This window comes from Seriola aureovittata, chromosome 9, assembly GCF_021018895.1.
Source record: "Seriola aureovittata isolate HTS-2021-v1 ecotype China chromosome 9, ASM2101889v1, whole genome shotgun sequence".
Classification (NCBI taxonomy): domain Eukaryota; kingdom Metazoa; phylum Chordata; class Actinopteri; order Carangiformes; family Carangidae; genus Seriola; species Seriola aureovittata.
Window position 1 is genome coordinate 18,410,040 of NC_079372.1, and position 115,623 is coordinate 18,525,662.

At 41.0% G+C, this 115,623-nt stretch overlaps 1 protein-coding gene across 2 annotated transcripts; it reads right to left on the reverse strand.

Annotated features, from left to right (window-relative positions):
- Window positions 1–16,655: 16,655 nt before the first annotated feature.
- On the reverse strand, window positions 16,656–91,281 carry LOC130174556 (vitamin D3 receptor A). 2 transcript variants are annotated; one of them, XM_056384481.1, is made up of 10 exons: window positions 91,194–91,281; window positions 89,673–89,863; window positions 44,309–44,456; window positions 42,642–42,772; window positions 33,727–33,911; window positions 31,399–31,498; window positions 30,633–30,810; window positions 28,105–28,256; window positions 27,295–27,411; window positions 16,656–26,152 (listed from the first exon to the last, which is right to left on the reverse strand). In XM_056384481.1, the coding sequence occupies exons 3-10, from the start codon at window positions 44,452–44,454 to the stop codon at window positions 25,899–25,901; spliced, it is 1,263 nt and encodes a 420-aa protein (XP_056240456.1). In that variant the 5' UTR covers window positions 44,455–44,456; window positions 89,673–89,863; window positions 91,194–91,281; the 3' UTR covers window positions 16,656–25,898. The 2 variants fall into 2 exon arrangements, with proteins under 2 accessions (XP_056240456.1, XP_056240457.1); XM_056384482.1 differs by lacking the exons at window positions 89,673–89,863; window positions 91,194–91,281 and adding an exon at window positions 44,600–44,712.
- Between the last annotated feature and the right edge of the window lie 24,342 nt (window positions 91,282–115,623).

Consider the following 115,623-nt stretch of genomic DNA (forward strand, 5'->3'; position numbering starts at 1 on the left):
GTTTTGGGAAATTACAGTGATATTAAAAATGGCGAACTGCTGCTGTGGTGCTTCTCCATTGTGTCTAGAAACACGACTCAAATTGTTGTTTTCACGTGCTCAAGAGAGGAACAGACAAGAAAACAAAACAAAACAAACAAACAAAGGAAAAAAAAATGAGTGATGATCTCTCCCGTCCTCTTCCAGCTTTGAGAGAGAGCGGGACCCTGGGGAGTCGCTCACCAATCCTTAATTCCATTTCCCAAAAAAGACTTTCCTATTTTTATGCTGAGCCGAGATGATCCCCAGAGGAAAAGCACCCGCTCCGGGCCGTTTGGTTTTCCCGCAGATATGTCGTCCCTCAAGAAAACCCAAAATAAACATGTGGAAAACCACAAGGATAAATTTGGCTGCTTGTGCGGAAAAGCTTGGAGTCTCCGTGATTGCGCTCTCACATACTTCTTATGAAAAAAAAAAGAAGAAGAAAGATAGCTGAGAGGCAGCGAGTCGGAAATGAGGGGAACAAACACACGAATGGAGAAAGTTGGGAACAGATGGAATTGGGTGACATAAAAAGGAAAACAGGGGCTGATGGGGGAACGAGAAGACTCCTGTCAAAAGTTTGAAGAACGCAGGATGAACACCAGTGGGGGACAGTAACGAAGTGAATTTACTTAAGTACTGTACTTAAGTACAGTTTTTGAGTATCTGTACTTTACTTGAGTATTATTTTTGGGGGACACTTCTACTTTCACTCCGCTACATTTGAAGGACAAATATTGTACTTTTTACTCCACTACATTTATATTGATGCTCTCGTTACTCGCTACTTTTGAGCTTACGTCAGCTGATGATTTTTTTTTTTTTTTGGCAATATTCTGAGAAATATTCTGTTTGAAACCATCAGTGTGAGGTTATTTTGGCCAGTCGCGACAGCTCCAAAAGGCTTTTTAAGGACACCTGCAGTGACTGAGGCCAGTGTCAGGATGAGTCTCTACGACGTGAATGAAACTGAAAGTAACGTCCTTTGTAAAGGTTGAAACGTGAAGAGTGAAGTACACGCACCAAGCAGCAGGCGCGTTCAAAATTTCTCCAGGAATTTTCGAATACTTTTAATGTTATGCTCTACCGGGGCAATCGTCTGTAATTGTGTCATCAGTTCAGCTCTTTCTTGTTCAACTTTCTGCACGACATAAAAATATGTTCAAATGAGTGCAGCGAAGTCACCTGCTTCTTACAGTGTGTTTTGTCTGTATGCAAATCAGGCTGCGCGGACTCTGTGACGGGATTGGTCGAAGCAGAGAGGAAGAGCCTCCAACTCCACGGCCGGCTTCTCTTATTGGTGCGACAATGATCCTGCGAGTCCTCTCCACAGCTGTAGTCGTTCAAGCATTCAGAGGAAAAGAGCTTAAGAACCCGGCCAGCACATCATTAGTGGTGGCTGACATGATAGGCAGCGCGCCTCTTTACCGCCTTTGTCAACATGTGTGTGTAATTTGTGATGGTGGTTGGGGTTGCAATATTGCAATAATAAAATGTTCAAAAAATGAATCAACACTATCAGTGATGTCATGATCTCCATCTGTTGTATTTTATCTACTGAAATGCGCATGCTCACCAGCCAGCCCCAACCAGAATTCCAGTCTAATCATCACCAATGATGGACCAGCACCTGCCTTTCCTTCTGCATCTGGCGTCATCAATGAACAACCACATTACAGTAACACCTTGAGGTATTATCCCTGCACATAACAGATATTGTCTATACTGTGATCTTTTGCACATCCCCTAATCAATACTTTTTGCACAGCTTGCACAGCAGGAGTTTTGTCATTTTAGAACACTTTTGTACATGGTTGCGTAGTATCATTTCCATTGGTTTTTTTTTTATCTATTTATATTTAAGTATTGCAGTATTAACTTGTATTTATTTCTTATGAATATCTTAATTTGATACTACACCAAGACAAATATCTTGTAAGTGAAAACTTACCTGACAATAAACCTTATTTTCTGAGTCTGCTTTTGTGATGATGTCATCATCCCTTCCTCATGCTGCTATAGCCTGCACGTGTCCTGCAGTATCCCCTTGCCTTCATAAATCTGCAAGTGTATGGAGGTTACAAGTAGAATTCAGATCCTATTTTTACACCTGAATTTAAATTCTACTTGTTACCTCAGTGTCACACTTTTGAATTTTGAGCACCAAAATTTAGTTTTGTGCTTTGCATGTGTTCAGACATTGACAGAAACTCTAACTCTTCCAGTGTCTTTGTGTTGCCGCAACACTGTTTGTGTGTGTGTGTGTGTATATATTAATCTCTTCTACAAATTCTTCAGATATAATGTATCATTTATTCATTAAGTCTTGTTTTTATTACAGTACATGCTAAATAAGGTTTAAATGGATGATTGATCTTTTATGTTCTGAAGTCCAATTTTCAAATGCTTAAAAAAAATGTCATTGTCAAAAGAGGAGCTGCTTTACATGTCCTTATTTTTCCTTTTGTGTTTTCATAGGGACGGCAGAATCCACCTCAGGCTGGAACCATACCTTTGCAGTCCCTCGAAAGCAAGAAATGGTAAGTCACGCACATGATATAAACTACAAAATGTTAAAATTAATCTGTTAAGATTTATTTTTCTTTGTCTTCATAATCGCTAATGCATCAGAAAACAGTGTGGATGTGATTAATATATTTATATGTGGATTGAATATTATAATTAAAATACTTGTTGGGAAAATTGCTGTCTATGGTTTGTTGTGAAGGAACTACTCATAACTGTGCTTAATGACTTTACTGCCAAAAGCTATACAACTCTAAAAACGACCACAAAATGCTGATGGATTTCACTTTAGTTTACAATGCAGGTCTATTGTAATGTGTTGAAAATTACACTCAATAATACACTGTGAAGAAGTTTTGCATCTGTAAAAAGAAAATCAAGACTTTGTGAATAAAACTGAACAAATAACCAGTGGTGATGTAACACATAAAGTGCTTTGTGTAAAACTTTGCATGTAATGAGGAACTACTAGGTAACAACTGTTTATCAATTCACTGACCAAAGCTCTACAAATGGTAAACTATCAGGTAAACCACAACCATGTAAGGTTTAACATAGCCTGTTTTATGCTGAGAGATGTGTATTAGTGAGCAGATGTTTTTAAAACCAAAACTGTTGTTGACTGTAGCTACATGTATCTCGGCTCAAATTAGGGTCAAAATGATTTTGAGCTTGTAAAGTGATGTTCAAAAATAATTCCAATGTTTGTAGTTGTAAATCATCCTTTGTAAACCTGTAAAATAAATCTGGGTGAGAAATTTAAGTTTGCATATGTGAAACAATTGCACTTGTGTCAAAGAGATTTGTATTTGTTGAAAGTCTGAATCAAAACTCAACAAATGATCAGTGTTGAGGTTAAACAGTTTTGATTCACACTGTCTTAACAAATACAAATCTCTTTGCCACAAGCACAATTTGTTTTCACATGCACAAAGTTGAATTTTTCATTCAGATTTATTTTCCAGGTTTACAAAGGTTGATTTAAAACTACAAATATAGGAATTATTTATAAACATCACTTTATAAGCTCAAAATCATTTTTAGCCTAATTTAAGTCGGGGGCTAGCTCTGCTTGCTGGGTGCAAGGCCAGCGCTGGGGGGGTTGCGAGCTAGCCGCCGTTCCCGTTAGCATTAGCATTTTTTCTTTATTGGTGACAAACAGAACTGAGGGGGTGGGGGGTAACTTGCTAGCAATAGCAGCTAGCATTAGCTTTTTTGTCTTGGTGAAAAACAAGGACAAACAGAAGGTGACATGGGCGGGCTAACTTGCTGTCATTTTTCATGTATGAATTTAATGATTTCACAAGATTGCTAAATAACAAGTGTGGGGGGGTGGGGGCTAGCTGGCATTAGCAGCTGTGACAAACAGCTAACAATGATATATATAATAGCTGCTATAAATGATAATGATGATAACAGCATTGGTCATTGATGAATGAATTTGATGATTTCATTACAAGATTGCATAATAACAAGTGGGGGGGCCAGCTTGCTAGCCTTAGCAGTTAACGTAATAAGGTAAAAAAGTGAGCACTTTCTAAATGCACTGTATGTGTAACTGATTGATCTGTCCAACAGCCATCTCTAGTATTCTTTCCCAACGGGTGCCTCCCACCAGTGAGTTTCTCTAGGATGAGGTTTAATTCAGGCAGAGTTCTTACAGCTGCTTTCACACCACTGCTGTGATATTAACATTTGAAACATTTTTGTCTCTCTCTCCGTCCAGGTGACAAAGAAGCTCACTGGTGCTGCTTCTGAAACAGCTGCCTGGGTTACCAATGTTGGTATGTTGGCTTTCCAAGATGGTGGCTGGATTGACGACGCTGCATCTTCGAGGTGGATCCCCGGAGGTGCCTGCCTTCTCATTGAGGCATAGCGGCGGTCCTACCTGGAGGGGAAGCGCATGATGCTCAGCCTGACTGTTGCCAAGATGATCCTGAGGATCTCCTGGGAGGAGTGGAGGCTGCACTGTTGGAAGGAGGACACATAGGGTGGAGGAGACGTCCCTCCTCATCCAGGATCTCCACATCACCCTGGACGTCCCTTTGCTGGATTCTCTCCACATCCAGGACATATGGAGACACAGAGGCGCCATCTCAGCTGCATTCAGGACCCAGCAGGTGTGCAGCTGTAAACAGAGACTGGTAGGCTGACAAAGGGCGGTGTCAGCCTTCCGGTTTCCATCTAATCCAGTTCATCCCAGGTACGTGTGTTTCCCGTAGCTTGTGGTTAAGAATATTGTGTATTATTTCCTGCAAACACAAAATTCATTTTTGATCCAAAACCTTTTTCCTCAAGTCAGTGCCAAGTACTTCCAAGCTCCTGGCAACACCTGCCAGACAGAGCAGGAGGAATAGCGAGTTGTCTTCCCTCCCAGATACCAGGAGAGGCAGCCCAGGTGACAGTTCAAGGCAGCGACGGGGAAGAACGCCTCCTGTCCTGGGAAGGAGAGTCTCCAGAGGTGAGATTCACTTCAGATATCACTGTTTCCTCTAATGAATATCAGATCTATATTAACACACACTGCTCTCTGATTATCTTTCAGCTGTCTTCTTGGACTGAACTCGGGCCCTGCAAACTGGGCTAGTGTTAGCCGCCTGGTGGAGGCACGTGGTCCAGAGCGACCGTGAGGACTCGGTGGTCATTCATTCTCAAGGATTATGTGGCCATTGCTGGCCGGCCCGAGGTGGATGGCTCAGACCAACGTCCAGCTCTTTGAATTAAATTGAGGACTCAGTGGTAAGAGTTTGTCATAAAGCTGTGTTGGTGTGTTGTAATCTGTTCTGTGATTTATCTTTTAATGAAAGCTGAAAATCCTAAAACAGTCTGTGTTTGTCTGTGTGTTCCAGGTGCTGGCCAGACTCTCCCTTCAGCAAAGGGTCTATCATTGGTACAGTTGGGACAAGAACAGCCATTTAACTTCAGTGTCCCGGAGGAGCAGCCTGGGCCCTCCAGCATGAAACTGAAGGTAACGTCCTTTGAGCAGATTGAAACGAGGAGTGAAGTTCACGCACCAAGCAGCATGAACATTCAAAAGTTCTCAAGGAATTTTCTAGTTGTGTTTATTATTCTCTGTCCTCAGTGTTCACAGATTCAGTTTCTTGCCTTTTACTTCATTTCTACTGTTGTTGATAGATGATAGTAACAACATTAGAAGAGCAGAATCTGTTCAGCTCTAGCACAGTCACCACCTTCACAGGTGAAAGTATTGACCAGTTTAACATGAAAACGGTGTTCAGTAGGAAACAGATGGAACTGACCCACCAGAACTGCAACCTGGAGCAAAAACCAGACTCTTCATAGATGTGATGCTGTGACCTCAGAGACGGATGTGTTCACCTTACACACTCTTTAATGTGAACTGAACATTGACAGTTCAGATTGTGAAGCAGTTGTCAGTGTAGTACAGCTCATGTACATTAGTTTTATTCAGAACTTAATTGTTGTCATTGAAAAGGTGTTTGATAAATAAACCTGAGACTAAATTGTACGGAGTATGTTCCTTGAATTTGCTAAGAACCTCCCTTTTTTCTTTCAGGAAGTAGACCTTGCAACATCTGGAATAATCATCAATAAAAGTCCAAAAGTACTTTGCTCCACCTATTGACTCAGTCTGCATGGGACCACAGACATCACTATGGATCAACTGCAACTTACGTTTGGAGCGAATCTCTCCCACTGGCTTGTGTGGTTTTCTAGACAGCTTGCCCTCCACACAGGCTTCACAGAAGGTAGCTTCTTTCTCTGCAGTAAAATCCACTCCATTTACCAGATTTTTGAGCTCCTTTAATTTGCTGGTGTGACCCAGGCGCTGATGCCACAGGCTGTCTGTTACTGATGCACTTGATGCACCGTGACACACAGGCAAACTTCCCTCGACATCCAGCTGATATAGCCCATCAGATCTTTGTGTTCCCATCCCATGGAGAGTTCCATCTTTCCCACATATGTAGCAGCGAGACTTCTTGAACTGCACTATATTTCCTTTTCTTGTAGCAGCTCCCACTGAGAAAAGAAATTCTTATTACTACGTTTTTGCTTGATGAATTTTGACAATCATAAACTATTATTCTTCTCATTTAGGCCTCTGTTACACCAAAAGACACCTCGTTGACCACGATGAGTCTCTGCAGCAGCCTGACTCATCAAGTACTTCTGATGAAGATGATTACTTCTCCAGCATGAGGCATGGACACGCAGAAGAAACAACAAAACAACTGGATGCCTACCTGACATGTACAGCTGAAGGTATGAACATGTTGACCTCTTTCCCTGCCGTATCCAGTCTGTCACTCAAGCTGAACACAGCGCTGCCAGCTTCTGCTGCCTGCGAAAGGCTGTTTAGTGCAGCTGGACTTATCTTCAGCCCAAGAAGAAGACGAATTGATTCTCACAACTTCGAAAATCAACTTCTGTTGAAGTTGAATAAGGACTTCTTTAAGTTTGAGTAGTTTAACTTTAGAGAATGTTATAATCTCTCAGTTATTTCATCAGAGGCAAAGCTGATCCAATAGACTTTTTTATAAACTCTGTCCATTTAATAACCGTAATCTAATGTTGTGAGACATATTTGAACTGGCAAGATAAATGCTAATAAGCTAAACAAAGGACACACTGAATGTTACGATAAATGTTTAGGTATTGGTAAATATACTTCATGATTTGTTCATGTGTTCAATATGAAGAAATTGAATTTGTTGATGAATGCAGCTGAGGCTGTGTTCTGAGGCTTATTGCCTTTATTTGTTTATTTTTGAGTCTGTCTGTAGCAGAATCGCATCAGTGTATTGTATAATGACAATAAAGCTACTTTTCTTTCCTGTATTTCCTGAGATATTTTTTAAAAACTTTTACTTAAGTAATTTTTTAAGCAAATACTTTAGTACTTTTACTTAAGTAATATTTTGACTAAGCTACTTTTATTTGTATTGGAGTAATATTTGACAAGGAGTATCTGTACTTTTACTCAAGTAGTGAAGTTGCGTACTCTGTCCACCTCTGATGAACACTGGAAAAGTACGCTTAAGGCCGATATATAAAAATGATTAATGCAGCATATTATGTGTGGCTTAATGAAATAAACATGACAGGAAACGTGCTGTAAATGTCTTGATCTTGATAAGATAAAAAATATATTGACATATGAAGAAAGATCATCTATTAGACTAACAAGAAAAGTTACCTCATGTCCTTGAAATGATCTGTTTGTGAAAAACAGATAAAAAGAAAGAAAAAAAAATGAAAGTCATCATATTAAACTAAAAATAGGCCCTCCGGCAGTGCATTTCTGAATTCCTGTTTATATGACCTCTGCTCTGCCGTATATCTGCCTTGGCAGGAAATAAACCGCATGCTTTACTACATGGACACGAATACCATCCAGTTAAGACAATAGAAAAGTCAAGCTGGATCGCATTTGTGATTCAAACTGTAGATACGACCACAGAAACAGAACATTTTTGAGTGTAGCTGGTGTGAGAGTTCAAGGATGGAAGAGCTCCACTGAGGGAAAGAGAAATAATGAGTTCTGCATTTGGTAAGTAAAAAAAAAGAAAAAAAAAAAGTTTTACTGTATGGTATGAATCCCTCCATCTGTCAGCTCCACCCAAAACTTGAACTTCTCTTCCCTGACAACAGAGCGTAATGTAGCTCGATGCCAGACGGCTAGAAACTGCAGTCAGAGGAATGAAGCGAAGCAGCAGAACAAAAAAAAGTAATGCTGAAACAGGTCTATGGATTACACACACTAATGTTTTCACCTCCACAGCTCCTAAATATAGTTTGTAAACAAACCAAAGCTGATGTTGACTCTTATGACGAAGATTTTTTTGTGGCTAAACATCTTTATAATTTTTAGGCAAATCTGAAATATTTTTGTAGACATTCTGGGAAACTAGTAAAGACTCCTATGACTGTATGAGTCTATAGATGAGGGAAAAACCGGGAAGATGATGATCACCTCAGTCAGAGTGACTCAGTTTAATTTCACAAGCTGGTTGGTTATAGATCTGATAGAGAGATCAACAGTGTAGAGGGAGGATCAGATAAACACTCAAACTGCTTACTCTGCGTAGACAAGTTAACACTGCTCTCACTGTTCTCAGTACTCCCAGTTTTATGACTACAACTGAACACATCATCCTCACCCCATCTGCTATTCTCAGCGTACTAACTCCCACTGTGATCCATGGGACTCGTGATACTAGATCATCATAAGATCAAATTTGGGGGTGGGGGGGTGGGGGGGCAGAAGAAAATAAATCTTTACAAAAAAAAGAAAAAGTTACACTAATGAAACTGACTCATGTAATGCACCACATAACTTTATATTTCACTGACTGAAGGTAAACTACATTTGAAGCTAGAGCCTGTAGGTGAAAAGCTAAAACTTGCAGGGGAAGAGGTGGCCCGGGTAAAAAATAAAAATAAATTCAATGTCACATATCGTTTATTTGATCCCCAAACGAACCATTGTGTAAAAACGACAGTAAGAAACCAAGAGTGGTCTGACAGTGACGAGCATCGGCACGTGTCTCAGTGCGGATTAAGACCAAGTGGCAACCTCTGAGACCGAGAAATTAAGCCAACACGCAAGCGCGTGAGTCAATCCCCATAGACTCCAATGTTAAAAAGCGAGACTGTCCAGTAAAAAACGAGTTGAGTAAAAAAAAAAAAAAAGATTATATAACTCACCCGTTTAAATTTTATTGAGGCTTAAAGTTCTGCATAATTGAGGGCGTGGCTATTTTGAGTGAGCGTATACTTGCCGCAAACTGACATGTAGAAGTCTCAGCTCCGCACACAATTGGATTAGCCAGGAGTTTGGGGCGGAGTCAGGCACTGCCAAGATGGCCAACGGCGAGACAGCTCTCTCTGAGCTTCAAAACTGCTCCTCAGAAAGCCTGTGGGTGACATCACAGAGGCTGCGTTCATATTCATATACAGTCTGTGATTAAAACATTTGGTGAAATAGAAACACAACTGGCGACCTGGTGAACGTAAATCCAATATTCGCCTCCTGTTTGCCCCTCCTACCTCATAACTCTCAGTTCAATCTCAGTTAGTGCTTTTGACCTGCCATGACATGGCTCTCTCTCTCTCTCTCCTTTAAAGCTTGAGAGTGAGTTGACCTGTTGTTCATCATGCTAACGTCTCCACCTGCTGCTGCTGCTGTGTGTCTCTGCTTTGGGTTCGCCGTCTTGTGTTACCCTGGTTGTTTTAACTTCTTACCCCTGCCATGGTTTGGTTCTGACTTAGTTTGTTTGGCCTGTTCCTTAAGTGTCAGATTTATTTAAACCAACTGGTGAGCCTTTTTGGTTTCATTGTTATTTGAGGAGGGAAGGTTGGAGAGACAGAGAGCGAGAGAAAGAGAAAGAGAGAAAGAAGGCCGAGGAGAAGCAGAGGAGGAGTGTCTGGGGCTTGGTCGTGGTCCCTTGTGGTAATATTTAATAACAAACATTAAAAATACCACAGAAATCCTTCACCACATTCCCACGCTCCGACCGGCCAGAACACACATGTTCACATAAGCATGCAACCACACACACACACACACACACACACACATACGTTCCCTGTATACATACCGATGAGACTCTCCGTCCGTCCCACTTGCACGCACACTGTACACGCAAACACACTGATGCACTCATTCACATACCTATGCAAAAATAAAAGCACTTGTATGGTCACGCAAGCAATTCAGAGACACAAAGAGGCACACAAACATACAACTGTGTGTGCATGTGCGTGCGCACGCGTGTGTGTGTGATTTATTAGGAGTAGAAAGCTGCACAATAGAAACGCTCAGCGAATCTGTCAAACACAGCTACACAAACAGCCAAAACATAAACCATTCAACACACTGGCAAATGTCAAAATGCATGTACACATAAACACACACACACACACACACACACACAGGAAAGTAACCAACACCACTCTACTTTTCTACCTTCAAAGAGGAAAGGTGTGTGTGTGTGTGCGTGTGTGCTTGGTGAAAGAGAGATTTTGAGTTCACCACTCTGTTCCCTCTCTCCTTGTGGTTTTCACGATCATACCTCATCGATGATTATCACCTATTAAACTACTATTATTACTATTATTATTACTACCCCGACTCTAGTGTGCGTGTGTGTGTGTGTGTGTGTGTGTGTGTGTTTGTGTGTGCGTGTGTGTGTGTGCGTGTGTGTGTGTGCGTCATGTCGCCAGTGGCTTTCTGACCTCGTCTCGAGGTTTGGTGATCCCTGCCAGAGATTCCTTTCCATTCCTCCCTGCCCTCCATGTTTCACATGTGCGTCAGCAGTGTTACCGCAACCTCTCTCGTCCTCTCTCTCTCTCTCTCTGTAACCCCATGATCCTCCTTGTTTTATGCACCCCACCCTCTTGTTTTCATCCAACACCTCCCTCCTTTTCCTCAACCTCTCTCTCTTTTTTCCCCTATCATCCCCCTCTTCTTTTTATTCCTCCGTCGTCTTCGGCAACACTTCCTCTCCCTCACTGCTCTTCCTCCTTCCCTCCATCTTGTTCTCTATCTCTTCCTCTACTCCTGTTACAGTAGAACCCCTTATTTCCCTCTTCATTTCCAAAGAAAAAAATCAGCTGGGTCAAAAAACCTGTCGTTCACACTCACACTTTCACTTTCATATTCGTCACCTTTAGCTGCAGCTTCTACTCAGAGTCACTAATGATGAGTTCAGAAGTGGAGAAATTCATGTAAAAGTAAAGGAACAAATGTGTTAGATAAATATAATGTCCTTATGTTCATGTAGCTACAGTAAATGCTTGGAAAAGAAAGAGCGTAAGAGACCGAGACAATTTTCCTAAAGCCACAATACAGTACAGGTAATATTCAATTGTATAAAGGGGAGTGTTCAAATCTACAGTAATTTATTTGACATTGTAGATCCAAAGGTTTAGAAATATACAGCTGTAATTTTTAATGATGAATTGCAGTCACTTCTTGTGATGAACCAAGCAGGAACTCTGTAGTTCCCCTTCAGTTCTATAGGACTTTTTGGCATCATGCAGCTCATTGTTTTGGTTTTATGTCCCTCAACTTTACTGTTTTCAGTCCCACTGCCCTCAACAATCACTTTTCCAGGCACCTATTTTCAGATCTGCTAAACCCACCCAGCATAAAAATGGCACAGAGACACAGTTAGCGACCAGCTGCTAAACTTAGTGGAGCACTGAGCGTCTAAGGGCCGGATATTTTCTTCAAGAGCTGGTGCAGATCGAAACAGGGGCCAGGACTCAGATCAGGTGGCCAGAAACATGACTCCAAAAGAATGCTAAAGGTTTTGACATGATGTTAGCTACGGCAACTTTGGACATGTCAACGTTAAAAAAATTAATGCAGCTTTAAGGTGGAAGTCTAAAGCTAAAGTGAGTACCACTCACATCTCAGGGGGACGTTGCTGGGTCTGGAAGGACCTTTGAACACTGCAATCTATGAGTGATTTAATAGAGTGTGCAGATCCTAGAAGCTTATTTTTTTTAATCATTGGATGCCCTCTTCGACAATCGACAAAATTTACCGGAAATGGAAGTTTAGGAAATTGAGAATCATAGATACCACAATTTTTACTGCTGTGGATGGAGATTAAACATTTATACAAAGTTGTATCTATGAAAATTGAAATCCAGCAACATCTGAACTGTTCAGCTAATTATGTTTATAGTTTATATTTCATTTCTATAATATATATTATATAAATTGACAGATAGAAAGAAACGCTATCTAGGATTTGCATCTTACATCTTAAAACATACTGTACATTTTTTAAAAAAAAAAGTAAGAGACAATCTGGTTGTAACAGCTTCATTGAAAATCAGTGAGATCACTTCAGCAAAGCAACATGACGGAGGAGAGAAAGTGAACAAGAGGCCTGAGTTTCACTGTTTGAAGGGGGGGGGGGGGGTGTCACTCTATGTTACCCCCCGATACATTTATTGTGTAAAGATAGCAGGCTATTTGAGTATGTACCTGATTAACTGTGAGAAACAGGAGGCATAAATATAAATGTTATATTGAAGATTCCACTCCTTATCCATTTGTCTGTGGCAACAGCTGTGGATGTCGGACACTTGGCTGGAGAAACAAGAATCTTATCCACTAAAACATTCCTCCCCCACTGGGAAAAGCTGCACAGCGCAGGGAAATGGTGATGTGAAAATGAGACAAGTAAGAAATACTGGAGGTGACTCCCTTCTGGGGAGAGGAACGATACACAGGGCCAATATTGTCTTTTTAATAATACATTTGATAAATATTTTATTCTTTTGCTTTATAATGTACTGTAACATACAAAAATTATGTGTCTATTTTTCTTTTTATTAATCTCACATATAATCCGTATTGTGCATCTGTGAAGTTGCAGGCAAGATTCAGTTAGAGTTTATCTTTACATTAACGCCATCTGTACGAATTCAACTGAAGGACTAAGTATTTTCTGTGAATCGAATCCCAAGCTTTCTATATCTTAATCCTCTGTGCCATAGAGCTCAACTGTGGTCCAAAAATGTTTAAAAACACACCAGTGAGCTCCACTGTTGCACTGAGGGACACGTTTCTTCAGTGATGAAGAAACCAGGGACTACTTTGGTTTATTTTCAATCACATCTGCATTCACTGTCCTGGGGCCAGAAGAGCTGCACTTTCACTCCATGTGTATTATTTCATTGCTGAAAATAGTCCCCAACAAATGCGCTATTTACTCATGATATTGGCTAAATAATCACAGTGGCCAGCAAATTATCTTTTTAAAAAAAGGAAAAAAAAGAAGCCGTTTGTAAGTTTTGCTAGTTACTACTACTAGCTAACGTTAGCATTAGCAGCTGTTTACTTACCAGCCTGGAAGAAACACTGCGAGTTCAGCATCAAACTTCATTCCTATACTCCCCAACAGCTGTCTCCAGAGCTGGAAAGCAACGCCAGTGTTAACTTTTGTCTTTATCACGTCTTTTCTTCAACTGAAGTTAGCATGCTAACCAGCTAGCCGCGGCCACCTCTCGTCGCTTTAGCCTCCAATCTGCCCTGACGACGCGGCGCTGCTCTCTGACGACCAACGGTCTTATTAAGTGACAATCACCACCACCTGCTCCAGGTAGGAAACCACGTGCACTGGTAGAGAAACCTTACAGATAAGCCCCTTAATAAACTAATAATTGGAGCAGCACTTTGGATTTCTGGGGGAAGTTTTACTGTCTCATTAAAGTGTAAAGTGTAAAGAAAATGGTCAAATTTAAAGACCCTGGATAATAAATCAGTGGCCAATATGTGCCCCTCCTCTGTCTACTGACAAAAAGTTTAACTTGCAATTGGTTAAAGGAAACACCACTTATGTTCATCATGGTCCATCCAAGTCTTGATTCGTTGCAGTTTAACTGTAAAGAAGTAAAGAAGAGGATATGACTATGGAAAGCTTCACGAAGTTTCAATATCATTTAAGATTATGACGTTTGTAAGATTTTAGTTAATGAGTTTACGTGTGTGTTCACGCCTCTGCATGCCTGTGTGTGTCAGAGCTGTTTCCCAACATGGCTGCATCTGTAATTATGCAGGAATGTGACTGTAGAGACACTTCAGACGCTTTGGCTCTGTGTCTCATCCGTAACTGTAACTCTCTTTATATGAGCTGTGAAAGCCAGTGATATAATAGTCAATCAACACACAGCAGCGTGAGCCATTAGCATCTGGTCGGCGGTCTGAGGAGAACTTAATATGGGAGAAACAGTTATTACGAAAACCGCAATGAGCGCAATATAGTGGAAGTGTTGATGGCTGCAGTTTATTTCAAGCCTGAGAACACAGTCATCAAACCATGAGGAGATGTGAAATTAGCGTAAACAAAGGAAAATACTCACTAAGCTGATATCAGTCAAAACCTCTTTGTAATGTGATTGGTCTAATTAAAAGCTAACCAGTCAGTAATCACTCAAACATCAGCTTTCCCCTCTCTTACTATCCTTCCTTCTTGGTCTCTCTTTCCAAGAAGGAAAGAGGACATCTGCATGTGAGGAGCCTCCTGCGCGGTCACATGGAGGAGATTGCCCTAATGATGTTTAGATGACTCCCATCACAGACAGGCCCAGCACTCTGTCATCCTCCCGCTTCCAGGGCCTGGGTCATGCAGGGGTTTGCAAACAACTCTTCGGACGTTTGTTTCATCCCGCTCGGAGGCCCGGTCGGGTGGGGGTGGGGGGTTATCATAACACAGCAAATTAGTAAAGTGTCAAATTTGTCTGTAATCAAAGAATCGTCTGAGATGATTATTACACTTTCAGACGTCTGAGCTCGGCAGCTCTTGTTGAGTTATTCTCTGTCAAACCCCATCTATCATGCACTGTGCATCACATCTTCTTCTCTTCCCTTTCATCGTGCCGCAGCGGATGTCTTATCAGAAGAGAGAGGGAGGGGAGCGAATGTCACTTTGTCTGTTGTTGAAGGTCTAACAGTGATTTGTACAGTACTTGCGTCTGTGAACAGCTGTGGGCGACACTTTTGAGTGCAAAAAAAAAATGTAAATATGAAAGTTTAATTAGAGATACAGTTCTATTTGATTAGAGGAAAATTACTCCAACAATACCTTTAACCTGAACTCATGAAATGTTAATGTGAAAATAAACAAATATCAGTTTTGGCTGTTTACTCTCAAATACTCCTTATACACATTGAGTTAAATTGTGTCATAACTAGTGTATGAATTTGCGAGTCATATCATGGTATCTAACACTACCCGGAAGTTACAGTGTGGATTTGAGTTCAACCTCAGAGAGAGGTTATTGTTATTTGATGGACTTTTAGAGGCCCGACAGGGTTAAAGTATTCACACAAAAAAAACCCCTCAAACTTGAGACAAGATGTGAAATAAATAAACGAGTGGTCCCAGGTTAGGAATCACTGCCATAACACACACCCACAGTATTAGATATTACTCAGAGAAAACAGATGGAGAGAGTCTGAATGCGGAAAAATGAGGTGAAGTGAGAAAATTTAGGATTCAGGATTCAGACTAGGGTTCAGTTTGAAATTCAGTTCAATCCAGAGAAGCTGCTTATTTGAGATTAAACAGCTTAATTTCCACGATTTATGTTTTATAGAACAAGTCTGTTCTCCAATATCACCCGTCTCTCAAAATCGGAAATTTTGTGGGTTTATACTTTTAATTAAATTTAAGAATTCAAAATTGTGACTTTGTGAAGCCATGAAATAGAAAACCATGGGTAGTGGTGCTTTTTTTGTATGTGCATGAACACTGTCGCCCACAGAGACCCCTTTCTAGAAGTCCATCAGTTGTTCATGACTACAACAACATCTTAGTGCCCTCTACTGGCCACAGGGGTGTATGTGCACGTTCAACCACTTAATAGTTCAGTTCATCGAGTAAAAATGACATCAACTATATGAAACTATGGGGGGAAAAAATAAATATAAACATATGAAAACAAAGGGAAGCCTGAGACTGATGTATACTGTAAATCAGTGGTCCCCAAACTAAGGCCCGCGGGCCGGATACGGCCCGCCCCCACATTTGGCCCGGCCCCCTGAACTATTATTATTTATTTCATTAATAGTGTTATTATTTATTTCCTGACTTTTTTTTCTGTGAAGAACCCGGAAAGGGTTATTTGGTTATGTGTGGCTTTCTAGAAAACAATAAATTTTTACGTTTAGGCACCCCTGCGATCGTCACACTTTTTCTGTTACAAACTGAACCCGGCCCCCCATCAGAGAAGGGAAAAGTTATGTGGCCCTCACAGGAAAAAGTTTGGGGACCCCTGCTGTAAATAATTAACTAAACTCATATAGATATATTCCTCATACCGTCTTCAATAGCTGATGTGCAGGGATCAGGTTTTGTGTCTTTTTCTCTGTGCATTTACAAAAATTCCCCATTTTGAACTTTTTGGAAACTTTAACAATGAGGTTAAAAGAACTTCACTTGTGGTGCTGACAGAATATAAAATTACATATAATTATTTAAACAACAATGTGTCTTTCCCGGAAGAAATGTCCTATTTTGTGACTTAATCTCCAGCATTTAGAAAACAGTCCATGGATTATTAGGAGGGATGGAGACATTATTTCTGAAGACAGACATTACTGATTTTTGATTGTAATTTTTTTTAATGCTGTGAATGTGATATATTACATTCTGTTTACACACATATCTCAAAACCAGGTTTTTCATAATTTGGGTGAATTTTAACCTTATTCTCTGCGATCCACGTGTCTTCTTTACACCCAACAAACCAGACTTTCAGACAGAAACACAAAAACAACAGGAAGCCGGGGCGGCAGGGGGGGTGGGGGTGTTTTGCATCATTATGTACAGCTGTTTTATTTGTGATTTCCCCAAAACATTATCAGTATTTTACTACATACAATGCATGTAATCAAAGTACAATGGATCAACTTCAAAGAGAAGAGCAAAAAAAAAAAAAAGAAAAGAAAAGAGCAACACAAAAAACAGGCGGTGATTTTAACCACGAAGAGAGACATTGGTTAAGGTACTATATGTATAACACTATTTATTCTCATATAGAGCTGCTGATGCTGCCATCAACAGCGATGCCATGGCAACTGTTTATGTTGAAAAGACGAGTTTCTGCTAGAAGCACTGAGGTCTGGTGAGTTTTACTGCGATGTGGTGTGCATGTGTGAAGATAAAGGTTCTTATCTTGGGACTCTACTGAGATCAACTATGATTATAAACGTTTTGTTTCTTTGTGTGTGTGTATTCTCCTAATGATGAGAGCAGGTCGTGCTATGGGAGGTCACAGTCTGCTGGACATTCTGAGGAAACGAAATTAAAGTAAGTCAAATTAAATAAAATCTAGAAGTTTCATTAGAGGGGGATTTTTACTTAATCGTTTTTAGAAAGCAGGATGGCGTTACAAGAAGCGAGTGTCACTGAAGAGCCAGTGAAGGGGAATAAATAAAAGCACTGAATGAACCAGCAGACAGCAGACTCTGACGTAGCACATCCCAGTCACACGCACCTCCCACAAGCAAACTACTGTTGATACAACAATTGAAGAAACTAACAAATGTGTGGATATGAAGAGAGGAAAAAACAGCTACTAAAACTCAATGAAACTGTCTTAACATCAGTAATACGAAGACGGACCGTCCTGTATTCTGGTTTAAAACCCCTGATATTGTCCCAAAATAAGGCTGTGGGTTCTAGGCACACCAAGGTTCAACTGAGCTGAGCAATATGTGCATTTATGTTTATTATTTTTTTTAAAAAGACATGAAACTTTCTGTATGTACTGAATGAATTAATGTTCAATTTATTTCTAACCACCTGGCTACCCCAGATCTTTTTTTATATATATATAGATTAGAGTTTTAAAAAAAAGAGAAAAAAAAGAAAAAACAAACATGATGACAATAAATCATTTTTCGACATCACACGTTTTGCAGAGCATTTAGAGACAAAAACACAAGTGCATCATTGGCAAAAACTGCTGGTGAGGGAGAAAGAAGTGCACACAAGTGTGCGTTTTGTTTGTGTGTGTGTATGTGTTTGTGTGTGTATGTGTGTGTGTGGGTGTGTATGTGTGTGTGCCGTGTTCAGTGTCTTGTATTTTTCAGTCAGTCAGTATGAGTGTAAGTTTGTGTTCGAGAGCAGCTGTTTTAAGTGCATGTGTGTATGAGCAAGCGCATATTCAAAGAGGTAGCAGAGAAACGCAATCAGAGCGACAGATGAACGACGACCATCCATCTGTCGCGACAGTAGAAAAGCTGACTTTCCATCTACTTGCTCTCCTCAGGTTCAATGATTCAGTGGGAGCCGCCCACAGTAACTGAGGCACCTCCCAAACTGAGACCCACTGAAACGTCTGTCAAAAAAAAAAAATTTGATTCTGTTCAATTTCATCTCATTTTTCAGGATAAAACTAATTTCATTTAATCAAAAAATAAGCTTGTATCTGTTTCAAATTACTTTTTTTTTTTTTTGGTCATATCCGCAAATTGGGTGTCACCTTTTATTATTTCCTCCTTTTCCCAAAAGGACATGAATCCGATACGATTTCAACACAATAAAACTGCATCATTAAAATATCAAATACTTTAAGATCTGATTAAACTCATTCAATCTGTGAATTTCCACATCTGTCCAAAGCTTTTCTATCAACAGCAGCTGATGGTAATAAATGAACCTTAGAGGAGCCTCAGCTTCCACATGCTGTGAGCAGATACGTGATTCGTTAAGTCAGTATAATACAAAGAGTGATCACTAAAGGCTTGGTGTGTCATTCACAGCATATATATTTGAAGGCCTGCTCGTCTGAAAGCTGAGTGAGAGCAGCAAATAAACCAGAGTTAGGGGGGGGGGGGGTCAGAAGAAGGCAGAGTGCTGAGGTTGGGCTAGAGCGGGTGTGTGAGACTCAGCAGAAAAAGAAAAAAAAAATGCACTATTTGTATGTAGAACATCTAAAATGGGATCCCAATGTTACAAACCCTTATCAGACCTTTGAGGAAAGCTTACAGCTAGAGAGGAACACACAGGAAACCCGCCATACAGAAGCGAAGCTGACTGAGGGACAACACTGCACTGGTTGTTACGTCCAGGCCACAGCACTACTTTTTTTACATTTTATGTGTTAGGACAGAGCTAGTTATCAAAGTCAAACTACCACTCCCTTTATTTTGAGTCAGTATGAAATCGATGCAGAGACCTCCCCATCTCTCGTCTCTGAACGCTTGTGTGAAGCTCAAAACCTTCGCACAAGCCTGCGATGTTTTGAAGTGTGCGGCAGCAAACCCGCCACTTTGAGCTCTACAGAGAAGCCCAGAGAACAATTGTTGGCAGCTCGGTGGAGCGCCAGCCATCAGACGGACGCAACAAACAAGTCTTCTGGCCTAATCAGGTGGCGCTTTACGGCAGCGGCACCTGTTGGTTTAGTAGCATCAAAAGTATTTTTGAGGGCCGTTGCTTGACTCGAGCAGGACCGCCTGCCACCGACTCACATCCACTCCGAGGTTTTTATGCTACATTCACATAGCAGGTTTTTATCTCTATCCCAGCATGCTCTGGATAAGCTGTCTCTTTTAATCCTTTTTTTAAAGTCTGCTTTGATGCAGATTTTCCTTTTTGCTTTTCTTGTTTTAATAGCTTTACTCTTCTGATTGGCTCACCGGCCTGCTTTTACTAGAGCTCCAGAGAGAAGCCTGAGAGAGATGTAAAACTACACTGAGCTGGTTTTTGGTTCTTAAAACTACAAATATATCTTCTTATGGATCAACACTTCAAATAAAACACAGGAAATGTGTAATATATGGGCCTCTACAGGAAGTTTGGAGGAATATGCTTATTTGCTTTCTTGCTGAGAGATATAGTAAATGAGAAGATGAACATTAAACATGAAACTACAGCCAGGAGACAGTTAGCTTCAAGTAAACATGGGAAGCAGCTAGCCTGTCTACCAGCACCTCTACGGCTCAAAACTGAACATTATATCTCATTTGTTTCACCCGTACAAAAGCTAAAGTGTTTTTTTTTAAGTGGCTAGCCACTTCCCCTGCTTCTACTCTTTAAGCTAAGGTAATTAGCTCCCGAATCTAACTTTATATTTCATGTTCAAATATGAGAGTGGCATGAATTTCTTTCTCTTTGAGAGAGCGAATTAACTTCACTCCTCTACGTCCTTGTCTTTCTACAAACTCAGTTTATAAACCAAGTTTATACAGATGATAGTATTGAACTCTCAGTACTTTCTAACACTTTTCTGTTCCAGATGCGTCTTCCAGTTTTAACTGTGGCTGAGATTTATTTAGAGTTATGTGTCTGGGGTATATCACAACATTAACTTGCGTATTTGTTGTTGAACAAATTAATCAAAAATGATTAGGAAACATTATATCTGTGTCACATGAAGACTGAAGAGAGTTTCTGGCTGCTATGTGAACGTAGCCTTACTTCCGTACAGAGTTTTTAATATGCATTTACACACTCCAGGTGAAGCGATGCTAAAGAGGCCTCTGATTTACTGACTTTAAGATTTGTAGGCTTATATTGAGATTTTTGAGGTAAAAAAATCATCCAGCATTTGAAAAGAGAAAAAGAGATAAAAAGGAATATACTGTACATGTACACAAAACCTTTCTAAATTAGTGTTAAAATAAAAACTGATGTTTTTTTTATAATAAAATCATGCTGTGACAAAAAAATAAAGAATAATAAATATATATATCTATATATAGATATATAGATATATATATCTATATATATATATATATGTGCGGAAGGGAGAGGTAGTATGTTTGGTTAAACGCAGCGCCAAAGCTTAGCGGCACGTCATCTGTTTGTAGAGACAGAGAGACAACGAAGACAGAAAATACAGAAATGAGGCAGAGATGAGGATCAAGTGAGTAAAGCAGAAAAAACAGCAGAGTGACAGTTAACATTTAGAAACATTGGGATCCACTCGTATACTGACTGGTCTACTGGCAACAGGATTCTACTGGACAATCTTCTTCTTCATACAACGACTGGCAACTAGTTCACTGTATGTTTGACGTAAAAACACTGCAAAGATTGAGGAAAGAGTTGTAGTGTGTCTGTCTGAGTGTATGTGTGTGGTATGAGTTTATGTTTGGTTCCCTTAAAAGCTATTGTAAAAAAGTCATTCTGTAAATTATTGAGGTATCTGTTTAAATGTTTTCCAGCTGAGTGAGGTTTCTGTAAGTAAGGCTACTGAGGTGGAGCTGCTGACCTGGGTTGAGGGGAGGAGGGGTGAGGAGAGAGAGAGAGACTTCAGCTTTGTTTGGGTCCATCTGAGTGCTAATGGCTTCTAGCATCAGCTACAGTCCTCGTGTTAACCGTTAGTGTAAAAATACTAAGTCAGATCCGTCTTGCAGGCTTAATATTCTCCTTGTATGACCTAAAACTTTTTAACCATTAATAATGGAAAATAAGAGGAAAATCAGCGTCCCATCAGCAGCATAGCAAAGTTACATAATTTCACTCTCAGAACCCACAGCTGAGCAGACTCTCGCCCCATCACCCCGTCCTGCATTCCTTTTTCAAACAGATGATGTAGGTGTTGATGTTGTATGTAAAAAGTCCACTTTTTTATATATATATATGTCATTCAACAACTATTCCTTAAAAATGTCAAGAGCTGCGATGCGAGACACAGAGTAGTGAGAAAGGTAATGTCACGCTTTGGGTTAAGGAGGCGACATCTCAGTCAGTCACTGCACACTCTGCCTGTACAGCACGTCACTACATCTGCCTGTGGCGATTCTCGTTTTTTAAAAATACTTTTTTTTATCTCTTACAGTCTACGAACTCTACACAGTCTTCTGGACGTCTGATCCGAAAAGGTTTTTTTTTTTTTCCAGGTCAGACGGGGACAAAGGAGCCGTTTCTTTCTGCGTCGTCATGCATGTCATCACACGTCCAATCTCACAGCAGCCTGTTCCACTAAATCTCAGACTCCCATCAGCCCTTGGTGCGCCACAGTTTTCCATAAAAAGCAGAGCAGGACTGGCTGCCGAGTTAAAGCTATGAAGAGTAATCCTGCTGTAATTGGCTATTGCAGAAGAAGAGGCGGTTAGATGGTTGGGTGACGAATGAAGAGGCACGCCCATGCTGTTGCTGCGACAGTTTGCCACTGGCTAAATCCTGTGTCAGTCAGTTGAGGCAGTGTTAGTTTATGAACACTTGACTGTGTTTGACATCCTGCTTCTGGGAAAGTACATGTAGCTGTTTTTTTGTTTTGTTTTGTTTTGTTTTGTTTTTTATACAGAGCTGGGGACTGCCTTTCCATTAACAAAGACGTAGCTCCACTGCGTGGCTACACATCCAGGTATAACATGGCTGCAATGACAAGTCTTTTGTTATTCCATCAGGAAAAAAAGGAAGGAGAATGAATGCCAGAGTCCCTCCCTTGTCCAAACAAGAAAGGTGAAGCCACATCATTAGTTAAAAAGGGGCTATTCTGTATACACTCAGTTGAACTCAAGGGGGATCAAGGGAAGGGGGAGCTTGTTCATTTGCGCTTGGAAAAGGCTCCAGGAGTCCACTTTGCTCATCTCTGCTTCATTAAAATGACGTCCCAGCGCAGCAAGCCAAGCACTAGCTAGACAGCAAACTCTGACACACATTACAATTGACAATCTTGAAAAGAACAAAAGAAAACAGAGGAAAAAAAAAAAGAAAAAAAAAAAAGATTTTCACCAAAATGAAAAATATTATGGATATACTGTATAATTGTCAAAAGCTTATCGATTGACTTCAGAGAGAGAGAGAGAGAGAGAGAGAGAGAGAGAGAGAGAGAGAAAAGAGAAAAAGACGTACATCCATAAGCCTGGAACGCACAGAGGGGACACTTCCTGTGGTGACACACTGAGTTGCTGGGCGCCTTCAGAAAAAGGCTGCCAGACAGTTAAGGATGTTCACACACCGATGTTTGCGCGTGTAGATCGTGCGTGAGACTCAGCCAGTTGGAATGCTCTACACAACAACCACCACTGGGAATGTTCAGTCACGTGAAAAGCCTTTTGCAAATTACGACACATTAGGTTTCTGAGTCCCATCGTTGCACTAATGTTCATTTCGGTTAAGAGCTTATCATCCAAAACAGGGTTGGACCAATGCTGGCCCTTTCATTGGGGGACTATATATTGGCCAGATTGTTTTTCATTTGGGTCGGTCTGTGAAAACCTGCTCTTCTCTTCTGTCTTTTGTCGATATGAAATTGGTCAAATTTTCGAAATTTGTGAATATCGGCTCCCAAGCGCTTCCTGTCGGAAATATCAAGCTTGCAAAAAGCCGTACTGGTCAAACCCGAGTCCGACATTTTTCTTCGGCGCTCCCTGAAACAACTCAGTCACTTCAACCAGGATTGCCACCTCTGTGCATTCTAGTTAAATACAACATAAGAGTCCATCTCCTAATTGCATATAGTGCTGTATTTCCAGAGCATCTTGCCATCAACAATTGAATTCTCTTAGTATTTTGCCTACATTAATCTCTAACTATGTACAGACTTAGCAAGTGGTATTTACAAAGTTTGTCCACAAGGGGGTGATCCAGGCCTGCGTGAGGGGAGAGCATGCACCGTGTCAACAGAAACGTGATATGATATGTAGTGATGTTGAAAAGTAACATCCTAAAACCTCGCTTATGCGGCTGGTGTTGAAATGATATAAATGTGACAAAACGGCATGAGGCTTGATTTTATACTGAATATAAAAAAGTTCTTCTTTCTCATGTTTTTACAACTCTGTCCTGCTGTTAAGAGCATCTGAAGGATTTCATTCCAAAAAACACTATACAGGCTATACAATGTTCAACTACTGTATATTGCTACCATTTGTAGAATATTCACTTTGCCCTGAAGAAAGAAAAACAAACTGAACTTAAGGCTGATATTAATCAAGCAATGTTTTAAACACAGGGGATTCTGTGTTTTTCAAAATGTTGCCATTTAATGGGTATGTCAACTTTGACTGTAATGATCTGTAATGCATTGTACGATAATGCAAACCGTTTCATAAGAGGAGTTTTTTTTTTTCTTTTTTTGTTGGTTTTTTTTTTTGTGTTTTTTTGAACAGAAGCTTAGGAATGAAAATATTGTAGTAATCCGTTTTAAAAAGTTTCACTTTTAGCTTACTTATGCTGTTATTTAGTATGATTAGAAATCACAGTGATGCCTAGAGCTTCAAAAACAATCTCCGTCTCATGATTGTAAGCTTACGCCACACACACCGTAAACACCAAGTACACAATATCATCAGACAAACTTTTCCCTGAGGCAACAGCCGGTAGTTGGTTTTCTACCCAACTATCTAGCTCTAACTGTCTTAGCAGCAATCTAACCAGCCGGACAAATATTTTTTTTTTTTTGGATAATCGCTATCCACGAAATATGACGTTGTGTTTGCGTATGTCAGTCTACAAACTTCACAGGTCCAATAACGACAAAAATCCAACAGTGAAGTGCTTCCCTGCACTAAACCCTCAGTCAGAGCCTGTACACACACCCCCTTGTGGTCCATCAATATTCTCATATACTGTACACACATCACAAAAATAGAAGGACTCCTCGCACACTTCTCAGCGCTTTCTTTATGCGTGTATACATTTGTCTTTTGAAAGAGTACACATACACACTCAACTGAGGAGGGGCCTTCGAATCCTCTACATTATACAACACTCAGAACTGTTTGCCTCCGTGGAAGCAACCATGTTTTGCTCTCTTAAATATTTCTATATATATATATTTATATATATCAGCTTATACGTATCATTTATATTTATATAGCATTATACATACATTCTTGTTTTGTGAAATTCCCTTTTGTCTTGTGAACAGGGAATTCCAACCGTAGCATCTCCCTCCATCTACCAGATCTCCTTTACTCATTCCTCCGAATCTCACCTTTCCTCTCCCACCATTCCTACGCTGAAACATTCCTACTTAAAATTCCTTTCTTCACTTCATCGGACCATCTGAGACCTCGCCTACACAGATACACAGGGCTAAGCAGGAAAACACACCCGCCAGACTCCCATCTTCACCGAGTATTTTTAAAAACCAGTGAAACCAAGTATTATTTCCATTACATTACTGTAAGCTTGCCCATGGCTGGCTATGCGGATGTTTAATATATTTGGATGTATTTGCTGTCAAACAAACTGCAAATCAACAATAGTTTATAGCTATCTAACACTAGTGTAGTAACATGGCTAGCAGTTTATCTGTACCTGCAGTGCCAGCATGGTTAATCGATGTAAATCTGTGTATCTATACCTGTCTGTCGTCACGATGATGTGAACATGAAGCAATGTTATGAGGATGACGGTAAAAAAAGGGATGTGGCGGTCACATCCGTCGAGCTGTCTCCGCTGTAAAAAAATAAAATTAAAAATTAAAAAAAAATATGGCAGGAATCTAGAAGTGATGTCTGGGGAAAGGTGATGAGAAAAGGCAAATCTGGAGTTTGTGGATCGTGGAGAGGATCAGGATGTCCAGCTGTTCCAGATGTCAGTGTGTCAGGATATCCGCGTGACCTAATGAAATGTAATGCGGTACTGTGTTTGCAAACCCTATCCGAGCGCTGCAGACATCCACAGCGCATTCAGGTGACTTGAACCCTGATCTGAGTCTTGCTCCTGGAGGCCAGGAGGAAGAGGAGGAGGGTGGGCCAATGATGAAGGAGGTGAAGGTTACTGTCTACCTATCTGAATATTAATCTTTCTCCCACATGTCCAGGGATGTATCAAGGCTGGGGTGTTCTCGGGGGGAGGGGGGTGGGGGGTGGGGGTTGTTTAATCATCCTGTGTGTGATGAGGGTGTATTTGTTTACGTGCTTGCTTCCTCCTCTGCTATGACACCTCGCTACCAAACACCTCCAGCACCAGCGGGGTGAGCTGCATGCTGTGCTCCGGCTGGAAGGAGAGCGAGCGGTACTGCTTGGAGTGCTCCTCGTTCAGGCTGCGCAGGTCGGCCAGTTTCTGGATCATCTTGGCGTAGAGGAGGCGTCCGCCCGGGTGGTTGACCCGGATGTAGGCCTGCAGCGCCTCCGACAGGCGGTCCTGCAGCTGCTCGATGCGGGCGTGGTCTTGGACACCTGGACGATCTGCCATCGGAGAGACGGAGGAGGTGGAGCGTAAAGAGGGAGGTCAAAGAGCCAAGGAGCAGGCAAGCAGACAACCAAGCAGAGAGGGGCATGGGGGGGGGGTGACGCGGGTTGAAGTTGAGGTGGATGGATGGAGAGAGAAACGACACGTTCACTGTTAAACTTCATGTAACTACATTTAAAATAATTAAAACGGATCACACAAAACTGTATATACTAATGTATAATTTCAGCACACACCATAAACACATCACATCTACTTTCTTCTTTTCTGTTTGGTTGTTGGTCGTTCTGAGCTTTAGAAAAAAATTAACTGATTGTGTGAAACAAAATGTCTGTGTCATGCTGCCCTTATTACTAGCGGTTACAGTTAGCACTAACTACTTATGCGGATGATATGAGGAAAAGAATCGATTGATGATTGAGATTTGCATTTTAGGCTTTGGCTGAAAATAAAAAAACTTGTTTGAAACGGAGAGGATTTGTAATTAAGTAGCATTTTGTGATATTAACCAGAGTGTACTTAGTTTTTTTTTATGCTGTTTAATCATTGGAGATACTGCTATCACTGACAATACGACTGCGTGTTCTCATGACTGACACAAACTGCATCATGGGGGTCAAAGGGTCAAGGAGACTCGCTTCATTTCTTTTATGTAGAAAGTTTAGGTGCTTTGACTGCAGTGGAATAATGTTCCTCCAGCCTTGAGGCAGGAGGCTATTCAGAAACTTTGGATACCCCCCGACCGAATGACTCAGATTAGTGTCAGTGAAAACAAACAGCCTTTGAAATACAGATAGAAACGAGCCTGCGTCACATATTCCTGAAGCAGCCTTGCCGCCCGATGGCCTCATTCAGTGATTATGTTCAGTCCCTGTTCTTCAACTCGTCATTGAAGCCTCGCAAACATTTCATTTCTGTCGTCAGTGAAAAGCTTCTTCATGCGTCAAGCACATATTCACATTTTGGTTCAATCAACCCAAACCCTATGCTGCACTGTTCGTACTTTGATGAAATGGTGTTGTTAGTAGACAGCCGACATTCTCACTTAAAAAAAAAAAAAAAAATTTTAAAAATGGCTCAGCTGGTAATGCACTTACGCCATCAACACACAAACACACACACACAACAGGAGCAGTACCTGGGGAGAGCAGGCAGATGGCCATGAGCAGCACGTGTTCCTCTTCGTGCAGGTTGAGCTTCTTCAGTCCGACCTGGAACTTCACCAGCGGCTCCAACAGCTCCAGAGTGTGACCCGCTACAGAGGACCGAGCGAACACAGACGGTTACATCCTCTTGCACCAAGGCGGGGAAACATATATTTGTGCTTTCCTATTGGCTTATGAATGAGAACACACTTTACACAGCCGTGAGCTCCAGTGAAGAATCACTGCTCTCTCTCTCTCTCTCTGTGTTTACAGAGAACATCACTTCCTGTCCTGCATGTGTGAGTGAATAAGCAGCGAGTGTGTGTTTGTGGCCGCTTTATTGCTTCCATGAAAACACCTGAAGTCAAACCTGAAGTGAAAACCTCATAGTAATGTGCAAGTGTGCGTAGAAAAAGCAGTGCGTGGGTGATCCTTGTAAGTCTCTGTTATATAAGGTGGGAAAAAAAAAAAAAAAAAAAAAAACCCATCACAGCCGTGTCATCAGCTGCAACAATGAACACATTTCTCTCCTTGAGAGTGTGCACACTCGTGGGCACAGTCACATTTTACCCGTGCAGTGCTCGATGTCGCAGCCTCCATTGAAACTTCCAGAGCCGTCGTTAAACGAGGAAAAGACGGAGAAGAGGAGCATACTGAGAGAGATGTGTGTGATCAATAATCACAGTCATCGCGCTGTGACTGAGCAGTCGTGTGTATCGGAGTCCAGACATGTCGCTGAGCTGTGCGTGTTTATGTAAGTGCGGTTAAGACACAGCTGTAACGGTGTGTGAGATGAAACAAACCCTTTGTAACGTCACTGATGCAGTATTTGAAGTCGGGTCCTCCGCAGCTCCAGGACATGTCCTCCAGACTGAACGACTGGTTGGAACGCAGCATGATGATCTCAATGGCACTTGACTTCAACAGAGCAATCTGGTCCTCTGCCGTCAGCTCTCTGAACACACACACACACACACACACACACGCGCACACACACACACAGTCACAGATGCAGTATGAGCTACTGCTGAAACATCTCTTAATGCTAACATTGGCTGTACAGCAATAGCAAAACGTACAAGTAGCTCCTTCAGTGACCATGAAAATGCCAGAGAATAACGTTTTATAATGTCTATTTTGTTAAAGAGGAGTTTCAGATAGCAGTCACAGTGGAAGCAGAAAAACAACTTCAAAAACTTTGCTCAAACAAACAAACAAACTCAACTATTATTGCTGGACTTCACTGTATAGAGACAAATGTGGAGCAGACAGAAACCAGAGAAAAACACAAGAAACAGCTGGAGTTTCCATATGTCAGAGCTGTCACACACATGGAGTCGGTGTGTGTGTGTAAATTACCGTTCTGTTACACCCGCAGATAAACACTGAATGAAAAAAAAAAGTAGCTGAGATTCACTGAAAACAGGTATTTATCTCTCCGAGAGCTGTCCTTAACCACCTACAATTGTGTGTGTGTGTGTGTGTGTGTGTGTCTATGTGTGTGTGTGTGAGGGAGGGAGGGAGGGAGGGAGGGAGGGAGACTAATAAGCTCAGCATGCATACTGAATGTATTATAAAGTTACTGTAGCAACAGCGTTTCCAACCCTTAGCTATGTCTGGCCACAAAAGCACACACACACACACACACACACACACACACACACACACACACACACACACACACACACACACAGTGCAACTTTTGCCCTTAAGATAATTAAATAAATAAGATTTTGTCATCTCGTTCATTGATTTCATGCTGCACAGAACGGCCTGCTCTTTTCTTCTCTTGTATTTCTTTTAAGTAAATACTTAAAAAAAGGTCCAGTTTGAATCACTGCCATGTTACAGCATTAAAAATAGTCAAATCATTTTTAGATAGCGATGCCTGTCAAACGCTTCGAAATAAAGAAGAGGGATATTAAGGTCTGAATCTTGAAATCGAATGCTGTTGAGTTATACAATCCCCCCCCACCATTTATTAAATGAGAACGTGGGGATGAAATCAGTGAGGGATCGCACATTCAGCTCAACACGTGCTTCTCAAATTAAGGCCCAGGGACAAGACGAGGGCCGAGGTCTAATCAGAGTGAATCTGCCGCTCCAGGGTGAGAAAATATGAGAACCTGCAGTCGATGCATCGAGCTGCAGAGAGCTCCGTGTTGTCATGTATCTGCAGCGTCTTCAAGGTAAACAAAGAAACCCTGCTACGCACAGCCGACACTTAGCTTCCAAATATTTGAACAATATACCCATGGTGCACTGCAGCAAGGTCAGCAGTAGAATAACTGGATGTAAATACAAGGCTGTCTGCACATCATCTGTTTTCCATTTCTGTTTGCACACACTCATGTATGCATTATGTCTATCCATACAGCAGCTGTGTCTTTTTCTAGTCTTTTATTACACAGTGTCTGTCTGTGCATTCATTTATAAACTTATCTCTCCGCTCAGCATGTATTTATAAAGCTACAGCCTGTTCCTGCGGTTTCTTGGAGGAGCTTGTTTGTTTGGGAGCCATAATAGCATCTCGCCCAATAACATGCCGCATACATGTGGGCAGCAAATCATTGTGCTCTGCGTGTGGGCGGGGAGCTTGTCCAGGCTGTTAGCCTTGGTGTCTGTGTGAGCTACTGGTCGGATGCAGCAGAATTTTAACTAGTCAACAAATTATTAACAGGACTGAGCGAGACAGAGAGCGGCGGCAGCAGCGATGGCGAGGGTAATAACGTTTAATTATCAAAATGGCTGGAATATGACACCAGAGGATTATGGCCAATCAGAGGTGTTTCATGCGACCTATGGGTCAGCTTCAGCAGTCTGCCGTGTCTCCAAGAGGTTTACTTTTTTAAAATGTTTTTATTATCAATCATTCTGCAGATCATTTTACTGATTAATCCTAAAAAATAATTAAAATCGTTCCGTCATGATTTTCCAAAAGTGACGTTTCGTTACACAGCGTCATTTAAATCAAACAAAAAGCACCAAACTTCACATTTCAGAAACTGGAAACACTAAATATTTGGTATTTTTGCTCGATCAATGACTCAAACGAAAGATTTATTCTTTTGTTGTTTAAGCTTTGAATTAAATGAGATCAACTGAGATGCATTAACAACCGTGTAAACACAAGTAAAGCTGACTTGACGTTGTGTGAATGATTTATCGCTGTGGTCAAATTAAAGACATTTTTAAAAAGCTTCTGACTGCGGTGACTCCTCCAGAAGAAAAAATCAGACATCAATATGTGCCGCTACACTGTCCCGACCTCACTATATACCACGTACTTCCTTGACTATGCTCAATTAGTGCGGTGTGTATTTGTTTGTACCTGAAGCCTGGAATCATCTTGGCAAAACCGATGACCTTCTGGATGCTGTAGGACACCAGGTCGGCCAGGTGGGGCAGCATGGACAGCTTGGTGTCCTCTTCGCTGGAGTCCGGACTGCTGGCGCCGTCCTGGTACATCATTAACAAGTTGCTTAAGTTCATCTTGGTGTCCACTGACTCTGTTTGAGGAAGGGATCAGGAGACAAGGGCCGAGGAGGAAAGCAAGGGGAGGGAATGAAGTGATTACAAGGAACACACATTTTGAACACACAGAAATAGCAAAGCGTCGAGCTAAGACAGCAGTGAAGAGATGAATTATTTAGTATTTTATGAAAACACAATTAACAAATTTCATCTTAGAATTTTAAGCTAAAAGAAACAATACAAGAAAAAGGAAACCAAATCATTGTATCATCTTGGTGCAAACAAACACACAGAGTTAGTTATCTGACAAACTGTTTTTGGTAAATTCCTCAAGATAAATACACAAAGGTCTTAGCATATCTGTTAGGGAAACTCCTGTCGTGAAATGCAGTTTCCTATTGTTTTGCTATGTGCATGTCTGCTTGTTTCTCTTGTAATGAATGGGCCTTCTCCAGCAGAGGCAGACACAGTGGGCACAGACTTACTGCTTACTTGTGTTTTTTTTTTTACTCAGTCGATTTCTTCAGGGCTGTGTCTTTGCTAAAGTTAACCCTGAATCATGAGAGCCATCAAACAGAGGAGGAGGAGGAGGAGGAGGAAGAGAAGGAGTCTGTGTGTCTCACCAGGAGAGTGGTTGAATGAGTCAGACGAAGCATCAGACAGAGAGTGAAGGGAGGCGGCTCTGCTGGCACTGCGTGTTACTGGGCCTTCACGCACTGGAGGCTGCGCACGCACACAGAGACACAATTATTAATATCCTCACTGGAATACATTCACAACGGATGGACTCCTGATCCTTAATAATAATAATAATAATAATAATAAAAATAAAGTTTCACATGGATAAAATAACAAAAACAAACACATGCAAACAAACAGCTCCAGATAAAAAATAAAACAATAAGATAAAAGAATAAGAATCTGACTTAAGAAGAAAAAAAGAGGTGTTTGTCACGTTTGTAGAAAACCTGATGATGCGAACAAATGCTCCGTTTGATCATTTATAATTTAAAGTAAATGAGGGAAGTGAGTTCTGTAATCCAAATGTGTGTTGGCTTATTTTTAATATTTACTCAAAGACTAATGTTAAGAGTTCTCCACCAAGCTACAACACAGTGGGTCTTTATGAAAACATCAGTTCACCACCACGGTCGTGTCCTTCTGAAGTAGAGTACCCACTTTATTTATCTTTATCTTTAAAGCACACTTCAGTTTCTTTTTATTCTTCTCCTCTTTTTTTTTTTCAGTCTGATCAAAAATTGTTGCATGGTTTATTTTTTCGCATTAACTGGGCACTTCATCTCGCAGGGGTTCACATTCAGTTCAAAGTGACATTCATGACTGAAAAACTCTGGTATTTACTACGGAAGGGGAGTGTGGCTGTGGCTGTCTGCTGCGCAGTGTGCGACAGGATCACACTTGACACTAATAAATCACAGAGACGGGGAGAAGTGTTTTCAGACTTTCATGTTCCATCCAATCAGTATCCTCCATCTCATTTACTCCGACGACCCAATTGTGATGTTATGGTCACACGGGGGGGAGGGGGGAGGGGGTCGTCGTCGTCGTCTCACAGCACACCTCAGAGTCGTGACGCGGAGGAAGAAAATACGACGGCACTGTCGGGTCGGATGAACGCCTTTGGTGACTCGTGTTACTGGTGCCGAGCAAACTGAAAACACACACAGGCGTGTGTTCGCTGACGTGTTGGTCTGAAATATGACTGTGGTTACAGACGTTATTTACAGCTATCTCAAGATCACAGGATGGGGTTCTGACTGCCTTCACTTTCACACACAGTGCAGTCATTTTACTCCGCAATATGTGCTATACATATGTTGATCAATCGTAAATCTGGCTGTCACTACCGCCTCCTGTGCGTGCGTGTGACTCGTGTGATCTCAGCTGATGCGAACACCAGAGAACATAAATTACGCCAAAGAGTACAGTCGAGTCCATCGTGCTGAATTTTTAGTTTCTCTGCCTTCAACATCTCTATAACCTGCTGGGGCTGCATGTCACCACACCGGCCAGTAAACCAGCCGCTTGTGTGTTTATGCGACGTTTATTTAGAAAAACCCTGGTTCACTTGTAAAAAGAAGTTTATTTTGACCAAAGAGACCAACATGTAGGTGTGGCTGTACCCTTCCAGAGCATTCAAGTTTTTTACACTTGATTCAAATGCACACGCCATCTCGGTCTCTTCACTCTGTACAAAAAGCTGGAGCTTAGTTATCACTGACAGAAGAATTAGTATGATGTAAACACACTCTCCGCCTCTCTAATGAAAATCAAACGTGGCCTTTCCTGATGCTTTAGCTGTAATTATAATCTCCTCCAGTCAGTTAGTATATTAAGTATATTTTTCTAGTATCTGTACTTTACTTGAGTGTTATTTCACTGCACTTATTAGACAAAGACGTTAGGTAAAGAAGAGGCAGAGGATGCCAACATTAAACAAATTCACCCTCCAACTTGAGAACGCAAGTCGAGGTGGAGGTAAACTGACAGCTTGTGGTAGCTGCTGCTTTTAAAGCTGTGGTTGGTCAAATGACTTCTGGCCCTTTCTATAAGCTCTGCATCATATTGTTTAAGCGTTTTATTCTACAGTTTCTACCGTTTCTACTTGTTTGTTTTCAGAGACTTTTGAACACTTGAGAGTATTTTTAAAACAAAGTACTACAATACTTTGACCCAAGTAAAAAAATTTGACTGAACAACTTACTGTCTTTGTATTGGAGTAATATTTACTTCTATACTTTGACTCAATAATGGAGAGAATGCCACGGCTTCAAGTGTCGTGTTGAACCGGAGCAGATGGTATCCATATCCTATCGTGACATTTCTTTTGTTTCGAGCTCTTTAGCGTTTAGCCTCATATTTGCCGCATCAGCGATAATGTGAGCGTGGTTTTGGGAAAGGAGAAAAAGAAAACCCTGTGATGGACTCACCCTGAAGCGGGAGAAGTCAGAATAGGAGGCATCGTAGGTCTTGTGGTGAGCTTCCACCAGGCAGGAAATCATCCGGGCCTGCTCCTCATTCAGCCGTGGCCTCATCGCCTCCCGGGCCGCCTCTTCCTCCTTCCTCTTCAGTATCATTTCTTTCTTCCTCTGAACCTCCTCGTCTGTCAGGATGACTGGAATAGAGCATGGAAGAAAGGACATATTAAGAAAAATGAAAAAAAAAAAAGAACAAAGGAAGAATGACAGAAAGTCAAATAAGTAAAGTTTAACAATGCAAACATTAAAAATCCGTATTTTTAATTATTTGAATCCGTCAGGAAACAGGAAGCCAACAGAGAGAACGCTGCAAACGAATCTTGGATTTAATTAAGCCCACAGATATCACTCGATTGTAACTGATCCGCGCTCTTCTCACTGCATCCGATTCAGCGGAAGTAAACACATGCACCAGTCTAAATGCATGGTGCCACATAGCGTAGTGACACCACGCGCTCTTCACGCTGTCTGCGTTACGATGTTGTGACACAGAGGGAAACACCAAAGCTAATAATAGCTGACAAAGCAGAGGGTGACACCAGAGGAGCTTTAAGAGTATAAGACGGGTGACACGGCGTTTGTGTTTAAGTGATAGATATAAAAAATATAAAAAGATAAAAAATAAACTACTAACATTTTTGGATCGAACTCTGTCAAATCTCGTCATGTGACGGGTGTTTGTGAAGAGTCAAACGTCGTGGAGACCTGGCATGTCCTTTTAACTATAGCTCAACTTCACACTGAACTAGAGAATTAAAACAATTCATTGCTACCATCAGCAGTAAAACAAAGTTAGATTTCAAAACTATGCGAGGGAGATCTCATGTAAGCTCCACTTACTTACCCTCCAAGGTTACATGAAACATACATCTCCTCAGTGCAGCACGCGGAGACGGCCTGTCGTATCTGCTGCCTCTTTATGTGGCTTACGTAACTGGTGTTGGACATTAAATTGCCTTATTCATGCTGCACGAGTAAAGACTGCAGGCGGAGTGGCACAGCAGTGCAGAATGGATTAGGCACACTGTTTATAGTGAGTGGTCTATATAGAGGAGGCCGCCTCGCTCAAATGCCAAAAAATCTGACCCCTTTGGCCATAATAAAAACATATTTCCAGAAATGTCAGAGCTGTAATAAAATCTTTTTTGGACTTCCAGACAAACAATAAAAATGTCTACATCTTAAAAAAATGTTAGCAATGTTAACTAACCACACTGGCCTTGTCAGCGTTGGCATCACAGTATGAGCCCTCCACTGCCCGCATATTAAAAATGATGTTATTGGAAAAAAAAAAAAAAAAAAAAATGCAGGAGGTGATCAATTAGCTTCGACTCCTCCCTCTGGCCTTACACATAAACGTTGACTTATTGCAGCAAATGATGAAAAAAAGAACAAGACAGAACTGAAAACAATGGCGATCCTGCTGTGAAAGCACTGTGAGAATGACTGAAAATACAGCTGTGGTGAGTCGACATGAGTTTCTGTCCGAGTTCGTCACCGAATCTTTTGCCTTTCTAGAACGTTCCTTTGAACTCCCAGCGCAGACGGAGTCTCTGGAAGAGGTCTAATGGCAGACAGCTGCTCTGAGTGGCTCCGTTCAAACTGTTGCTGTGGAGAGGCCGTTTTCAACACTTACCACTGTGTGTTCTGTAAATTATTTTGATTCAGTTTAGCATGAGTAATACACACTATTCCCCTAGTGCAAGATTTGTCTTCTTTTCTTTTTTTTTTTAAAACACACCTACATCTGGATGTGTGCTGCAGAGAGGGAGGCCGCCGATGACGTGAAACAGGAAACATTGAATTACAAGCTGTGACTGAAGACTTGATATAAAATGAAAAACATGAGGCTCAAACGTTCAGTGTGTGAATGTCACATCTGTAACGAGGTGATCTGTACTACTACTTCTACAGGCTTTAACAGTGTATTACCGTCACTGGTTTAATTGAGTTGTGAGATCATACATAGCAAGTGTTTGAAGTTTGAAGAAAGCAGATGCTTCTGCTTGGGTCCTGTAACACTCTACATATTCACATAACTACTATATACAGTATGAGACGTTTACACTGTATTCTGGCAGATGTTGATCTACTACATGTTTCAGAGCACAACATTTCTGTTGAGCCCAGAAAGAAAGAGGCAGGAAGAGTGTTACACCGTCAGTGTTTGATGCCACACAGGAAACTGTACAGAACAAATATAGAAGAAAAAAAAGAAAAGAAAAAGGAAACCACACTAGGAGAACTGGGAGCTTACAAATTCAGAGCAAATATTTACCATTAGATCAAAAAAAAAAAAAAGAAGATGAACAATATTTGCAGAACCACATTTCATATCACAGTTCTTCTTCTTCGTCTTGATACTGTAGCACGCTAAAAATAGCACACAGGAAAGTAAAAATACTGTTCAGTAACAACAGAAAACTAACTTCACTGGTGTTTTACACTTAGTCTCCTGAGGCCTGCAGTCACTGCCGGAGTAATGCGCTGACCTCCGAATGCCTCGGCCCATATTATCCTTTTGACTCTGTGCCACAGTGACCGATTACCCATGAAGCGCTCAACTGTGCCGACAAACGGACAGACAGACAGAACGACTGCCAGACAAACCACGACTGCCAAAGGGAGACGGGCCCAGAGTCATGAGGTCAAAACACACAGATACGACGGCAACTCTGACGGCCGGGCAGCTACAGAGAAACTGTCTCACCATTCATACTCTGCACACATCAAATTTAGCACCATCAAATTACGCTATTTGTTTAGGTTTTACAGGTTTATAGCCGCATAGCGACCTTGTTCACGACCGTTGTGTTATTCTGAATAAACTGCAGTGTCCTCGAAACGGTTCAACAGGCTGAACTGTTTTATCGTCTTAATCTGTTAATGCAGCGATTTCTGATTTGTTCATCCGCTCATCCACATTGTCATGTGGCAAGGCTGCAGCTTTCAGCCTTCACAACGTTAAGTGCATGTTGGGATCAAAGGAATAAATGCACCAAATAAATACATACTTCACAGTAACTGCTAATTTAAGAGACCAATGAGATGGCATGGATGACTAAATTAAACAGCGCTCAGATCATGCACTTCATACTAAGTACTGGTTGTTTTCCTGGAAGCTGTAAACAACTATATTTGAAGTGGATTTTCAGTGATTGCACCCTGGATTGCAACCGCAGAAGCAGCGTTACGTAACCGCATGATGTGGTGATGCAGACAAACAACAACAACAGTTTGGCAACACGGGCTTAAAAAGGCAACTGAATGAATCTGACTGCTTAGCTAACCAAAGGATTTGCTTGGCTCTCATCTCTTTTAACACACCATCATTAATTAGGCTGTGGCTCCGTACCAATGTCCATCCAGTCCCAAGCCAGGAGCAGCCTGCCTAGAACCACTCCTTGTGGTGCAGCTCAAAGCCCTGATCATGAATAGGCACAGTTTGGTCAGAATTTGGCACCGGCCGTCAAAGCAGCTATTCTAAGGCCGGGACATGATTGAACCAGTCAGTTTCCAGCCAAGTTTGAGCCCTGGATGGCATCATTAAGGCAGGAGTCCACAAAAAACAACACACCATCAAAGGAACATCTTGACCACCCCACAGTGCTTGGCAGACACGGGGCAGTTTACCAAAAAGAGAGTTTGCTGTTTGGGCAGCGACTGATTGGATGTGGCGATGTGGTGCCCTGAATGGCAGAGAGGAGCGAATAAAGGAAGACAGAAAGAAAGGCAAACAGTGAGGGAGGGCTGGAGGTGGAGGTGGAGGTGGAGGAGGGGGGTTGAAAAAAAAAACAAAACAAAAACATATTAGTTTGGTAAACACCAGTAATGCCACAATGACAACGATGAAAAGGCAGAGCGTTGTGCAGGCCTGAGGTTCACAGCGGGCTTACTCATTAACCAGTCAACAGACCAGTTAAATACAATGGAGGCTGCTAACGCTCAGATCTGGTGTGATATATGTCAAGCGGGATTTGGTGTGTGGCCAAGATTTTTTTCCACCACCGCCCGCGCCAGGCCTGTGATGTTCCCGAGAGGTAAATTCAGGTCAGTCAGGCGTCAGGGCGCCCACACACACGCCGAGTGTGACGCAAAATGGCTCATCAGTAGATCGCAGTGGAAGTGTGAATGGAAAGACGGCGCGGGCGCATGAGGCGACGCCTCATTATGTCTCAGCAACGACGGAAAATATTGATTACTCGTATTGAATCTTAAATCTGAAAACTAAGGAGGTCTACGCATTAGCTAAATAGTCTGCGGGGGGATAAAGTCTTTGTTGTTCGGATTCGTCCACACCTCCGTTGACATGTTTTTGGTCTATCCCGCAATAAATCAAGCATCTGGCGAAATATGTTAATGCAGGTGTAAAGGCTGTCAAAGAGACGGAATACAAAAGAGTCAGAGAGGGGATGAAGAATATGAATTAGGGAGGTAAATGGAGGTCAGCACCGCAGGAGATGCTCCGCTACTCAAAAGACACCAAGGGCGGGAATTCAATCATCTAAAGGCTAAAACGTTTCAGAAACTCGCCTGTGATTCTAATCCTGTTACAAATACACACCCGTGCAGACAGACAAACACAGCGAGCATGCAAATACACACACACTCTCCCTCTCTCTCTCTCACACACACACACACACACACACACACACACACACACACAAGCGGGGAGGTCCTTTCCTGGCATCTCTCTAACCTCTGTCAAACAAGGACAGCGTAGGGGTGTTTACTACGCACTCAGCTGGCACAGCTCACAGAGGGCACACACACACACACACACAACACACACACACACACACACACACACACACACACACAAACACACACACACACACACACACACACAGCTCTAATCTGAATGCTGGTGAAGCTTAGCCAGAGCTGCCAATTTAAAAGAGGATGGTGTAAAGGCAGACAAACACATACCCACAAAAACACAGGATAACTGTAAAAAACAAAGATCCGTTCATGAACATAACAAACTGCCATTGAAAAACGAAGGGTTATACATGGAAAACAATAAATACATTTGTTTTCACATTTGGAAATTTTACTTAGAATGTCTCAAGAAGCCGCCGAGAAACACGGGTGTACATGTAATTGGAAGTTATTTAGTAACCGAGAAAGTTATCCTAACGGAGATGTATCTATGTATCTAATATCAGTATCTCCAGGATACAGCAGAAAGCCTGTTGTCAGTGCTGGCATGAGATTTAAAGTGAGACTGATGAAACACACAAACAGGAGTCAGATAAGCAACAGGCAACAGGACAGAAGTCACACTCACTAATAACAACCCAAACAAACAAAAACACGGAGATCGATCGTGACAATAAATACGTTTCCTCTATTAACACCACAGGCTTGTGTGACTCAACTCGAGCCCAGAAACAAAGACTCTAACATTAATGTGAGGCTTTGAACTTTTAACCAATCGATGCTCAGTGCCACACAGTCACCCTGTCCTCAGCACGTACACACACACACACACACACACACACACACACACACACACACACACACACACACACACACACACACACACACACACACACACACACACACACACACACACACACACAGTAGACACAGTGACATGGGTACACTGGCTTTTTCCTGGCTCGAAACGAGGCAAAGGTGCTACCTCAACCATGACCTACTGAACCAGGATTTATTTCTTTTAAAACAGGAAAATAAACTTAGTGCACTTTGGCTCAAAGAATACATGGACTGTGGCCTCCAGTCACAAAAATACCCAGCTATCCTCACGCTAACCGTTCTTCTTCTTCTTCTTCTTCTGTATTCTCCAGTTCATGTGTTGCAGCGAGAAATGCAAATGCAATAAGGCATCGTGAGGGTTTTCTCTTTATGTTCTCTATTTGTTTCTGTAAGTACACATACATACTGCTGGAAGAGACGGGAGTCTGTATATTTAACATGGAGGAAGGGAAATCATTTGCACATCAGGGCAAAGCCACATTAATTGCATGAGTGTGCCGACCTCACAGTCATACCAGCACATTTCTGAAAGAGACCAAGTAATTTTCCTTCCTTTTTTTTTTTTTTTTTTTTTTACTAAAAATAATACTGATTTGAATAAACTGAAGCTGAGTGCAATATGAAGCTGCCTGCTACTTGTTGCACAAGACTGAATAAATGTAACGCCTGGATGTGAAGCGCATAATAACCTTCTGGCAATTCACAATTCAATCACAGGCTGCAGACGAACACGGACCTGCCGCTTTCGGACAACGAATGTGATGGCAGTTAATCAGAGTTAATGCGAATAATGATTTTTAATGTCAAGCGCTAATTGGCTAGCCTATCATCCTGCTGCGTTTCATCTCCGTGCCACGATGGAGTGATTCTTCCTTTACGCTTACCACCGATGCAAAAATATTTATCATTGCAGACAGGGCGGCATGTGAACAACACAGCTGCCTGTAAGATCTCTATGCAGAAAAAGACACCCTAGCTATACACACACACACACACACACACACACACACACACACACACACACACACACACACACACACACACACACACACACACACACACACACACACACACACACACACACTGTATAGGCAAGCAGAGCAGCTGTAACACTCAGCAGCGAGTACAGTGAGCTTCTTTTATCTCGGGAACCTGTGCACCAGCTGCGAGACACGGAGACCATTTCATACTGATAAGAGTCTCTCCGTCTGTCTCTCTCCTCCGCCTTCACTCGGCTCTCATCTTTTCTCAATGAAACACAGACGTGCCAGTGTCATGTGGCTGTTTGTGGTCAACATGGATGTTATCGTTGTTATGATCCCTGCCCCTGCATCATCTCTGTTTCTCCCTCACACACACACACACACTCATGCGCTGTTTGTGAATGAAATGTGGTTAAGACCATTGTGCATGTCTTTGAAGAAAGAGAGCCATTGTCAAACAGGACTTTAACCCCGCCCCCTCCCCTCCCTCTGACTTCCTTCCTTCCGTTCCTCTCTCTCTCGCTTATTCTCCTCTTGTCATCTACTGCTTGTCATGGTTATGCTGATGCTCTACTGTTGGTGTTACTTCCAAATGCACATGATTTGGGAAAAAAAAAACAACAAAACAGTGCTTCCTCAGTCTTTCACATTTAAATCAGCAGTGAGAATGGCTCAATAATTGCTGGATAATGTGATAATTTGTCGTCGTGCAGATTAAAGATAGGCCTCTCTGTTAGTCGTTATGAATCGGTTGAGACAAGGTGTCATTTTGTGTTAACGTGGGCCGAGGTGATGCCTCATTCTCCTTTCACGGCACGTTCTACTTGTATTACTGTATGCATAACCAACGCGGTTATGAGCAGAGCTGTGTCAAACCGCCTTTCAATGATAAAGCAATTCTAATCTAGTTAAGATATTTTACTATAGTGTGATTAACACTGAACCGCGGTGATGATGGAAACTCCATCTGGCAGGATAAAAGCAGGATTAAAATACATTAACTATTATTTGCAGCTACTATTTGACCCAGGCCTGAGTTTACCATATGGCACAGCCGGCCTTATGCATAGCCAGTACTCTCTGTCTTTTCTCGTGGCAAATCAGATCAGTTTACAGCCGACCACCGATTCTGTTGCTTATTGTTCTTCCTCTTTGTCTTTAAGCACCGGCCAACCTCGTGCTAACCTCTCCTGGCAGTTAAAAAATGACTCAGCTTGCATTTAATGTGATTTTTTTGAGCATTCGAAAGCAATTTGAAATAATATAATCAGTGACCATTAGGTATAATTTTTATAATCAAGCATCAGTAAAACAATAACAGTAAAATAAATGACTGAAAATGAAACATTTAGTACTTAAATCAGAGTTAGGAAGGTTTTATTTTGGGTTGATGTTTTTTATGGCTTTGATTTTGATTTAAATACTGGATTTTTAGTGGGAAAAATTTTTTTTACTTTATTATCCTGCCTGGAAGCCAACATGCCAAAAATGGGAAAGCAAGACACGACAAGCTGAAGCAGACACAGCAGCACACTCATGAAACAGGCTGTTCTAACATCAGCTACAGTTAAGTCTTCTATCTGGACTGAGGGCTGCCCTCCTCTAAGTGGCTTTATGTGTAACAAGCTGGGTTGAAATTTGGCACTGGCTCAAAAAAGACAAAAAAAAAAAAACAAGTGCAAAATAAATAAATAAAAAAATAAAAGTCAACTGTATTTCATGCAGTAATGGTTGTGGTTTTCAAGCTGAGCACTGATCCTGGAGCAGCATCAGCTCTGCAGTAACTCTGACGCCTAAATGAATATTACATCAAAAGGAGATGTCAAGCAGAGGTTAAAAAAAGTCACATTTTGCCTTAATATGTGAATCCATTAGGAATCTTACCTCTGTGGCAATTTTATGACATTTCTCATTTATTTGATCCATTTTATTTACGAAGCTTAATTCTATTGCCCGTCACCAACAGCAGAAGACACGTTGTTTAGTTTTAGCATTGATGAGCTCCGGCGTTTCATTCCTTCCATTATCAAATACTGGCAGAAAGACAGCATGTGAATTTTAAAGAATCCGTTTCCTGTTTCAAAGAAATCATGAGTGTCGCCAGAGATAACACTGGGTCCACTTCAAGTACCATGAACTCGACTGAAGAAAACTGTCCAAGTGAAACTGCCCTGGATAAAAAAATTAAAAATAATCCAATCATCCAATCAGTCGTGGTTCTCATAACTAATTCCGTGTTCCTGAACACCGTTAATACACAGCCACGAATCCATTACAACACGGACGAGACATAAACCGGTGATGCTAAAACATTTACAGCTGAAGTTGTAATTTCCATCTGGAGCCACGAGGACTCAGCAGCAACTCAAAAGGTCAACTCACACTCTTTCATCATGCCGATGTCGATGCAGCGTTTGAGACGACAGGCCTGGCAGTGACGCCGGTTGTCCTTGGTGATGGTGCAGCTTCCGTTGAACGGACAGGTGAAGGAGGCTTTACGCTTCATGCTGCGCCTACGGAAGTTCAAGGTGAATCACTCGTTAATTCAGCATCATTTATTCGCTGGTGGTGGTTAAAACATTCACGCCGGGGACAGAAGGAGGAGATTGTCATTTAAAAAATTTTTTTAGTGCAAATATTTTAACCCCTTTCAAGATGCAATTTATGTATAAACACTTCAGTACAAAGGAAGACCAATTTATAGATATTTAACATATATATTTTACATAAACTTCTTCCAGTAACTTCAAATTAAACTCTACCTGAACTCTTTCATTCCACTCACAATAAAAATCCCCGTTTGAAAGGATGATGTCTTAATCTTCTCCCTTCGGCTGGCGGGATTAAAATTAATTACAACACTTCATCACTGAATTCTATTTGGATTCCTTAATGAAATATGCATGTGCGTTGTATACGTCTTTGTGTGTCCCGTGAGAGAGCGGAGGCACGACAGAGGGGGAGAAAGGGAAAAAAGGATTACGGACATCAGTGCATTTCTCTGAAAACATTGCATCCATGTTCATGTAGCCAGACAGAAAAACATGTAGCATGACATCAAAGACAGTGTGTACTGACATTAGACAGTCGTACATGCACACACACACACACACACACACACACACACACACACACACGCTCTTTGAACATTCATTTGCTATAGGTAATGGCAGCATGTACATGTATTCATATTTCAATTCAATTAACTTTATTTGCCCTCTAGGGGGCAATTTAAAGGACAATTAGAGTGGACATAAAAAAATAAAAAATAAAAACACAAATACAAAGCACACACACAACACACAACCAGTGCAAGACAAAGAAAAAAAACAATGACAATAACATGAAGCAAAAACATCAGGGCAAAGAAAGAACAATCAACAATGGTGCAAAATAAAACTTGTAATATTATAATAAGAATGACAGCAACAATAGCGCGGGAGAATGACATTACATTTGATTAGAAATTTGGCTGTATGAAAGACGGTCCTCATGCAATAAAAAACTATGTGACATATCTACAGTATAGTGCGAATATGAGGTACAAGAACACGGATAGATAGTGGCAGCGGGGTCAATGGGGAAGTCACTGTATGAGTGTGTGTGTGTGAGCAACAGAGAGGATCAGTGCATGACCCAGGTCTGAGTGTGTGAGCGCGGAGATACTCAACAAAAATAACTCTGAAAAAGAAGTAGGTTCAGGCCAGTCCTGCCTGGAAGTGAAAATAAGTCTCATTTTAAAACCTAAATATAGAAAAGACCTGAACATAAAAATCTGATTTGTGACTAACAACAGGTGGAAAATCAGAGATGCACTGACTCGGCTACAGTTTGGCAGAAAAATCACTGTTAAAGTGCGTGATGCCAAGTATAGAGCAAATGCAGATACATGATGAAAAACACCTCCTCCACATGCAAAGGCTGCTAATAACACCTCACATACAACGAGGACAAACGCACGAGTTTTCTGTAGCGCCAATATATCTGACACACCAAAAAACAAAACACACACACACACACACACACACAGGCTCAGGGGTGACACTCACCTGAAGAACCCCTTGCAGCCCTCGCAGGTCATGGCATTGAAGTGGAAGCCGGTGGCCTTGTCGCCGCACACGCCACAGATCCGCGGGGCGTTGCGGTCGAACTCGTCCGGTCCGACCACCGACGTCGTCACCGTCATGGGCTCCATCACTGAAGAAGGAAAAAAGAGAGACGACATGAGATGCTGCCGGACTGCCTCTTCGTTTCCCGTGAAACAAAAAGTTTAAAAAAAAAAAAAAAAAGACACAAAGAGACAAAAGTAAGAAATGTTTGTGTCTATTAATTTCACCAACCTCGAACAAAAGTCAACAAAAATAATCTGTTTGCTCCCTTGCTCTTGTGTTGTGTGGGACTGTTTGAGTGTGTGCTTGACGGGGAGGTGTGTGTTTTCCTCGTCTTATATAAACAGGTGTCAGGCTATTAGCATATTTAGCAAAAGCCATTGACAGCCACACTCTGCATCTCGCAGCTATTGGCTGAATGACTCGGCAGACACAGGTACACACACACACACACACACACACACACACACACACACACACACACACACACACAAGGAATCATGAAATTACAAATGTAATGGGAACCAGAATTAATGACAGAAAGAGGGCGATTTGCCAGCGGCTGAGAAATGACTGATACATTTAATACTGCCAAGCCGAAATATTCTCGACAGTGTTCATTTTTCCACACACATTCACACCATCTGGCCGTCTCCTATGAAATAAACAGGAGTGGAGTAACACACACAGGCGGGCCATCTGTGTGCAAACTAATCCTCATCTTTTTATGAAAGCTCCTCAGTCTGAACTAAGAAGTGAAGAATATGATATCTTATGAATATGTGTCAGCTGAACTGACCAGACTGCAGACACCCCGCGTAAGAAAATAACAGTTGTTCTAGTTGCTTAAAGTGAAGTTATTTCGATATGATGACTTATTTTATCATTATCACCATCCTCATCGTTATCTTAATTTATTATTTCTGAATGAATAAAGTTAATGACATTTCTGAAGCTGAGGGAGCAGCCAACAGGGAAACATTGAACAAAGGAGACCAGGTAATACAATACAGGATGATTCACAATGCAGACACACTGCACAATACACACTACAACCTAAGTACGTCTACATTTGTCCTAGAGTATTATATTCATTGAAACGCACATTGAACTTCAACTCCCCTAATATCATGCAGGCAACAAAAAATAAAATATGAGCGTTAGAGTAAAGATGTTTCGATGTTTTCCACAGTGTGATGCTTTTTTTCCCAGGCATTTCCAGTCTTCAATCAGATTTCAGTTCAATTTAAACTGACTGAAAACCAGGTAAACAGTGAACACCTTGTAATAATAAACCAACGTGCTCTTCTGTGTTGGCTTTCATGTCACACTAATACTTAAGTTTGAAATGTGCTAAATGGAGATTTTTCTTTTTAGTTAAATGGAAACACATTTCCGAGGGTGAAAGAAAAACTGCAGAAAATATGAAGAAAAGACCCAAAAAGCCACAAAGATGTGAAATGTCCAACGCAACAAAACATGGTTAATATGTTTTTAGTATTTCTATGCTCGAGAACAGAGAAGTGGACCAGAGTTGGGCCAGTTTCGAAATATTACCATAGTAAAACATCTAAAAGCAAAAATTCAAATAGGGGTCCCTGCTGCGTGGCTTCTCCAACCCGTTAACATCGGCGCCAAAATGAGAGCGAAGAGGTACGACTATCACACACAGGTGAGGTCAGCAGTGAGGCCCACGCCTTAACCAAGATAAACAAGCGGTTTATTCCCCAGTGGATGAAGTAAAACAGGACGCCATTCTGTTGTCTTACATGGACGTCATGCCAGATAAACGACAGCAAAGACCTAAAGTGGATAATCCGGCAAAACAAGGGATCTGACGGTCAAGTATTCATCCGTGTTGATGTCTCACAGTACCGCCCAACCCTAACCTGGACCGAGGAGCGCTACAGAGAAATCCCCTGTGTGACAGAGGAAGAGGTCATGTGAGGGGAAGACGACCAAACGAGGACAAAAAGAGGCGGAGGTACACGCAATGAACTTACGCACAGCAGGGAAAAGCGTCACGTGGCTACAGAATATAGCCCATGGGCAGCTGACGTGCACAGAAGTAGGACTCGGCTAATGTCAAACAAGGACAAAGAGATTCGAAGAATTGGTGCGGCAGAGCGATGGATGGTGCGACACGAATAATAAAAGAGCAGAGAGAGAGGGAGGGGGCAGGGGGCAGGGGGGAGGGGGGGCAAGGTGAGAGCGCAAGTGAAAGATAGAGACAAACACAGTCTGAGTCCATTAGCTCTCATTAAATCCCAGCTAGCTAAAAATTTCACCACCGGTTCCTAGGAAAATAGAAAACACACACACACACACGCACACACAAAGCCAGGAGCATCTAGCTGTGGAGCATCAGTCCCATTACCCAGAACACACCACACCGGGAAAGCAGGACACGCACTAACACACACACACTTCAGTGCAGGTGGAGTATTGCTTCTACAACAAGCGGCTTGTGCGTACGTGTGGATGCTTGTGTGTGTGTGTGTGTGTGTGTGTGTTTGGGTGGGTTAGCGGTACGTTGACAGGACTGATGTCACACACACACACACACACACACACACACACACACACACACCATTAGTCATCATGTCACAAAAACAGCTTTTTTCTTTCTCTCTGATGCAGCAGCAGGTGAATAATGAAATAGTTGGAGGGGTCAGGTTGGAGAGACGTTGTGTCAAACATCTCAGCAGATCTGCAAAAACAACAGCAAAACAAGCTGCAGTTTCATTAGTGGTGTTGATTAACAACGCTGTGAGTGAGCTCCGGGTCTGTAATTAACAACTCCACTGTTATTTCTCTTTTAATCACTTCTCTGTTACTGTTTTTCCCCCCGTTACGCGTTCTCTCTTACCTGTCCCTCATTTGTAACACTGCTTAATAATTAGCATTTTTACTTATTTATTACACTCAACATGATTAATGGGTAGAGAAAAGAGGGCAGACTTTCTAGCGGGCCAGACTGACGGGTAATTATATCTCTCCGTTTTTCTCATGCATACACTTTTACTACTTTTTTTTTTTTTCTACAGCTTCTTAGATCAACTTCAAGCAATTGATGAACATCTACAACATCGCCGCCGTCATCTGTTCTGTATTATCTGTTATTATAACTGATCCATGTCACACAACTTTTAATACGTTTTTTTTTTGTTTTTATCCTAATGCCAATACACTATGAGAAATAAGTAGATCAGTTGAGATTAGATTAAAACATGCCTGTTTATTTGTATGAGCTGCAGGAGAGCCTGTGTCACTGGACAAAATAGAGCTCAGTTGTGGATAATGGATTCTTCATGGATTCACGGACACTGGAGAACTGATTTATTAAACATGTTACCCGGCTAAGGTCACATCATCTCTTGTGCATGAGGGACACAACAAAACACAGAGCTGATTATGACTGTAGCGTGATCCCCCATGACAAAATTAACAGCACAGTCATTAACAGTTAAACAGCAATACCAAATAATATTCAACATTGTTCGTTTATACACGCCAGCTTCTAACTATAGAAAATCTATTTTTCTAATTACTTAATCATGCAAAACTTTTTAACATCTAGTTCTACTTTTTAATTGACAAAATGAATTAAAAATCATTTTATTGTGAAAAAATAGCTGCATCTTTAAACAGCTCCTCATCGAAGGTAAATATTTAAATCGTATTTTTCATTTTTATAGCGCTACCTGAACTGTCATATAAGGGGATATCTGAAGAGTCAGGGCATAGAATAAATTAATATTTCTATGTGCTGCTGCAGTGATTAGTTGATAAATTGATTAGTGGATCAACAACAGATTTATAACAAACTACGTTGATCATTTATTTAAGCAAAGAATCCAAACACTCTGTTGTTGAACTTTTAAAAATACTCCTTGCCCTGTATTCAGTAGCACTAACTTTAGATGTGTTTAGGTCTGTACCGGACTCAACCTTGTGCAAGGACCATTGTGAATGAACTGTTTGAAAGCTCCAAGTCTCCTGTTTCTATCTGTGCAAAGCATTTAAGGATTCTCATATTACTGCAACAGCTGTTGACACAGAATTGGTTCAGACTTGTGGCTATGGCTCCAAAAGTGTTTTCCACCCAAAAAGCACTACTGCAGGCCTTATATTCCCTCTTTATGCCAAAATAAAAGTATCAGTCTCTCTTCTACTCATTCAGACTCTCTGGTTGTAAAATTTAAAGAGTTACCTTTCAAAAAAGGAGACCGGTGTCGAAGATCACTACTTTTTTCTTTTTTTGGGTTCATTATTTTCAGGTCTGTGTCTGGTATCAGGTTGTGCTTCTCAAATGTGAAAATGCGCTGCTTTTATTGCAGTAAGTTGGAATAACTTTGGATTTTTTGGGGGGCTGCTGTACGCACAAAAATAAATAAGACATTTACTGACATCACCTGCGGCTCTAGGAAATGGTGAATGTTTATGATGAAAATACCAAACCAACTTATAATGAAAATAACCTTGCAGTTGCAGACTTAGTCCCTACATGAGCACAAAAGTATCTCTATAGTGTGTTACTAAGTCACTACAGAAGAACTCCTCCGGGTCAGGATTAGCTGCTGACTGTCCCAGAACGGCCTGTTTACAATGTACAAGTGGAACCGTGTTGTTTTGTAGTAGAAAGCCCTCCCCCGTTCACCTTGTATCCCCTGTGACAGCCTTGTGACTCCTGCCACTCACCGTACCTATAGTCCTTGCTGCTGTTGACACAAAAAAAAAAAAAAAAAAAAAATTTCAATGCTATGTCAATAGTGTTGCAAAATACTGAACGCTGACTTTTGCAAACTTTCAGTTTTTGCCAAGTTTGACTGAATGCAATCCGCGAGATGAATTCCTACCTCAAAGTGGAGGCCCGCGGGGGAGAGCACTCGCAGACTGCTATGAATAAGTAAAACAGAAAACGCTTAAATACACAAATTCTGCATCTTAACTGTGCACCACAACATTTGGAATCAAGTAAGTGAAAACATAACAAAAGCAACAAACAGTCCTCCTCATTCCAGAAGCATCAGTGTTTTTCTTGTTAACCACTCCACTGCAATAGTGTCCATTTAAACTGTGAAACACAAGCACATTTTTCTGGTAGCATCCCATCCTAAATCTCTCCGTTTTCATCCCTCTCTTTCTCCCTTTTCTATTTACTTTTTGTCTCTCCCTCCCTTTTCACTCATCACTCTCTCCCTCTCTCTCTCCTCTCATCCTCAGCTGTAAACACATTTGCCCATGTTGCTCCTGAGAGCTATGCAAAGTTGGCTACAAGTGACATCTAATGTCAACAGATGAAACATTTAGTGCGAGGGATAATCACGCTGGATTACAGCCGAGCCGCTCTGTCTGTTTTTTCGCTGATGCTGATGTAATTTTCCTCTCGGCGGCCGCGGCGGCGAGCGGAGCAGCCGAGTGCCATCTAGTCGCGTTATAATTCATAAACCCCCCTCATAGTATGTAAACACTAGGTCCCACGAGGCCGGCCATTAGGACCCCATCACCATGCAGCACTGTGAAAGAAACATTCACTGAATGATTCGGCATTCCTTACCGAGCCGCTACAGAGCGCAGTTTGTGTTATTTCGACAAGGACTGACCCAAATATTTAATTCACAAAATGCATCAAAATACGGCCGAGCCCTTTTAAAAGCAGCGACGCCGCTCGAGCTCTCAGACATAATATCGGCCATTTTAGGAGGCGGCTGTGACGGTCAACAGAACGCTCGCTGCAGCGCACGTGTTAAGGTCACTGAAGAGGGGCTTGTTGTGCATAGTGAAAACATGTTTGTGGGTATTCTAGGGTCTTCTGTGAATTATAAAATGGATTATATACTCAGAAACTGACATATAAATGTAGAGTTGTACTTCCCCACTGCTAACATTAGTGCCTAAGAAATGTTCATAGTATTAATACCAATATCTGTCGTATCGATGACCAGTTAACACTCCCTGCTGCTCATGAAGACACTGTGGAAACTGTTGTGCCTCCATCGACCTGCGTGTAGCTCTCTCGTGACTTTCTGTCTGCTTTCCTTTCCTCTTTCCCCTCCAGCCCCCTCTGTGCCCCTCGGAGGCCAGTCAAAGTGTTGTTCTGTGTTTGTCTCCATGCTTCCTATCATAAATCTGATGTTCCACTTTGCAGAAACCCGTGCAGCCTACGAGTTGCTGAACCTACAAAGACCACCGGCGGGAGAGAAGGGGAGAGAAGGTTGCATGCTGAACGATGACGTTTAGCATGTGCAATAAACTTTAAGACAGGCTTGGACTGTCAAGCTTGTGTGTGTGTGTGTGTGTGTGTGTGTGTGTGTGTGTGAGACTGTTTCCATTACATGGAGCATGAGGTGGACTTATCAATGTATTGATTAACCTGTGCCGGTGCCATCGAATATCATCACCATGATTGAGCATTTTGTCACTACAACACTGAGACTGAGCATGGTGATTGATAACGATCCGCTGGCCTTTTGCCTGTTTGTATGTGCGGTTTGCACCGTGAGAGAAAACACTTTCGAAACCACCCCCCACCCACCCACCCACACACACACACACACCCCCACACACACACACACACACACACACACACACAAATCTGATTGTTGTGTTGTTTTTTTTGAGACAACAAATTGGATCAAATCTGCGTTTTTGGCCATTCCTGCTTCGTCTCAATAAATGCTCTAACAGAAGACATCCTGGGCCATAATGTAGAAGGGAGGTTTGTGAACAGAAACCTTATATTTTGTTAGACTATAAGCCAGAGGAGCCAGTCTTCTTAGCGCTGATCCTTTGTAACTAAAATATATACTCAGCAGAGAGCATATATCCTGTCATACTGAAGCTTCCTTGAAAATCTTGCATCACAGCAGCAGTAAAAAGAAGGTTTGGCGGTCGTGTTTTACTGCCGTCTTTTCCCACCTTTTCACATCCCATGTTTACAGAGTGGCCACATGTTGCTGAAGTGGTTTGAACTTGGCAACAGGGAAGCACAGAGGTTAAAGAGATTGTCCCTAAACTGAGGACTCGTGTTCACGCCACCGTACCAGCAAAACATCTGCGGCCGCTGAAAGTGTCCCTGAACTAATGCACTTAAACCTCAAACCCCCTACCAGCTGCAGGGGTCTGACCCTGACCTCTGACCTCCCAGTGGAGGAGGCGAGAGAAAAGACAATTTCCCCACAGGGATCAATAAAGCATCGCTTCATTGTCTGAAAGAGGTCCCGCTTTGTTTAGATCGGTGAATGGTTACAGAAAGAAAGAGGTGTTGACTTTTGTTAGACCCACGCTGACTATGGAAATTCAGAGTTTTTGACTTTCGCTGAGAAGATGCGCAACACGTAGAAGAAAAAAAAAAAAGATCTGAGGCGTCTATGTTTTTGTTTAAGCTTTGGTGCAAATGAAAGTGCTGTAGCTGCAGTATGACTCACATCCTACCAATTGAAGAATTATCATGTTGATGAATCAGAAAAGAGGTTAAAGACCACCCACGTGTATCGAGTAGGGATGTCCTGATGTCTCTGGAGTCTCTGTGTCCTGTAATAATCAAGTCTGATCCAACATCTGTTCATTCGTTCACGTTTTCGTACATAATGCGGCTGCACACTGCACAAGTCGACAGGTATGTGAATATTATTAAACCGTTTAGAAGTGAAAACTGTGGCTCTTAGATTTCATTCTTGTTGTTCTATCTGTTGCTGGAGTGGAGACGAGTCTGCTCTTCCTCTCTGCTCTCTCTCTCTCTCTCTGGTCGGCTGGTTTCAGTAAGAATGTCAGGCTGAGCAGTTGAACAAAATATTTTCCACCAACATTTCCTTCCGGTAGACAAAAAAAGTTGTGAGACTTTGAAAAAGGGGCCTCGCTCTCTCTCCCCCCGTCCACGTAGCCTCTCTTCAAAGCCTCAGCAGTTAATACTGTACTGCCCAGTCCTGTATGAGGATCAGCAGTATAGGAGGCTACCATAGGAAAGGGAATCTGTTACATATAGAGAGTGGCTCGCTCTATAGGCGGCACAACAGGGAGCATGGCCTACTTTTACCACCAGCTGCCTCACAGTGGGCCTCACTCACAGCTAACTGCCATAAACTCCGGTGCAGTACAATACAGCATAGCAGAGGCCGAGCCAGAGCTTAACAAGCACAAGCACAAACACACACACACACACACACACACACTCCAAAGCCCTCCACCGAACCAAACGGCCATTCCGTATGTTTCCTGACGGGACGGTACACACAAGACTTCAGCTCAGTAAACAAATAGTCCGACCCAAAGATGACAGAGCCGGGACGACAGAAATCATGAGTGAAATTCAGGTTCGACCGGGTCGGGCGTTCTCTTTAAAAGAGGGTCAGCCCCAGGTATTTGATTCCCGTTCGGCTCCACAAATCCTGGACATCAAAGGTAAGTTAAGAAATCACAGAGGAGCTCCAACAACGTACTCTCGGTCCAAACCTCAACGTGGGGCACAAAGATCAAAGCAAGAAGTGTTTTGGTTTTTGTTTTTTTCCCCTGAGTTGGTGCCTAACGCCTGGTTATGGGGAGATTAACATGGGTCCACAGGTACGTCCCAAGTCCCTTTAATCTCCGGTAGCCTGAAAATAATACTAATTTGGATTTCATCGTGATAAAAACAATAAGGACTAGAAAACACAGAAATAATATACACACATGTTTAAATGTGTCCACAAAAGGATGAAAAGGGAGCAAACAAATGCTTAATACAAATAACTGCATGATGTAAACTGAGAAAATTGCAATCCAGGAGACAGCAAAAACAAGACATGAATGCCAGTATCCGTAGATTAAAATGCGCTTCGGTACAGTAACACACAGCCGCAAAACATCAAACATGGACGACAGAGAAGGGAGCGCTCTAATTTTATCCAACCAGATGCCTGCACATCGAACAAATGAGCCCGAGGCCATTAAAAGGAAGGGTGGGTGGGGGGCTCTGAGCACGCATGTGCATTTGTGTGTGTGTGTGTGTGTGTGTGTGTGTGTGTGTGCCAAGTCTGTTTGAAAGATACCAGGGAGAATCCCAGTTGGCTGCAGAAGTACGCTCCACAGAGGGACTGATCTGATTGGTTGGTATGTGGCGCACCCCTTGACACAGGCCCAGATACACACATAAACATGCTCACAACTGAGTGGCCATTTCTTTTCGACCGACTTGTCTCAACAATCACGCGCTCGCTGCACAATTTGACACAAACACACTCGCTACATGTAATCGGACTTTTCAAAATGGACTCCAGCCGCAACGTCGTCTGCTGTCTGCACAAAATATTTCACCAAAAGAGATACTTTTATCTTGTGTCTGTTTAAAATGAAACCAGAAATATATCTCTTAGTTATCCACAAAGTCATCTACTGACTTGAACATGCATGTTTGAGCTTTCAGATTCAGTCTGAGCTGTGTAAAATGTCCAGATGGCTGAAAAATGGAAATGCGAATCTTGAACAATATCCTGAATTTCTCATTTGTTTGTAAACTCAGTGTGTGGGCCAGACCGGTGGATTATTGGAGCCGCAGCAACAAACTCGTGCATCTTAGCTGCTGTTGTCAACATACTTATTTACATATCACATTTCACAAACTGCAAAACACCACAATGGATCTAAATCTTAACATTGAGTAATAAGTCATTAATGAATTATTAACAGTACATGTAACACAATGCCCCTTCTGTGCATTAGCTATAAATACAGGTTCCAGTCGACGACGCTGACCTTTCTTCTTTCTTTTTTTTTTCTCGACGACATAAAACCACATTCGCCGTTCAGGGCACGTTTTTTTTTTTTTTATCTTCTTCATACACGCCCACTCACCAGCGGGAGAAGTGCTGAAGATGCTGCTAATTGTCTGGATGTTGAGCCAGTGAATGTAGTGGGAGGGTGTTTTACACAGGAGCTGTAATAACAGGGGCTGAAGGAAGCTGAGCTGCGATAAATACAGGTGGGCACCGAGGATCACTCTCTCTCTCTCTCAAATGGAGGCACATAAACATACAAGCACACACACACACACACACACACACACACACACACACACACACACACACACACACACACACACACACACACACACACACACACACACACACACACACACACAAGCCAGCTGTGCAAATGAATAATATGTTAATGAAATTAAATCACACACACACAAACACACAAGCCCTGTGGTAGGTAAGCCCTGGCACAACATGACTTCTCTGTCAAAATACATTTTCCTTCATTTTTCAGGTAAAAAGCACCAAGAGAAATAAAATAAAATGTGTGTAAATACAAGCAAATATCAAAGAGATTCCACTTTAAGTCTCACAAGTCTCCACTTTTGGGGGGGGGGGGGGGGGGGGGGGGGGGCTGATGATCATAAACTGTGTTCCTCAGGGTTATTTTAGGATCGGACCACTACACTGTTATTTAGCCAATTATGTGTGGAACTCCTCTGATGGTCCACAGGGCTGTTTGTGGTGAATTGCCACACGTACACAAACAAATTCCACATGTAATTTTTAATCCTTTTAAATGAAAAAAAAAAAAACCTGTAAAATTTATAATTGATAAAACTGTATTTTATCTATCTAATTCACAAGTAATTACACGGATTGAGATCGAAATGCGGCGTCTGATTGGATTAAAATTCCACATTTGAGACGATATTTAGATCCGTTTTGACCCAGGCCTGGCCTCCTCCTGTGTTCCCTCTCCTGCCGCCAATCCACAACAGCAGCTTTGAACTTTAGACCTTGTTTTCTAGGCAGAGGATGAAAACGTACGGCCGTCGGTCTGTTGGCAGACTGACAAGGAGACGGGGAGGGAGGAACGAGAGGAAGAGAGGGGGAGACAGAGAGGAGCTTGTAAAGAAAGGAATGAAGTAATGAAAAAAAAAAAATTGAGGCGGGAACTGAGGAATGAAAGGAGAGAGGAAAAGAGAGGGGAGAGAGAAAGGGAGTGAAAGGAGGGGAGAAAGGAAACGAGAAACGTAGAAAGGGAAGCTGGTTGAAGAAATACAGGTACGAAAAAATAAAGAGGTGAGTGAGTGAGGATGAAGGGAATAAAAATAAAATGATGAAACACTCTTTCCACTGCACACACTGCACGGATCTTTCCTCTTTCTGGTGCCACCCCCAGGGCAAAAAACGTCACACAACTTATAGTTTTCTCCAATCAGGAAATTGTCCTCGCAGTATTACAGCTGTTTGTAATGGATGTGTGCGGGCAGCAGAGAGTCTTTCTAGGCCCGAGGGTGTCACATGATCTGCCCTGTGCTGTTCCTGGCAGCTTAATTTGCGATGGCTTAGTGAGAACTGAGGCTGTAATATACTCAGACAACATATTCCTCGCACAAAAGCCCTTCATCTTCCCACTGCGTTTCTTTTTGTTTGATTTTCTCACAGGGATGAGAAGCATACACGTTTATCATTTAATTATTCCAAACCATTAATCAAAGCGACTGATGAGACAAAATCTCTCTCTCTCCCATCACGTGTGCACAGATGAGCCGAGGCGCCGCTCACGAGTGATCAATACGTTCTTATCAATAACTGACCCTAGAGTATGTAAATAAGGGCAAAGGGACACCGGCTGATTGACTGACGCTGCATGACACGGTGTGTCCAAAAGGAGGAACGCTGCAGCCACATCGTGTACGACTGAGCCCCTCAGGCGGATAATGACCTAAGATGGGAAACCGATGCAATGTTAAAATAGGCTTAAAAAAAAACAACAAAGGGCGACCGGACCTTCCTCGCCACGCATGGCTGTGACTGAAGCTGAATTTAATGACTAAAACATTTCTCAAATAAATGAAATTCCAGCAACGAAATGCAATGGTCTTCGGTTTTTACAGCCACGGTCTGACTTGTTTTCAGCTGTACTTTCATGTTCCCTGCTGAAGCTTCACTCGTCTCACAACTTCTGTCACAGTCCCACTCTCCCTTCTTCCAGCGGAGGGACTGATTGTTTCTCAAACCTAATGCTGCATATCCAGCAATGCAAAAATATCTAATTTTCCTATAATTTTTAAGGTTGGTTAAAGTATCTCATGTTAATGCCACGCTGCTAATTCACAAAGCTAATATTCTAAATGGTCATTGTTTTACTTGCAAACCACACAGAGGAGCCATTGTCTAGTGAGTCGGCCTGAACATTTAATACCAACACAGGCATTATGTTATTTAAATTTTGTGCAACGCCATTGTTTCTATGTTAGATGTTAGCCATAGAAACAATGGCTGTGTGACTCTGAAGATGCCTCTGCCTTCCCTCAGAGGTGAGCCAAGTTAAACAAATAACAAATTAAAACAGGCCAGTAATTCAGACCAGATCTCTGATGACGTAAAGTGTGATCTGGTGGACAGCAGAGAGAGGTGCTGGTGGAGCACTGGAGACAGAGAGGAGAGTGGGAATCTTTTTGTTTTTTGGTTTTTTTGGTAAGATGTCCACATAGATGAAAAATGTGTCTGAGGTAATACAAATAACAGAAATTACACAAGCATTAAAAGCTCCACATTCAATTAATTAATTTTCTGTTTCCAGTTAAAACTGTGGAACGTAAATAACATCATATATGACCTATGTCCTAAAAAAAAAAAAAAAAAAAAAGCCCACCCACTAATTCCACTGAGAAACATTTCCATCGCATAAAATATGGCACACGCTCTTAACTGATTCATAAGTCAAACTCCAAGCTAAATATTTTTGAACAACACAAAGATAAATTATCGGTTGTTTTCTCTGAGGATCAGTATCTGCCTCCAGTTTCACCATTCTCACTTCAGCTTGTTAACAACTGGAGGAAAGGCGAAGGTCGCGGCAGGAGAAGAAGCTGTCTGAGCGTTCATCCAGTGAAGCTGTCGAGACAGAGCGTTTTTCTGTGTGTGTGTGTGTGTGTGTGTGTTACAACAGCAGCCTGCAACGACCAGCGTGGCAAAAGCGACCGGATGTGCGTATTCTTTTTTCACGAGGAACAACCAAACCACCAATACCAAACCACCCAGAGTAATGGATATTACTCTAACTACACTCTATCACTCTAATTACATTCAATGAAAATCTAATGAGGAAAATAGAAAAGCTTATTTTCTACAATCTCACAGCCATAATCTCTGAGCTATTTAAGGATAAACACGCAGAAAATGCTGCCTATTACCATCAGATCTGGACCCGATGAAGCCTGTGAAAGCATTACGCAACATACTTAAATACCTTATACACACACACACACACACACACACACACAAACACACACACACACACACAACAACACATAACAGTGTTAAATAGCTTATTTCCCCCATTCACATATAGTGTTACTATGGTCCAGTTGGCAGACAGAGTGACGCAAAGTCCAAACAGGTGATGATTTGGGAGAAGTAAGAAGTAAATCTGACTAGCACAGCCAATATATAATATATAATATATAATATTGATATGTAATATATTATATATAATATATAATAAGAGTCATGGATCAAACTGGTATTTTTTTATTTGTACGTACAATATTAAAACTATTCTATCAAGTTAGAGGAAGTAGGGCTGGGCGATTAATCTATTTTTATTTTTATTACGATTTTGGCTTCCAATCATTATGAAAACAATCATAACGATTATAGTGGCGCATTCTATAATACTCCTCCTCTCATATTCCCCACGTACGTAAGAGTGCGTCATCTTGAGCAGCTTGCCGGAGAGACCATGAACCGTTTGGCTGCTATCCCACGCTCGGATATCTTTAACTTATATTGTGTATAACCAGATAAAATCACTTCTTTTTTCTTTTTTTTTAATGGGTTTTACGATCATTTTTGACATAAAGGTGAATGGCTTAGTCAATACTGCCAGCATGAAAGTAAATGAAGTGTTCTCTGTTGGTTCGGTGGTTTACTTCCTGTCTGGTTTCTGTTTGTCTCTCCATCATGCATGCTGATTTAATTGCCAGTAATACAGTTATAATAACCTGCCATTAAAAGTACAGTAATTTCACTTTCTGGCTCATCCTGACATGACTCGTACGTTGCTCATGAAAGGCAGGTTTATGACTTAAATCAGTAAAAACAAAGCAACAATACATTTTTATATATTCTTTCCATATCATAACCTCTTTATTTTGACATTTCTGTATGTTTGTATCTTGCAGGTGACATCCCAGTGTTCTTCCTAGAGTGAAAACTATGTGTGTGTGTGTGTGTGTGTGTGTGTATTTGTAACACTGACTGAGATGAAACCTACCGCTGCCTTCATGTACAAAACCCAGAGGAATAAACAGAAATAAATAATCAAAAGTCAAATGATATCTTATATAAAGCATATAACACCACATTTAACACAACCCAGCAGCGCTGGCAGCTACAACTGACCTTTCACTACTATGCGAGAGCTTCCCTCATTTTCCTCCCAGCAGCAGCAGCAGCAGCAGCAGCAGCAGCAGCTTACAACCGACACACCTCCAGAAAAAAAAAAAAAAATCCCTCTGGGTCCAAACGTATAAACCCTGCTTCACGCTCTTCCTCCGCTTTAAGCTGCTTGATTCAGATATCCATTCATACTCCCAACACTCCCATACCTCGCCTGTTCTTCTACACCTTGACTATTTCCTCCCACTCACTCCCATCACACCAGATACTTCCCTTTAGTCCTCTCTGCCCCTCTCCCCTCGCACACTTGATGCAGCACAAACTAACGCAGCCTGTAGCTATGTCTGTAATGTGAGTGAGGGCCAAAGGGCCGGCAAGGTGAAACCTGAAGGTTAATGGTTAACCTGATAATTAGGGTCAGCGGGGTGAGGGCAAACTCCACAAATATAGCACAAGCCATCAAGGAGTTAAGGGAAGGGTATGAGAGGAGTGGGGGGGGGGGGGGGGGGGGGCAGTGGAAGGGATGACAGAGGCGTAAATATATCGAAGGTTGAGAAGGTAATAAGCAGTGAAAGATGTGGATAAAATTCAAAAATAAAGAAGCACTTAAAGGGAACAAGGCAAGAAAAGAGAAAGCAGAAATGAGAAATGAGAACGTAAAAGAAAGAAGAAGGATTCCCTGAACTCAAAGGGAACCTCTGGGCAAACATTTCTACACTTGGACTTGCGCAACGATCTCAGCGAACACACCACAACAACACTTACATGATGTCATGAAACGAAGGGAGTGCGATAAAAGGTTATAAAAGTTCAATACGATTCTGCAACCCGGCAACTCTTAGTTTTACGACCCATAATTCGGTTAATTCTCCGAGAATGTAAAATGAGAAAAATGTGTTAGACATCAACACAATGGCTTGTTTCAGATGCAGATGGAGCTCTTTGATGTAGCATTTATTACAGCTATTTAGAATTTTTTTAGATAAATGAGCAAACAAATGCTGCATCTTGGCAGCACACACACACGTACGCGCACACACACGCACACACCCTTTTATAGAAGCCAGAACTACGTGCCAGTTTGTAGTGAGAGGGGTCATTAACAGCAGACTCATCTTTTTATTTTGATCTAAACTGACGATAAACATAACAAATTTAATAATACCCAAGTCAAGTTTCAATCCCGAATAGCACCAATCTTTGTTGTTCCTCACCATATTACCTTTGTCTGCCGTTTGTCACCTGACAGGCAGCGTACAGCAGCTTTATCGGAGGTGTTAACAGTAAAGTTGAGCAGGATATACTGAAAACATTGAGCTGAAAGAATTGAAACGCTCTGTAGAGCTGAAGGGAATTGTGTAAGCCGCAAGATATCACCCGTGAAGCAACACCGCTCACGTTATGCATTTGACGCACTGTTAATATGAAATATTGATTAGAGCACCAGTATAGTTCAGTCATATCTAAACCACTCCCAGCCTTGCTGAACTCTCTTATTATCATTTTATCGCTTATCATCAGTCTGATAATGAGCGATAATCTTCAAACAACAACAATACCAACGAAATGATCAGACATCCAACCACTGATAAGCCGAAGATACCCATAGTCTTCTCTGGAGCCGTATGACCTAAATAGCAAGGTGGATGACAGGTCTGCTGACTCCTTTATGTTATTAAAATTGGCCTTATAAGCCAATGGTGCGAACCGCATGACACTGGAATGCGGCAGAGCAGTGAACTTATGGTACTGAGAATTCCCTAAGCCTCAAATAGCCCGAGGAAGTTCATACCGAGATTAGCCATTTTAAATTAAGACACAGAGAAAATGAGAGGGCATGTGGAGGATTGACACGGCTGAGAGCTGTACCTCTGGACGTACGCACACCGCTGATGGCATACGGATAAATTCCACCACACCGCTCTCATGCATCTTCCCTTACTGAAGAGGAACAAGGGCTGAATAATTCAGCGACTCCCACAATTCACTCTGGTTGAACCAGACTCATCATTTTTGTAACAGAACAGTTTAATGTATCCGTAGCGTGTGGTCCAACCACTTTTAAACAGCATATTATCAGTGTTTCCCATACGGATGTTAATATTTGGACAGCTCACCCAAGACCCGCCACAGTGAATTAGAGCATTGATCCAAAGCGGCTGCACCAAACCAAGCTAACGGTCAACCTGATATTTCTTGTGAATCATGAACCATAAGAAATTATTCTACGAGAAATAAAGCAATATATGGCATTATAGTATTCTACTGTGTACATGCTGTGAACGCCTCGATTAAACAGGAACGTAAACTATGTTACCTTTTCAGATGGGCGGGATCACAGCGTCTCCAAGTGAACAGCGTCATGTCGATTCACACTGATTCATATTGATTGATGTCCGATTCAGTTACTGAAAGGGTTAAATATTCCAAAGCCTGACACGATAACTGACATGACAGGAAAGTCAGTAGGGAACTTGAACATGTTGCTTTTTTTAAATCTAATGTAATATATATTATACATCAAAGTGTCTTTGGGCAGAGAGAGAGAGAGGGAGAGAGCGTGTGAGAGTTAAAGTTTCATTAAAGAAAAGCTGATACCTTCAGTCTCATTTCTTGACTTTTTAACACCTTTACTTTGCAAATTATTGAAAATACTGTGGCATAAACTTAAAGTAACAATTTTTCCAACCCACATATACCATTATCCTATTGTGAAACTAAAACAATCTACACATAAAACTTGCAGAAAAGTCCAAAAAGCAGAGTCCTTGTGGTTTCATGACATTGTCGCAGTCACATATTTAAAAAGGAAAAAAAAAGGGAGAGGGGCTTTGCTCTGCCAAAATCTCCATGTCAAAGTTAAAAAAAAGGAAGGCAACAGTCCAAAACTAACATATTAGCTCAGTGAAATGTAAGGTGCTGGATGTGGCCGGGCAGCACTCTGTTTCTCACTTTACATTCATTTCACATTCTTTTTAATGTCCAAAACAAACTCGTCAGAAAATAGTTTCCTTTCAGTAATATCAAATAGTTATTGGACAATTGCTCCATTAACTGTGGCTGGTGTGGCATATTTGAAATATCTGAAATTGCAGTTTGTTGCTCCGCTAAGACAAAAAAAAAAAAAAGAAAACCTACGAAGCACATGACACATAGACCAGACATCTCCTCCCTGAGGCCATCTCTTGCTGTTCACTTCCATTTAGGAAGAAACCCGAAGAAGCTTTACTTGTGTTGGATAGCTCAGTGAATTACAGCCTGTTGTTTGTTAACAGAGATGAGAACAGCTCCTGTACGAAGCACGAGCATCTTCCACATGAACAGATGTTACACAGATGTCATACGAGCTCATTTTGACTTGATGACTGTAGAGTTTTCAGCATTCAGTGATAATGTGTTTGCAGATGTTTACCGTGTTCACCATCTCAGTTTAGCGTGTCAGCATTGCTAAAAATTTGCTAATTAGCACTACACAAAAAGTACAGCTGAGGATGATGGGAACGTCATTACTTCTGCAGGTGTTTGGTCATAAAACAAAGAACGGAACAAGTAAATATTGTGACCCAATGGTGCTGCTCGATAACGAGTCAAGGGGATCACCTCAGTTATTCCAAGTCACCCCCGACAGGGATATGTCTGCACCGTATACCGTTTCAGTCAGTCCATCTCATAGCTGTTGTGATATTTCTGTCTGGATCAAAGTGGTGGACTGACCAGTCGACAGACAGAGACCTAAAAATCAAGGTCACTAAAAGGCGGACCCAGACGCCGTCCTATCTGGAGCGGCACCTACAACCTATAAATTATTGAGAAGTGATTAAATCTTTTCCGGCACAGCTTTTCTAGCCCCTTACGACACTGGTCACGTGATCCCACGCGGCCAATCACTGCCACTCGAGTCAGTGAGTGAGATACACACAGGAGAGAGAGGAGACGAGAGAGACAATAGAGAAATGAGTGGGAAAAGTGGGGGAGTCGGATGTAAGAGGGAAAGGAAGTTTACTTTTCAATTGTTAAGACGTGTTGAGATTGTTTATTATAAAACATGGTCAAGACTGTTAAGATGTAAAATGGAGTTAAAAAAGAAGAAAATAAAAAGAACCTCAAGCTATATTTCATTTTTCTAAAAATGAATCACTATTTTCTTTGTAATGTTAAAAAATAAATTAAAAAAACCTAACCTGAAAGCCTTGTGTGCTGCGCTTTGTGTGTGGGGAGGCCGTTTGTGTAGGAACCAATAAGAGCCAAAAGCAGAGGATAAGCCCACCCGGTATGCAACTCCAGTCCATAGTGCCCTTTATCCTCTCTGAAGGTGGAAAGGTGAATTCCTCTGTGTACTTTTTTCCACGTGTTAATGGGCGTGGGGGCGTCGGATTGAGGCGAAAGAGACACAAACGAACGGTAAACACACCCACGCGTCGCTTTTAAAAAAGACACAGGTATAATTTGCACCACTAATGCGTCAAATCAAAGTCTAAAACTCTGTATTATGTCAGAGCCGTATATTAAAATACCATCCTCCCAAAGAGACATGCAACTCAACACACATTCATCTGCACGCACACACACACACACACACACACACACACACACACACACACACACACACACACACACACACACACACACACACACACGCGAGCATGCTAAACCAAAACCTCCCATGTTTTCCTCTTCCGATTCTAGTTTCCTGTCATTCTAGGACTTGACACACTGGGCACAGAAATGGCCCCTGTGTGCAGCTGCCAGCATCGTTGTTGAGCAGGTAATAATCGTTATAATGGCAACATAAGACCACTTTATCTTCCACTGCAGTATTGTGGAGGGGATGGGGTGGGGGAGTGGGGGGGGGGCTCCTCCCAGCTTGTCTAGACTGCCAAGTATGCAGGTGTAAATCAATACACACACACCCTCCCCTTCATCCACCACCAACACACACACACTCAAAGATCACATTTAAACTCCACTGGAATTTGAAGTGTATTTAGCAGCGTGCTCTCAGCGAGCTTTACAACAGTTAGACAAGAAAATAAACAAACAGATAACACAGGACAGACAGAAACCCGTCAGACGTGAGCGCAGCGCCTCGTAAAAAAAGGAAAAAAAAAACAAACAAAAAAAACAGGTTGCAATAGCGGACATGGTTCAGGGTCAGGGCAAGGGGTTAGCATATAATAAGCTGAAGTGATGGAACTTGAGTCTGCGCTTGAAAACAGACTCTTTCACATTCCCTGATGTGGCTTGGCAAGCTGTTAAAAGGAGAGGAGCTCTGGAGGAGAAGGGCCTGGCACTCAGTGAAGCAGAAGGGCCTCTTACTGAAGGAGAAGAGCCTGACTTCGAGATAATAGGGAGTGTTAAATGTCCAGACACCGTTCCTCATAATTTCAGTTCAAACTGCAGAACCAGACTAGAGTTTTTTTGCCAGTATCAGCTATAATTTATTTCAGGTTTTATCATCACTGACGAAATAACCACAGAGTCGGTGATTAAGACGGATAAATAACAGTCCCTGGGAAGAAAAAAAATGTAGAACTTTTTCCAGGGTGAAGGAAAAATTGAGGTTGATCTATTAATTATTTGAGGTGCTGTGACAAAATTCACTAAAAATAAAAAAAACAATATGCTTGTCTGTAAATTAATATTTTGAAGAGAAATTCCATCTTGCATGACAGGTTATAAAAAGGTCAACTCTACACTAACACATATTGAAGACTGTATTACATAATAAAGCTTGAAACAAAAAAATACTGGGCATGCACGGATAATGGGTGCTATAAATGAGACGGACAGCGGAATGAGGGATCTAGGACACAGGGTATGGATTTTATGATGCAGTTCAGATAGAGGAGCACTGCAAATCTAGGGCTCTCTACTATAGAGGGTTATCTGCTCTAATGACATGTAATCATTGGTACACTTGGCACCGTATACAATGAAGCTTCTTCACTGCCTTTCAGAAATAAGAGACAGAAGCTTTGTGTGTTTGGAAAAGGCCGAAATCACGTGTCACTTTGAGATTTCTCACAACAACCTGAAGGTGTAATCACACACATGCCTCAATTTTTAATGACTTTAATCCAAGCAAAGGTATCGCAGCTAAGCACAGGGATACCTGATCATTCACACACACACTGACACACATATATAGGTCCTTGGGGACTGAGGATCAACCAGCCACACTTTAAATCTCTGGTCCCAGGGTAAGTTAATAAGAGAAAGAGGCGGAAAGAAAAAAGAAAAACAAATTACACACTTTCCACTGTACAATTAATAATCAAATAATTTACATATATGGTAACAAAAATATTTTCATTCTTCCGTTGTATATTCTTCCACTTGGTTTGGTGTTTTCATTTATCTGAAGTAAGTAAGTGCCACAGAAATCAAAAGCTGCAGTCGAGAAATCTGACTTCTATAAAGAAAGAAAGAAAGAAAGAAAGAAAGAATATAAAAGTGAGAGTTAGGGTTAGGGTTAGAGTTAAGGTAACTGCATTCAGATAGGATATACAGCTAAGGCTGTCAGCTGAATAACGAATAAAAACATTAATGTTTCTTTAAAGAAGGTAAAAGTAAAAAAGCAAACATCAAGAGTAATGTGGTGGATTGAGGTCAAAAATGAATGTCGTCTCAGATGAAACGCCATCTTGTTTACATCAAACCTCCGTTTACTATTAGAAGAGGATACAGTTATATAATGTCAGCTATTAGAGATAAACATGTTCATGTTTCTCAATAGAGGTCATGTCAAATAAAGGCGTGTGTGTGTCTCATGTGAAGGATGATCATAAACAAAGAATCAGCTGGTGGGCGATTTGCCAAGCCATAGCATTTGATCCACAGATTTCACAGCGTGTTTAGATGAGATGTTGGGGATGTTGGCGCTATTTACAGTGTTCCCAAAACTTTCACTTAATGAGAAGAGAAGTAATGTACACATGTATGCATTTATACCAATGACAGCATGGCTTCCATAATGAATGTGAGCCTGAACATTTTCATTCAGGCTTCAAAAAGTATGTGTGTGTGGTCTCCTGAAATATAGCGCGATAAATAAAGATGACAATTACCAATGAATTCTCCACAATGGCCTCCACTGTGAGGCCTCCACTGTGAGGCCATTGTGAGGCCAGCACATAATCTTAGAGGAGTTATGGCGGGAAAGAAGCTGTTACAGTGCATCAGCAGCAGCAGCAGCAGCAGCAGCCAGGCAAGAGATTAGCCACTGTGTTAAAAGAAGAAACCCTCACAGAAAGCTTAACGGAGTGCAAATGGCCTCTTGAAAGAGTTCCTTCAGACCCAAAAACAGACATAAGCTTCCATTCAAACCCCTATTATCTAATTCAGTTCTGTTCCATCTGTATTTTGACTCAGTTCAATACATTCATACCACTAATCTAATACTACTACTTCTTTCCTATTCACTGTCATAGAGAACTATTCAGAGGAGGTTTTCTGAGGCTGGCTTCTTCGCAACCAGAGTCCGTCAATCAAGCACGAAGTCGGCGGCGCTCCTGCAAATGAAATATTCACTGCTTCCATGAGATCATCATAAAGTTTACTTTTCTGAGCTCAGTTTTAACTAATTACCGTGAGATTACAATCTTACAGCATCCTGTGAGGAGACATGTCACACCATGCCTGTGACTGAAGGGCATTACTTTTCTAAATGTCATAAGAGTATGAATGGGTTTTACAGACTCCAGGGGTTTTAACTCCAAAGATCTATGTACAGTTACGACATGATAATGACGTTCTCATCGACACTGCTAACACTGACTGCTAATCTGTACTTCCTTACTCTGTATTTTCACAAACAAAGATTGCTACGTTTCCAACACAAGAGTTTTCATGCATTTTGGCTGATTACACTTCTCCCCCTGGACTGTGTGTGTGTGTGTGTGTGCTGTTGATCCTGTTGGACCTGTAGGGGCGCAGTGCTGGTTTGAGCTCGGTTGGCGCAGTTTTTACCCTTTGTTAATTTGGCACACAAAATAGCCAATGCTTAAAACTAACAACTGCGTATTTGTGCTTGGCTTGGCATGACTGAATCCAAAGAGGAAAAAGTACTATACTGCTGCCGTTTGGTTATCAGCCTGTAGAGATCCATACCCGTCATGCCACCACCTCATGCTACGGAACAAGCAGCACACCAGCATAGCATACGGGGTGAATTAGCCTGAATAACTAACAAAACACCTGCACCCACAGATGTAGATGAACATGCAGTCACATGATTGGTTGTGCATATGGGTGCCTGGACACAAAACCTGTTTATTCAACTCAAAGCTAAAGGCCCAACTTACAAATCTCTGCATCCTCTTTCTACTCTGATTTTATTCTGAAAGTCCTGACTGGAAGTTGTGATTTATCTGCTGTTTTCACACTTCTTCCTGATGTTTGTCCCCCTCGCCGTTATTCTTCACCCACAATGCTGTCTTCTGTTTACGAATTGTGTCACAGCCAATCCGACTTTTTGTTGAGTTCATATGTAGTACTCAGTGTTTGAGGTCTTTCGTCCCGCGGACGGACTGTAACTTCGTGTTGTGTTCTGTTGGAGAACCGGTACATGTGGCTGCCGAGAAGAACAAGGACTACCGTCACCAGCTGCAGTTAGCGGGCTAGCCGTTCAACAGTTAGCAATGGTCTGGTTAGCAGCGATAGAACTTAAAAAAATCCCATTAAAAAAATTAAATATGTACATTTAGTAGCTTTTTAATGATGCAATCTGTACAATTCATCTGAAAAGTAGGTCATATGATCATCATCAACATTTAACCTACCTCTACAACCTCCATAGTCAACTAGCTACCAACTATCAATCTTAGATCCACGGACAAGGTGCTAACCATTAGCATGAGCCAAGTGCTAAGAGAATAACACTTAGACTGCTCTAATCAATATTTTTATTTTAGCAGTGGATTACACGACTGCTTGTATGTGAAAAGGGTTGCCGTTGCTGTTCACTCTCCCTGCTCAGGGAGCAAAATCTTCTTCCGCAAAAAGACAAAATGAGCAACTTCCTGTGAACATGGCGGTGCATTTAGCAGCCAGGTATTTCGCTCATGTGGCCAGAAACACAGCAACAAATGAATGTTAATGACAACTCTTCGCCATATCAACTTTATTGCGATGAAAATATGTCAGCATTGTATTTCTACTGCCCCAAGTGGCCAAAATTATTATCATTATTATTATTATGGGTATAAGGAAGGAGTCACACTTTAGGAGCTCAAAATATACTGAAGCATTATAATAATTATGATTTCTATTTCAATGTAACAAACCACATATTTGAATCTTATGCCAAGTATTCTCACAATGCATGTTTTAGTGTATATAAAGAGGGAGAGGAGGGTTACGTAGGGACAAGTCCATGCAAATGTTTCAAGTTTAACCACAGTCTGCCCCCATTATAAAATTACACCAAATGTGAAAACAAAAAAAGGGAGTCTTTTTCCACCCACTACCTGGCATCGATTTTTATGAGCGAAAATAACAGGGCTTAGTGGAAAACAACAGTGTCTGACAGAGAAAATGACTCATCTCTCGCTCCATCCCTCCATCTCTCGTTCTCTCCCTTCCTCTTTTCTAGTTACCAGCTCCGGCACATCCTGTACATAAAAACATAGCTGAACTTGAATGAGAGAACATAAACACCAATATACCGTGGACAACACACTCACCCTCTGTTCCAAGAACCGAGCCGCAGACTGACAAAAAAGTTAAAGAAATAAACAGTGTCTGAATGAGAGATAATATACGGTGCATGTACAGCCAGTTTAAAATTTTTCTTTTTGTTTGTTTTTTGTTTTTTAAATTGGAAAATGAACAAAAGGGGAAAAGATGAGCACAAAAATAAAAATAAAAGGAAACCAGTTTTAAACCTTATGCATTATGCATTAGTCACGGGGGTGGGATATCCATAATGCCCACATTACTTGCCGAGGTTGTCTATGTGGCCGTGGCAAGTTTTGCTTCCACTGTAGACTGATGTATACTGACGTCAATAATGGATGATGGAAGAACTACGGGGAGAATTTGAGTAAGATAAGCCTTGAGCCTTGTGGTTCACATTCTCGTAACTCAGTCTGCTATTTTAAAAGTTCACATGCATTTTGAAAAAAGAGAAAGTATATATGCAGAATCTGCAGAGAGTAAAGACAAATTTCATAACATGTAGTCAGTTGATTACTCAGGAATTGCAGCGGAGGGAGGCTCAGGCTGCTCCAGCCAACCTCGCCAGGGTAATAAAGCCTGAGCGCCAATTCTAATACTAAGCTACAGTGAATTTCACAGGGGAGATTTAGTAGGTTTTGTTGTTTTGTTTTGCTGAGGGAAAGTCAGTGTGAGTAACGGTCGGAGGCTCGACTCCGTCTTAAATGATAATGTGGGAGAAACAAACTGGTAACACAGGTCAAATGACCACAGAGTAGATGTTTCTCAAAATCGTCTGCTGTGGTTATGATTGGTCAAAGTGTCCATATGGAATGGAGACATTACACTTTTTCATCTGACTATTTCAACAACACCACAAGTAGCCGACTTGTAGCAAGTGATGTTTTGTAATGCCTGTATTTATTGCATTGTTTATTATCTTTCTACGTTTTATAGTGATGAGATAAGAGCTCAGGGGTAACTAGGCAAACACACTGGACTCATCAGCAGAAATACGCAGGAACCCCTCGCACAAAGCATACTGGTACATGTAGTCATATATACCAAATATCTCTGTCGGTACCAGAGTGGTTACAGATCTGAGGACAGTCACACATGAAGAGCAAACTTCCTGTTAAACTTCCTTTACATAAGCCATTGCCTAATGCCATATTCAATTTCTCCTTGTAAACTCTGTCTACCAAGTTGAGAAGATCGAATAAGGTTTTACTTTCTTAAATTTTTTGGTATTAAATTAAAATAACAACCCTGGTTCAAAAGCAGTATTTTCCGTATTTTCAATACAAGTATACAGTGTGAGAGTACGTGTGCATCCACGTGTGTGCGCAAAGAACACGTTAGAGACGCTTGTTTCTCTTGATACATCACTTAGATTAGAGGAGTTCCTGCAGGCTGCAAACAGCAGGGCGTCTTTGAGTAAGAGTGTGTGTGTTTACAAGCGCATGCACAGTGTGTGTGAGCGGCTCCTGCAGAGAAAGCTGCTCAGCAACACGACTCCAGCCTCAGCTGGCTTGATAACTCCTGGTTTGTCCTTGTCAGCACCCTCGTCCGTTGCCCAACTAACAGGCAAGTTTTTTTGGTTCGAGAAAGAGAAAAACGGATTGTCGTCATTGTGTGAAGATTTAAACAAGCTGTAAAACAGAGCAGGGAGGGAACAAGTTACGTAGATTTAAAGACACAGGTTTTTCAATCACAGGACCATCTCTCAATTCAAAAAGGACAAACAGGAAAAAGACAAGAGCTGTTTCTTCACAATAAAAGCACATGCCTAATTCTGGCATCTGTCAAACAGGGAATAGAGACCTGCAAATTTGGACTATTCTAACAGCAACGTCTTTCAGTATTTAATAATACACTTGTCCAGGTATACATTATGCACTGTACTAGCTTGCAGTCAATAAGCAGCAAATAGCGAATTGCTGAAATGTAAATGCTGAAGGTCTCTCACACATCATTACCCCTCCAGCTGCCCCTCAGGCTACCAGCTTCAGCGCAGCCAACACCATTTATGATTACACATTTTTCTGTTTATTTCTTCTTTATCCTGTTGTTGGTCGACGTGGAATTCCAGATTCACACCAATGTAATACACCTGAGTTCGAATCCAGCCCATGCCCTCTCTCTCCCCTGACCTTCCTGTCTTTCTCTCTCCTTTCATAATAAGGGCAAAAATGCCCCCCCCCTCCTAAAAAACAAATAATTACATTTGTGAGGTTTTGACTAAGAAGCTCTTTATCCCTTTGTTTGCTTCTTATTGACAGTTAACTGCAGTCACTTTAGTAGAAGCTCAGCTGTTGCCGTCTTTACCAACAGTTTCATACTTGCACGTTAATATTGAACGGCCAGTTAAACCATCTGATTACTAAAACTTAACCCGCACCTTCCAACCAATCAGAATCCAGCTTTTTCAGATGCCACGGTTTAATATACGAATCATTTACACAATGTATATGATGTGATTCAGTCAGAAATAATACTGGAAACTACATTTTTATGCAGTGTGGGCTGGCGTTACTTCAAGAAGACCTACACCAGAAACTACATTCAGCTTTCAGACAACACTGTCCCCTACAGCTGCAATTTTACCATGTCCCAGCAACAACAGTAAGTATCTGAATTAAAAAAAGAAAATGTAAAGATCTTATCAGTCAACTCTACCCACAATGCTTTGCCAACCAGCCCAAACATTCAACATCAATGAAAAGTGAACATTTGTCTCTATTTTGACTCAAAATCTGTAATTTATTATGAACTGGTTAAAATCCAGACTTCCTAGAAATAACTGGTGACTGGAATCTGTTTTGATCTTCAGGATGACATTCCTTCTAGTGAAGAACCAATTCCTTTCTTGAAAACAATTTCTCTTCAAGAGATGTCATTGAAGCGTTCCTGTCTGCCACCGCTTTTATGGATTATTTTCCTTGGCATTTCTGCCGCACTTGAAAAGCAGACAAAGGAGAGCAAAACAAAAAAAAAAAAAAAAAAAAAAAAAAGGGGGGTAGAGGGAAAGTTGTTGCTTTGGAGACAATGACACACCCTTAAGAGTCACACACAAGAGCCTCGCCGATCAAAACCGTCACATTTTCACTATCAGAACACAAACACACAATCAGAAGTACAAGCAACTGTCAAAATAGGACTGGAGAATCAAGCCTCTGGTGAAGCCATAAAGTCCAAGTCTGTCAGTCATGATGGTTGTTTTTTAAACAGGCGGTCTGAATCACCACATGTGAAAGCAGGATCTGATTCTGAGTGACAGCTTCAACTCTGCGGTGACCAGCACAACTGTAAACAAGTGGAATAAGGGAGGGATCGGGCGGCGCAGAGTGTGTGCGCGCAGACGTTCAGTCGTGCTTTCATATGTTTACTTCTGCAAATGTGCCTGAATTAATGGATTTGTGTGTGTGTGTAATCACATGCATGTCTACGTTACATGTACCACAGAAGATGAATGCTCTGCATTTCCCAGCCAGGCATGAGGACTTAAAAAAATTGCTTCAAAAACAAAAAAACAACACAGAGTTGCAGTATACAAATACCACAACCAGCCGACAGCATATGGAGCAGAGAGCAAGTGGGGAGAAGACGGGAGGAGAGGGGGGCACTGAGGGAGTACAAATCATTACCTCTGTTTAGACTTGTTGTGGCTGTTGTTTGTTGCTTGGTTTTTCCTCTCTGGGTAAACTAGCATACATCCTTGGAAAACAAAACCACTCTTTTCTGGTTTCAGCAGCTGTGTATACATACAGACATTTACGGGAACACACACACACACAGATTTATGTTCAATGGAATGAAGCTGTATGTCATCTTAGGCAGTCAGAGAAAACACCAGTCCTGACATCTGCTGTGCGGCTAGTTGAAGTGACCAGTTGAAAATATAGTATATATATATATATACACACACACACGGGTACTCGGGAAGTTGTTTACATTTCACACAAGCTGGGAACCTTCAGGTCTGAGTAGGGGATGGACTGTATAAACGGTAGGGACGTCACGAGAACCGATAATCTGGTGTCAAAATTCTAAAAATGTGACAGTGCTTGTTTTTCCACAGTACAGTACAAGTCGGTACTGGAGCTGCGATTCTTCTGGGACTGACGAGGCAGGCACAGTAAACAACAACAACAACAACACCTGGAATAGCAGCAGCAAGCGCAGGTTCGAAGTTATAGATGACCAAAAGCCGGTATGCAAACGATGTCACAGAACTTTTGAAATGAAAGGAGGAAACACCTCAAACTTATCTAAGCAGCTCAAAGAGAGACATCCAGATCTGTACGGTGAGTTCAGGGGGTGAATTAGTTTCACTTGTTTACTTTATATTCACAGCACATTAGCGTGTATTTTGCGGGACGTATTCTGACCGGTAGAACGCTCACAGATCTAAAGTGGCAATGACATAACTACACAAGTGGGAGGCAGCAATGTACTAAACCACGCCTAGTCTGCTGGACAGAGGAAGAAGAAGATGGATGGAGACGGATGTGGAGGTTGCTCTGACCGGTGGGTCACATTAGTTTTGTTTCATAGAGCCAATAGGTCAGTATTGTTTTGTCCCATTTGCTCCTTTGTTTGTGAGGGCTAATCCCATCTGGTTAGTTAGTAATCAGGTACCAGTGCCACATTTGCATCCGGTAGCGTTAAATGAATAGCCCATGGACTTTCGGATTACTTTCTAGTTTGCCGAGACATGTCGTTGGTGTGATGTTAGCAACAGTAGCTGGAGAGTGAGTCCCACTCTCTGGAGCTGGTGTGCTAGCTATGGGAAACGGTGTCATCCTCTCTGCAGGTTAGCTTTGTAGCGGCATCTGACGCCACGGTTTGCTGCCTCATTGTTTGTTCTATATCACGGTAGTTTCCCGAACAATGTATGTTTTGTTTTGTTTTTTTTGCCACAAAGACCTAAAAACACAAGTTTGCTAGCGCAGTGGATTTATTTGGTTGGATGTGTAATTCAAAATGCGAATGCCAAGTAACGCTCATTAGCTTAGCAACAAACCTACGGTCCTCTCTACTGTCGCTGTAGTTTTGTAAAAACAACCTCAACAACTACCTTTATACTCCGCTATGAGAAAGAATATCAACCTCAACGCCGTACAAGACGCTCCGGATTCCGCCACTGTGCCGTTGCCTTGAGAATTGCTTACTCCAATTTGTACACAGATGAGGACCTCAACAACGTATTATCAGCCACTACAGACAGAAAGGTGATTCATGAGATCATCTGATATTTAAGTCCTAGTGACTAAACATTTGATCCAAAGGACTAAACATTTGATCCAAGGACAAATGTTTAGAAAAAAAAAAAAAAAAATCTGTTAAGTTACAAGGCATTCGTGGAATGACAGCATTATGTAAGTGATGCTGAATCCAGTCAAAGCTGCCAGAGGGGAGGCTGGACAGAAAAGAAATGTGTGGCTGAGCAGGATTTTTTTTTTTTTTTAATTGTTTATTTTATTTCCGACCGTGGGTCTATATAAAAAAAATGCACATACGTATCACACATGGACACTGCATCAAAAACACACATACTGTATATGTGGTCACAATAGAAGTAATACCAGTGAGAGAATGTGTCTGTACCAGAGTCACCAGCTCTCTGTATTATGGCAAAGTGCTATGTTGGGCACAACCTCTAAGCTTTTTCAGACTTCAGACTGTTTTAATACCTAAACCGCAGTAACCGCCAAAGAAAGGCCTCAAACAGCCACACCACTCGTGAGCATATGATTTACGACACTGTTGATATATATATATATTTTCCATAATGTTGTTTGTAAAACGCGGCTGACCTCACTGCATTGTTTAGCCTCTCCACTAAACTACAACTCGGGGAAATACTTGTTTTCACAACCTAATCTTCATATATAATCAGATTCATATTTCTGGTATTGAATCTGATGTCAGCACCACGTTCGGAGCACAAGCTCAACAACATAACAGCTGTTGCAAAGCAGCGCCACAGGGAAAAATTATAACTCATTCATCTGCAAACCTGTTCAGGTCCCCCAACCATTCCAATGGATACAGATTTTCTAGGATGTCTAGATGTACAATTAGTTATTCATTTTTGGCTTAGGAAGGTTCCTAACTGTGTGAAATGTCACGATAAGAGCAGCTCGAATTTTCTAAATGCTGAGGAAAAGGAGCTTCAACATTTCCTATGTTTTCTTCTTTAGAGTAGGATGTACTGGATCTCCCTGTTCGAAAGGGAAGCAGACAACGCTGTCCCACAATTCCTTTACATTTAAAAGTGACTAATTTAGGCAGACCAAGGTAAATATAGAAACACCAAGGCACCTCTTGCTCTATGCTATGGACATGATCCAAAACGTATGGAAATGGTTGCGTAATGTGAAAGTACATCATTTGTGTTTACACTGGATTTAAAGTAATCATGAGATGTGTATATTTCTTAAAGATTTATACCTAGGAAAGAATCCATCCACTGGACTGGTCGTGGGATCTGAATGTCACTGTAAATGAAATGGGAAATACCGTTTTGATTTATTCTGATTTATTCATTAAGAAAATCAAATCAGAACGGGATGCATCCGCTTATAATGCATCCTTTTGATTATGTATACAGAACATTCAACTCAGGGGGGGATTTGAGCAGTCTGCTTTTCCAGATACTTCAGAAATAGTTGTTTAAAATCAATAATTTCATTAAAATAATACAAAATATATGTGCAATAATGTTTTTAAGCATCACTTTATTCATAAGAGTTAACCAATCATGTGAAAAGAATTTATGGTCTCTGGAGGTGGTTTCTTGCATTCAGAAATAAAAAAGACATAATAAAGAATTTTTGTCATTTTGTATTTAGAGTTGAAATCTCCCACTACATTTTATTTTTGTGATTGGAACATAATTTGGTTCTGTACAGATAATGTTTGACATTCAACAGCCTATCCAAACTTGCCTAGCCACATTACTGACATAGGTCACTACTGTAACACTAAAAAGGTTCATCGTCGTTGCTGTTGAGGCATCTGAGAGGAATGTGAGCATGATGGAACCTTGAAGGTGATAACTGGAAACAATTTCTTTTAGAGCAGAGCGGTATATAATTTGTGCATGTTCTAACCTATCCATTACGATTCTCTCACCTCAACATCTTGGAAAAGACACTGGCAGCACTGCAGGTGTAGGCACTGTTCTTCTTTTCTTTTTCTTTTTTTTTTAAATGTATATTTTATGACAGAAACTAGCGGTACTGAAATTAAGTTTCGTTGTTTTGCAATATCGCGCAGAGAAAGGAGATTATTTCCAATAGAGATATCAGCTGTACTCCCCCAGCAGCAACAGCAATGCGAGCCAAAGCAGTTTGCATTGCCCTGTTTTCTGCCCAAAATACACCCACCTCCACAACGGGTGTCCAGCGGGATTCTGGCATCGCCACGAGGAGGAAGTTATGGCGGCGGAAATTTCATAGTAGGGAAGAAAGTTGATTTAGTGCGTGTAAGAATTCCTAAAATTGTATAACTCTGCTCGCCAATGGCAGAAAATATCAGAGGGATACTAAAAAAATAAAAAAAATATTGAGATCATTTACATTCAGATGTAGTCCGTCACTTTTACTACACTGAAATCCACAACAGTAAATTCATATTGCACATAGCAACACATCTCCCATAACTTGCTCATTCCCCTCTCAAAAATGTAGTAGTGTCTGTTCCTATGTAACCTTAAAATCTGCTTGCATGTGTTCTCAGGGTGCACAGCTTTTATGAGACAACCCGGACTGTTTTTGTTTTCCTCTGCGGGATTAGCTCTGTCCGATGGCATCCGCGTTGTCACAAAAGTTGTTTCCATTGTTTGCTTCACTCTGGTGCAAACAATTTCCTTTCCTGGCTAAGGTGAATTAAAATACCTCACCTCCCTGCTGCCCCTGGCACCAAGCCAGCGGAGGGGCCTCTCAGCCTGGATGATGGGGCTGAAAGCCTGTATCTTAACCATGACTGAGGATCACTGGCTTTCCATCTAAGGATCTTTGTGCAATTTCATCGGGAAAAACATCGAATGTACAAACACTGCATGACAACATTTTTATGCTTGCTGTAAGTGCACCTTTTTTTTTTATGTTCATAAACCAACCCTTTGTCAAATAATTAATGATGTAAAATAGTCTGTGTGATACATCCTCTCAGAAATGTGTTAATCCTTCCAGGTGATGCTATGCCAGGCATCTGTACTCCCTGCTCGCTTTAGGATTTGGTCTTCAGTCTCATTCTTTGTGAGTGAAAAAGTTGGACGGAGGTCAAGCGACCCAACTTGACCAGTTAAAAACATTCCACAGTTTGGCCACAATAGAAAAAAACAAATCTGCGGTTGTTTTTGCTGCGTATTGAATATTATTGTCCTGCTGCACCGTCATAAAATTCAGAAATATGCATAATTAAAGGGCCTACACTGTTCACCCAATATGAATGTAAACAAGCTGAGACCTCATCGTCACTGCATCCTTTTAAGGCAAAAAGCAAAAAGCCAAACCATGAAATGTAACTTTCCTACTACTTAACCTTATATACAGTATAGGAACTAATTCATTCCTCAAACAAACTGATTTACATTATTGTTTTTGTAACATTTCAAATGTTTGCTAAAAGGAATTATCAGCAGTGTAAACATTTACTGCTGCTTTAGACTCAACTGTACGTTTGACAGGGTAAAAAAGCAGCGTCTCCTGGCATGCTGGAGATGAACTGTCAACTTTTTACCCCTCCATATCATTGTCACACCCACAGGCTGCTCACAATGTCCAGCCATTGTCATGCTTGCCAGTTCAACCCACTCGTTCCAATGCCGCTTCATACTCTAAATGGTTGAGGAAAAGGGGCCATTAGAAATATGTTGCATTTGTTTTGTTCCCACCAGCCTATGGTCGTCAGCTCTAAAAACTAAATGGATTGAAAAGGCAAAGTTTGGCTAGAAATGGCTGCCGTCCAGTGAAATAACACGGTGAAATGCTGGGAACAAGCTCCACAGGCTTTTCTCCAAATCTTTTCAGCTCCATCAAAACCAAACTACCTCATGAAAAAAGGACTGAAACCAACGATTAATATTAATTGGGGTCACCAGGTCTCCTTTGTTTTTTTTATAGCTTAGGTTTACCTCTTTCAGTGATCCTACCTGACATAGGCGATATTTAAGCCCTCAGGCTGTAACGCACAACTAATTTGCATGCAAGTGAAAACAAACAGCAAGAGAAAAAAAAAAAACGTATGAACTTTGTGCGAGGTAACTGTCTGAAGTGGAAGTGTGCACTGAGCAGAGATCGAAACAAAACGAACCTTCCAGGGCTCTAAATGCATTACACGCAAGCAAAGTGCTGCAGGCTAGGACACAATAATGTGTACACACATGAAAACACACTACATGCACACAGTGAATCTGCAGGACGGAGTGGAAGGACAGGCAGAGAGAGAAAAAAAAAAATCTGAGATGCAGAGAAGCAGTGATAGAGGAAAGTGGCAGGAGTTGATTGGAGGAGAGCCAGGGAGTGAAACTGTAGATAGTGTTGAGAAACAGTGCAGTTACTGTGAAACAGCTGTGTCAGCTTTCAGTGTGCGCACACACACACACACACACACACACACACACACACACACACACACACACACACACACACAGAGGACCCCTCGCACACAAATAGCATGGATAAAAATCAAAACACACTCATATATATATATATATATATATATATATATTCCTGTGACACACACATGTTCACACTGTAGCATGACCAGCATGCCAGATCTGAGCATGTAACAATTTGCACACGCCCACAGCCACCAACACCACATCCACACACACACACACACACACACACACACACACACATGAAAAGGAAACATCATACTTAAGTATGTACAAACGGCTCAATATCTGACTAAATATAATAGAGTGTACCATGTAAACAAAGGACGCACGGTGGCTGAGTGTTGTGAGGGCCACGCTGGTAAATAGAGCTTCTGCACTGCTCAGTAAAGACCGGGACTGAGTAGAAACGACCGAGTGAGAGAGAGAGAGACAAGCGAGTCTGTACAGTAAAGATCTGACCCCGACACGAACGCTAGGTGAAAGGAGATAGCGCTGTGTTACAATAATATACATGATTATAACAATAACACAAGACATACAATATCACTGTTAATATAGTGCAAGTATCAACACAACAATAGTCGACACGGCTATTCAAATGATAATAATAATCCAGCATTTTACTGCCTTGAGGCCTGAAAGGTAAACCAGTAATACCACTGTTTCTGCCAAATAATGTCAAGGTGTGCCGGTGGATTTTACTTGTTGGGCCCCACAGGTAGAAGATACAGTATACTGTAATCTTGTCGGAAGTGATATTAATGAATAGTAGAGGAACAGTTTCCTTCCTTTTGATGTGGCTGGAGTCACAAGACTGAAAGCAGGCTTGTCTGCAAACAGAGCATCTCATATGAGAGCTGGGTTTTAGGATGACGGGTCAGTCGGTTCTAGTTTATGAGATCAGCCATGGTGGCCTGAGCTTTCTTTTACTCTTCGTGGTAATAACACTGGTGTGTATCTCTCCCTGCCAACCCTGTGTATGTGTGTGTGTGTGTGTGTGTGTGTGTGTGTGTGTGTGTGTGTGTGTGTGCCTCTGTAGCTGTGCTCTGTGTCCAACCTTGTTATGCAGCCCAGAGAGCTTAATAAACAAATCTGCAGTCCACTTGTTTCAGATGTGCTGATCAGATGTGCCGAATCAGTTTCGATCCTTGCTGCTCAGAGCGATGGCTGCAGCTCACAATTATTTTCATTATCGATCGATCTGCAGATTAATTAATTTGTCATTTTGACAAAATGATTAATTCATTTCATTAATCATTTTTGTCAAGTTTTATTCGACCAACAGTCCAAAATTTCTGACATTTTGATTTCATAAAGAAAAGAACAAAAACAAAACAGGCTGAGCAAATATCCAATTCAGTAACTAAGATATAGGCTCCCATTTAAATAATATATAATATGTTTCAATACTTACTCACTATACTTAATAATTATTTAAATTTTGGTATTAAACGCCTGAAGGATGGACGCCAGCAAAATGTGATTTTAAACTAACAAACTACTTGCCCTCCAGGATTTAAATAACTCCCATCCCCTTTTTGGCTCACTGAGGCATTCATCAAAATAAAATCCATTATATTGTTGCACTCATAATATCATTTCGCTTGATTATGAACTAGTGCCACTCAAAACAAAATAGCCAATACTGCTCTCCAATCACAAAGCAATCTTCAATTCAACCTTAAGGTAGTTCACAACAATCAGAAAGGAAAAAAAAAAATACACATCAAACAGCAAAAATATGACTCTACTGATAAACCTAAAATATTCTATATATGATCAAAAGGCTTTTCATTTCTGTTTGTCCATATGCAAAACAAAACAAGGCAGTGTTTTAAATTAACATCGCCAATATTCAGAGAAAACTGCTTAAATATGCATGGTTTACAACTACCTTGGTGTGTGAAAGATGGTCTAATGAAAGGGAAACGTGTGCGTAGGTCCACACACACACACACACACACACACAATAATATAACCAGACCTATTTCATCTCTTGTGGTCGTCACTTTGCATAATTTTCCCAAATGATTCATTCAGAAGAGCACGGCAGCGTGTAGTGTGCATATGTTGGGGAAAGAGGGACTACATGTGCGTGTGTGTGTGTGTGTGTGTGTGTAGCAGTGTTTTTCCTCTGCTGCAAACTCTGGGGCATATACTACAAGCCACGATCAGCGTAGTACTAAAACAAATCTGACCCAAGCAGACTCCAGCTCCTGCCAAAAGCAAATAGAGTCTTAAACGCTACATAATACAGCACACAGCGGGAGAGAAAAAAAAAAAAGGAATGGGACGGAGCAAAACAGAAAAACCATAACAAGAAAAAAAAATGCAGTATGCAAAAGTAAGGACAGACAAGAGGGAGAGGGTGGAACAGAGAGTGTAAAAATGCTGGCGGTGGTGGAGGAGAGGAAGAGGCGCAAACGACAACAGAGGGAAATGAGGCAGAGACGGACTGGAAGAAGAACGAGACAGAGCACGTTTAAAGGCAAATTAAGATTTTACTGCTACCAGGAATTTGATTTAAGACCAATTTTGTAACCAAAACAAAAAAACAAAAAAACAGGGAAAGCTGTGTTGCATTAAACCCATCCTGTACTCATTTAACAGTGGACAAGTATGCAAATAAAACTTAGTTTGACCACCTGAGGTGAAGCAATAAAGACTAACATTTGTGCATGTCCGTTACTCATCTGTTTGTGATGAATTAGTCTTATTTCATTTGCTTTTAATTTTCGATCGATGCATTTCAATGTTATACTTCTGACTAGATGAAACTGAAAATAAACGTTATCATCTGCCAGAAAGCGTCGATATTTTCACAGGATCTGGTGTTACACATTATATACATCATTGCTTTGGTGTGACTAAGAGCATAATCAAGATTATTGACTTTATCGGCTTAATTGCAGAGATTGTTGAGGTCCACCTTAATGTAAACACTTTCAATACATGCTGTACACAGTTCAGCGTGTACACACTGTTTTCTGCTCGGAAACAAACTCATCCTGGATCCAAGCACCGAGATGTGACTCAGCAGGAATATCAGATATGAGAAGCTTTATTTTCCCTCACAATGCAGCGGGGTGGGGTGGGGTGGGGTGGGGGGGTACTGACGCTCAGGAGGAGGGCATGATGACACATTAACCAAAAAGAGGAGCAGGAGTTTGGACTCTGTTTTAATAATCATGCAGCCCCCAAACACACACACACACACACACATATATACTGCTTGGGTTTAAGGCCTGACTAGACAGACAAGTGCAAGACGAGCAAAGGAGGTGCGAAAGGAGACAAGAGAGAGAAGGTAAAGATAACGAGAGGAACTACTGAGGTACAAATTAATTTTTATCATTAAACAAAAAAAAAGTAACAAAAATTTTTTTTTAATTAAACCTATTTTAAATGAATGCATTGGGACTTTAACCTCTTGAACGCTACATTCCCATCTAATTTCCCCTGAAGTCCTTTCAGACTCACAACAATCATCTGATATTATCACACACACAATTGTTCACAATTGCAGACTGACTGGAAATTTTAATCCCTCCTTTAAGGCTTCGTCACGACACAATGAATTAATCAATGATACCAAGACATCAAGAATGTCAAATCTGTGATATGAAGCATTATTTTATTTGCACGACTTCAGAATCTGTGATAAGTGGGTTTGATTTATAAATTAGTTGTTTTTTGGGGTTTTTTGAGATGATGAACAGTGATAGATAGAGCCATGAGAATACTTACTTAGCCTTAAGTAAGTCTTTCCGTCTCAATTTCTATTTTTATCAGATTTCCAGGGAGGATAACCAAACCAGGTTTCAGGAAGCCAATTTGTAATTCTACCGACTTTAAGACCAATTATAAATCCAAAACCAGACATAAAGCTGTCAAAACTAATTTGTCTACAGTACATGATGAAACAAATATAAATGAACAGTATGAGTAAAAAGATGAGAGGTTGTTAACAGATCTGCCACAGTTTGGTTAAAGTAGTTTTGAGTGTTTTAAAGTGCCAAGGAGTTTGCACAATGAGGACATGACTGATTTCAAGTTCAAGTACTGGTGCTGGTGCTCCCAGTTAGTCTGGGTCCCTGTTAGTGGATGTGTTGAGGGACAAGAAGTCCTGCTGTGCTCAGTAAAGTCAGTAAAGACTTCTGGAAACAGACCGTAAAAAAGTATTTTCACAGTAACAATAACACCTGTGATTACATGGTGAAAAGGGGATTCTTCATGTTTGTATTCAGATTTCATATAAAGCCACATTAATATTGTCGGACTATTGTTAGTCTACGTAGATCAAAACATCACATGCTAACAATATACACGAGAGTGTGTGTGTGTGTGTGTGTGTGTGTAAGAGAGAGGGAGCAAGAGGGAAAGTGTTATAGCTCTGAGCCAAAAACATGCTTTGTCCTGTCGTGTAGGCTTTGGCCTGGGTGTGGATGTGTGTGTGTGTGTGTGTGTGTGTGTATGTGTATGTATGTGTGTGTGTGTGTGTGTGTGTGTGTGTGTGTGTGTATGTGTACACGTGTCAAAAAGATGCAGGCAGAGAGAAGACATGAGAGAAAGACAAGAGAGGCATGATATATTTACACCAATAGTAATAAAAACTATTGACGTAAACCACATTTAGTGTGTCAGTGTATATGTGTGTGTGTGTGTGTGTAGCCGGGTGCCTGGTCATCCGCAACACTTTTGGATGACTAATTGTCCCACAAACAGGATGAGAGGGGTGGAGCCTGCTGTGGGGGGCCTGTTGAGTTACAACCAATCCCCCTCAGTGGGCTTGTCTCTCCCTCTCTGTGCTACAGTAGCATCAGGAAAGAGAAAATGAGGAATGGAGAGGGAAAAAAAAAAAAAAAAAAAGGTTGGGAAGGAGGGTTAGCAGCTCACTGAAAGCCCCTTACACTGGGCCTCAACAGACAGACACAGAAAGAGTGAGCAAGAAGGAGACAGAAGCTGAATCTCATTTGCAAATGTTTCCTCCTCGCTCTGTGGCAATACCCTGAAATATCCAGAAACGCTAGAACCCCCCTTTTTGGAGAATAATATTAAAAAAGGATGACACGTGATGTCACAAGATGATGTTATTTCCTATTTTTTGAAGTGTGTGGAAACGAGGAAACCGCTCGCCTGTCTCTCTCCAAAGTCTGAAAATAAAGCTCCCAAATTAACAACATGTATCTTCCTCATCAGATCCACATACAAACAAACATTTTGGTTTCGTTTTGGTTTGAAACCAATTTGTGGTTTTAGTGGGAGTTTCGTGCTGGAACTTTTTCCCTGGGCACATTTCTTTGAAATGAATGTATGTGCTCTCCAAACTATGAGACAATCTAAGTGTCAAAATGCTACAGCTCCATCCGGACTTATCGTTACTTATCATCATCTAATCATAAAAGATTACATGTCATCTCATATTGTTACAAAATGCAGATCAGATGGAGTCACCGAATCACACAGGCCCCACCTCTCGTGCTGGACTTGAAGTTACAGTTTGGGAACCGTTGAACAACCGTATTACTCTGCAGATCAGCTGTTTGAGTCAGACAGAGCATGCACCTTTAAACCGGAAGCGCAGGTAAGCCGAATCGACATCTTTGTAATAAAAAAAAAAAAAAAAAAGGGGGAGAGCAGGCATGGTGGGACAGACGGCGACACCGTTCATGTTACTTCACGCCTCTGATTCCAGAACGCCAACGTGGTATTTTTCCCGCTTTGTTTGGCATGATGGAGGCTCTTCTCAACAGCAATATAGGGGGTTCACACATATCCACACACACTTTATACTTCTATCTTTCTGAGGACACTCATTGACACAATGCATTCCCCAGCCCCTCATCCTTAAACCTTAACCATCAGAACTAAATGCCCAACTCTAACCCTAACTTAAACCTATCTCTAACCTGAATCCTAAAACTAAGTCTTAACCCTCAAACAGACATTTGAAGTCGTGACGACCAGCCAAAATGTCCCCACTCCCCAAGGTCTATAACTCAAACTGGTCCTCACAAAGATTGAAGTACAAGTACACACACACACACACACACTCTTCAAGGTTTAATGAGTGGCTGCACTAATGAGCAAGCCGTGCTTTTAGTGTGGCAGTAAAACACATTCAACTTAAGTCTCACATCAGTCTAATTAAAAAGCCCCAGTTTAAATCAATGGAAACTGAGTCCATTTATCCACACAGAAGGCAGTGATGGTTATAATAGACTTTTGGCTGCTTAAGGAAATATCTTTAGCCTGGAGTTTGGTAGTCTGATTCCAATTAAGCCAAATCAAAGTCGATGAATGAGCAGAGCATTTTAGGAAACACGGGCAGACTTTGATTGCTTCTTGTTAAAAAAAGCCCGTGTCTGTGTGACATGAGAAAATGCTGGGGTTTCTGCTTGTTTTCGTTACAGTCAAAACTCAAGGCCACGGCTATTCCATCATGTCATACAGCACAAACTGGGTGAATAAAATGCGACCGGGTTGTTTCCAACCTGTGAACACACTTCTAATTGGATTTCTCTCACTGGGAGACATAAGGTGACAAACTTTCCTGACTTCTACAGAACATTTCAATCATCTATATATATATTTTTTTCTTTTTCACTTCTCCTGGACCACTGAAGAATATTTAAATTTAAATAACTAACATACATGTCATTATATTTCAGCCTCATCAGTATTCAAAGCACAAAATGTGATGCAAATAATGAATTTCTGAAAGAGTAATTTGCCTAGCATCAGGGGTTGCAAGGGAGCTGGTGATGTGGGGCACAGTGTCCTACACTGCATGACAAACCCACACATCTGCGTCAGTCTTTGCTTGGTCACTTCAAACATGCTGTCTATAGCATCTTACCTGTGTTTACAGAGGTGTCATGCAGCTTTATTTTATCAATTTAGCGCTTGGCATTCAGTATGTTGCCAAGCTCAGATTTGCCGTCTCGAGTTACCTCCGCAAAAGTCAGACTGACGGTGATTTTAGTCTCTTGTTAAGCATTTAAGCCGTTCTTGGACCACGTTAAGCCCCGCGTGGCCCTGCTGAAAGAGAAGTGGGCCTACGCTTTATCTTAAGTCAGTCTGACAGGTCAAATGGATGCTGATGAACACTATATGAACGGCTAACTGGTTTTAGATCTGTGCCTGAAGGGACAGCTTCGTCGCCATGGCAAATATTCAGCAGACTTACAGCCAATTCAATTTGTATAGATTTGGTTGAATTGATTATGGGAAGGAGTAGGGAAATAAGAAATCCGTGTATTTGAAGTTTCACTATCCTCAGGTGCATTGCATGGATTAATGAAACCCTAGAATTACTGTGTGTGTTAAATATATTGTTCAAAGCCAAAGTGCATAAATACAACACACGGGTTTATCCCATTTTCAACCCATCCCATCACGCACTTTAAAACTACATGAAATAAAAATGATAATATTGAAGAAAAACATTTGAATAAGAAATAAACTGCCTAAAACGCCATGCAACAATGCCGGGGTAGTACACTCCATCTTCATGGGCACACCATTAACCAATCCCGTCAGTATTCGCATCACGTAAACCTACCCTAGACCACAACACGTTGCGCGAACCCTGTGATCTCTAGGGTCTATATACCACTTTTTTTTACCACCACCAAGTCATTCAGATGTTGAACCCTGAGAACTTGAAATTCTGTAAGCACTACTCGTATTATATCCTGTGACCTTAGACTGTGAGGCGAGCCGCTATTGACGTTAACTCGCCAAGCCCCTTAGGGGCTTCAAAACGAGGCCTAATCACACCAGCCACAACACCAGAGCCTTCACTACATTTACGTTGTAGCTACACAACTACCTCTCATAAGGAATCCATTAGCCCCTGTTTAGCACATTCACATTAAGGGAGGGAGGAGGGTAGAGAGAGACTGTGGCTGTAGGAATAAAGGAATTAAAAATAATAAATAAAAATAAAAGATTAATTTCAAAAAGAATGTTTCTTTTCCCCTCTCTATTGCCGAGTTATTCCACACAACAGAGATTCGACCTCTGACCAGTTCATGACATTTTGCTATCGCTTGCACCTGGTGTCTGGTAGGTCTATGCTTGGGGAAAAAACCTCCACCACACAGGGGGTGATGTGTTTTGTTTGACAGAAGTAGAAGAGAAACTGGTTAGTACGAAGACCGGTTTAACAGACGAGGGAAAATTCATGACAGAGTGGGAAGCTGTTTGAGTGGCTACATCAAATTTATCTCTACGAGTCTGTAATTGTACAACATAGTGGGTTATACCTTCTTTGTAAAAGGGTATGAAGTACAAAATAAATCCTAGATGGACAATACTATTGCTCAATGTTGAGATGAGTTCTGTAGCTTGGAGAAAGTAGAGAGAGGCTTGTGAAAAATAAAGTCTTTCAGATTTAGTAGCTGTTATTTCAATGTGTCAGACACATATTTAACCAACATTTGGGTTAATACAAGTATCAGATCGGACGCAGTATCCGAGATGCTCAATATTAAAGAATTAAGATCGGGATTGGAGCCAAGAAAACTTGGTCTGGGTATCCCTTAACATTACCAGTTGTTTTAAAACATCCTTCAGCTAAGCCTGAGCCTCTATCTGTGACAACGTATTGTTACAAGGGATCATCTAAATCTGAGATGATCATCACAGACTAAACTGGAATCAGTAGCCAAATATTGTCTGAACTTTGAAAACTCCCAACTACAGTGTTGACTCAGGACACGGCCGAGCCACACCAGCATCACAGTTTGCCAGATATAAATAAATCACTGCCTGACAACAACATACCTTCAAGCAATCACCAACAAATAAAAGTGTCATCTATCTGCTCAAATCTAGCATGTTCCCATCAATACAATTGTCAAAACTGTATTCTATGTCTCATGGAAAGGTTGTGCACACTCCGCACCCAAATCCTACACCTGCTGCTTAAGGGAGAGACTGACCAGTAGCAATGACCTTGTGATATCGCTAAACACTGTAGATTAGGCCGTTTGTAGTCAATGTAAGTCACTAAGAAGAAATGCTTTATGGTTATATTGGATTGCTATAACATTTTTGCATTACTTTTAAGAGGAAATGGGTAGTGGAGAGAGAAAAAAAAAACATGTTTTCTCCATTACCAATTTCTCAGTCGATTTGATTCTCTGGTTTAACTTCTGAAATTGCTGCTTCATTTTATCTTATGCAATAGTAAACAGATTTTTTTTGGACAAAAAAAAAAAGAAGAAGCTATTTCTACAGACCAAGCAAATAATCAATTTATTGACTTTAAATAATCCATAGTGAAAATAATTGTTAGTGGCAGTCCTATTAGCCTCCTAATTGAAATAATCAACATCATCAAGGATCATAAACAAAAATATTCTCCTACTCTCGCTGCTCCATTAGGTTTTGATAAAACCACATTTTACAAAACCTAAACTCTCTATCTACATCAGGGTAAAGACTCGCCTTGTGTATGACAACACGTCTCATTTTAAATGTCTGCTTCCTAAGATCACTTTCAACAAGTAGGATGAAGGAAACAGTCTTAACAGTCTAACAATTGTTGGATCTGCGTTGTAATGAGACGTCACTGCAAACATCACTTTTTGCAAAAGCAAATAAGAAGCAGCTCTGACTTTAAACCCCATGAACTCAACAAAGACACTGGAAAATTTTAACTCATGGCAGCAAAGTCTGTGAGTGTGCAGACCTGTTGGTGCAAATGTGTGAAAGTGAGAGAGTGTGTACACGCGCACAAATGCACACAAGTAATCCATATTGCTTGGAATTCGCTTATGTTTCAAAATAGTGTGCTGCACCTTGAGGCCCCCATGCATCTGTTATCATTTTACAACCTGCCTGTAACTCAGCAGAATACAAACCTCCTGAGCACAATGTGCTCCACTAAGCACCTCATTACAGAAAAGGGCCCTTTGTATCCCACTGAGGTAATAGGTGGGTGGAGGGTACCTTTAGATGAAGGAATCAACACAGCAAAGTGACACAGTTATTGTCCTTTTCATTACAAAAACCTCTCAATTTCCAGCTTTTTCCGGACTCACAGAACTGTGATGAACTGTACGTCGCCTCAATGGATCCAGCGCCTAATGTACTGTATCCCTCTGAGCTGCCAATATGAAACCATGCACAAGGTTTTGGCCCAGCAGCAGTGGGAGGTAAGTGGTCAGTGAATCATGTTATTGCAGGTTGTAGCATGTGTGTTTACTCACAATGTAGGAGAGCAGCAACCCTGTAAAAAAAAAAAAAATCACAACGCGCTAAAACGAGGCAGAAACAAGCAAACATACATATAGTGCAACATAATCACAGCACTCAATGTGTTCTTCAAAAGGATAACACAACAACTCTCTGATCTCATGGTTGTCATTGCGTCAAATCTACCGAGGGTACATTGTCTTTCATGATATTCAGCGGAGTCAACACCACAAAAAAAAAAAAAAAAAAAAGAGAGGCTGGAACAGTCCCTGTAATTCCAGTGCAACGCTACAAACAGAGCAACACAGCTTCAGTGTTTTTACATACAATACTGCAAAGAAAAAGTCCAAATATAAAATCTAGCTTTTTTAATCGAAAAGCTACAAACCAATATTTCAATAAGATTTAAATAATAATCAATTTCATTCTTAAAAACAGGACTGAAGGTTTTGTTTAAACTTCAGCCTCAAACAAAAATAATACTTGGATGAGAGACTAGATTTAAAGCAAATCCACACAAATTAGTCTAAATTATGAACATAAAAACAGAAAATAATGCCTTCTATAATGGATGCTGCTGTAGTATATAATATAGCATGGGACAAAATAAGTTAACTTTTTCCACATACTGTGCTGTCCACTTCTGTGTATGCTTCCGTAGAGTCACATCACAACAACAACAACAAAAACAAAAACAAAAACAACAACAACATTTTATCAAACTGAAACTGAAGTCTACCCATGTCCATTCTGCTCCACTCAGCTCCATGCTAATCTGTCCCTTTGTCCTCCCCGCCTAAGAGGAGCAGCCTCTCCTCCACACCAGCCACTGACAACCTCCAGGAACGATGACAGACACCGCCGCCGTGCAACAAATGCCCGCCTGCCGGTTTATAAAACACACGTTAATGTAAACCAGAGTAATACCCTCAATTTCGGTTTGTTTCACTATCGGTGCTTTTGGATTTGCAGGGATTTGCGCACTGGCCCTGCTGCAGGCAGGCAGGCAGGCAGGCAAGCAAGCAGGCAGACATACACATGTGGAATGTGGAGGGAAGCACCCGCCTATAACAATAACACCACACACACAAAACACAACCGGGACGAGGCTGGTGTGGAAGTTTGCTGAAATGCGAAATGAATCTGCAATGTGAAATGCCATGAGGCCTCCACGCACGTAAACACCGTATATAGCGAGGAAACAAAGAGGGGAGGGGGGTGGTGGTGGTGGTAGTGATGGTGGTGTTGTGTGTATGTGTGTGTGTGTGTGTGTGTGTGTGTGTGTGTGTGTGTGTTGGGGGGGCGGGGGGGGCAAAGCTGCAAGATTGTGTTTTGCTAATGTGCAGCAGGCTAGCTAACAACTTGCATGCTAACCAAAAACCCTGGTGCGTTTCTGTCACTAAAAAAAAAAAAAAATACCCCAAACGAGTGAAATCTCTCTTACCTGCTGTGGCATATCAACCTTCACTTTGTTGCAGTAGCTGAGTGGGGAGGGAGGGAGTGGAGGAGGAGGAGGGGGGGGCCCAAATGTTGGAGCCAGGTCGCCAAATTTTCCGAGCCAGTGGAGTTGAAGGCGGGTTTTTAACAATTTCCCCCCACGCTGAAAAACTTTTTCCTCGGGTATAAAACAAAAAACTGTCAACAGAGAAGAAAAGGAGGAGTGAATTAGGCAGGGCGATGTAACGGTCAATCCGGGGGGGGGGGGGGGGGGGGGGGGGGGGGGGGTGGGGGGGGGGGGGGGGGGTGGTGGTGGGGGGGGGGGGTGGTGGTGGTGGTGGGGGGGGGGATTGGGTAACGCCACACAGCCCCGACGTCCCGTTATTTCTTCCACGGACGAACACTGTCACGCCAAACGTCATTCATTAAATCTGGCGATTCAGTCGTTGCCATGCTCGAGCGGACGTAAACACCTCCGAGAACACGACTCCAGACCGTCCACGAAACCGTTTAAAGTCTCCTGGGACGATCGGCACACAAAAGTTACACGCACACACACACACACACACACACACACACACACAAAACACACAAACACACACACACACACATACACAACATGCAACGCAAGTTTCAAGTTTAATGACTCCCCAACACACAACCCTCCTCCGCTCCATATATTGTTATGGAAAACGTGGTGGTGGTGGATAGAGGAGGAGAGAGAGAGAGGGAGAGGGAGAGGGGGAAAAAAGGCAGAAACGTAACGTTAAAGTTAACGTGTAATAGCGGGTGTGATCTCTGCCGATTTGAAGAGTGGATCCTCACAATTTACGATACGTCTCAAGTCATGTCACTAGCTTTTTGTTCCTGTGCCAGCACGCACGGCCATATTCAATTGCCACATTTTTTAAAAGGAGTTTCGCCGTCCCCCCCTCCACCACCACCACCACCACCACCTCTCTACCCTCTCCCTCTCCCTCTCCGCACATGAGCGGTCTGAACGTTAACGGGAGGCTCGGACACTGGCTAACAAAAAACCGCCAGCAGTTACAAAACGAAAATGTCCTTTAAATTTTTTTTTTTTTTTTCCTCCCTCTTTCTCTCACATACACACGCACACGCACACACACACACACCGTGGATATTATTATCTTACAGTAGCGGAGCTGCTGTGAAATGGCCTCTCTACAATGACATTACGCCTGGGCTGACTGGGTACATTGTTTGAGTCAGTGGTATGTCAAAAAAAAAAAAAAAAAAAAAAAAAAAAAATACTGCAGCCAGCTAGAGAGCATTAACAACAGCTAGCGCTACGTTTACCAGCAGCTCACTTTACTGGCCTAAAAAAGCGTGTGTGCCTCTCGGCCTGAAAGCACTTCTCAGCAAGAACGAGACGCGAAAGAGCAACAAAAAAAAAAAAAAAGAAAGAAAAAAAAAAAAAACCCACACTGCTGGTACAGTGTTACAACACCTTTCACTACAAGCGACACTCACTACAGGTACAGGAAAGTGTGGGGGAAAAACTTACATTAATCCATGCGAAGAGCAACGTAAGCGACTCTCTGTTAGTCCAGTTTTTTAGATCTGTATCAACATAGATGGACCGCACTTCTCCATAATCCCGCCCCCACGGTTTAGCAGTCGGGCATATCTATACATATATATATTACCCCCGCCGTCCAATCACAGCTCTCCACTCCGGGATAGAGTCTGCGCCCATTGGTCGAGAAGCATATCAGTCTCCGGCTGAGTCTCCAGCTGTCTCCCTACCATATAGGGGTGTGTCGTGACGTAGCACGCAGCCTGATAGGTAGTAAACAATTTGTCCAAAAATAACAGTTCATAAAATAAATTAAATTACATCATTAAGCGTAAAAAAAAGATAATAACAATATTGCGGAGCTTTTGGTGTTCAGTGCATTTGTTTATCTGCATTTATAGAGACTGGAGAAATAAAGGGAGAGTAGTATTTTTTCTATTTTCTTTATTTTTTGCTATATTTATAATTGAAAATTTGTGTTTTAACACTGCTGTATTTTGAACGTTAAAGTTATTTCTAATTATGAATTATTTATGATTTACCTATACATAATATATGAAAGTTCCAGCATCCTCTTCGCTCCCTCTGTCCTGGAAACTGATGGTAACTGATAGCATACACATACCAAGAACATAAGAGGTTAGTGAAAAACAATTTCACTGAGCCACCAAACAACTGGTCTGTCTCTATAGTGTATATGTATATATATATATATATATATATATATATATATATATATATATACAGTATATATAAACACACAGGGGTAATTTGTCTACTTAATTCAGGGGGAGTGATCGGGCCCTGTGGTGCTATACTGTGTCACCCCTGGGAGGTTTTATTATTGCACTTCAATCACCACATTACTCAATCTTTAATTAGTTGTGATTCTCGTCTTAAAACCATCTCTTGTCATTTCCATTGATGGGTCGGTGCTGAGCGACGGCCCTGGAGGAGCTGGATTTGGGTGTCTTTTTTTATCATGGGCACACCAACTGGACTTTAGGCTATTTGCCTGTAGCGAGGATTCAACCTTTCAGTACAAGAAGGTCCATGCGGGCGACTTTCCCGTGAGTAAAACGTAACTTGCTGCACATTTCAGGCAAAAATGAGACGGACAACATTAGCCCCTTTTTGACAGATGGAAAAAAGGCAACATGAAACCTGCTTATTGGTGGCTTTGAGTTCTCTGTGAAAGGATTAGGGTTTTTTTTTTTAAAGCTTGCTTTTTGTGCTGTGTGAAAGGAGGCTTAAAAAAAACATCCTTCTTATTCATCATGAGATATGTGGCATGCTGTTATTACATGTTAAAAAGAACTATGTCATCATGTTAAGTCCAGCTCTTGACTTTCTAAAGCCAGTGCAAACGAGTTCACAACTCATACTGTTGCATGTCTAAGAATATGTTTTTGCTGACATCTGTGAGTGGATGGAGGCCGTTGTAAAGCAGCGGTGACGTATCCATCACAGATGGAGTTTGATGTTGTTACAGTTACATCAACACGATTATCACAGCTGGCTGCATGGAACATCTTCTCTGGCTAACAGCTCGAATGTTGTTGTAATCCAACTTTCTTCAAATATCTGTGTAGTACTATACTATACTATACTACAATACACTATACTGTACTATACTACACTACAATACACTATACTGGACTATACTGTACTATACTATACTACAATACACTACAAATACACTATACTGTACTATATTATACTATACTATACTACAATACATTATACTATACTGTACTATACTGTACTGTACTATACTATACTACACTACAATACGCTATACTATACTGTACTATACTATACTACAATACACTACAGTACACTATACTGGACTATACTATACTACAATACACTACAGTACACTATACTGGACTATACTATACTACAATACACTATACTATACTGTACTGTACTATACTATACTATACTATACTACACTACAATACACTATACTGGACTATACTGTACTACAATACACTACAAATACACTATACTATACTGTATTATACTATGCTACACTACAATATACTGTACTATATTATACTATATTTTATTTCACAATAATATACTACACTATATTATACTATATTGTATTATACTGCTACACCATACTATACCTATACTATACTATACTGTACTATACTATAATATACCATACTATACTATATTATTCTATACTATTCTATACTATGTTATGCTATAGGCTACTATATACTATACACTATACTATACTACACTACACTATATTATATTATACTATTCTATACAAGGCTATACTATGCTATGCTATGTTATAGCATAGTATATTACAGTATAGTATAGTATACTAGATTCTCCTAACATTATACTGATTGTGCTATACTACACTATGCTATACCTTATTATAGCCTCCTATGCTCAGTACATTATACACATGATACTGAAAGGTTGTAGATTGTTTGAGGGTCTGTTTATCCAAATCATATCAAACATATTTTTTCTCATTCACAAACAAATCTATTGAATTTATCTCAACTGTATTGTGAAGTTAGAAATCTATGGAGGCAGGTAACGCTGCCTCCATAGATACAACTAAAATGATCTGCATGGCTCAGATTGTGGGAAGTTTGTGTAAGATTCTGAGTGGAACAAACTTTTCTCTTTGATTCTGATGTTAACTAAATGATCTGCCGTGATAATTATGATGGTAATCTTTTCAGCTTGCTGCTAAGTGCCTAAATGTAAATTTCAAAACTAAATGGTTATGTGCAGATATGTTGTTATCTTAAAATGCTATTTTACAAGTGGTTTGACCAAGAGCCATTATAGCTTCAGGAAACCTCCAATAAATGCATAAATCCCTTTTAAAACAGTGTGGTTCTGTACAGCTCACACCTGCCTGCCACACTGCCCACATTTTTTTCCTCTGATTTCAGTATAATAGCTCCAGTGTTAATGAACATCAAATGCAAAACTTTAAAAACTGAGACTGAATCAGTTTGGACTCTTTCATAATTATAGACTTATTATATGAAATAAATGAACTGCAACTGTGTGTGTACGTATACGATCTATACATTTCACATTCACATGTGTAAGTGTGCATAATATTTTTCCCTGCAGCCAGCCTGTGTGTGCATGTGCTGGAATCTAGGCCATCCCTTGTGGCTTTGTGTCTGAGAGGCGGATCAGTCTATATGAGGGGCAGCCAGGCATATGGGCGTGTTTGAGTGGGGGCATGCGCACACAGGGATTTCATCCGCTGCTGTGTTTGTGTGTATGTATGAGAGAGAGGGACAGAGAGTGAGAGAGACAGAGTGAGAGAGAGAGAGAGTGAGCATATACTGCTTGGGTTGTCTGCGGGTGTTTCCACTGAGCATACACACCACAGCAAAACAGGAACAGGAGACACTCTCACTTAAAGTGTACAAATACAGACACACACACTTACTCTGTAGCTCTCTCTTCCTCACTATCTTCCTTCCTAGGGACTCAAGATCTCTCCATCTCACTTCAGCGCCCCCACCTCCTAACAAACACACACACACACACACACACACACACACACACACACACACACACACCCAGCACATACACACCACTTTCTCTCCCACTCACAGGGTGAGTCTAGGAAACAGCTGGAAAAGCAAATAGTCACAAGCAGGCCGAGCCCTGGCCCACTGGCTCTCACAAATGACTGGACCTTTACTTGGATGAATGCAGTCCTCACACTGGGTTTTCAGCTGCAGTCGAAAAAGCACAAGGAACAGTGCAATTGCACAAACCTAAAGGAATGCTGCAGCAGTTTGGCAAACACACTCTTTGATCAACTTTGCAGTGTGCGGCAAGAAGATTGGTAGCGGTGTCATCCTCGTGCCACAAGTTTCTCAGGGATATTTTGGCAGCTTCGGCCACACAGAGGATCACACAGTCCAGGGAGGGTGCCTGTCTCAGTAACAGCCCGACCTTTCCTCTGTCCCGTTTTGAAGCGTGTACGATCCTCAGCTCTGGCCCCCCCCCCCCCCCCCGTCCTTAACTCCACTCCTTAACAATGTCATCATCGGCCTCCAACATCAATAAACTCGACCCATATTCACAACAAATTTGCCGCATTCTTTCCGATCAGACATGAGGGAATTTGATAGCTGAGCAAAACTGGAACATGGGATAAGCCAGTCAGGAAATACTGTACGCGGCACCTACTGTAAGCCCTGTTTTCAGCTCACACAACTCCCCTTTGATTCAAGATTTCACATTGTGGTATTAGGAGGGGCGTTCCAGTATGGACTACATATACATTTTGTAAGAGATTACATTTATATGAATTGTTTTAACTTCATCCAGTCAGATAAAATAGTTCAATCTAGTTCGTATGTAAAACTTTATGGATGTGACACTACATTGTACATTTCCAGCATGTCAACATCATAACATCCCAAATTCTTCTGTCCTATATGTGCCCCTGCAGGAGGGAATACATCAAACGGGCAGAACATTTTTTGAACAGGATTCAAGAATGTGGAGGCATTAGGGATGAAGCTCAGACAGCGCCTCACAAAAAGCAGAGGCACCTTATACCACAACCTGCCACTCCATCTTTCAAACTCTGGCCTGCAGCTGCACAGTCCATCATTTAACTTTAATGTATTATAAATCTAAAGGAGCATTGATCTTGTGCACAGCAGACAAACCACCTGCAACTATCTGCCCGTCTTCTGGCAGACTGCTCTGTTTGAATCCTTATGATCTGCATAAAGCAAATCCTTCTCTCAACACTGCTGGTAGAGTAAAACTAAAACCTTTGACCACCACTTTAGTCCACTTTATGGAACATAAACATATATCCAAAGATTTGAGCCACAGAAAATATAAACATGTTCTTGGCTGACTTGACCAGTTGTGCATCATTGTGATTTTATTTCATCATTTTTGTACATATTTATAGCTATAATGTGTTTTGTGGGCTCATCTTTGCATAAAGAGTTTTTTCTGTTTATGAAAAGCAGAATTCAAAATGCTGATGTCATTGTCATGTCTTGTTTCTAGGGACACATGGTGCATGTCTGACATTTCCTGAGGAAGTGATGCATTATCACCTGTCTGGAAAACACACTAAACCACAAGCCTCTACAGCTCATTTTAATTAAAAATGTTTGCTGTCGCATGTAAGTGAATTCCACTTTTCCTTTGCTGTAATAAAATAAAAAATATTCAATAAAATATAATAAAATCTGAGTAAATACCAAACAGTGTTTTGTTTTGTACCCAGCCGGCCAAGTGGGAAATGGGAAATCTGTTTGATGGATTATTTCCACTCATTTCAGCTCTTCAGGAAGTGTTTAATGTGAAGTGGCTGGGCTGCAGAGAGGATACACACCCAGCACCGACACTCTCAGGCCGACTCACTGCAGCCTGCTGCACACAGCTACACGGTCATAAATCTGCTCCATCATAACACACCACCTGTGGATAACATGTGTCAGCCAAAATAGTTTCAGGCAGCGTCTCTACAACTGAGAAGAAGTAAATCGCTTTGTTTTTGTCAGCAGACAAAAAAAAAGGAAGAAAATGCACTTCTGTCCTCTATTTTCAGAATAAAAGCATATTTGTGTTCCTTCATTGCTGCATTAATGCACTGCTTTTCTACACAGGTTGTCCATAGCTGCCATTCCTTATTTAATATGCTACTTTACATCAAGTGCAAGGAGGATTAGTAAAGTAAAAATACAGAAGTATCATTAGTAAAATGTACTTAAAGTATCAAAATAAAAGCACTTTTTTACAGTCCTTAACTTGGTTGCCTGACAGTTTCTGTTTTGATTCTTTTGCTTTCTTTTTACTTTTGGTTTTATTCATTTACTTACAATTATTATTATTATTAAAAATCTTTTTTTTAACCACTTTTATCTTTCATGTTCTTTACTCTCACATTGTTTTACTATTTACATGTGAACTGTCTTATTATTATCATTAACCTGTCACTCATCTGCAAAGCACTTTGCACTAAACTGCATGAAAGGTGCCACACAAATAAAGATTGATTGACAGATTTATTCTCTGTAGGAAAAAATGTCCCCTGTCACTGACGTATTATGACATGATACATTATGAGATTTAATGGGAGAGAGAAGAAGAAAAAACAGAAGAGAGAGAAAAAAAGCTTTGTAAAACAAACATTTCTATTTGCTTTTTCATGAAATATTGGTTAATTTTAGCTCAAATCAAAATTCATCCTCGTGAAACTACTTATTATACAATGAAATATACTGTGTACAACAAGACAAATGCACTGACAGTTAAGCATATAAATGTTGGGAAAAAAATCAGTGTTCTCCATACAATAAACCGATTAGGAGCATATTTTTTAAAAGAAAAGTGTCACAACAAAACTAAACCATATTCAGTTCGTGCTGTTACAACAACAACAACAACAAAACAACAACAACAACAACACAGACTGCTGACATGTGTTTCTGCTCAGGCTGCCACAGTCTTGAATCCGTATCGATTCTGTATCTTAAGTGTGAGGACAAATGTAAACAAAAAGTTTGCGGGTGGGGAGAGTTGACGGAGAGGACGTAAGAGAATAGAGGGAGAGGCTGCACAATGCAGACAGATGAGACAATAGACTGCCGCGTCATCGTTCGACAAGCCTGATCAATGTCAAACTGTTGCACAACACCAAACCCCTCTGCTTTTGTCCTCCCTCCTTGCTTGATTTCTTGCCTCCCTGAATGGCGTTTTTCAGTTTCTCTCTCTGCTCATTCCACACAGCGAAAACGTGCACACAGCAGCCACAATGTGGTAGTAATAAGGACAAAATGATGCAAAGATCTTCAGTGGATGACGTCATCAATATTCAAATTGTTCCCAGTTGTCTATAGTGTGTCCCTGATGCCTGATCCTGCGGGAGAATATTTTACTTTACACAGTTTTTTCTTTAGCTTTAAAGAGAAATGACAGCGTTTCCCTCCTCTCTAGCTTTGCTGTTTTCATTCCTGCTACCCCTCCCTCTCCCCACCAGTCCCCTGTGACCTCTGCCCTAGTGGGATTCATCACAAGTGGCGAAGAGGAAGCCCCGAATCTCAGCTTCAAATGAATCTGTCTGTGTTTGGAAACACTGAAGATCCCCTCCCACAACAAACAGATAGGAGTTATTTGACTTCTGAGAACACAGTTGAAATTCCAGCCTCCCTGGGAACGCCGTGCTGTACATAAGTGTCTCAAGTCTTCCCCTTTATTAACCACAAATGCTCAGAAAATGTCCGTGTTTCATATAACAGTGTAACGTAACGCTCCTCCAGCGTTGCGTCAGAACCCAAAAATGGATCCTCACATGACAGGAGTGCCAGTGTTAGGAGCCCAGGTCCACAGACAACACGCTTTCTCATGAGGATCCCCAGCCAGAACAAGCTCAGCAACTGCTGCTATAATATAAACTTCATGTATAAAAGATGAGGATTGGCTTTTTTTAACACAGAGCAGGCAGAGCCGGGTCCAGCAGGGTAAGGGTTTTTTTTTTTTTCTGAATGCATTTCTTGGCGCTTATTTTGGATTTTTTTTTTTTTTTTTTGTGGCATTTTTGTCCCTTTTTGATTCAATTTCAGTGAACTATGAAATCATACACTTTCAGTCCATACTGGCAATTTCCTACCACGAATATTTCTCTTTTTATGTCGTATACCACACATCCCACACTTGTTCCCCACAGCTGGAAATTTGCAGCAGGTTTGGAAGAAGACAACAGAGCCCATTCAACCAGTCCATCCTCACCCTACCATTGTTGGTTATTTTATTTTTTGTTGACACAGAGGCTTAAGGTTGGTTGGCATTTCCTTCCACTGCGGGCTGTGTGTTGTCAACATTTTCTTCATACAAATTCTGCAAACTTTTCATGCCCAGAATGCACTGGGAGGTTTCACCATTCACTTTCACGTATCGCTTTTTCCGTCTTTGTGTGAAATTTCTATTGAATTGTTTGTGTATTTATTACATTTTTTTGCTTCCTCATCTTGATTGGATTCTTTTTTTTTTTTTTTGTCAGACGACCCTGAAGTAAACACGTTTGCTACATTTGGTCCCAAACGCTTGTTGACTTTATGTTTTCTGCAAAAATTGTGAATCGATTCTCTCATTGTTTGAGTGCACAAACAAGTTCCCCTTTCCGCTGCTGACAAGAGACAGTTTCAGTGCAACCATATGGACGTTTCAGTGCACAGATTTCCCCCGTTCGTCATGCATAACTCTGTTTTCTAGCATGAACATTAGACCATTCATGAGCGGACGCATGTGACACAGATCACAACATCCTGAAGCACATGCTAAGCTCTAGGGGTTAAAGAGAGCACAGAGCATGTGACTGCAGGATCATACATGAGGATAAGAAAACAAGAGTGGTGAGAAGGGGTTACTGAGCGTGTATGTATGATAGTATGTTACCTATATTAATAGGTCATTAATACAGCTGGTATTTAATTGCTAAGGTAGCCTAGCGTAGCTTGTGGTTCGGTTCCATTAAGTCCGAATTGAATTTGTGATCTGAATTTATCTTAAATGAACTGAATTGAATTGATTTAAATTAAATGTAACTGCACTTTCCTGAGTTGGGATGTTTTGAGGCTGATTCGCTTACTGCATTATCCACAGCAGCAGAGTAAAAACAAAAGGCCCTTACATAACATTCTGGTGATCAACTTCACTCCAAAAATCACTGGGTTAAAAATTGACCCAGTTTGGCTTAATACTGTTAATACTTCACCTGGTTGCAAAAAGTCTTACTCCTCCAATCAGAAACATATCCTGCAGATGTTAGACCCCCCCCCCCACCAGGAAATCAGATGACAGATTCAACATCTGCTTTTGAATGAATGAATCAAAATTTACTCAGTTTGAATCATTGTTTTGTTGACTTCTAAGTGACATGGTTAGCATGTGTCAGCGTAAGTGTGTTAGCGCACGATGCTAGCACATGATGTTCCGTCGTGGCTGACAGGTCAAGGACGGTTGCAACAAGTTACTGTAACTGTTCCCAAGCTCAGCAGCCAAAATAGCCAATATATGCAGCTAATTTGTCCCATAGCACAACAGATGCTACAATAACTGCTCAACTAATGCATAAAAGAGTTATTTTGGGAATTATTTTGTTAGCCTCTCATTGTCTTCTAATATATTTGCCTGTTCTCTTCATCATAAGCAATAACAAAATAAATAGTACCTATTTCAACTCAAGTAGCCTGTAAGCTATACGCAACACGAAACTCAATAACTGTTCTTTGATAAATATCATTAAATAAATAAATAATAGTACAATATTATTGTAAAATATATAATAACATAATGCATATATTTAGAATACTGTGCTTAGTTAAGTTAATTAGCGAAACTTAATGTATTTTTAAACGGTTGCAAGTTGCAACCGTCCCTGATCCATGTTGATCCAACATCTGAATTTTTCCGTTCAAATAAATGTTGTGAATGATATGTCATATGCAATCATGATTAAATGGTATTGCTAATTAGCAGAGAGATTTAATAGTTTAATATATAAAAGTTTGGTTGGTCTAGTCCAAAAAGTCTCTGAGTAACTAAAAGAAATGTGTCGCAACCGTCCGCAGTCTCCCTTAGCGACAGGCTATTGTAGTTATTTTGTGTATCACTGAAGGGTTATTTAACCATCAGTGGATTATAATACCATTTAGTTTTGGTAAATAACCCAGCAGTATATTATAAAAGGAAAAAAATCACTATCACTTGTAACCTTCTACGCGCGGATGCTGGGAAAGCTAACCAGCTCGTCCAGCGACTTTTAGTGCACAATGATTTAAGTACTGGTTCCAGGTTTTCTAATGTGAGGTGCTGCTTTTGTCTGTATCTTATTATTGTACATTAAGAAACATCAGGTTTTGGTGTCAGGATGTTTTGTTTATCCATACAATCAAATAAAAAATTGGAAAGAAATCTTATGTACAGTTAAAATAACCACTTGTTCTACATAATGACTTTGTTTTGCGCTGTCTTCTGTTGTCTTCAGCCTCTGCGTGTGCAAGCAGATGGCAGCTGCATGTCTATAAGTGCCCATGGATGGATGGATGGTTATGTAGGATGTCTCTCTGTGTGTGTGTGTGTGTTCGTGTGTGGCTTTATATCGCTGGGATCTCCCTATAGGTTACCCCCGCAGTGCTGACGTTATTTCCTCTCTCTCATCTCAGTCATACCCCAGTAAAGTGCAAGCTGTTTCAAATGGGGATTTATTTTTGTTCTCCTTCCAAGACAACAGGTGCAAATCTGTATAAGCTCAACTGCTTTTTACATTATCCAGCATAATTTCCCCAGAGGGACAGAGCAAGAAAGAGAGAGAGAGAGAGAGTTTCTATAAGGAGAAGAAAGAAGACTTGAAAAAGTGTCAGTTTTCCCCAGCTGCATGGAAAACTATATGGTGTATATGCATTCCCATGTTTGTATCCTACAATAATCAATAAAGCAATAATCTGTGTATTTCTGCCTCGTGTGAGGTGTTTAGATCTCATCAGAAAAAAAAAGAACAAAAAACAAAATAAAAAAATAAAAAACATAAACTGGCAACCCTGAGTGTAATGACTCGGAGCGAGGGTTATACATAGAAAATTACACACTGTTGTGCCAACCCCTCCTGACTCAAGCCTGCACACACACACACACACACACACACACACGCACACACATGCACACACACACACACTCGACATGGATTACAGACAAATGAGTCCATAAAATGAGACAGACGTAAGGAATACAGTCACACACACCAAAACACGACACTCAAACTATCAACACAAGCAGCACTTTGCCCTTTACATCCAGGCTCCATATTTACAACCCTGATGATGAAGTCCTGGAGCCAGCCGACTGCTGGGTAACGAAAGTCGACTCCATTTTAATTTTTTAAACGATGAGTTTAAAAAAAAAACTGAGGGGTGAAAGTAGGGGAAGCAGTATTGTTGGAGTTCTGACATGCTCGAGTTAAATCTTTCATGTGGAGGGGGAAAAAGGGAGTTGTTTTTGTGTGTGTGTGTGTGTGTGTGTGTGTGTGTGTGTGTGTGTGTGTGTGTGTGTGTGACAGGGAGGACAGAATAAAACAAGCTTGGTCAATATGTGAATAAATGTTTAAGTTTAGGGAAAAGCGATTTACAGCTGAGGAGAAATAAACTTAGAGTATAAGCTCTTGTGTGTAAATGTGTGATGCAGACTAATTTAGCAAATGTGTGGTCACACAATTCGACTTGGGAGACAGAATAGAAACAGCCCACCCCCCACCCCACCCCCCACCCCCCCTTCCCAGGGCCCCCTAGACAGCGCTCTTAGCTCCCTGACCTGCCTTGGGTAAATGTTTGACTAAGAGTGTCCCTGCTCGTCATATTTGTTGCACGCCAGTGTGCAGTGGAGGCCTGGGGAGGGGGAGGAGATGCTGCCGTCACAGAGAAATCAGACACGCACACAATTATCCTAAACTGAACTTTTCATCTCACACATGCCTGTGTAATTATATCATCTTTAGCTGTTCATACTCTGCATTCACTGCTATTAACCGGGGTGCAATCACTTATGTCTGTGTGTGGTTTCTTTTTTTATTTACATAATCCCTCCTGTATGTACTTACCACCACCTCACTACACACTTACTCTGTGATGTATTTATTTACTTACTTATGCACTTAATGTATCGCTCACTTACTGTATGCACTTAACTACAGCGGCTGTGTACTCATGTCCATATTCACTTTACATGCATAATTTAAATAGTTTATATTATGAAGTCACTCAACTACATTCTCTGCTTAACCACCTTGCCAATCTTGTGTGTTCTTACTCTGTCAAAATGTGTAGGTAGTTACCTACTTCACTCACTTTAGATTAATGATTAACAGTGAGTCTTAACGGTAACTGTTTTATGTGTTTACAGGTGGATCTATACCTTGTCATCTACAGCAGGGATTTCTGGGAAGTCACGTGTCATTCCAAGTAAACTCCTTGTGCTTTACATTGCAATGCATAAACTGGCAAACCAAAGAATGTGATCAGATACCATAAGTAGCAAAAGAACCTATATGCAAATGCGACATATGCACATATATTGATGATCCATATATGAAATTTATAAAAAACATATGTAAAATTAGATGTAAAACCTATTGGAAATTTGAACTATATCACTGTATATGTCCAGATCATACAAACATGAATGTTTATGTATGTATGTTTATATTGTAGACCTATGTTACATAAATATATATCCATCTGAAAGCCTCTCAATATATATTGATTATTATATACAGTAGGGTTAAAGAGTCTCAGACCAGTTTTCTATAATAGGAAATTAATACGAAAAACATATATAAGCATATAGAAATTGTATATGAATTCTGTTTTTAACAAACTTGTATATATAAATTAAATATATATTGTTAACATATATGGTTGCAACATATTGAACCATGTAAAAATTCATCATAGATATTTTAGTATACTGTATTTACATATGCAAATTTGACTATGGGTTTTTCATATATGTTGTAAAGTTATATCTTCATATATCCAGAGGATTATATATGTGATGATAATATATCCCTTAGTAGTTAACATAAATGGCGACATCACTCTTGGACACATTACATTTGTGTATGGGAAGAAAATGAGAAATCAAAACACTCACTGAAAGTTGAGCGATAAAACAGAGAAAACAAACTTTTTTCTGTTTCTGCTTTTGAACTGTGTTTTAAATTTTCTCTTATTTCTGTCATATGAAATACTGCACAGTTTTACCTCCTCAGGTCTCTGTAAACATTTCAAATGAAACAATCTGAAGAGGCAAACTCACAGAAATACAACCTGTGACAAAGGCTCACAAGCAAAAACTCCCATATCGAGTGTATTTCAGCTGGTAGCCACCACTGGTGCTTTAATATTATAACTGATGAAACAGGACTGAGAGTCTACTCAGTAATTAGCTAGTAATCTAGTACCGAGGAGTTTCCCTTCCTTTGAGCGGTTGCAGGGGGTCACCCACCCTCTCCTAGGATGCTGCCAACCTCAAAGAAACCTCATTAGTCTGGGTTTCAGTGGAAAGTTAATGTCTCATGATGGTCTACAGAGGCTTTTCCACACTGCAAGGAAACACTGACTTCTTGTAATTTGGGAGGAATAAAAATAGAAAATCTTTTCATCTTGGTTGAAATTCTGACATTGCTCAGAGGCTTTTCAGTCACCACAGACCTGTATGTGGAGCTCTTACGAATCAAGAGCATGAAGTCCGGCGTGTGGTCGCATACGTCTTAAAGTGCTAAAAAAGAGACGATTAACACTGTTCTTCTGTTAGCAAACAACTTAACCTTCCCTAACCTTCAACGGATTACAGCCCGAGACTTTCTAAGCCAATCAGACAAGAGGAATCCCAGGAGCAACAGTTCCACCAGAATTTCCTCCATCCAGGTTAGACGCCCTATTGTGGGATTTGTGCAAATAAATAAATAAATAAATGTGCCATCCAGAAAATTATCCTCTTATCTGGCTTTGCCAAGAAAGCATGTAGGTGTAGCAGCCATGTAGACCCGTTCCACTGTTTGGCATGTCATAGCAGAAACAGCACGCGTGTGACTGATAGCATCAGAGATGACTGCATTCCATTTAGGTGAACCAGCTCCAGGCTGCCGGCGCTGTGCGTGCCGGCTCGCTGGCGTGGGTCACTGAACCAACTGATGGAACTGTGCCATCGGTGGCCACTTTAGCTTCACCTGCGCGCTCTTCCTGTTATGACAAGTCACATTTGCCTTTATCAGCCCCGCAGCTACAAACGTACAGTATGGATGGTGATGCAACACTTTTTACATTTCTCTTAGTTACTCAGAGAGGGTTCGGACTAGAACAACCAAACTTTTATATATTAAACTTACATCTGTCCGCTATTTACCCGTATAATTTAAAGATATTACATATGACATATCATTTACAATATTTATTTGAATGGAGGAATTGATATATTTCCGTGTAATTTATCTCCAGTTCGCGTGTCAAAGTCCTTATAGGCAAGACACTGAACCTGCCTCTGATGGCTGCTCCATCACTGTATGGGTGTGATGTATGAATATGTGAGTGAATGTGTGAACGTGGCATATATTGTTAAGTGCTTTGAGTGGTCGATAAGACAAGAAAAGCTCTTTAAAGTGCAGTCCATTTACCGTTTACTGTGAGAATGCTTGGAAATAAAGTTGGGGGGATAACACTAAAAAAGGAAAAAGAAAAAAGAGGACTTCCTGTCTACGCCTTCACGCCCAGCGGTCTGCAGCCTCTCTGCATCTCATTAGTCCAAGTTATTATTTATACAGAACAAAAGATTAAATTTGAATCGTCACTGTTGCAGTTAGCAGGCAGTCGTAGCTACAAGCTGATAATGGTTCAGTTTTAAAAGATAAGGAAGGACATCACTGATTAGCTTCTATTTCCCAGAATACCGATTAGACCCACTTAACATAAACTTACATGGAGGAGTTTTGGTGTGGTTTTGCAGAGGTCCACAAGTGTGAATGAGCTTGATAACACTCTGAAAATGTCACTAACTGTCTTGTTCAATTAACGTTTGGACTGATGGGATGGATGTTTTTTGGACCATTTAGTGACTCTTCTTAGGGTTTTAGGTTTTAGGATTGAGGTATTTTCCAGAAGCTTCTGAAACCGTATTGCCCCATTTTCACCCGTCACTATTATCATGTTTTTATGCTTTTTTACTTGTATTTTATTCTGATTTGTGTGACATAATTGAAACAAAAAGAAAAAAACAATATTATCCGTCACTAACCTCTGTTGCTCTGTGCAGGACTTCTGCAATAACCCCTCACAGCTCTGTCCCAGGAGACCAAACCCTGCGCTCGTCATTTACCCTGGTATGTCCTACAACAACAGTCGAATCATAAGGAGCCGTTCTCTTGAGCATTTTAAAATGCAGCAAATTCCTCCATCTACAACAACGTCATCTAAACCAAGAAATGTCATAAGTTTGTTTGGTATGTATAATATCTTTTTATTATTATTATTTTTGTTAGGATGTTGTACGCCACTTCATTACACTGACTCATTAAATGTGTTTTCTTGCCTTAGATGCTTTTCCTTATGTCTCAGTTTTATTTGTCTGACAGTCTCGCTATTCCCTCCACACAGACACACACACAGACACACACACACAGTCTTTGCTTACAGTATAAGCCTGTCTGTGGGAGTTCTCCTCGGTACAGTATGCAGTCTGTGGGTTTTATCAGAGGCGTCCCACCTGGAGGGAGTCTGGGAGCAAAAACACAGCTTCAGACAGATTTAGAGCTCTTTCTGCTCCGCAGGAATGAATGAGCTGTGTTTGTGTTGCGTGGTGTTTGAATAGTGCTCTTTTTGGAGTGAGCCTCCCATTGGTAAGTGGCTCCCGGAGTGTGAGGATGCATAATGACGCTGTTGGATAAAAGTCTTGCATCTGCAAAAATGCCAACACACAGAACTGACAAACTATTTTTATTTTCTAGCAGGATAGACACTGATTTGTGTGTGTTACTTTCATCAAATTCAAATCAAAAGCTTGTTTACCTTAACCCACAAAAAAAAGTATGTTCTTTGCCTCGGTCTGTGGATCACTACTCTTCCCATGTGAGCTCTTTTTTTCATAACTTTTGTTTCCTGGGGTTTTTTTTTTTAGCACCTAATTTAATTTAATGCAGAGGAAATAGGGCACTTAAGGAATGAGGGCCACATTAATGTGTCAGTTTAATATACATAATCAAGAATCGTGTGTGTGTGTGGATGAACCAGAAATGTGTTCAGCAGCTGTCTGTGTTACAGAACAGTATGTCTTCTTAAAATATAGTTCGGGACCCAGAATAGGTCACAGGCCTGTTTCTGGGCCTGGTATGTGACTCAGATTAAATTTAGTCAGGCTGACTAAGACTGAAACCAAATTTAAAGCAGGTAGCTCATAAAAACCTCAGAGTGTGTGGGTTATTTATCCTTTTCAACACATGGTTAGAATTTAGTATATTTATATATATAACATTAGACCAGTGACCTGTCTGGGGTGTACCCCGCCTCTCGCTCAATGTTGGCTGGGATCCCCCCCCCCCCTCCCGAGAGGATTAACAGTACCGATAATGGAGGGATGGATTTATAGCATGCGTATTTTGCTTTTGTATTTTTCGATAATTTTACTATTAAATGTGTGTAAGCTTTATAAAACATGACAGATTATAAGCTCCAACCCAATTTTACAGTGTAATGACATGGTTATATTCATATTTATACCAATTAATACTTATTATTGATATTGTTAAAAAATTGCAGGTTTTTAAAATTTAATCAATTAATTATTAATTACCTGCATTTACCTATTAGATACCATCTACTCTCTCATTGTCGTGCATAATGTTGAATGTGAACAGCATAATAATGTAGACGTGTTGGTTCATGCTGCCAGGTGATGAGATGAAATCAACGATTACTGCATCATGTCATTGATGGCATACATCACTGTCACATGTTTTTATTGATAAATGAATGAATTTATTTAATTAATAAATTTATAAGCTTTAAAATACTTCGAGGGAGCCTCAGTCATTCTTGATTGGTTCTGAACGGTTGCAAATATTAGCCAATGTTAGCTAACTGTACACTGGTTGTTGCTATGTAACTGTTACACCCCCCCCCCCCCCACAAATGTTTGGCAGTAGTTGTGGCGTACAGTCATCACAGCCTGAATATCAGGTCAGGTGCCCGCCTCAGGGCCCGAAAAGAATTTTTCCCGCAGACAATTTCAAAAGAAACAGCTGTCTTCTTTGAAAATGGTATCAACTTTTCTTAACACATTCATGTTTTTGGTTTAGAAAAGTGGGAAATACAAGGAAATATTATTTACTATTACATAATAACGATCCCTGAAGTAAACGTTTGGTTTGAATAAAACAAATAGAAACCTGCAAAACTAACTAATGCATGTGTTGTTTTTGTTTTGGTAAATTCTCATGTGCTACAGATTGCTGTTAATCTATCCTCACAAAGAAAAGTGTCACGGTAGGTTGATCATGATCCCTCTGAAGCACCACTGCCACCTTCTATTCTATACATTGATTACGGACGAGAAGGTAAATATACGAGGCAGTTGTAACAAAACGGGGGCAGCGATGCAGGACAGCCATGTGGCAGCAAGCGCTCAAGCAGGAACCAGGGACAGTCCAGGGACAAATTAAAAACACACCGATGAGCTGCAGGCATTTATTGTGAAATGTTGCGCTTCCAATATCATGTTTTTATAAGATTATCAGATAAAACCTCCGTTTAGCTCTCCAAGTGGAGATGGACATGATACAACAATAAACAGCGAGAAAATAACATATTAAAATGCATTCAGCTGCTGAGAGCCTCAATCTGTCTCCACATGAATCACAACGTTGCACACAAAAGAGGCAAATACTCACTTTAATTACTCATTGATTATGTCTAGATAGAATTTGTTCTGGGGCTTTCAGGGCAACAAATTACAAATTTGTGGTGCTCACAGTTATAGTCATAATTTACGCTTGTTATCCTTATATCAGGTCCTGTTTTCTATCGATCATAAATATGACATTATCTCAAGATGGCAGGTCATTTTCTATTTTGGCTATTTTCTTCTCAGTTGTACTTCTCAATGTTGTCAATAACAGAACAAAAGCATATCTATGTCCGACTTTGCAGACGCAAAATGTTTGATATTTCAGAATAACAGTAAATCCACTTAAAAATGAACATGACCAAGAAAAAATTTGGGGTCATGATCACAAGAGAAGAGCTTGATCTTTGGATCAGGTTAGTTTTCATGACGGTGGTCCACAATGTGAGGCTTCATCTACACTTAATATTTTAATTTTAAAATCAAATCTCTTCTGCCACATTCACTCCTGGCGTCGACACTACTTTTACGTTTTCAAGCCCCTCCTGAAAACTCCTGGGTTGTGTTTTAGTCGGGACAGCCAGAAATGGAGACCTTTGGAAATGATAACATAGACTCTCAGTCACTCCCTCATCAGCCTCGACTACCAGGGGTGAAAGCAACATGGATGATGAAGTGTTACTAACCTTACTGCTTTTGCCACCAGCTGTTGTGTAGTTAAATTCTACATTTTAAACGCTCCAACTGCCTTTGCTGCTCCTCGTTCGTAGAGTTTTCTGCAACTTACTAACTGTTCACGCTGGCACACGCATTCTCGTGTGTACATGAATGGTCACGTGGTATTTGTTTTTCAGTTGTGATAATATGCATGGAGGTTGTTTCTACGGTGGCCCTGAGAGCTCAGCGCACCGCAACTTCAGAAAAACAAAAACACATTCAGAAAATATCTTCATGAATTTAACAATGCTTGTGCTTCAAATACTCACAACACAACGGATGTTTTTCCAGCGAAGATGTTTCCTGAATGTGTTTGCCTTTTGTCCTTTTTGGGGCCATCGTACATTTCTGATACGGAGCTGAAAGAGATCGTTTTTTTTGTTTTAAAATGAAAACATAGTGTGGACGTAGCCTCAGTCTACCAGAGTCGTGTTATTGTTTGCTTTTACATTTACATTGCTGCTGCCACCTCTGCAGAAGTCTGACAGGGTGATTCTCACTATGGCCAGGCAGGCGTGAAGCGAGGACACCGAGTGACTGATCACATGTGACAGAACTGCAGTGAGGGAACTTTGCACGTCAACCAGCGGTGAGGGGAGAGATGATGGAAGGAACAAAGAAACGAGGAGGAGATCTGGAGACGCCGAGGGAAAAGGCCAGTCACAGCCCAGGGGAAGTGTGAAATAAATAAAGGAGAAAGGGGATGGGGGGGGGTTGTAGTTTGCTCATATACTGTACGTCACCATGAAAGCATCACAACATGAGAGAAGAAGAAATTAGAAAGCTGAAGTGACCAGCAGGCGGTGTGTCGGTGTGAATTAAAAAAAAAAAAAAAGATTGTGGGTCACCATGGGACCACATCCTGCTCACTGAGAGAGAGAGAGGTGTCAAAATGAGATCAAGAGATTATACAGCAACACCGAGCCTGAGGAAGGGGGCGGGCTTCCAAAGGTGCTAATCTAAGGTTGTGCGCGTTACATAAACGCTATCCCCGGCCTTCCTGCCAGGCTGAAGTCAGGATGCAGGATCCAATCAGAGAGCATCCAAGCATGAGAGGTCAGAGTCACAGCCGGGCCACAGCCAAGAAGCGCAGACACCAATAGCGTGCACGGTACACTGGGGTGATCTTAACAACAAGGGTTCACCGTAGGGGTACGAGATGATTCCTTAGACTTGCTGCCTCTTAGCAGAAGCCCTTTGTTGAGAAGGGCCCACATGGGTTTATGTGGACGTAGAGATGATTCAGACCAACGGGATTAGTTGGTCTTTTGAAAACCACACTGTGTTAACAGATTAGATTTCTGGACTTGCTTTCTGTCGTTGTTAATAAACTGGATATTGGTGATTCGTTTTGACAAAAGCTGCAACAGTTTGTCAAAGACCTTTTTGCTAAGACAAGATGACACTGATGACATGAAACTGATATCAGCAATTAAAAAAGAAAAGAAAAAGACCATAATAGCATTTGAAAATAGCCACGCTAGCGCTGTGAGGCTGTACTCAGACAAGTGGTGGTGCTTTTAGCTGAATGGCAGCTAAACTGGCTAACATGCTCACAATGACAATGCTGACATGCAATGTAATGTCAACTATGTTCATTAGCTTAGTTAAGTGTATTAGCATGCTAACACTTCCTAATAGCACTTTACGCAAAGTCCCCAACACTAATATTGTTATGAATCTAAACTATTGGACATGTTTAAACTGAGAAGTGTTAAAAGCACAGCATGTCATTTTCTGCCTCTTGGGGTCTTCAAAGAAAACAACAAAAGACAGAGCTTGGTGATGAAATCTGACATATTCCATCACCAAAATATAAAGTGGAAGCGAATGTTTTTCGCAAATTTGAAGAAATTCCCTCAAGTCGTTATGAGGATATCACCTGCGCAAAGCCAAAACCGTGTTCTGAGAGGTCACTGGGACCTTGAACACAGTTACTACAGTTAACGTTACATTCCAGTCCATCTGTTAGTTGTTGAGACATTTCACTTAAAACCTCAAATCTGAAACTCATGGTGGTGCCACAGGAGAAGTCAGGGAATCCCCAAAGTCAGTATGCTTCTTATCCTGTATGAATCTCTGTATAAAACTTCACGGAAGCGCATCCCATTGACTGACTGACCCATAAAACATTTTATGCATACAATCTTGTTCATGTGTGACTCACTGGAGTCCGCCAGCATTTCCTCTTCCTTGTAGCACCTGCAGTACCAGCAGTGCTGCAGCTACACACCATCAGACGCTTGTTGGGGAAAAGAAAAAAAAACAAAACTGCATGATGGCTTGGAAGGCTTCATTTCTAAATCCAAAGAGGGAGTATGTGTGTTATCATTTCAGGACAGAGGATGCACGGTTGTTAAACAGATGGAAGAAAAAACCTCAGGAGACACTGTAAAGCGCACCTGGTCACAGAGATGGGGGTATTTTCCAAGCTTTTTAAAGTTCAGATGAGGGCTTGAATGCAGTCTGCCTCACTCCTGTTTTGTTTTCACTCCACATCTTAGATATCAATTTGATTGTTTGCCTCCGTCCTTTGTCTATTCTAAGTAGCTTTTGTGAAACTTTTAAACCTGCCCAGACGAAGCCACTGCCCTAATGAAACACTTCCAGTGTTCATGCTTGCCCAGTGAGACACTCGAGAGGCCCGGGCGCTCCTGAGGTCAGCTGAAGTGCCACCCCACTGAGACATTATAGCACAAAAAGAAACCTTTAAGTAAACCTAAACTTAACCTTGCCCTCATCAGAAGTGCCCCTTATTTTGACCCCTGGCCCCTTAGATAGTCTGCGTACACCACTGACACTAATAACTGGCAGTAAACACGCATTTTCTAAAAAGCTCCATTCACCAGTTCATCTTGAAGCAAACTTTTGGGAACACTGTAAGCTGAGAAAAGACAGGAGGGGTAAATAAAACAAGCTAAAGCTAAAGTTTCCGATACACTCTGCGTCCAGTTTTCATCTCCAAAATAAATCTTTCAACCAATAACAAACATTCTCAGCGGTTAACTCGGGAACCACCGTCTGTCAGTCTCATCCTGTTGAAACCAAACCAGGCAAAAATCACAGCAAGACGCTGCTGCTGGTTTTAGCCTGTAAAGTTAAATCAAAAAAAGGTAAAGCTACTGTTCTCTTATTAACTGCAGGGACACGTGGTGTTTGCTCAGTTTCAGAGCTGCAGGATTTAAAACATTTGTTCTAATCTGTTTTAATTATGATAAAAGAAAAATTAGACCCCAACTTATCCCTTTATATTTGTTAAAATATATTTAAAAAAAGGAAATGATCACATAAATGGCAGAATTTAAGTGCTATCATAAGGAAACCCAGAGTCCTATATGGGACTGGGAAGTGACATCTAAAAATACTAGCAAGGAAGCACACAAACGACGCAGGTAAGTTACATACTGTAAAGTCATTAACAGTTTGTAGCCACACTGAAATGTGTCGACACCTACAGGAGGGATTTCTGTGAAAGTTGGTGCAAATGCTCATGGTCCCTACAGTGGATGAATCCTTCTGACTTTGGTGATCCCCTTGACTTTTCAAATCGTGCCACCATGAGGTCAAAGTTTTAATTTGTCCAAATACCTAGAAAACGAATGACATTCCCACCAGCCTCAGCTGTACTTTGTGTTTAGTGCTCATTAGCAAATGTTAGCGTGCTAACATGCTAAGACATGATTGGTAAACATGGTGGCAAGATACGTAACCAAACATACAACAGCTCTGAAGCCAAGAAAAAAAAAAGACAGATAAAGACAAATAAAGAGAAAGAAAAAAAAAAAAAAAAAGATAGTTCATGTTGTGTGATGCTAACTTTGGTTTATTATCTGGAAGTCTGTTTATTCCCACTGACAGTGAAACAAAGCTTTAAGCATTACCTTTGTTATAACACCAGTAAAATCTCAAGGTGCCTTAAAAGAAAGTTAAATTCAGCTGATTTAACTTCAGAAATCCAAATGTGTTAAGAGGAGAACGTCCTGAAGTGATTCACCCGATGCATTTAACAAGCTTTTAAAAACGGTTAATGGCTGTCACATCTTATATGTATGTAACAGCTCAAATATTTCTCCTGTCAGTGCAATTGTCTCAAGCAATAATGGTCAAGCTGGTGCTATTATCTTAATGTTCCAGTCTACGATTAAAAAGGTCTGAGAAATGACTGGCATGTCTTTTTCAAGCACACACTGATGACTTTTTTGTATTGAACTTGGAGCTCCAGCTGGCAGACAAGTGTTGATACTGTAGACACTACTTTTTTTTTTTTTTTTTTTTTTAAAGCCAGATAAATTAGTTGAAATTTCTAATAAAACTGCATGTCTCTGATTGCGATTTTTGTTTGTATAGATATTGTAATTTATATAATAGTAATTCAAATATTGTAAATAACATATTTTACATGCAATTTTCTCTGTTTCATTATGTTCTGCTGCTGTTATGTTTTTGTTTTTTTAATTGTGATGTTCAATTAAATTTGGTAGGAATAGGAATGTGTTCTCTCATTTAATCTAATCCACATTAATCTGGTGTTCATCAAATTTCTAGATGTAAAGAAAGTTAAAAAAAAAAAAAAAAAAAAAAAAAGCTTAAAAGGATCATCAGTCTCAGGTGGTGAGAGAAGTTAAACTAAAACTGGACCAAAGGTAAATCCACCGACTCCCACTGACCCACTGACCAGCAGTTTGTTTGGACTGCTCCCTGGTCGAGATCTAGAAACCCTTTGTAGCAGCGACCCTGAGCCAATATAGAAGTGTCACAGCAGCAGACTCAGAATAGATGCACTTTAAAATAAAGTAGGAACATCTACTATATACAAAAGGACGCACAGTACTAAATGCTCATATGCCTCAACACAAACAGTTACGATAAAGTGCACTGAAAAGGAAGAGAAATGTGACCAGAAATTATCGACTTTCTTCTATGCTTCCCTGCATCTTTACATCTGCGTGACCTGAACTGCAGCATTGCACACCGCCCATCTTATCCTCCACTCAGGCAAAAATTGAGATTATCACTTAAATAGGATTTAGCCCAAATTAGACAGGGTGTGATTGAAACTTTAAAATATGAACAGACTTGTATCTGGTGACTTTAATTATTTGTTTTTGTTTCCCCTCAGAGGTAAAAATGATTTGCCGTTAGCGAGTTCTCATACAGGGTCGATTGTTTTCTGATCATTGTGTGAAATTATAAATCACATAGCTGTTCCCTGGCAGGGAGATTGAAGATAAATAGTCATACAAAATTAATATCTCTGTGTGGTTGACCTACTTCCAGCATATAGAGCATAGGTTCAACCAGTTATGACAGTCTGTAAAGTCAGACAGCCTTGCATCCTATGGGATTGATCTCTTTCACATTCCTGCATCCAAAGTCCAGCACCACATTGATTAACCACCAATCCCTCTTAGCTGGTGAAATGTCTGTCTGTTTGTGTGTGTGTATATATATATATATATATATATATATGTGTGTATGGTACTGGTCTTTAATGGGACTAAAGGAGCAGCAGGCTAAGAGGGAGTGGTCTGCTCACATGTTATGGATTGTGATGACAGTTGAGTGTGTGCATTAAGCTGTTAGTATAGACTAAGCTGTGGGACATCAGGTTAACGCATCCTCACAGCACCTCTCTGTTAAGCTATGGGTGGATAGGTCTGTATGGACCAGACTTACAGCCATACAGACAGAGGGGCTGAGCCACTGTGCTCGGTAACAGCAGGGGCAAAAACCAATCACACCTCTCTGACCTTAACTTAGAAATTCAGTGACTGTGGTAATCTGAAATTATTTTATATTAAAAAAAAAAAAAAAAAAGAATCATTGCTATGAAGAAAATATGTGGTAAAATAAAAGCAGAGCAAGGTGGGGGTTTTAGGCATAGTGTAACCAATCTGTGAGTGTAAAGACACAGCTTAAGTAAATGTAATGATATACCTAAATGTACCTTCACATCCATCACAACAGTGACTTAATTAATGATAGATAGATAGATAGATAGATAGATAGATAGATAGATAGATAGATAGATAGATAGATACTCTGCTGCCCCCATGTGGTAGTTTTTGTTAGTAAAACTCAGCAATAACAACACAAAATAAACAATCTTTATCAAATTTACCTACATATAGATGAAACAAACCTCCTTAATTTAATTTCAATCAGCCTACTCTTTTAAAATGTTCATCTGCGTGTGAATGCTGGCTAAAGCCAAAAATACTGCAGTATATCAAGATAGGTCACCACATTATAACTTATAGATGGATGGTAGTATCAG

Excerpts from the sequence above, each read along its gene's own strand:
- LOC130174556 (XM_056384481.1), bottom strand. The coding sequence starts at position 44,454 with ATGGAGCCCATGACGGTGACGACGTCGGTGGTCGGACCGGACGAGTTC. Across the intron at positions 31,499-33,726 it reads CTGACTTCTCCCGCTTCAGG|CCTCCAGTGCGTGAAGGCCC; the intron begins GTGAGTCCATCA and ends GTGCGTGCGCAG. Across the intron at positions 30,811-31,398 it reads CTCATTCAACCACTCTCCTG|AGTCAGTGGACACCAAGATG; the intron begins GTGAGACACACA and ends TTCCTCAAACAG.